At 43.3% G+C, this 144179-nt stretch overlaps 1 protein-coding gene and 1 long non-coding RNA gene across 4 annotated transcripts; one reads left to right on the forward strand and one right to left on the reverse strand.

Moving 5' to 3' along the window:
• The first annotated feature begins 1570 nt into the window (after positions 1 to 1570).
• LOC116941320 (uncharacterized) lies at positions 1571 to 46085 on the forward strand. The gene is made up of 3 exons (XR_004402669.2): positions 1571 to 1797; positions 36000 to 36092; positions 46000 to 46085. It is a non-coding gene; the product is annotated as an uncharacterized LOC116941320 (long non-coding RNA).
• Positions 36650 to 77198, reverse strand: CLINT1 (clathrin interactor 1). 3 transcript variants are annotated; one of them, XM_032952271.2, is made up of 12 exons: positions 76888 to 77197; positions 63003 to 63107; positions 57125 to 57221; positions 55566 to 55674; positions 53864 to 54022; positions 52650 to 52776; positions 51437 to 51692; positions 48183 to 48342; positions 47561 to 47635; positions 46163 to 46473; positions 45713 to 45899; positions 36650 to 38400 (listed from the first exon to the last, which is right to left on the reverse strand). In XM_032952271.2, exons 1-12 carry the CDS (start codon positions 76926 to 76928, stop codon positions 38330 to 38332), a joined length of 1698 nt encoding a protein of 565 aa, XP_032808162.2. In that variant the 5' UTR covers positions 76929 to 77197; the 3' UTR covers positions 36650 to 38329. The 3 variants fall into 3 exon arrangements, with proteins under 3 accessions (XP_032808162.2, XP_032808161.2, XP_032808160.2); XM_032952270.2 differs by lacking the exon at positions 36650 to 38400 and adding an exon at positions 41004 to 45046 and having other exon boundaries at positions 48255 to 48342; positions 76888 to 77198; XM_032952269.2 differs by lacking the exon at positions 36650 to 38400 and adding an exon at positions 41004 to 45046 and having other exon boundaries at positions 76888 to 77198.
• Positions 77199 to 144179: the final 66981 nt, after the last annotated feature.

Consider the following 144179-nt stretch of genomic DNA (forward strand, 5'->3'; position numbering starts at 1 on the left):
CATTCCCATCAAATTATTAACACAAGCCTGTTATACACATATATTTTAAGTTACTAGATACAAGCTTATCTATATGTCCAACCAACCTACGGTATTTGAATCCAGACACCCGGGCACTGGTTCTGACTGACAGACCTGTCAGGTGCAAAATAGCAAGACGTCTCTCGTTCGCCTCCAGGATTTACGACATTTCCACCCATACGCCTTATTTCAATTTGGCCGTAAATATACACTCCGCGTCTGGCGCTTGTGATGGAGTGGCTGCCGGTCAGCTCGTAAGATTTCTCCGTTGAGCAAAGCAAGTGGCAGGTGAAATGACACCGTCGCGAAGGCAAAGGCAGCGCACTCGGGCCGCCAGTTTGAAAGTGTACATCGCTGGTTTCACTATCGCTCCTGTGATCAGAAAACCGAAGAGCAAGTTTACACACCAATGCGCCATTAGGGGCAATTTATATGTATCTGCCTTCCGTTTCTTAGAGAGTGGGGGGGGGGGATGAATTAGCCTTATTACAGTTTTGCCAAACAAATACACATTTTGTAAATAAAAGTTTGCAAGAATAATTTCAAAAGCATCACATTGCATGCATGCTTTTGTTTACGTGGTTCTCATTATTTAAGGTATATTTAGGCTTTGAAGTCGACTTCCTTCTAGCGGAATTGTGCAGCGCTGAGAGTGCATGCAAAATAAACAAAAAATTATTCCATTTAGCATAGTTTATCAGATTAAAAACTGGGTGTGTGAACAGTTTGCAAAGCTGAGAGAAAGCTGTTTAGAAACTGTCCTTTTAACAACAAAAAAACTAAATAAGCCCAGGACCAAAACAATATATATAATTAAGCGGGCTCCGTTAACGTATACATTTTTTTGACACGGTTCTATATCCTATCACTGCAAATGAAGTCCCCATCTCGAGCAGCGGATCGATGCTCATCAAATATTGAAACCCTTGCAAGTTCAATTACCGCGAATATTCCACGACCGTCAGGTGCGGCAGAGCAGGCGCCGCAAACGCGTTCCAAACTCGCCTGCCCCCCTCATCATCGTCACCATCATCGTCACCATCATCATCGTCGTCACCATCATCATCATCGTCACCATCATCATCATCATCGTCACCATCATCATCGTCACCATCATCATCGTCACCATCATCATCGTCACCATCATCATCACCATCACCATCATCGTCACCATCATCATCATCATCGTCACCATCATCATCATCATCATCGTCACCATCATCATCATCGTCACCATCATCATCATCGTCACCGTCACCATCATCGTCACCATCACCATCATCGTCACCATCATCATCGTCACCATCATCATCGTCACCATCATCATCGTCACCATCATCATCACCATCACCATCATCGTCACCATCATCATCATCATCGTCACCATCATCATCATCATCGTCACCATCATCATCATCGTCACCATCATCATCATCATCGTCACCGTCACCATCATCGTCACCATCACCATCATCGTCACCATCATCATCGTCACCATCATCATCATCGTCACCATCATCATCATCATCGTCACCGTCATCATCATCGTCACCGTCACCATCATCGTCACCATCACCATCATCGTCACCATCATCGTCACCATCATCATCCCATGATGCTCTGCGGTTGTCCCTCCATACGTCCCCTCCCCCCCGCTAGCGAACGTTGCCTACCCGCAATTGAAGGCGCTGGAGGCACTTCCGCGACGCGCCACTCACACGTGCGCGCGGGGCGCCGCTGTGAGAACAAGCCCGCGTCAATAAGACATCGAGTGAGGTCAGTCTCTCAATCTCCTTTCGAGTGCCGATGCGCGTTAAAAATTCAACCGCCCGCGTTCTCCGATGGCACGGGCGTGCGCATTAAAGGTAATCTGTTTGCCTTGGAGGGGGAAGGCAGTTTGGCCAGTCGCCACTCGCGCGGTTCGCTTCGGCATCGCTCCGTGTTCTCCCAAGCCGCTGCTTGCCCTGCTAGACCGTCGATGATTATTGAGCACAGCTTGCCTGTTCTCGTTGCCAGTTAACGCATTAGGGAACACCCACTGGGCATTGAGCGGGAAAGGTTGCGCTTACAATCTTTCCTACCCCCCACCCCACCTATTTTCTTTCAAATTTAATAAGTAATAAAGGCTGGAATCAAATCAAGGGTGATCACAAAATGAATTTAAATGCCGTTATCGGCAGCGCTCGCGCATCGCCGCCGCACGCGCGAGGCACGGGGGATGAAATCCCGCGCCGTCGGTGACTTGGGCACGCCCGGCCCAAACGACGCGCTCGCTGATGACTGCTCAGCCAGGATCCCCCACCCCCCTTCGCCCCGGTGGGCTTTCCTCTCCCGGGAAGCCGCATTTCCCCGTGGCGCACAAATGTCAAACATTACACAGCCACTCTCCTCGGCCATTCCTCCCATGGATAAAAGGTTTCCCTTAAATCTGGGGAGGAGCAATAAGCACCACTGGATTACCTCGGCTGTCACGGGGCCATTACTGCCGGATGAAAGCACTACACAGCAGTAATAACCCGCCTGCCCTTTAGCTATTTGCTTCAATTCAATCAACATTGTTTTAGTAGAAAAAAAATCTGACTGATATTTTATATACATGTATAGTATAACAGCTAGAGGTGAGATTAAGAGAGGGTGCGTTCCTCTAGCAGTTGTTTATCGTGGGGTTGGCCCAATTTGAATGTTTCCTTCTTCGGATCCCCACGTATTCCCCAGAATGCGGACTCTGTGTGAAGGATGTGCGATTCGTCATCACGATCAATCCACTGCCGGATCTTCATCGTTGCTGCTGCTGACGATTTATTAGTCGCTGGGACCTGACTTGCATCAACACGATAGATTAACTTTTGAGAGCAGTCACGCTGTTAAAATGTCACGGTTGGACTTGACGATGTCAAAGGTTACTCCACGGCACAAGCGAGCAATGCTGTGTAAGCCATATGAAATGCGAGCTGCGGCAGGGTCATTGGCCCTGTCTAGCCATTGTGGCCCAGTACGGAGAGGTGTCAGCCTTGTGCTGCCTGCCATGCGGTTCTATTTAGATGCTACAGACATCCAAACTACTCTTCGGTTTTTGTAAATCTTGACCAATTTGCGAGAAACTACCCAAAAATTATTCACTTGAAATCTACATAGCCATCCTTGTTTGCATGCACATATGTTGAACTTCTTTTGCATCGTATGTAGTCAACCGTGTTAATGCGAAAACGTAGCAGGACCCTCCTGACAAAGAGGCATGAGACCCAGTTTGGCTTTCCTGCGTAAACTCAGCGCAATAATAGCGACGATCATATACATAGTTAGACGTAAAAAGGCAGAAAAAGTGTGCGATCATAATGATGATGACAACAAACACCTGCCTGGAAATAAAGGCACACGACCATGATTATAGTGTGAGTCAGCAATCCGTTACACGGGTGGTGGTGGGTCCCCATCGAGAAATCTCAATCATCACTGCACGCTATTGAATATTTTTTTTTGCTCACTCTCTGGGTAAGGTCGTGCCCTCTCAAAAAAAATCTAGGTTGCATTTCGGAACCAAAAATTTATTTGAATATTCTTCATTGTGCCTTACCCCCATCCTCGTACTACTTTTCTTTATCAAGTTATAACCAGCGTAACAAAAATTGTATTCATGAACAGTGAATTGATACATGCAAGTATTTCTCGGACTACCACCGCACGCGATAGACTAGCAATGCTCCGAATATTTCTCAAATGTACAACGATGGGCAGAAGCAGGGGCGCAGCAATGAGAGCACTGCGCTCCCAACCTAGCCGCATAAGTTCTCAATTGCCAGCCACTGCTGACATCAGTTGCAAGCGATAGTCGGAACTGGACATCTGTGAAAAAGAGCTTTATAGCTCATAGAATTCCTCCAGTATAAATCGATATTCTGCTTCTGCTGGGGTTGGCCCTGCACCACTGGACGTCCCCTTACCCCCCCACCCCACCCCAAGTTCACGCTCCCTAGCGGTGAACATCACTGCTGTGATGGCCCCCCACGCAACATCTCTACGGCCCCCTCCCCTCCCATGTCCCCCACCACCCTAGCCCTCCCCCGGCCCCCACCCCCAGTCCCCGCCATCCAGAACTCCGATCATCCTCGCGGCCGCGGCTTTTGGCGGGCCATCGCACAAAGACGGTGGTCAACGCATCACGGACTCCCAGATGCGTTTACGCGGCCGTCTAGAACGCTGCCCCTTCCCGATATTAGGAAGCCACTGGAGCTACGCACTATTAAACTTCCAGATTTAAAACTCGTTTGCTCAGAACTGCCTTGTTTGTTTCGTTTATTGTCCTTCCCCCACACCTCCGATTAGCACGGTTGGCTACGTACCGGTGCAACAAGAAGTTCTACGTAGTGTGTTCCAACAACCCCCGAATGACTGACACAGCCTTCATGCAGCAGTAGCTTGACAAAGGGCAGCGCTGTTTACGCCGTGTTTATACAAACACATCAAACGGCATTATATTAAAAACAAAAATCTTGAATAAATCACGAAGCCTACGGTGCTTTCATTCGGCAGACTTTGTGGCAGAGGATATTTTGCCGACGAGCAAATGTGTGCTTGGGGCTCAGGTGTGCCGGAAATGGGCCACTCTTCCGAGACGCTAGCCTTGTGATAATGCGCGTGAAGTTTCCTTGAAGCCGGCACGTTCATTCGTCCAGGCGGCAGCTGGAGCCTCAGCTTGAGAGCAGATGTGAGGCGGGGGGGGGGGGGGGGGTTCTGCACGCGAAGACCATGGGATAACGATAGCCACGTGCGTTTTGGGTGGCCGCAGGAGAGAGAGAGAGACAGACAGACAGAATGAACCAGCGAGTGAGAATTACTGCAGGGTGAAGAGAGAGAGAAAGCAATGCTTCGCAATAGCATCGATGTCGCTGCTGGCTTTGTGAATTGAAAGAACCAAAGGCATTGATAGTGATACCTTCATACATTCAACGTTGCCTCTTTGGAGGCGAGTTGTTGTTAGTTCAAATGTCCACTGTTGTGTTGCAGCCAGCACAGGGAAATGCAACGGTACGAGAGTGAATGCACGGAGTTTGCAGCGCGCTGCTGTTTGCATGCCAACACACGTGCCTGGGATTCCGTAGAACACCGCAGTATCATTTGAAGGCGTGTGCATCGGTGGTATTTAGTGGCTCATCTCAGAGGCTAAGCAGGGATGAGCTTGTGTAGTGTTTGGACCGGTGATCAAGAGCCATAAAAAGGGTTGACATAGGCTACTGCGGGGCTACGTTATTGGCATCAGAGGACGGCGTGGCAAAACATGCATTGTTGTGCTGTACTTCTGCGCTTGCGAAGTCTGTGCTCCCCACCTTCGCTAAACCAGCACTGATTGGCATGGTGAAGTACGCTCAAGCAACACACACAACCCGCACAATCGCGGGGGGGAGGCCGTCATCCAGCAGTGGATTGACTGAATGGCTGTACGTGTACTCAAGCCTCAGGGCCTATCGCACGAAGACAGAGTTGGTCAAATATGAATGCTTGCTGTGGTTTGCGAACGTCGAGTAAAGGGGAGAGGGGGTAAAGCAGTGGGGGGGGGGGGGGGTGGGGGGGGTTGCCCCCACCACCCCTCTCCTTCCCATGCTGTGATGGCCTTTTAAAAGGTGCTTGCTTACAGCACTTTTCCCAAGCAGCCTAATGAGGGGGATCTTTTTTTTTTTGCTCCACGGACTCTGCAAGCCTATACCTCGTGATATTTCCAAATTAAATCCTGAACACCTTGGGACTGTAAGGAGTGGGTGGGGGGGGGGGGGAGATTCATGGAGCAGAGAGGGTGTCGCTTCTCGCCTTCTCTTTGGGGGGGGGGGAGCGGGGGATCATGGTTAGGGATGACCCCAATACCGCTCGGGTGTGCGTCTCGACGGTGGGGGAGGCATCTGGAAAGTGAGGAGGACAATCTTCTTCTTCTTCATCTTCTTCGGTGCCACCGTCCAAGGGTCTTCTTCTTCCACTCCCTTCCGCTTCTTCAGTCGTTCGGCGCCTTGCAGAGAGATACGCGGCCGAATTTTTGTTCTGAGGCGGACGGGAACGAGTGCTAAAAATTTGGTTGGCCGTGGAGCTGATTGATCTGCCTCGGTGCCACCGTCCAGTGTTCTTGACGAGGTGGGGGCGGTCGGCGGTCGACCATTTCGCTCTCCGTCGTTTTCTTGTTCCGCTCCGCGGTGGCAGGTGGGGCGTCTTTTATGGGCGGACGACGGGATGGGTGCGAGGGCCGGCGGTATAATCGGATATTTTTAGGGGGCATACACACGTCAGGATGTGTCATCGATTTGCCACGTCCAATTCACGTCCAATCATCAATGAGCTGCTGTTTTTTTTTTTTTAAAGAACTAACATTATTTTGGGTCCCCACGTTTCTTTTTTTCCCTCCCCCTTCTCCAAGCAGCCTTGTGCTTTCAGAGGGCTTTAATTGTCATTTGCAGACACATCAAAGTGTCGGCTAATCAGGGTGGCTAATTTACAGAGATTAAAGGCAAGACAAGGCTCACTCCCTTCCTTGTGATCAGACAGCTGCCTCTCTCTGCAGGGGTGCAACTTTTTCATCCCCTCCTTTTATTTTCTAATAGCTTAATTAGAAATTCCCTCACATGGTAAAACATTTTTTTTATTAAAAACAACTTTAATAAACAGCAGGCTATGGAAAAAAAATATTACACTAAATGTCTAAAATTTGAAAGCGTGGTCTTTTTCGTTGTTGTGTATTAGCCCCTTTAGGAATTGGATTTATATTCCTGGGATGGAATAGGTGGAAAGTGTGTGTTTCTTGGTCTATACGGCAGAGCTTACCATGTTTGCGGACCACTTGCTGCGTGGCGGCCCATTACTGAATGATGTTTCCTTTGGTAACGCAGCAGGAGGAGAATTAGGCAGGTGGACCAAAGGGAAGTGGAATCAGAAGATGCTAAGTACCTTATTGTTTTTATAAAATCCCTTACCATACATATTCTTTATCGCAAATGTGTTTGTGCAGCAATTGTGCAATGTTGCTAAGTTAACTCCTGCAATGCCAGTTTGTTGAAACTGCTCACGGGGCCACTTTAGAATACTTCGTGGAATTCGTAAACGTGTGCCTCATTGGACATTCGAAGAAAGTCTGGTTTGATAAAGGGGTATATACACACACACAATTAAGCGTTCATGACAATTGCCGTTCATTCACATTACGCGGGGTCATCCAAATTTATTTTCAGTATCTCTTTAACATTTGAGATGGTCTGAATATGCCACGGTAAATTGTGAGCAAAACATAGTCGCGTGAATACGGCGCAGGGCTTAGCGCCTTTATTTTTTAATTAATATTCCTCTGCACTGTTGGCTGGCCAAAACCTTCTCGCATTCTCACACCCAAGATTGCAAAATAGCGCGAGCACGCGTGCACACACGCACGCGGCGTGCACGCACAAGCTAAATGTACACGCGCACGCACAAGCGAGCACTGTCACGGGGAAGAGGTCACTCCGAAATCCCTGCTGATTTATCACTCATTACTGGCAAAACAGAGCGCTCATTAAACTGCCAGTGCCTCTCCCCGTAGGCCGCCCTGCCAAGCCGCTAAATAAGGCAGCAGATGGACGGCTATTTAGGTAAACAAGGGGGCCTGGCCGCTGATGCACCTCGCAGCGCCTGCCTCTGCGCTATTTCAAACGAACTGCAACTCTAAATCTTACGAGAGAATTGCAGGCCGGGCACCGAGACCGTATCCGGTAACGCGTCCACGCCAGTAACGCAACGCTGTTTCTCGTTGGCTCCTGCGGTAGAGTGGCATTTTTTTTCATTTAAGCGAATACTTCCGTAATTGTCCTCATAAGATTGTCTTCTGTGGATATTGCACCCCCCCCCCCCCCACCCAAGAAACCCCCCACCAGTGTGAAGTGCGTGGATGTTAAAGGAACGTTCTATGAAAAACATAATCCCTCGAATGAATACCAGTGTTATTGTTGTAAAAAAGAAGGCCCTGTTTTGTTTATTTCTTTGTTATCGAATGTGAGCCTGCATCACCTGCTTCCACGGAGACCGCGCTGCCAGTAATGCACGACGCCGCATTTTGAAAGTGCCAAAGGCGCCAGTAAGCAAAATAAATGTTATACGGCACGCACTTTCCACTTGGGTACGACAACCACAATAACCGACAATGCCAGCGGTGTGAGGGATCTTTTTTAACAGCTAAAATTACGGTTGCCACCTCTGAGTTGCATAAAACCGGGACGTATCCCGGTAAGAAGACGAATGTCTCACAGCACGTGCAGAGGCGAGACCCACATGTTAATGTACTTCCCTTGAGTGGTTTCTCGTTACGCGACTAAACAAAAAAAGCAGGACGCTTAACATCCCGTAAAGACTTACAGATTTCCCAAGACACCTCCCTCATAAAGATGACTATCCTGGGAAACCATAACAGGTGGCAACCGTAGGTAAGAGCAAGCCACCATACACGTGTGTGCTGTACAGTTCAGGCACACCGCAGCATTTTCGGGGCTCTCACCCGCGTGTTGTACGCCACGTTGTCTGACGTTTCGCTCCGCGTGCTGGGAGCTTCTTCAGGGGACTGACACTTCATTCTGACCGCCAGCCCCTACAACTCGCCAGTCGTCATCACCGCCGCCCCCAGCCAGCCGCTCGCCGACCTCTGCTCGAGTCAAAACGTGGACAGCGCGGCCACGACCGGCCGGCGGCGTGCGGCGGCGGCGGTCCGCAGCGTGGGACGTTTGAGCACTTCCCCTAGAGCTGTTTGTTTTCTGGCGGCCGCCACTAATTGTCCACCGCACACACCTGAGCACTGCCCTGCGTGTGCTCCCGGCCACGATAAGGCGACAGCTGCCTTAATCCTCTTAACCCCTGTGATCCGCGCTGGGCCGGGGCTGGCAGCTGCCGGTGAGAGGGAGGAGAGGCAGTGGAGTTTTCTTTTTTCTTTTTGGAGGGGCCCGGGTGTGGGGTGGTTGGCGGGTGGGATGGGAAGGTTGGTTGTGGAGGGGGGGTGAGGCAAGAGAGGGAAAATTTGTTGGTAAATAATGAAGTCGAAAAAAAGCCAGGCTACACATCATGGCGATATGTAAAAGGTCATGTCAGCTTCCACTGCTGGATAATTGGGATTATTTGTCAAGTTTTACATTCGCAAACACCTCCAAGGGTCTGTCTGCGATGAAGAAGGATGCCCTTAAATGTCACGACATGCAAGGCGTCTTCCAACGTGAGCAGAGTCTGCACGGCGATGAAAATCCCTGGTCCAAAGTCAGACCTTGGTGTTCAGGACATACACATTAAGTGCCTCTAATATGGATAATTGAATCGTGGATTTTTTTGCCCCCGGATTAATTGGCCTCAGCCCGGTCACCAATGCATTCGATGAAATCCCATCACGTTCAATTTGGTTCTTCAGTTAATTTGGCAAAAAATTCCAGCTGACTGCCACACGATGAACATTGGTGTCTGTGGCAAAGAGCTGCCCCCTGCTCTGTTAAATAGAGGTCACTTGAAAGGAATAGAGGTAGCTCTGTAATATCCAATTCTATGGAACATTATCTAACACAAAGGGTAGCGCCTCTCTTCCAGTGATCCGAGTGGATTCCATTGTCCCATGGCATGATTCTGACAGCACAATCAGGATAACATTTGGTGAACCCCCCCAAATATGTTTTGCTATAAATAATGCCAATTGCTCCAATTTACCCGATGTGCCAAATTTGGACGATTTTGTTTGACTTTAAGAAGTGAAAATTATATCAATCTCTTAATACTTCTCAGACTGCTGCATCGAAAAAAATCCAGCTGTTGAAGCATTTCATTCCTTTCACTAATTGAAAAACCTTCCCATGTTGCTTTGATTCGTTTTTTTTTACTGTCACACTCTGCATCTCTTTGGCTCCTCCAATGAAACAACAAAAATCCCCCCCCCACAAAAAAGTTCAAAACTCAACTCTAGCAATAACATTTCTACGTACAGTGTAAATTTTATATTGTCAGGCCACTGCAGATTGTGCATTAAGCTATCGTTATTAACAAAGTACGCAACTGATGACATGCAATCAGTGGCCACGTGCTACCAGATGGGAACCTCTCGAGACAACTGTCTTCTTTGCGAGGGAGACCTGGGATACAACACAAGAAGGCGATGCTGTGGCGGTGCAACAATTCAGTTGGTTAGCAGAATTTTTTTTTCTACTGGAAGAATCCGATGAGCTATGAAGCTCTTTGATTTCGCAGATGTAGGGGCAGAAAGTTATAACAAACAATAAAAAAACACGATAGGAGTGCAAAGAATAGGACAGGTAAGCACATCAATTAAAATATATACAGATAAAACTAACCTACTTTTTGTATTTTATTTTACCAGGTAATGCCCCACTGAGCTATGAGCTTCTTTTTCAGATGCGACCTGGCTACAAATGACAGCTCAACAAAGTGGCCCATCATGTGGAAACTCATAACACCAAAATAATCCAAACATTCCCACAAAAATAAACGAAATGTGAACGCATGAGAAAAGCGATGAAACGTTGCGCAAAATGACTGCGTATAGTTTTGGCGGTCGCGTGGTACAGCTCGCCGATGCGCTTTTCGGTTTGCACTGTGTGCCGATCGGCACGACATCCCACGTCTCGCTGCACGCACTGGCAGCTCCCTCAGCAAAACTGATTATCCAGTTGAAAATTAAATCCCGTACGCTGTTGCTTTGATCAGCATATTAATATTCAACCCCTGCAGAAGCTCCCGGGACGCGTGGAGCGAAACGTCGGACGTCGTGCCGAACAACGCGTGGCACAAACCCAAAAAAAAACGCATCGGCGAGCTTGCACGCGGCGCAAGGTAAAACAGGCGACAAAACAAGGTTTCGGCATTTGCGTGCAGATGCCGGGCGCTCTTATATGACGATGTATGCCGAACTTCTTTCGCACCGTACGTAGCCAACCGTGCTAACAAGGGACGGCGTAAGAGAGGTGAAATGGGGCTCCCCGTCGTGCCACAGCCGCTGCAACGGCGCCCCGGTTGAACGAGAGCGTCCCTGGTGGCTCCTGTAAGCACGCGGGAGTGGCCGTTCCGCACTGGGTGGTGGTGGTGGTGGGGAGGGGGGTCCGGCAAAAAATGACCGCAGACCCTTAATGACCCCGCGGCACAGACGCAAAGCCACAGCCGAGCTGATGATTAACCTTCTCACCTTTCCTGGAAGTATACATGATTCGATACTTTTTGTTCATTATTCTTAGGATTTTTTTGTTATCATTATTTTTATTGAAGGAGTATTCCTCGTATTTTCACCACATCTATCCCTATCCACTGAAAGTTAGCAATGGCCAGGGAATCGAACTTAGGTGAGCTGGGTGCATAGTCAAGTGGGCTAAGCAATGCACCACCGCTCCATCCTAAAATTATCATATTGAATAGTATTCTCGACACATCTATTAGGGTGCCTTTTTGGAAAGCTTCTGGAACACGGAGGGTTATGATTTCGCTGCACATTAGTCTCACGCTGCAGGATGTACAGATCTTTCGCGCGAGTGAAACACAAGCACCGAGCAATTGTGCTCCGACTTACGTCCTGACTTCCCAGAAAGCTCAGGGTGAATCTGTAGGTAATCCGAACATTTCGATTTAAAGCTTTCGTGACTGCAGTGATTCATCTTCTTGGTTCTTTCGGTAAAGTCACGTAGAAGGGAAATAATAAAATAAAACAAATTAAACATAATAAAATGAAACATGTGTGTTTATTTTTATTATTTTATTATTTCCCTTCTACGTGACTTTACCGAAAGAACCAAGAAGATGAATCCGAACATTTTTTTATTGCAATTGATGTTGCCCCGTTGCTCAGTGCCCCCGATCTCAAATGCATCGTCCGCTTGTGCAGATTTTTTGTCCTGCTCGACAACGAACGCCAGCGCCACTTTCCACGCGCGCACGGCCCAGCGCCGCTCGCCAACCGCCGATTGGGATAATCCCGGGCGTGACGCCGCGCGCGGTAACCCGATAACCCCCACCCTCCTGCCCCCCCCCCCGCGCACGCTTTAGAAGGAACAGGAAACTCAACGTGAACCAAGCGTCGGTGCATTTCACTTAGGGCGGCCACGGAACATTACTGGCGTGCTGTTCGCAAAAATGCGGGGAAAATACGCCGTGGCGTGTTAATGTTATCGTGGAGAATTTCACGGGTCGAGGGTCCAAAACGATGCGATTTCACACGAAGCGCTTCTTGCTCACAACACGGTTCTCTCTGCGCCGCCAATCACTCAACGCGTTTTATTTCTGCCACCAAACTGGAGCAGTGAAGGGGGCTGCTAAAAAAAAAATCGTAGCAGAGCCGTCACGTTGCCACTGCAAACGACCGCCCAGCGCTGCTGCTTACTCCTACTACCGGTCACGCTCCTTCGGATCGTATGCAACGCGGTTGCGTTGGTGAAATTCCCTCGCCCCTGAAAGCGCATTGTTTTACGCGACAAGCTCGTGGTGAGTAGAACGTAAACTTAACTATTTTTTTCTAGCGTCGTAAAATAGACCGGAGTAATACAGCTTGGCGATTTCGTATCTGCGATGGAGAAAAATGGGCAACGTATCTGGAAAGAGCGGTGAAAAATTGGCCCTTTCCACTGGATACCAAAATTGCATTGCCAGACTGACACCAACAAGAGACATTTAAATATGCCATTACTGTAAAAGCTGGGGGGGGGGATATGGTATGGGCACATAGCCCTGGGCCATAAAACCGTGCAAAGGCAGTCCACTCCATCAGTTCCTCGCAAAGTGGCTCGTTCTCACCCTGACCAGCGCTGCCCTCATTCGTAGGCCTTTAAGCTCCAATTTATTTTCAGTCCAAAGGGTCAAACAGCCATGTTTGCAGAGGTCCGAGGGCCCCTTTTTTGCGTGCCCACGTGCACAGTCGTCAGCCCTACCCTTCGCGTCTCCTTCCTGGTCAAGCTCACGTCGGCAGCCGGAGAAAGGATGCACGCAAGGCCTTCCGTGGACGTATACTTTCAAACGCCGTGCACAAACGTATTATGCATAGCGGTGGAGCACTATGAGTGAAAGCATATATAAGCAGACCACCATCAAGAGACGCCCACATATATACATTCATAAATAAAATAATTATGCCGTCAGTCTATTGCTTGTTGAGATCAATATTATCCAGGAGAGTTTGTTCAACGACTCAAACTCTGGATTGGTCAGATTAGTTAAATACATGCTATTGGGTGACCAAATGTCATTGGCAAGATCACTAAATATAAACGATGGGATCCTGCTCAACGCAAAAATAAATATTGTACACAAAGTCATTAGTTTCAAATAGTTCTTTTCCTGAGACTGGGCAGCCAGAGGATTCACACACTTCATCCTGAAAGTGCCGTCTACAGGAAGGAAATTTAAATGGGTAAAAATTGGCCTATTATGCAGATACTCACAAGTTTAATATTCCGCTATAGAATAAAACCCTTGAGCACAGACCACCAGAAGGCCAAAATCTTTCCACGTCAATTAACCCTCGGTGCATGTGCACAATCGCGCGCACCGACCCACCGAAGACTTGTAAACAGCCGCGTTGTGGCAAGGGCCCAATGCGGTTTCATGACCATCAACAGTAACGGCACGCCTTTTCAATAGCATACCAACTCTTTTGACACAATTGCCTTTTTAATCTGTGAAATCAAATCATTCATCTGACTGCCCCCCCCCCCCACACCTATTCAGAACTGTTGTAAAATGGAAGGGCTACAAATACGTCGATGTTTGGGTTAATTTTTTGCTCCTCGTTATTTTTTATTTAATTTAAAAAAACAATGTAATTAAACATGCAGATGCAAGTCTAATCATGGGCAGCAGCCACCAAATAATTCTCACATCACTTGCCTAAGCCTGTTTGTGGCAATAGCAGCGCCAATGATGCCACGTCCGTTAATTGTGAGTTTATTTCCGTAGATGACTAATTTACAAAATCACTGATTGGTGTTGTTTGTGTTAGCATCGCTGGTACATTTCACTTGTTCATTATGTAGCAGGTATTAATTGGAAAATGCATTCTTGCTAATTGCGCAGATGGGCAGAATGTGTTTCAGCACTGCTTAATGAAATAATTATCGCATTTATGTTTTTTTCCCTTTTGATAAATTAGCAAGTGTCTCTTCCATAAGGTAATATTCAGTATTTTTTCGCCTATTTTAAACGTAAATATCATAAGTTCTCAGACATAAACTGCAGTTGCGTGTTATTTTTTTAAGTGGATGTGCAAAAGTTGTGGTACTAATATTGAACATATTGCTTAGACACGACATATACAGTATATAAACCACCTTGACAGAATACATGTTTTATTAAGCAAATATTTTACAAAGATCTCATTTTTAAAAAGATTGCTTTGCACTTAAGATTTTGCGACTCCATAAAAATGGGCGATAAAAGATACACCACCGCAGCGATACAAGTACCCTACTGTCTTTAAAAATGCCACAACTCTTATTCCAAGATAAATCAAAACTCTACAAAGGCTTCTTGTGTGCTGTGTATATCGATATATGTATATTTAAAATTATGATCTTACTGAACAGGGGAAAGGAGAGGTGGGGAAAGGGCAGTGATTGAAATATAATTATAGATGGATGTAGTGAATCAAAGTTCCAAGACATCCCCGTCGAAATGAGATGGACAAATAATTATATTAATGAGATGTCATTATTTACGATGACAATTTCCGACACCTAATCAGTGGAGCCTACACACTGCAGTATGTAACAGTGCGCCACTTAATAAGCCACATCACAACTATGACCCTTGTCCAGCATGGGTTTATATGCAATGATGCCCTAATAGTCAAAGCCAATTACTTCCTGGGTCACTCGCGGGTCACAGACAACAAATCTCGACCCTTATTACTCCATATTTCAAAAATGTCAACGCAGGAATGGCCGAACGATGGCCACCCACCAGCCCTGCACCACCCACAGGATCTCTTCCACCACCAACCCCCCCACACCACCACCGCTAGCCACAACCCAACCAAAAGTGGCCACAACACTGTCGTCTCCACGTTACCCCCCTCGGCATGTCATAACGGCCAGTGGTCGTCTCTGCTAAGTGACTGTAATAAATTGGCCTCGTCTGGCGCTTGTCATTTTATTCATGGACTCGTTCTGCCGCTGATTGGGTGGTATATTACATCCGCCCGCCGACATTATTGCGCTAACCTGAGCCTCATAAATATAGAGCGCCCCTGCGTAGCTGCGGGCAAGAGCCAGACGGGCCACGTATAAAAACGCCGTGATGAATTGAGGCCCTCGGCATCGTCATTACGGCGAGGCGCTTGAAATCCGCCTCCGACGCCACCGCATTTTCAAGTCGACACACTTTTATATATTTTTATTCCCCCCCCCCCCAAAAAAAATTAAAATGAGCACTGTGTATGTGTGTGTGTGCATTGGTGTCGACTCAAATGAGTACCTGGTGCGGTTTGTAAAAAAACATAGCAACTGGGGAGATAAAGGCGGTCAGGCGTGGTGTTGGCCTAACACCCCCTTGTTTACCATGCAGGCCTTCATAGGTGCTCGCTAACAGCACTTGACCCAACCGTGTTAAGGCTATACGGGGGATCTTTTTCTTTGTGCACTGGTGTGGGGGGGGGGGCGTGCGTATGTGCGCGCGCGTCCGTAAACATTTTTTGTCACAACTTAAAATGGTAAGACATTTAACACAAAAACGTGTCACAACTTAAAATAAAATAAGACATTTAACACAAAAAAGTGCCACAAATTAAAATAATAATAATAAGACATTTAACACACTGAAATAAGTGTCACAACTTTAAATTATAATAAGACATTTTAACACACAAACACAAAAAGTGTGGACAAGCTCAGCGGCCGGAGGCCACACAGCAAAGAAAACTTCGCATGAAAGTCGGGGATTATTTTCGTTGTTTGGCTCCATTACCAACAGCAACACGAACAGCAGAGTTGCCTCGCGGACAGACTCTTTATAATAAGGGTGACACCTCCATTAAAAACCATCACGCTTGATGCTGCCCTCTTATTAGAGGCTTCAATTATCGAATTTACTTGCGAAGTTGCACGCAAAAACGTAGGCGCCGAAGACGGCCCCCAGAGGAATCGGGAGGACGATACGCCGCTTCAAAATGGGACGTATTCATATTCTCGGTTCTTTCGGTAAAAATCACGTAGAAGGGAAACAATAAAATAATAAAAATATAAAATCAAAATGGGACGTATTATCACGGGTGGCATAATAATGAAGACCGGTTCCGCTAACGATCTTTCGCTGCGGTGTGCCTCATTGTCCACACGGCACCCCAGCTGCTTGTTGGAAATTCTCGAGCCTCTGTCTGGGATAAGCCCTGCGGTTTGGCTACTTAGCTCATTTGATACCACGCACGCCTTCTTTAAATCTTTCGAGCTCAGAGCAAAAGGGGGGGGGGGGGGGGCGTGGTAGTGCGTAATCACGTCTGCACAAATCCAGCTCGGCAACCAGAACAGCCGGCATTAAGATGATTGAATACATATGGATTTGGACAAATTGTATGCGGCATGTGCAGGAGTACAACTCTATCTATTATTCAATAATCCAATAAAATCCATTGGCTCTGATTTATTTGTCCGCCCGACTGTTATAATATTTTGGTACTTAGCCCAGGAACAATTGTCCGTGGCATGGGGAAATTTCCATCGTAAGACGCATTTTTTTTTGTTTAATACGAAACGTGTGCTTTATGTCATGCACTCGTCCTGTAACTGTAAGAAAAAAAAGATTCTGTACTTGGGTTTTAAACGACTACTTTCAGTGGCGTCGGGGTATTGAGCACGCAGGTGGTGCAACTTCGACGGGTCCCGTCAGTCCCGTGGCCCAGAAGGGCCCAGATGCCAGGCTACAAAGAGCGGGGAAATCGTACAGGGGGCTCCATTCCATTCCTTGCACCGAGACCCATGCCAACCACACGATGCCACTGACTGCTGGCAAAGCCACTCTGCAAATATTGACTTTCTATGTAAAAAAAAAAATCAACGTTAATAGACATAAACGGATTTTTTTCCTCTCATAAATATTGTAAATATCCATCGTGCAATGCCATGTAACTATTTAAATCAATAAAATGACTGTTGTAAATTAGATACCGTTAAATAAATTAACTCGCAAAAGGCCACGTGGCCAATGGGAAGTGTAAAAAAATCTGGAGGTACAGATGTAGGCGAATCGTCTGCGTATTTATTGTGTTAATTATAGATTGGGACATCTTAATGTCCAGATTCAAAATAATGAAAATGTTAATATATTTCGTCTGTAATATTTGTGGATACATTCAATTCATTTACGTAGCAAGCAAAACAAGGCTCGAAGAATAACGTATTCCGCAGGTCAACGCAATCATAAATATTATCGTGCAAAGTATCACCGTCATCATCATACATGATCTATTCACTGCTGGATGAAGGCCTCCCCCAAGCCGTCACCATCACACGTTGTTCCTGTGATGCAACAATCCATCAAGCCCCCCGCACTCACGAGCTGATCTCATCACTCCCTCTCTACAGTCATCATCCTTACAAACCGATATAAAGTATATAAACAAACCAACGACATATATATAAAAAATAAGAGTTCAGATTCATCATTAAAACGACAAATATATATTTAAAAAAAATCCACTGCCGTGACGTGACCAGACTCCAACTTTGGCAAGTCGCGTTCGGCCCTCTCGGCCACAGCAGCGGCAGCGGCGGCGGCGAGCGCGCTGGGCAGCTGTCCGGCGAGCATTTCGAGGAAGTCAGCGCGCCACTGGGGCATGGCGAATCGAGACGGAGCGGTGGCGCGCTATTGATTTCACGTCACCCCCCCCCCCCTTCACGGCAGCCGGCGCGCGGCGATGGCGCGGTGCTTAGCGCGTGGCGCTATCATTGTGGTGACCCGGGTTCGAGTCCAGTCACACCCCCGCCCACAGCTCAAAATTTCAAACTGACTTCTAATTAGTTTCCAATTGGCCCACAGCAGCCGGGTCAATTCAGATGGATTTTCCTCGGGGTGGTGAGGGGGGAGGGGTGGGTAAAGGTGGCCGTGTGTGGTGTCCGCCTGTCTCCTCTCCGTGCGCGCAACCCGCTCCCGTGGAAGTCTTTTCCTTACCAACGGCACTCAATTTTCGAAGAGGCCTCTGTCGTCACGCGTTATTCGCCGCGCTGACGCCTATGAAACTGATAGTGACGACGCCGTCGCATGCGATTCAAGAGATCTTCTAAAGAACAAATGTGTTTTCTTTATGAATGAGACAATTTATTAGCAAGTGTGAAAGGCGCACGTGTGTGTGTGTGTTTAGAGTGGAGGCTGGTGTCTTGTGTAAATATTTTTTTTACGGTTGTGGCTTTTGTTTCTCCTGACCCTAATGACCAATCTTTGACGGCCAGTCATACTTTGTCATCACAAACTGCCACTTAATTGAACACATTCGAACGTGCAGTGGATGCTGCTTGTTATTTGTGCACTCCACGGCATTCCAGTTGCGTATTGTTCCAGACAAGGCCTCGCGCGTCACGACATCAGAATGCAATCACTGTAATTCTCGTTTTTATTGCGTTAAAATATTAATGAGTGAATTATGGCGCCATCTTTAGAGTTTTACAAAGCATACCAACATTAAATGTAAAAATATATATGCATGGAAAATTACTATACGACATATATAGAGATAGGTTGAAAGAGGAAACAAAAATACAACTGAGAAATTATTCAAAGCAATGCAGAGTGCATTCAGATTGACAAGGTAGTCAGCACGATTGGCTACGTACAGTGCGAAAGAAGTTCAAAATACATACAGCAGACAGTAGCTCGTGACATTTAAGTGAAAACAGAGTGATGCGGCCCGTTTTATTCCAATAGGTAACATGATCATGATGCCGTTCATCATCCTCGTCGTCTGTTCCTTCCGTCAGCTTATTCACAAATGTCCGGCACGGTCCTCATTATTTTAGCCACTATCGCTACTTCGTTCACTCTCAATCCTCTCAATCCTTACTCTTCTCCATCTTTTTCCCACTGCATCCATCCGCCTCGTGCTCATCTTCCCCTTCTCCTCCTCCTCCTCCTGTCTTCTTCTTCTTCTTCATCCCCTTCTGTGCGCATCATCGCCAAGCCGAGGATCCTGTCCAGGCTTGTTCTCAAAGCGTGCCCGAGCCACTTCCTTGACGTCACCTAATAAGGTTGTTTTCACCCTGCACTATCAGCCTTTAAATAACTGCCAAATAACAAATCAATGTCCAATTAATTACACAACAACATGGCTTCACAACTTTGAATGAGCCGGAAAGGTGGCTTTTGGCACTTGCAGACTTGGGAAAGGTCACTAACTTTATTGAGCTGTGTACGTTTTCACAGTACATAAATCAAGACTCATAAAACAGTAACAAAAACTATAATGTTAAAAAAAGTTTTCAGCAGGGGTATAACGGTTCAACCCTCGGCAATTACATTCATTGTCATGATTGAAGGTCGCGAGTCGATTCAGGAATTGATTTTTTTTCTTATGCTGCGGTGAACGGTTATATTCATTGTTGTGCTCGTTTACCCACCAATGTCTCACTTGAATCTCAAGACTTCCTTCCAGGACGGCCCTACAACAATTATCGCACCAAAGGGCCGATGTTGCTACGGGTAAATTCCAAATGGGAACTTTGCAAGTACAAAAATTTGAGCATTGTAATGTTTGGCCAATATCAATAACAGTATACGAGGATTATTTTTTTTAGCTATGGGAGGAAATGGAAGAAACCACGCACACGCAGGGTGAGAATAAACGTCTACGCATGATGCCAAACTGTTTTTTTGTGTTTCATTTGTTGTCCTTTCCTCGCACCTCCGATTAGTGTGGTTGGCTACATACGGTGCGAAAGAAGTTCAACATACGGTACATACATACAAGTTGCAAATGAAATCCAGGACGGTTTTTTTGCGATAAGGTACGTATCCAGTACAAGTGTTACTACTGCGCTTACCCTGCCGGGAAATGGTAGTGCCCCTAGTGGCTGCAGGGGTCACAAAGAAATTGCATGCAACATACAAAGTACTGCATGCACCCAAAATATCGATTCTTACATAGGTGATGTGACACGTGTCGTGAGCTTAAAATATATTTAATAATCTACGAAACTGCGCATCGTTACACCCACAATTTCCAGGCTGATGTGTTTTCACCGTGTGTTATTCTTCCATTTTTTTTCTTCCTTCAAAAATTTCCAGTGTTTGACTCAATCACTCAGCAGCACGTGCAAGACCGGAGCTGTTTTCACACGTGGACAAATCATCACCCACCCAAATCGGCAAAGCACGACTCCAGCGCACAGGCCCCCGGAAAGACAGACATAACTCACGACGCACGCTCATTGCCTTTGCAGCTTCCTGCACCATTGCCACCCACCCTCCCCCCCCCCCTTGAGTCCTTAACCAGAAAACACCTCCAACACACCTCTCGGCGTTTAGCATTCGATTCACTCTCAGGAGGTGCACGCGAGCGAATACGAACACCAAATTGTTGGCGACTGTTTTTGGGTTTCTTTTTTTTTAGCACCGTCTTCTGAGAGCGCTTTCAAGGTCATCAAAGTGGCCACACATGAGAAGGACCTATGACACACCAAGCAAGCAATGTTAATTTTTCGTTTGTCTCCCCGGGGGGGGGGGGGGTGCTTGGACCGGAGATCACAGAGGTGGCCGCTCAGTACACTGACACAAGCATTAGCCCCTGAGCTCGCCAGCCACCTCTCACAGGGGGCTGTGTTTTAGTAGTCGGCAGGCAGCAAGCTATCCCGCACGTCCCAAGTGCAAGCAGCCGGTGGGTAATTTGTGGATTTTTGAATTGCGGCGACGATGCCAACTCACAACGCTGCATTTGTCTGCACATTGCATGTCGTGGGGACAGTAAGATCCATACGGCATGTACATATGTTTTTGGTGTAATAACATGTGGTTGGTTAGGGCAGCGTGGTTGCACAGTGGTTGCTGCATTGCGCTGTGGCTCCGGTGCCCTGACTGGCTGTGGAAGTCATCAAGTGGGGTGAGAGGCATCTCAACCGGTCCTGGGACCACATTCGCCAACCAGCACTGACTAGTATTATTGACAAATAGGTGTAAATTACTAAATATATATATTTTTTTCACAAACAAGTATACTTGCAAATGAAATCAGCTTCTTGTATATGCCTTCTTTAACATTTACCACCAGTTACATTAACGATATACCATGTCATGACGATGCAGTGGATTAGGAATGCAGCACTTATGCTTCACATTTAAGTTACATTGTTCTTGCAAAGTGGTGTTCATTACACACCACCGCATGCTGACTGACAAACCGCGCGTGAAATAATCGCTTGCAAGCACATAGTACTTCCACCGTTGCAATGCAAATGTCTAAGTGGATTCTGATTGTCGTGCCCAAATGTCTCACATCTTTTACCCCTCCTGGCCCAGTTAGGAGCCGTGTGACACCTTACCGCTACTTAAATCTAACGGCACAAGCTACACACTGTTTAACGCAGTCACGTGAACATAAGTACATGCATCGCATTGCCGATGATTTTCATCGGCCGTGTTCTACCCACTGCTGGATGAAGGCCTTCCCCTTGCTCTTGGCATGCTACATGAGCCCGTGCCGTCGCAGTAATCTTGCGCCACTGCTCCATTCTCCGCGGCGGTCGTCCTCTTGGGCGAATTCCCGGATTTTTTGGCTGTCGGCTGCAGGCCCTTCGTTAGTCTGGAAGCGTTTGCCCACGTGTTTATGTGTGCAGCGAAGGAATTATGAAGATTTTCTCCGAGAGTTTAAAGATATAATTGACCGTATAAACAATAGACTGTAAACAAAATTGGATGTAGGAATGTTTGAATAAGCCACACATGCTGCGCTGTTGAAATAATTACCAAACGACACCGTCCGCACAGCCATTGACAATAGCAGCATTTGAAGTACATTTTGTTTTACTTAGCCCCTCACTGCGGCAGTCCCTCGATACGCTATTTAAAAAAACCCGATGTAAGTGGAAATATGTTTAATCGCGTTGAATGAGTTCTACGGAGGTACCAAATGTTCACAAGAAGAAATCAAGCTGACCATCGCAAGCAATAGACGATTTACCCACACCCTGTCAGGATCAAGGGGCGTGGTTCAATTCACAAATCGATTATTTGTTAACATTGCGATGAACGGAGCAGCATTTAACAACACCGAAACTCATTGTTAAACAAAACATGCATTAATGAAAAAAAAAGATGATTAGAAGATAATTCTAAATTCGATTCACGTGAGCCGAAGAATCGGCAAGAAGAGACAAGATTGATGTGGCACGAGTCACACCCTTGACAGACGAACACGACTTCAATGGCGATGCCCACACACACACAGACGGCCCTTACGGTTCTAGTCTGGTGCACCACCACTAAGGGGAGCTATGCCACCATGCCATTGCAAGTTTTGAGGTTTCAAAAAAAAAGTGTTCGAGTGTTATTTCATTATTTCCATGCAAACAGCTGCCACCGCCCCACGCGGCAAAGTCCCACAAGTTTTCTTGGGGACATTATCGCTTTTTACAACCCTCGCCGGCCTGTGATGGTGGGGCAGATAATGTCCTTGCAGCACTCCATGCCCAGTTGCTAGCAAAGACCATTCCTCCGACAAGGACACCGTCAAAGAGATTCGGATCGCTGCACAAATATACTTCGTGGAAGCCGGCAGTTGCAGTGGTTATTGTGCTGCCCTATGAATCCGGAACACTTGAGTTTGATTTCCGGACGCGGCTAACGTCGATTTTGAGTGGCATCTGAACCGCACTCGGGCCCACTCTTCACCAGCCCGCACTGATCGACGTAAAGTGGAGTCAAATGATCCCTGTGGCCAATAGATACTCGGGGAGGCCATCATCCAGCAGTGGATTGGAAAAGGGCTGTAACTAAGAAATGTTGATATTACTGTGTCCTATTAGATTTATGGTTTTTTTTCCCCCATATTGGTGTGATTCATTAGCCGACCCAATTTTCATTTGCTTGACCGTTCATTAAATAATGATCGTATTGCGCTTCGTATTTTCGAGGTGTGATTCGCGGGCTGGTGGAGAGGCAGCTTCCACAAATATGTGGTGGAATATATTTTGTAAATCACCACTTTTACGTTGGTTTGTTTTTTTTAGATTGGGAAAATATGGAGAAAATATTGTTGCCCATTATGTGGAAAAGAAACAATAACTGAATTTTCCTCATATTATAACATTCATTTATACTGCAATTTAAAGTGTGCAGAAACACTGTGAAATATGCCCAATCTTGAATATATGTTGCACATGTGGAAAATTACTTTTAAAAAAGATCGCCGAATTGGTCAAACGGTGGCTTTACTTGTGCTAATTAAGAAATATCTCAGGAAACCGGAGCTCGAAAGTGCATTTTTTTGTCATCATTATTAATGTCCACTAAACAAACTGAAACAAAGACGCAGTTTTTAACCGGCTTGAAGGTGATCTCTGGGTGAGCTAAAAGCAGTGGCGTGCCTTGTGCGCGCGAGCGCGCGCGTGTGTGTGTGCGGGCACGTGTGTGGGCCTCATGTTTAAGGTGTGTGGGGGATGTTGATAGCAAAGCAGCTGGGCTTAGCGAAAGTGCGGTGGGCATGGGGTGGAGGTAGTCGGGCGGGGTGGAGGGAGCTGGGGATATGGAAGGTAGGGGGGTGGTGTGGTAGTGGCAGGGGGGCGGTAGGTAGGTAGGACACAGTGAAGTAGAATTTTGCGGGTCAGCCGTTGCGTTGCGATGGTAATTTTTCAAGCTCCGGCTCGAGCTGACAAGCGGCAGGCCCATGGGACGTTAAGTAAATAGCAGCGCTAACCCGCCTGCCTCTAATAACACAGGCAAGCCATATCCAGCCAGCCCCACTCGCTCTTGTTTAAACACACTGCTCTGTGTTCGGACATGAACTGACAGCGTAGTACAATATAAAAACACATTCCCCCCCCCCTTCCCATTGATTTGTGCCATTTTATGAAGCCTTATAGCGACTGCTGTCATTACATTTTCAATATGCCCCGCAAAAAATAAAAAAAAGTTGAACAGCGTTCACTGCTGAGGGAGTAACAGCCAGAATTGAGGATTGTGTGTCCAATTACCAGGCGTGTTCTTTCTGGAATAAACAAACAACGCAACTTACGTACGAAATAATAAGACAACAACATCCGTATGTGTTTGCTAACGGAAGTAGGTTAAACTGTACGGAAACAGATTAAGCTTTTTTTTTTTTACGAGATGTCGCGCAGTTACTTTCATAATTTGCATGCAAAAGCCCCGTCCTGCATTATGACAGTTCTCATTCCAAACCCATGACAGCTCATTAATTTGGTCGACTTTGAAGTGAGCAACATAAGTACAAAAAATATATATATCTAATCATCAAAGAAACATTAAATTGCCCTCACAGTCTCAGTAGTCCTTCTTAACATTGTGTACATGTTTTTTGGGACGCAGCAAAAATGCAGCACGCACACACGCGCACGCACACACACACACACGCAGCTGTGAATGCCTAGAGAGCGAGATTAAAATTCGGTTTTTTTTGGTTGTTGTCGATGTTGACGTTAAAGCTCGTTCGCCAGCTACCTACTTCAAGTGTCCGGGCAGCTGCATACTTGACAAAGAAAACCTGGAGTCCTGCTATCTGTATTTGCTATCCAAATAAACTGCATAATGCCGCGTGGGGGCCCCGGGGTTTAGATTGCTTCCTGTTTTCCGTTGCTTGGCCCCGTGTCAATCGTGAGCAGGAAGGGCTGAAATGGCCTCGCTCGCAAAGGAAGCCTTTAAACCCTCTCCGGTATCCCTTCGTGCGGCAGAGCACGAAGCACCTACGGATACCTGCTGCACTTCCCGCCGGAAAAGCTGCAAGGGTTAGAGAGAAGGGGGCTGTGGAGGGGCCCTCAACGGCTGCGGATTTTCTAAAAATGGCCGCCCACAGATTTTTTTGTTGTTGTCGAGAATTTGCACGGCCACAACCCCACCGAGCAACCACCGTCAACCCAACCTCCTCCTCCTGCTCCTTAAAGCTTCCTCCACTTGTCCCATTCATGGCGCGCAAGCTGAAACAACAAACCGGGGTTTCCTGGCCGTGGTGCCCGGTCCCGCCAAAAGCGATGGTCGGTCCGTGTATGAGTATGATGAATGCTCCATAGGCCATGACGCAAATAGATCCCCGCACAGGCAGAAGGGGACCCCACGATCACTCCTCTTGATTGTGAACTTTTGCTTTGTGGGCTTTTTGTTGTTGGTGTGTGTGTTGTTGGCCTGCCAAAGCTATCGCCCTAATGGCTACAAATGGCATGGCATTAATTGCAAAAGGGGGCAGGGGGACCTTTGTGACGTGGTAAGGCGATCGTTGATCACGTACTACAGAAGAGAATAGAAAAAAGGGGCGCACTGCTGTGCCACTTGTTAATATCCAATTAAATAACAAATGAACTTTGCAAACGTAACAAAAAGAAACGCACGCACAAAGGTGTTGATTATTTATATGTGTGCGTGTGTGCTGACTTAATGCTTTCGTGACTGCAGGAATTAATATTATTGGGTCTTTCGGTAAAGTCACGTAGATAGGTTCAAAGAAAATGACAAAAAAATAACAATTGAACCTATCTACGTGACTTTACCAAAAGACCCAAGAATGTGCGTGTGTGCTATTTGCAAAATGTTCGAAATGCATTTTGGCAATTTTTGTGACATAGTTATCAAAGGAAGTAGCAAATATTTGCTTGTAATTTATGGAAAAGGTGGATGACAAAAGAATTCCAAAAGTGAAATAGAAATACGTGTTATTATATACATATTTTTACCAAAATTGCCACGCGATTTCAGACGTTGCATACTATTTTAAAAGTCCGCTATGTTCCGCTGCCAATGTGTCGACACGAGTGATAAAAGCACTGATGCAGGAGTCGCCCAATCCTCCACACCTTCCACAACCTCCCCCTTTACCTTCCGTGAAACCTGCCCGGCACGCTCCCCCACTCCATGCCTCCTCCTCATCCTTCCCCATGAACGCCCCCCGCCCCCCACCTGCCTCACCAAACCCCCACCCACCCTTTGCTGCCCGATTCCGAAACCCCCGCAACTTCACTCTGCTCGTCGCCTGCCGTTGGCTTGGCGTCAAGCGGATTACGTGATTAATTGGCTCGGTGGAAAGCGATCCTCCCTGCGCCATATGCCGCCGATTTTTAATTTCGCACAGAATTAAGAGGCCGCTGGGCCGATGGCCAGTAATGCCCGGGACCGCCGACGGTGCCTGGCTGCCGCCCTGCACGTGAGCCGGCTGGAAGCTCTAACTACCGGAGCGTTCATTAGGCGCCGAAAATGCTGGGGCTGTTGGGATCGCTCGCCCCGCCAGCCAGCCAGCCAACTCGGCATCGCAAAATGTATTACTTTCTGTGCGTAAGGCACTGTGCCTGTTTTTTTTCAATGAGTTCAGAACGCTTGTTGTGATTAAATAATTAATAAAATACAGTTTTTACTGTAATGTGGGGATTGAACAAAAGCGATCGCGATATATTTATGCTGTGAAGACTTGGAGGAATAAAATTGAATAATAATAATTATTATCCATCCATTATCATTACTTCATCCATGGTCAATCCATTGCTGGATGAAGCGGTTGGTATAGTTGACTTGGTATCTTTGGCTGTTGGGGCATCACAGTTCCCTTTCCTGAGCTCTTTCTGCGGGAGATGTAATTCGTTCCGATTCGGTCATTTGTGAGATTTAAACAGTTTGGACTGTCGAATCGCACAAAGACGCACACTGCGTGCACGCGAATGGCAGGATGGCGCAACCGCGCTTCATCGTTTGACAGTCGATGGCACGCAATAGTACGAATTAAATGCCCCACAAGCGACCGGGCGCTGCAAAACCAAATCCCAAACAAAGCCACCGAGAACGGGAGGTCCGCTTCGACTGTACGGGGCAGACGAGCTCTGTTTATATCGATCCCACGTAGTGTCATATTAAGTGTCTCAATTCACGCCAGCTTTGTACGCAGGAGGGACAGAGGGAGTAAGAGGAGTAGTAAGGGGGGGGGGGTGCGAGAGTGGAGCGGGGATGGCGGCCAGTGGGGGTGTTGGTAGTGGGAGGGGAAGGCGGGCACCGGTGGCGGGAGACAACGGCGGGGGACGTAGGGGTGAGAGGAACTGGGATGGGGAGAGCAGGAGGAGGTGGTGGTGGGAGTGAGCGGGCGAGTGCAAGGAGGAGCGGGTGGCGGTCGGGAGGGGGGTAAGATGGGAGGGGGTGGCCGCGACACCGCGGAGCCGGTCGGAAAACGCGCCATATGGACTTTTCACACCCCGCGCCCATGGTGTGTTCGACCACTGCTGTGCCCAAACCCTGTAAATAACACCGTCGTTCCTCGGAGTGGGCATTCGTCGCCCTTCACGACTTTGGCCGCCAAATAGGAAGGTTTAATCTCACGGACGAACGGTGCCTGAAGTGGAACATTAATCCCCCACCACCCTTCCGGTGGCGAGCCCGCGCCGGAGAAATTAGAGTGGCGTTGTACACTTTTTTTTCTAATCAAATTTATATCTCAATTAAACTTTATCGACCCGCGCACGTGTGTCCTCTAAAAACACTGCATTCTTAACTCAAGGCCGGATAGCAACTTATTCTCGCCTCGCTCGCATCAAAGACTTTCCACTGCTCTCTGGTCTCCTTCCCGAATGGTGTGAGAAACACTCAATTTAAATTACGTTGCCTTTCATAAACAATTGAAGCTTCTTTCTGGCCGAGCGCACGTCTGTTTTTATCATTGTAGCGATACGCATCAAATAAACATCTGCAAACAAGTTTTTTTTTTATCCAATGCATTTTACATACATAAAACTTTTGATAAGTTCTGAATATAAGGGTTAGGATGGAATATGTACAAGAAGCAACGGGGCCAACCATTTCTCAATTTGCAAAGTATGAAATGAAGTGAGTTTTCACAGCTGCACTCTGGAGGTTTCATATAAAAATTCACAGGCGATAAAATAAATAAATAAACACATCCATAGTTCACGTAAAGACACAGAGTTTCACAAAGAATATTCAAGCAACAGATAACTGCCAAAACAGTCATACTGTGCCGTCTACAATCTCTTGAGTCAAACGAAGGTAACCAACAAATTAACTCATTGAGAGGCACCGCAGGACAACACGGGATCCAGAGAACACGTGTGATTGAAGCCAAGATATTTTTTGGGGGGATTAAGGCAGCGTGGGCAGGTAGACCCACGGAACTTCCATGTGTCTATCACTCATTGAGTTATGGAGCCAGTAGAGGTGGGGAGGACGACAGAAAATCTGCAGTCTTCTGTTACCCCATATGTACAAGCTCAGCACTTTTGTAAATCCACTGCTGGATGAGGACCTCCCCACGCTGCGCGGGTTTGCCATACTTCACAACGCTCGTCAGTGCGGGCTGAAGGACAAAGGGCCATCAAGTCTGTTTCAGACGTCACTCGCCACTGACGTTAGCCGTGGCCGGGAATCGAACTCAGGTGTTTGGGATAGCACAGTGGACTGCTCACTATGCCACCATTCCACTTTCCGTATTACTTGCGGGACTGCATTATGTTGTGGATTTTTTCTTGGTTTAAGAAGTATCAGAAGATGACATGAATAAATATACGAAATACAAACAAGCATAATTTGATGGTCCCCATGTTTAAAGCAAAGTCCCTTATGGGTCATTCAAGGTAAGTGCGAATGAAAATGTAAAATCACAACATTATTTAGATAAATATGCAATTATTATGTTATCCCTCAATGTCAATAAGTTGAAATCGCTATTTAAATGTCGCAAAATTGGAAACTTCGGCAATAAAGTTGAAAATTCAGATATGCCATGTCGATTCTAGGGTTCAACTTTTAGGCTTGGTGTCAAAACATTGATCTCTGCCTCAACGCAGCATGGGATTCACTTGCAAAAAACGTAACTACTGTATCTCTCGCGATATCATTTACTGGCAGACAACTACGGAAGTAAGCACTGGCTGTTGAACATTCACCCCTGGACATGAAAATTCATGTTCAGGGGTGAATGGAGCTGATCAATATCATCGTTACTACCGGCACTGGGAATTCTAATTGGAATCTCCATTGTTGCTCTGCGATGTCCTCTCATAATTCCCGATGGAGCCAGGGGTTGGAAGAGGTGGGGAGGAGGCAGGGAGTAGTGGTGGTGGGGGGGCTTGGGTTATGTGGTGACGTTGGACCCGTGGATATACAAAGCATGCTTCATCAAGCCATCCAAGGCTCCACATTCCTCATGTGTGGGTGCATTCCCGACGTTGACATGGCAAGAATTTCAAATCCCTTTGCAAACAATCCAAGGAGTTCCCCCCCTCCCCCCACCAAGATTAGGGAGGATATATCCACTCTGGAACTGAGGCCCACGATTGACAAGTCCGATGGTATCGGGAGTTGTAAACTCACGGCGAAGTCACTGGAAATGATTTAATATCTTTCTACTGCGATCTCAGAAGCATTTGCCAACACCAAGACCTCACATTAAGTTTGCCAACAGAAATGGCTGCATGCGTCCTGCTCTTATTTCATTTGAGAACACATTTTGGCAATTTGCAAACTATTGTGAAGAGGGGATTCATTGCATAATAATCATAATAATTGACAGGTCTTTACATGAACCCACTGCCCGATGAAAAAATCCTCACCCCATGTTGGTCACTGAGGGTTGTAACCATATTTCACCACGCTGGTCAGTGTTGTGTTGGTGCAGTTGGGGAGCATAGATGTGACAACCTAGAAGTACCATGCAACAATTGATTTTACTGTACTGCTAACTGATGCACAGAGTGTAGCTGGCACCCTAGAATACTGCTATATATGGTGGTCACCCATCAGAACACTACTCAGGTTAAACCCTGCTTAGTTATTTAGATCTGACGAGTTTGGTCGTATTCCAGGTGATTTGGTCACGGATCCATTCAGTGAAAACTAACTGTGCTTATACTTCATACAATACACCTCAATATTGTACAGTACATTCCCACGAATAACTGTATGGTGATGCAAACCAATGCATTCAATGTGGTTATGATCATCGGATAATTTATACAATGTAAGATACAATTACATCAACTGCCAGATATTACATAAAAAAGCGACATGAAACAAGTGGTGCAAAATCATCTTGCGAGCAATTGGCTGCAAAGTTTTTTATTCTATCGTTTATAAGAGGTTCAACTTGTTGCAGAATCGGAGATCTCACAGCGCCTTGCAGTTGCGACATGTGCGTATGCGCATGAACTAGGGCAGTTGCATTACGAAACTCTTGAGAAATTAATTCTAGATTTTAAGCTTTCGTAACTGCAAGGATTCATACTCTTTGGTTCTATTCGGTAAAGTCACGTGGGTAAAATAAAATGAATGAAAACAACTAAATTAAATCACGACGTTTCGGAGGCAACACAAGCTTCCGTCTTCAGGTGGAAACCGTCACGGCAAAATTGCTTGATACAGTCACCTACGTGACTTTACCGAAAAAAAAAACAAAGAAATTGCTATGGTTTGGCGTGACCTTCAATCAGTAGCGGTGAGACTATGACTGCTGCCGATGATTAAATACAGGCTGCGTATGAGAGTGTACGTTTAAACTGGCAATCTATCTTAATATAAAAAATATAGCAGCTTCAGTATTAGAGGTTTAAACAATGTCTCCTGCTGCATGTCAAAATGCCTGCAAGCTCTAGAAACGATCACCTTGCGCATGAGAACATAGAGGGCGCTCGTGGGTTCAATCCCGACCCTGAAGCCGAAATATTTGGAGTTTGCATTCTCTCCCCGTGGTCGCGTGGATTTTTCTCCGGGTCCACTCGGTTTTTCCCACCCCATTTCGAAACAAACTCGCGTTTTGGGTATTCGACTGCTATACATTTCCACGTGGCAAGCCACTTCGTTGAGCCATCATTTGTGTCCAGGTCGCTTCTGAATTAACAAAAAAAAGAGCTGTATAGCTCAGTGGGCCTTACCTGGCAAAATGAAATAAAAGACAGTTTAATGGTTTAAATTAGTACAAGAAAGCAAGGGAGCAGGCAAGGCGGCATTGAACTCGCCGCCTTACGCGGCTCAATAGGCAGCACCGAAACGAGCCTGGACTCCTCTATTAAGGCTCGGGGCTTTTAACGGATCGGAATAAACGGCACATCACGCCATAGCACACCGCGTATCGGCAGGGGAGTTGAGCGGACGTGTTGATGATGCAGGTGAGCTCGCGAATGTCATACCGCCACCGTCTCCCCCCCCCACCCCCCCTCGTTTGTTAAAAAGCATTTCTGAATGTATTTCTTTTTTTTGTTTTGTTTGACAAGGTTAAGTGAGTTTTAAAAGTGCTGATGTAAAAAAAAAGAATGTGCGTTTGAATTGATTTAAGCTGATTTAATATTTTTTTTGTTTGCCGTAGCAGTGGTAACTTGAGTCTGTTATAAGAGGAATTAGTGGTGGGTAGTATGACAGCAAGCTGGTGGTCATCAAGGCATAACTTGAAAACAAATTATATGCAACACAGGACACAACAGTACTATGGATAAAATAATGAAGTATTTTTTTTATAAAAATACAAGATAAATGGATCAATAATTATCCAGCAGGAAATTCAGTCATGCTGAGTAAATAATAATAGTCATAATAAATTATTATACACACGTACATTTAAAGTAGTATATAATTGTTAGAGGACTGTAAATGTATGCTCTCATGTTTATGTAGTGGTTGATTTCACTGGGACAACTTGTCTTTCTTCCAACCCCACTTTATTTACAGTTCTCCACATGTCCTCAATGCTCCACAGTTCCCTTGTTGCCATAGCTCACTTGCCGTGCTTCACTCGACTCGCTCGCCGTCTTTGTCTCTCCAATCTCTACTTCTCCATCAGTTCCGATGTCTCTGTGCTTCCCCCACTACTGGCTGCTTCGTCTCTGCTCCCCGCTCTCCGCTATCACCGTGTTCTCTCTACTGTTAACTGCTTCGTCTCTGCTCTTTGCTCTCCGCTATCACTGTGCTCTCTCCACTGCTAACTGCTTCGTCTCTGCTCTCCGCTATCACTGTGCTCTCTCCACTGCTGGTTACTTCTCTCTTCAGCTGCTCCACATCCTGCCTCGTCCAGCCCCCGACTCCAACTCCCGTTTCTCCTCGCGTCTCCCCAATTTATCCCCGCTCTCATTACACTCCAATTAATTAACCCGCGTCCTAACAACGCTCCTCGTGCCCGTGCGCCTGTTACCTCGCCAGACTTCAAGACGCCACTTCAGCCCTGACAAAAACACCAGCCAATCACAGCCTTCTTTGGCTCCCCCAGCTTAATTGGCCCAATCGTTACCTCTTCGTCCCAATATGACCCCTTACTATCCTGCTCCCGGGCAAACTCACCAATTACCCCCATGCGCCTATTTATTCCACTACATCTATATTGAATTCAAATGAACCATCAACATTGATAACGTATACACACAAATATAAAAAGGCTTCAAGGTTAACCTGCACAGCTCTGGATTTCTTTTTTTATAGGTGAATTAAACTTACTGTATTCTTCAAGAAATTGCCCTGCACACTTTATCCCCATCATTGTTGTAATTAATTAACGGTGGAGGAATATAATTGCTTAGGACATGCATACGTCTGCTTCAACGTCCTCATCACTTTTTTCACTGGCTCGTGTACATTTTAAAAGTCTCGTGCGCCACTCAACGTACACTTCTGGGTGAGGCACAGATAACCTGGACATTGCATCTGCTTTAACATGTTCCCCCACCAGAAACTTCATCACAACTGTTCACTTCCATCTTCCAAATACCCAGAATGCTTTGCACAGCTGTGTCGTCAACTCGCAGAGTAGTTGCCAGATGTTTATATTTCCACTTTGCACATTTTTTTAATCAATGTAATTCTTTAATGATGAAAACATACGTATAATAAATTTACAGCACTTTGTAAATCCACTGCTGGATGAAGGCCCCTCACCCCCTTCCCATTGTGTTGATCATGTTTTTTCTTACCAAACTTCGCCACACTGGTCAGTATTGATGGCTGAATGGGTGGAAGCGGTTTAAATATTACTTGCTGATGATGTTAGCTGTGACCGGAACTCCAGCTCAGGTCACCAGGTTCCTAGTCCAGTGCGTTAACGACTGTGCCACTGTTCCACCTGCTTTACTATTGTCGAGAGCAGCGGTGCTGAACATTTGCTGCAGCCTTGTACCCCTTTGGTTCTCGATAGTTAAACAAATGATGTTAATAAATACATAGAAGGTTTGATGAAACATGTAGTTGTACATATGTGCCCGTGCTTAATTTGTATTTCGATTATTTACCGTCTAAAAAAAATCATCCGGCCATGTCTCGCACACCCAGAAAGGGCATCTCGCACCCCCAGGGGGTGCGTGCACCCCAGATGAAGAAACAGTGGTCTAGATAAAAAAAGTGCAGGTTATCCATGAAGCAACCTTGTGAATTTTTTTTTAAACATGTATGGTGACCCGACCGACGGGGTTTCAAAGGTCCACACGAGATGCAGCACGCGTGGGTCACTTATGAATAATGCCTTAATAAATGTCCAGGTGAGACATTCAGTCGACGTTGTGAGCCGCCTGATTTTTTTTGCAAGTGGTGTTTTGAAAGACGGCGCCACGTTTAAACGCATCCCATTCGTGGATAAGAACGTCGATGAAACACCGATCAAATAATAACTGAGAGCGCGGCACTATGAACCCAGCTGACCAGCGTTTGATTCTGTGCCACGGCTGACATCAGCGGCAAATTGTTTCTCACTCGGTTCTTCAACCTGCACGGACCAACGTGGTGAAGTATGGTCACAACAACCCCATAACAGGCACATCATAGGGAGACCTTCACCATACGGCAATAGATTAATACACAATGGCATCAGTGAACGTTATTATATAACTGAACGACGTTACAATGACGACAGAAAACCCCATAAACGCAACTCAACGAAAACAGCACGAACAAACGATGCCACAGTGGCTTGTAACAAACACAAGAAAAACACGTGCTGCTATGTACAGGCCTAAAGAAGCACCCACGATTATCCCGAAAGAGCGAACTTTCGTCCAACTGTTTAGCATAACACAGTAGGCCACTATTTGCCAGGGTGAGGTTATGAGCTGTTGGCTGCCACCACCACCCCCACTGCTCTCTATGCCCCCCCCCACCCCCTAAATAAACAATTAAATAACCCAAGAAAGGAAATATAAACAAACCGAAGTGAAAGTGGTCGGTCGCACCGGCCGACGCTGCCCGTTCAGACTCCATGGGAGGCGTGCTCTGGCCAGGGGTGTGCCAGGGCCGCGGAGCGCCCGAACGGCAAGAGGCCCTCTTCCTCATTAAATCGCAATTTGGTCGACTTGTAAAAGGGGGCGGCTGGCGAGGAGCACAACTCGGAAGGGGGCCTGGTGGGCGCTCCATTTGCCAGCCACTAGCGCCATTTACCGCCATATGTTTGGCCCTGCCCAAACGCAGTGCTGCAGAGAAAAGGGGTCGTGTCACCATATGCGAGGCACGAAAACTTGGGAAAGACTAATGACTTGGCACCAAGGCCTGCTTTTTTGGCTGTTCAATTATCAGAGAAAGCTGGCCTCCTTGTTTTGTGCTATGTGTAATTAATCACATCCTTCCCTTAGTGCGGTGCGTTGCAATGATTATTAATTTTATTCTGCATGTAATGGTTTTGACCCAAGAGTCTGAGCTAAGAAGCTGAAATGCATGATGTCTTGCAGGCTTTCTTTCAACGCATCAGCCTTTCCGGGCATGGGAAGAGGGCTTATTTTATTTTTTTTCCCGCTCGTTTCCTTCGAAATTGAATGAGAGAAATAAGTTAGCTCGCTGTTACAAAACAAAAGCAAAAAAAATAACGACAACTTCCCCAACCATTCCTTTCCGGTTATGTCACCAGCAAAACAGCGCTTCAGTATTTTTCACGTATCAGACGGATGTACGCAATATCGCTTACACAATGAAAAAGTGTGTCAAAGTGAAATTAGATAAATTGCATTTTGCCTTGTGACCTCAGTTTAAATAAAACAAAAGTCAGTGCTCACATCTAAACCTCAGGTTGAGTTTCAGGAAAAGACAACGCCAAAAGCAGAGGAAATTGATAAGCAATTGAGCGTTGGGTAACATTACAACAAGGTCAGGCGTTTGAACTCGGAGGATTTCGCGACCAATATCATCCATTATTATGGAAGGTCAGGAATGCAAATGCACAACTTCCTACACTCGCGCAGCACTGGCAGAGGATGCCCCATTAACGCAGTCGTCCACTGAGTGATTCGAATGTTCTCTCTGATTATTTATATACATATTTTGTTTAACATTCAACCCCCCCCCCCCCTCAATTGTTTACCCCGATTGTCCCATCGGTGGTATGTCACGAGACGGACCATACATTCGGATCTCTCGCAGAGCAGTGCAACCCTTCGTGTTTGAGAACGGCCCGTGGAAGTGGATATCACAGAGCTGCATCCGAGATCATTCCTTTCAGTGACCCCTGCTCGACACAGTGGAGGGCAGCACTTGCCCACCTGCTTTGCCACTGTGAATATTTTTGTTTGTCGCATGACAGTAATATTGCTATTTTAATTTGTACAGCCACGTTTAACATGGTGTTTTGTGCAGTCACTTGCGACCGGGCTGACACCATCGATGCACTATCCTGAGAGCCTGGTTTAATCACTGGCAGGATTGAAACCCAGGTTCTCAGTGGTGCTGGCTCAGCGCCCTACCTGGTTTCAATTCCGAGGCTTTCAGCAGGGCAAACCACCCATCCGCAGCTTGTTATTTATTTTAAAGTAACCTCATTCACGTGCAAAGGTAGGAAGAAGAGCAGCGGTGTATTTTAAGCCAGTTAAGTCTTTAACGAGACATCATTTCTCTTTCTCCGAAGAAAGTTGGTGCGTTTCTTTTTACAGGCTGTGGCTATCTGCAGGTGCTTCCTCTGCCTCCTGTTCCCAAGGCTGTCCTGGCTCCTGCTGTGCGGCCGCAATCAGCACAAGGACAGCGAGGTACAGGCAGCGGGCAAGGCACACAGCGAAAATATTGCGTGTGAAGGCCACTGCGATTCATGCCAAGCAACTTGCGCTGCCACTCTTGCTTCTGACGTTCTCATTTTGCGTCTTCCCCTGTCCGCGGCCAACATATCTCATCCCACCCACACTGCCACCATTCCATCACCCTTTGAAAGTTAAGAAAAAAAGGTGACCTAACCAACCCATTAAGCAGAGCCTTATATATTACCTTGAGGTATCATGCAAATGTAACCGGGTGGGAAATTCAGGGCTGTAGCAAAGTGAAGGGCCAGCCACACACACACGCACGCACACGAACACATACTCTTGGAGGATACGTAGGGAAATGAAGAGTGAGCTCAGAGCAGTATTTTACATAAACTGCTCTGTTCATGTATTGTTAATGGAGTAGGCTGCTAGGCAAATATGGCCATTATACGATATAAATCGGATGTTTTTCATTGCGCGAAATCAATAAGTAATTAAAAGCAGGTCAAGCTTTTTCGGAGACGTCCAGCAATGGATGTTCATAAAGCAGTCCTGTTTGCAACACATTCATCATTTTTGAATTTTATTCTTTACAGTAATCACCACGTCAACAACACAATGATTTTACTTCGACATTTTGTATTTTAGCTACGAGCTAAACAAGTTAAAGAAGAAAAAAACCTGCTAGTGTTACATTTGGAAGGAATTTCTCAAATCCCTGTCCTGCAAAGAAAAGTAATTTGACCATACGGTAACCAGTTGTTTAATATATTTATTTTTGCATTGTCTTATTATGTCAGCTAAACTTTCTGATGCTACATTAACAATTTATAACCATAATTATTAAGATGGTATAATATTGCCTGCATATTACTTGGCAGCAAAAGAGGATGTTGTTTTCCATTCCAAAACTAACACACAAACATGTGTTTTTTATTATCCATACTAGTTTGTGGTTTTTCGAGGATCCCGTTACTGTTAAAATTAATAATGCTCTCAAGTTGATTTCAACTGGCAAAGTAAACTTTGGAACATTGTGCTGCAATATTCACCAAACCATCACAAGACACAACAAATATATATTTTTAAACGAAACTAGCTTTAAGAAAAGACTTGCAAAGCACAATCCCATAATAGCACGGCATGCCAATAGCCCTTACTATTCCCTTGGTCTCGGATAGAAAGTAAACAACTTTTGGATGCTATGAACATAATAAATTCCTAGTTCTTATATTTCCGAGGCTCATTGACAGGAATGTGATTATAAATGTTGCATTCTCAATTGCTCCATCTCTCGATCATGTACGCGGCGGTCTCGGCAGAGTGTATTACTGAAGAACAGCACAGGTCCAATTAGCATTTGTTCAATTTGTTATGTACAATTTAAATAAAATGCCGGCTTCACCACTGTCACTCCACCACAACGAAATAATTAAAATAACACATTCGCCATTAAAAAAAAACACATTTTAGACAACTATATCATACTACATGGGTCAAATATTACTCGAAATGGTGTGCAGCAAAGGACAATGCAGCAAAAGCCACTGTTGTACGGTACTTCTATGTTCCCACTATATGTACCCCGCCTTCACCAACCCACACTGACCGGTGTGGTCAAGTATGGTCAAATAGCCCTCGCGAGTCACACGGTTGTGGGGAGGACCTCATCCCGCAGCGGATTAAAAACAAAAAGGGCGAGAGCTATGATGTAAAGTGCCGATAAAAAACATCATCAGTAAGGCAAACTCAAATATCCCGAGACCAAACAAGTGCATTGCATAAACGTGGCTGGCGCGGTGACTGTGGGACGTTTGCGTGAACGTACGAGTTGGAGGCGGGTGAGAGGTGGGTTGACGCTAATTTTGCTGGGTGGTGGTAGTTTTAATTTTGTCACATCTGCCAATAACTCATCCGAGCCTCACCGAGAGACCGACAATGGGCAGCCAATGGGCAGTCTTGGCAGTCACGAGAGCGGATCGATTTGGCTGTGTATGGTGCAGGCTGCAGGGCGGAGTTTTTTTTGTTGGTCCTGTTTAATGCGGATACTGTAAATTGCCATGCAGGCGCTTTCACCAAAGTGAAGCCCTCCCTTCCACACAGCGGCGGCCGCAGTGGTGTGGTTGGTGGTGGCAGGGGTAGTGTGGCAGGGTCCCACCCCTTGTTCGTGATTGATGGCTGGACTCAGGCAAGGTCAGCTGACAGGAAGCCAAGGGGCAGGGTTAGAGTTCGCTTCCCCCATACCTTTATTCCCCGGCTGCAGCTGAAGGTGATTTATGGCTCGTACAGCGGATTCCGTGGGGGCCCGTTCGTGCCTCTGTTAAAGAAAGAGGATAGAGGAACGGAGGTGGGGGGGGGGGAACGAGGGGGTGGGGGGGACAGAAAAAGGGAGGAAAAAAGAAAGGGCCTTCACTTCATTTTCAAACGCTGCAACAAAAAAAGTGATTGAGGAGAGTCCAATCAAATAACGAAATGTCACTCATCGGCGGCGTGCACAAATGGGTTATTATAAATCACCGTGTCAAAGGCAATGGGATGATTTCATATAGAGCCCTGCTGAAATATTGGTGTATTAAGTTACAGCATGCCGGTTCTAATATTACAAAAAAGGCCCAAATGCAGGAAAACGCATGTTTTCTAGGGAGAAACTCGCAGGAAATGTGTGAAAGATGACTGAAAAAATAGAAAATAAGGAACCTCACAAGTTAAAACGTGTATTTTCCCCATTCTTCACTGTGATTAATCCACATTATTCTAAATGTAGCTTAATGTTCACGGCAATTGACCCCATTACAGTGATTTTCAAAACGTAATAAGTCATTTGATTACGTTTAATAAATATATTTTTATGGTATGAAAAAACAAGGTAATACAACTCAATTTTTCCACTTCTGTTTGCATCACAATAGCATCACGAGCCACTATTGAAAAAAAATCAAAATTTCTTTCAAACTGTTTTAAAAACAAAAATCCCATAAAGCACCGGGTGAAAATAAACACTTCCGTTTTCACAAGCTCCCAGGTGCCGATGGCCATGTGCTTTTTTTTACAGTTACACGAATTCTCCACAAAAGCCCCTTCACGAAAAAAAGAGCAGAGGACCGGGCCCCCCCCCCGCCTCCGTTCACTCGCCGTGGCTCAGCCTCGTACATCACTGTCGCGTTATTCGTGACAAAGCCGTTTATCAGTGCGCCTTTTTGGCATCATTTGAGCGGCTGGAGGAAGCAGATATGATATCCCATAGTGGGGAAACCTGGGAGGCACAAGGTCTGGGTTTGAGACCCCCCCCCCACCACTGAACGACAATTTGGGCCGTTAGCGACTGGATGCGATAGTTGTCCAAAAGGAAAATGTCGATAGGGGCGTAGAACGAGGCACCTTTGCACCTTTAAACTTTTATGTAATGCCGTCATTCCGTACTGACAAAAGGTGTGGGGGGGGGGATAAGAGAAAGTCTAAGCTATCTTTCTCTGAAAGTTAACAAAAAAAAAGTGGCTTTAAGCAGTAACAGCTGAGCAAAAGTGATGAGATATGATTTCAAAAGTGTTACACAGAATTGTCTTGGCTCTTTGCTTGAACTTTGATGAGACGCACCTGCACTGAAATCCACATTACAAACGATTACCAGCATATGAAGGCATTTTAAAGGGAGGAAAAAAAGCTATAATTCAATCTGCGTGTTTCTAGAACATGCCAGAAATGGCACTTTCATGCAACGCAGTGCGTGGCGTTGCCGAACGGTCGCACGAAATGAAAAACCAAAAAAACTCGAGCAAGCGATTGAAAGGTACACGCTCTGCTTCGGTGTTTAACACACACACAAAATGTGCAGAACAGCATTGCATTGACAGGCAAGCAATGAATAACTATGCACAAACAACTTGCTTGTGATAGTATCATCCCATTATGGAAAAAGCTGAGAAGAAAAAAAGTGTCCGGCCATCTGTATATAATTAAGCTCGTTGGATGTGGGCCGACAGGGCCACACGAGCTCTCTCCATCCTCGCTGCGTCACATTTCATGGTAAATTTCATTTGACGTCGACTTGCTTCATTGCACTTGTCTTTCTTCCGCGTCCTGTTCGCCTTATGTCCCGTCTGTTTTGAACTATTTCACCAATTTATTTCAATTCCCCTGCCAATGCCCCGCCGTTGCTTTCATTGACCCAAAATATATCTTTCACCTCCATTTGTTAACTTTTGGATATTTTAGTTTTCATACATCTTTGATACTCTTGCTCCTTCATCTTTTTTTTTAAATGCTGCTAACAAGCAAATGTTCCCGTATATTTCCACAAAAAAGGCGATGTGCATTAACATGAGCAATGTACACAGCCTCGAGTATTGGCATCAACCACACTGGCTAAAAACGCCAAGGACACCGATTTCAGTTTAGTTTACATGTAATCAATGAGAGCGACCACACTTCTCAAAAGGCCGTGTAAAACATTCTTACGTTCACATGTTTATGAATACCAACCCTCCTCACTCCGCACTACGTTCTATCAAATTACTGGGGCTTTTTGGCAAAGCCTTGCGGGCAAGTCAGTGGGGAAGGGCTCTGCTTACTTTAGCCGATCGCGTTAATTGCAGAGGTCAAGCCTACGCGTTCAGAGTACTGCGGTCAAACCCTTATCCCCTTGCTTGCCGTGGTATAATGCCAAGTCTTTCCAGCGACCCACATCATGGCAGGAAGTTGCCCATTTAGTTTTTTTGGAATACCAAAGTAGAGTATTTCTCCTGGGTCAATCAATGTCAATTTTAAGGAGGCAACATTTTTTTTCGAGGCAAATGTTGCGGCAAATTAAATTAAAAACCAAAAAGGAAAAAATGATTTCGTTTATTGAAATTGTTGTACATGACTAGAGTATTTAAATGACGTTTAGGATTTATCACCAAAATGAGAAATGTTTTGCACACATTTTATTAAAATCTTTTTTATTAAAACTCTCAAAATGTGTAATCAGCGATTAATTCAGGAAAATCCAAACAAAACACATACCAGGAGATATTCACCCTCACTTTAACAGTTTAAGGCATCAAGTTACAGAATGAATTATCCATTGCTGAACCCTGAAACCCTGACTGCAAATATATACACGTACCAACTTAAATCTCTGATTAAAGTTACATTATTTCAAAATTGTTAATGGATTATATTTGCCATTTCCAGCCTCAAAGTATTAAACGTTACTCTATAACTAAAATAACATATAAGTCTAGAGGAGAACAGAATAAGCTTCCCATACAATGTTGCAAATTACAATACTAGACTGCAGTACTCCAGTAAAACCAATTGACAATGAAAGACCAAAAATCTTTAAAAGAGCTGTTCATAACTGCATATCACGAATATACAATGCATACACAGCGCATGTCAGAGAAAGCTGTGTACACATTTCATCCTCATACATGGGGGCAATACACATCAGCTTATGCATGACAACTCTTAAGGTTACTGGCATTTTTTTTATTAAAATGAATGTCTATGTAGTTAACTATAATTGATACTACTGCTTGTTTTTTTGCCTACTTAATAAATAATTGAACACATTGGCATTCACAATGAGGCTGGAAATGATTACTTCAGTGCATCGTCAATGCAAAGGACAGTATTTGAACATTAGACTCGAAGACAAAAGGGCCTGATCGGTATCTGGGCAGAATGACTTTCACTCCCAAGGAAAAGGTAGTATGCTCCCTTTCCCTTCTAGGATGACAGCATCGTGCCTAGAAGCCTCAAGCTCAGAATGTCAAAGCGTAAGGGATTTCCACCATAAGTCAGTTACATTATCCATGAATTTTCAATTGGAAAATATTTTGAAAAGTTCATTATTCTATCATGATCAGAATGTAAAGTAGCTTCAATTGAAAAAAAAAACTATTTATTACAGCCAATGTTACCATTTTGCATCCCTTAGTGTATTTTAGTTTGAGCGATTAAACTAAGATGAGAAATTCCAATGTTATGTTTAAAGCTTATCAATTTGTTTTTCCAGATGAAGGGACATAGCATGGCAAAAAGTTAGATTGTTCACGAAATACTTTACATTTTTTTAATGGTTACAGTATACAGGTACGCTAATCAAATGCTTCAAAATAATTACTTAACAAATAAATCAAATGTATGGCGTACTATGCGTAACGTTTCTCATGAAAAGCATTTGCACAGAAGCTGCTCAGCATCTGTAATTGTCGAATAGTACTACACTGCGCTCCTGTATTGACAAACACTACACCAGCAAATTACACTTGCCCTATTCCGTGACTGCATGCTAAAGCAGGGCACCAAGAACAGTAATTGTTAATATTCGCTAGTTTATAGACCATTTCAACATGTAACGTTTGATACCATTACCAAAGCCTAAGGGTCAACTGGCGGTGTACATATACACATCGCGGTATATATGCCAATAGGTGTATCCAACTTTCATCAAAAATTAACATGATTTGGGATGTTTTAGGTGTTGGTGACCTATACCTCAAATTATTTACTTTGTATTGGAAAGTGACTGACTTCTGAAAAAAAAATAGCAACTCATTAACATTCATAAGATTCATTACTTTTGGCCCAAAACCGTCATGTATATCGTATGCATCCGTAAATTCATGCGGGTGAAAAATAAAACAGGCTGTGTCGGCAAGCCATGAGACGAGTGACAAAATCAAACATACAGTAACGGTTGACCGGTGGGCAATTGTTCAAGTTCAATCCCTGGACAATGCTACGTAGGTGCTAACAAAGGCCATTTTGCTCCCCTGTACTCGGAATTAAATAACCATACGTTTCACGTAGCGACTTGAATTATACTTTAAGATTAAAGAGATGAGGCCACGAAGAACAGAATATTTTGCACATGAGGCTTTTGAACGTTATTATTGTATTTGGAAAGGGTGCTGAAAAATTATCTGCTGTCGACTCCAAACGCCAGCAAAGTTTAAAACTGACATTTTTAATCCGCAGTAATTAACTGCTAGAGTAAAATTACAGTTGCACATGAACACAAACTTTACACTGAAACGTTGACTTGTCCATTTATAGCCCTGCGGAAACGGTTTTGGATATATTTAATTTTAAAGTAATTAAGCAGTGCATACACAATTGGGAGACAAGCATATATGTACTGAAGATAATATTGCTGCTCTAGCAACGATGACTCATCAGAATTAAGGAAACAAATCTGAACCGAGCAAGAATGTTAAAACTTTAGCTTACAGACCTTTATGAAGATGAGGATTTCATTAGGTCTGCCTGTCAAATATTGACTCTCTGCCTGCACAGTTCGTATGAAACATATTTAAAGCATGTATATATACCGCCCACGTGTGTGTATATATGTTTGTGTGTATGTGTCAGCATACATGTGTATACATTCAATTACACACACGCAAGCCTGTGTACATATATGCACGCAAATACATTGCAGACATGTACTATACATGTATTAGTAAATGGGAGGGGAAAATCTATAAACGGTAATCCCATCCCACGTTATTTTATTTTGTTTAGAGTATTATGAGGTTTCTTATATACAGGGTGTTTAAAAAGGATGGACCCAATTTCAGAGATATACTGATTTCAAATCGGGTCCATCTTTTTAAAACACCCTGTATAATTTATAGCCATCCATCAACCAAGCCAAACATGTACCTAAAACCATTACTAAAACGGTCTGACCTACATTCAAAGCACTGATTTGGATATTATTGAAATCACTAAACAAACAACAAAAACATAAGTAAATTATTTATTTCCCATTTATCCACACCAAATGTATCAACCTCTATCCCATGAATAAGGCTGATAAAAATCTGCAAAAAAGCACTTAATGGAGCCGCAACTGATGTTTTAAATAATTTTTTGGAGTATACTGTTATTCTAAAAATGCAGAAAAATAAGCTCTGTAGTATTACCCAGTCTGATATTTTGCTGCGACTGTACATGAGGGCAAACCTATAATGACACCGATGTTAAAGCATGCCAGTGCTTCCTCCTCAGTTGTCCATTGAGACTTCCATTATAATTTGTTTTTCCCCCCATCACAAAAAAACACACTTTTATAACCGCAAAGAGCCTTCAAACGCTGCAGCCAATGACAAACATTTAAATAAGAAAATCATTTTAAGCAAATAAGCCAATCAAGTAAAATGCTATGCATCAAAATAAGTTGTGCAAGATTGCAAATAACAAAATAAAGATTGAAATCTACGGCAAATGATGATCACTTGAACGTAAAATCTGTACAATGGATGATGCTTGGAAGGGTAATGATTTACAAAATATCCCTAAAATTTATCTAAATATGGAAAAGCATGCAATTTCAATGTCAATCTTAACGTGTGTTCATATGAGTGGGCAATGGGACTTGCAAAGAGCAGTAGCCTGAGTAAGCACTTTGTATATGCGCATCTCATATTCATTATTTTACTTGATGAGCGTAGGTATAAATGGTTAGTGAGGAAGCATGAAACAATTGCATAAAACCCATGTACTGCCAACGTATTTCATTTATTAATAAAAAGTTTATACACAAAACAACCATATTTGCACCTCTTTACCCAAATAATTTTTGTTACCCCCATCCCACCAACAACTAATCTTGTATAGTCTTTATTTGCTGAAATTGGCAAAACCAGAGAAGGCGTCCGTCTTTGGCATGGAGCCCGGAGCCCCGCCCGGCATCCCGGCGCGCATCATGGGGGCGGCGCTCATGTTCATTCCCACCATGCCTTGCGGTGGAGGCTGCTGCTGCTGCATTACTGGAGCAGGCACGCCGAAGTGCTGCTGTTGCTGCAAGTGCGGTGGAGACATCATGCCAGCAGCCGGCTGCATCCACGGAGAGGGACCCGGCGCCCCGGGAAACTGCATGCCCTGTGGCTTAGGGACGGCGGGCGCTGGGGTCCCACCCAGCGACATGTTCCCAAAGCCCTGGTTCAGTGAATTCATCGGCGGCTGCTGCATGGCTGTGTACATGTACATGCATAAAACATAAAAATAAAATAAAAATAATTGGTGGATTTTTCTTCTTCGTCCACTACGAGTTTCAAATTAGACTTCACAAACGTTATGAGGACGTTATCCCAAGATATGATATGCTGGTTACAGTCAAGAACGCATACATGTCAACATATATAGACGCTTAACAATGTACGTATGGGAAATGGATACATCAAAAAGTACAACTGTATAATATTTATAACTCTACTACAAAAAAGATTGTGTGCAGAATTGGCCTTGATACAACCTAAGCAGATTTGCTAAAATACATCTAATTTATAAAAGTTAATAATTCATATCTCAAATATGTTTCATGGAAAATGTATTTTAAATAATAACCAATTAAAGACTTTTTTTTTACATTACTCAGTTTAAAACCATACAAAGAGGGCTCTCCTGTTAATGCACTCCCAAACTTAGGCGTCCAATGGGTCCCTAAACCACTCATATCATGTGGAAAATTATTTAATGCTGGATATATAACAGCAGTGACAGGGAAAAAAAACGAGTTTGGGAGATACATTTTGGCAGTCACAGCTGAAACGGTGAATTAATTATTTACAGCCGACATTGCTGCTTAAGTGGTGCAGTCCAATTGGTCTTGTAACTCAAACCATAGCAGAAGAACCTACCTTGTTGCTGCATAAGGGCATTGATGGAGAGCTGAGGCGCCTTGGATGGCTGTGCGTAGGGGCTGAGTCCCTCCAGGCTAATGTTAACTCCACCACTGTCGGACCATGTCGAATTCTTGGCACGGTTGTCCAGGCCTCCTGCGTTCATGTTTGCCATCGGTTTCATTCCGGACATGGGCTGCATAAACTGTGACAAAAACACACAACAAATGGACGGACACACAAGTGTACATGGTAGTTTTGTGAGAATGTGGGGAGAGACTTTCCAAAGTGTCTATTATTCACAGGATCTTGACAGATGGCAGCAGCTTGGGGAGACTTTCATCCAGCAGTGGATAGACCAGAGCTGATGACAATTACGGTGAGCATTGCAAACACAAAATTCGGATGACAAACTGTAATAGATGTGCAAAATTTTGTAAAATCTGTCAGATGATCTTTGTCTCTCACCTGCATGCTTTGTTGAGGGTTTATGCCAAAAGTTCCAACTACTCCTGGAAAGGCCAAATTTTGCTGTGGCTGCTGGAGGCCAGAAAAAAGGTTAGGATTTGTGCTGGACAATGGGATACTCGGTCCAGGCTGCATTTCTCCAAAAAGGTCCAGGCCGGCACCACCATGATTCGTCGTAACATGCTGCATGGAGGCGTTGCCTAATAGGTCATCACTTCCACCACTCAAGGCAGCAGCAGCAGCAGCATTGGGACCTTGGCTGAACGCATTCCATCCTCCCTCAAAGCCACTGTTGGCACTGCCAATGGCCACTGGAAAAAAAAGATCAAAATGTAATAGCTTCAAAACATACAGTTCAAACAAATACAGGTTATTTAGAGTGAAGTGAAATGAAAACACAATAGACCCTGCATTTAAAAGTAAATGTGGTGACAGGTACAGCTGGTGAGTTCATTTCTTAGCTTGACATAAATCGGTTAGGGAAGTCTGGCAAGAAGCTAACTCTACATTCCGCCCCAATAATTCTTTCTTAAGCACTTGCAACAATGGCCCACTCATTTTAGGCTGGACCATCCTCAGGGAGGCCCTTTGGTCAGACAGAAGCTTAACTCAAACTTTGATCAATATGGTTGAGTAGGAATACGATACACAAAGCCACAGGGCCCACCTCCCCTTTTATGGAGATTTACAACACACACAGATAAAGCATAGTTACACAGAATCTGCACACAGAGTGTAAATCGCATGAGTTTTTCTAAACAGCTAATCCTATCCTAACTTCCGTACGATAAGAACATCTTTTGTCCAACAATGCGTGCAAAATCCCTTAAGCATAACATTGGCTTAAAATGCAAATATTTGTCTACCATCAATTCAAGCAATGGCTCAGCAGTTTCAGAACAGTGTACGGAAATACTTCGGCCCTTAACCAAACGCAACACTAAGGAGGGCATATGACCCATAGTGCCCCCCCCCCATCCTTGCCACCAAGAGCAGAGACACAATGTGAGAGGGGTTTTTAACCCCCCCCCCCCAACCTTCTCCCCCTACAGGAAATGGTGTGAAACGGTGTGAAGCAATGTGTGCAGGGATCACAGGCTAAAGGTTACGTCAAAAATCTGTCACTAGCCCTGAGCAAAAATGAGAAATGTGCCAAAATTAAGGTCTCTTATAGTCAGGTTAAATGCTTTTAAGCACTGCATAAAGAAGCTCTTACATTTTTAAACTTTAAAATTTGTCAGCAAAAGTTAAAAACACAGAAGCAAATTAAGATTGTCAAGTGACTCTTGTGTTTTTTATTTCAATATTCAAATGTTAACCTCTCCGATGGTTAACCTTGAATAATGAGGCAATTTTGATGCCAATGTGCAGTAACAGGGTGAAATGTGTAAGGCCAACCTTGTGATTGGGGAAAGCTGGGAGCCATGGTTGGGGGTCCAGCTTCTTGGAATGCAGTAAAGTCTGCAAAGAGGTCTGCCAAGGGCAGAAACAGCATGTGAGCATTGTAATGCAAAGTACATAGTGGAACATGTTCAACTACAAAGATCGAAATAATTTAGATATTGGTTGGCAACACATTTAGGGTTCATGGCCACACGCACTCAATGGTAAAAACAAAGGGTAGATGCCTAGCAGGGCTGGGAGGACTCTGCTCACCCAAAATTGTTATGTCACTGCTCTTTCAAATTGGGTCACACGATAGCTGACGGTAACCACCATCGAAACACATTCCCTCTTTACGACTTAACGGCTCACTGTTTGTCATGATCTTGATTTATCTAATATTTAACATAGTTACATTTTTACTTGGAAAAGTAGAGAAATACGAGTAGCTCTGTTTCGCAGCATGCGCACGTCAGGTGTGTCCAACGCGTTGATGGATAGTTTTCCATGCAATGCACGTCATGTTTATTGGCCACACATGAAGTATGGAAGTGGGGTGGGGGGGGGGAAGGTGGCAGAAACACTCAGCCCATCCCTGCCCACACTGCAGAGCTTAGCGCAAGGCTGGCGAAGTGACCTGTGCCAGACGCAGAGTGGGTCGGAGCGGTGCCCGTGAAGCCTGGGTCAAAGAGCAGGTCGGCAATGTCACCCGTGGACTTGGAGGTAGTGGCGATGGTGGTGGTGGTGATGGCGGGAGCAGACGCAGCAGCCACGGCGGCCAGTGGAGTGGGGGTAGCCTGCAAAACATCCACCATCATAAATTATTCAGCAACCAACATAACATTCCAAAAAGAAAATCTTGAGCACCACTCATAATTTCAGCCAAGGTCAAAAAGAGTCAACGTGGCATTTCTCAATGAAACAAGAAGTGGTGGGTTGATGCTCATCCTGCTTCGAGCTAAGCCGGTTGTGGAATATACAGTTTTCAGGTGGGGGGTAAGTCCATTTTGATCAGATCTGGGAGAAATTAGGGATTGAATTGAACCCCAACTGGTATTTGAGCTCGCAGAATTCTAATAGCACACAGCATAGTTCTAACTGCTTCGTACATGTACAGCTGCTTTGTCAGTCAACTGCTGGATGAGCGTCTCCCCACACCCTGAAGGTCATGAGGCTTAAGACCATGCACCACACTTGAAATTGCAGAACCACTGCACTAGCTGGCCTTATTAATAAAAATATGAATAAATAAAAAGGCTAAAAAGTAACAAAAAGAATAAAAAAAGATAATCTGCTTTCATTAAATTCTGAATATAAACTAGTAGAGTAACTATATTGTGTGTTTTTTTTCTTCTTTACAGACTGTATAAATACAACTTAAGGAAATAAATCCTTTGACCTAAACAGACATATCTGCCATCAATCCCAGAGGTCTCTGCTGCAAAGGCTCGGTAACGAGAAATGCGGAGACAAAGAGGCAGCATTTATTTGGGAGTGATGAAATGAAAAGGGGTGTGAAAAAAAAGTCTTAATGTCACCCATTAAACCAAAGCAGCATCAATTTGTATGATCCTGCCCTTGGGTACAGCTATTTATACGGAGAGGTCAGGCAATGACTTTGCTGCTGTATCATTTAACAATAGTGTAAAATAAGGCTTATTTAACTCTGGGTTTCAGCGCAAAGATAAACGCACGCAAAAGCTCCATCAAAAATGGGGAGAAAAAAACGAATCTTCATTAATCACCTGCGTAAGTAACTATTGCACAAGATAAATCATTATCTTTCCAGGGCTATGGGTTACCCACTTTAAAGAAAATCTGCATAGAAATGCAAAGCATTCACAGGGTGACAAAAACATAACTTAATTTAAGTTTTATCGCATAAACAGATGGTAAGGCGGGCAGATGCCTGGCACTGCATCCAGTCTGAAAAGGTTAAATGGCTTCACAGTACGTGTAAGCACTACACAGCTGTGTTTTACCGAGCATCGCTGTGCCACATCCGTTTCATATGCTCACAACATCTGATGACCTCGAAAAATGGATCTTGCCAGCTGTGCTTAAAATCATGTCTACCTCTAATCACATCCAGTCCAGATGCATGGATGGGTTGAACAAGTAAAATATAACTGGGGGATTTTTTTTTATATGCTATATATTCAAAAGTAGCAAAAGTAATAAAAAATGCATGCTTTCAAACAAGTTAAACATGTCAAAATTAAGAAACTATTGTGTAATCATTTGGAAAAAAGTTAAAACGTACCCTTACCCATGCATATATTTATATACATAGTGCATGGAGGTGTTATTGTATAATATTTGCGTGTACACTTAGGTAAGTAAACATTCATACAAGTACGCGTGCATGTGCAAGTATATGCACACATAACCATGAGGCACACAGTTCAAACTCGTATACGGACATAAAGTAATCGAAGGAAATGCAAAAAGATGGAAGGGTGCAAACACAGACATCCACAGGACCCAAAAAGGCACATGCCAGCTGCACTCATCGGAGACGGTACAGTGCATTGCACTGCTGTGGCGGGAACAGCTGGGGCCTCAGCTTGACAGCAGATGGAGGGAGCGTAGCCATAGGGTACAGGGCGAGCGAGAGGGAGACAACGGAGAGAGACGAGGGCAAAGCGGTGGAACGGGCCCATTACCCAATTTCAAACAACAACTGTTCGGCGCCGAAAACTGCCGCTGCCAACAAATAGCTTTCAGATGCCAGTTGTTTCAGCCTATCAGCCTAATGACGGGAAAATAAACGGATTCTAATGGGGTTTATCTTTGACGCACAGCTGTGCTGCAATGTGTTTAACGTTTACTGGGGAAGGAGGATGTCTCCCCTGTTGCTCGTAGGCAAGCACATTTCATCCCCGTACTTTAACGCATCAGATGCCTCAGCTAGCCTAAATGAGGCAGGGACAAAAGGACTGCTTTGTTTTTTAGTCGTAGAATTTTTTTTTAAGTGGATCCTCAATTAAATGTCTTTAAAAAGTACAAAACTAAATTACTGGAATTTTTACGTAATGCATAAATGCAGCAGCACATATTGTGAGAGCAGATTTACAATACGTGCATACAATGGATATGTGCACATGATATTAAAAAGTCGTGTGTGCGTGTGTATGGCTATGTTCCACATCATATGATATCAGTCATTTGGTCACTCTTGCTTACAAATAAAAGTCCATCATGCAATGAACGGTTCGTAAGACAATATGCAAAACTGGAACCAAATAAAACTTATACGAGTCGTACATGATGGGCAGGTCAGTGGTTGAACAGGTAAGTTGTGCATGACATTTAAAGACGAAAACCATTAACTGATGAGTAAAGCAACAATTAGTGACAAAAATTTTATGTAGCTTGTAATTTACTTGTTTGGTGGTGTGGTATGGTGTTACATGTGGCACACGAGCAATTCATTATGTGAACAATTAGTTGCAATGAAATCTGGATTTCCAAGCCAACAATGGAAATATTGCATATACATATGTTCTCCACGCAATATTTTTTTTTTAATGAAGTTGCTTAATGTTATTTTATATGCTTTATAAAGGGTACATTCGTAAATTAAGTTAAAATACATTGTTTAAATTAAAAGTCTTATTTTTAAACACTAGGTTAATTCTGAACTATTAAGCACTAAATATGGCATTGAATGTAAAAGGACCTTGACATTAAACCACGAAAGTCAACTTCCTTCAATATTGTAATCATCTCAAAATAATGAAACAAAATCTTACCAAATGGTCACGCGGACCACTCGGTAAAAATAAGCACGGAGCAAACGTCAAGGTACGCACGCAGAAGCTCCTGCGTCAAGTAGCAGGATACGCGCACGTATGGGCACGCACCAAATAACCCCCATCGCGCACGCACCTGCGTTTTGACCGGAGCGGGGCCGCCGCCCTTCTTATCCCCGCCCTTGTACTGCGTCGCTGCTCCCAGGTCCACCATCTTGGAGGGTACGGCCGGGCGTTTTTTGCCGGCCGCGCTGCCCTCGGCCGCGCTGCTCTCGGCGGCCGCCTTGGCGGAGGCGGCGGAGCTCGAGGCACCGAGGTCGGCGTCGTCGTCCTCGTAGGCGTTCTTGCTGCTCGAGCTGTTCCGTCGCGGCTTGTGATCCTCCTCGCTGTCGCTGCACACCGCGCACACGGGGAGCCAGCAGACATCTTCAACACGTGTTGCCCATCGTCCCCCCGCTTGTGGCGGCGAAATGAGCCACCGACACTGCGCGTTGTCACTTAACGTCGTCGTCCTCATCATCATCCGTGATAAATCCACTGCTGTAGAGGACGCAGCAAAATATGTATATGCCTAGGATACTGAAGGCAGACAGATCAAAATGATGAAAGAGTCCGTTGGAGTCGCGAATGTATTTTGTATAAAATGCCACATTATCAAGGCATAATTTGCAACTGAATGTTTTATTAATTGACATAATACAGCAATGCTGATAACTGAAAGGAGCCACAATCAAGCCAGCTGTTAGGTTGAAAGTGTCACCGTCCTTGACCTGTTCATCTACAATCTCATATGCACAGGTATGAAATTTAATTATTAACAGGTAATCATGTAATAGGTTTTTTCCCCCCACAAGCAGTTAAATGTTTCCTAGAGCCATGTAAGAAGTAAGGTTATAGAATGCACCTTAGGCCCTGAGTAATATTACCATTCTACAATTGGTTTTACATAAAATTACTATGCAACATACTGCAATGGATTGAGAGAGGAGGCAGTATGTAGAGACACTCCTTAGAGGCAAATGTTATTTAGATTTCCTAAAACTGTGTACACATAGCCAGTGCTTTCCATCGACCAAGTACATTTTTTTTATAATAAATGCTCAATTAGCTTTACTGAACACACCGGGCGAAGACAGTGGAAAACTTAAGATTGGATTTCTTTTGGTTATGCTGGATTTCATTAAAAAACATTAAACAGAAGAAAAAATAATGATGCATATGGATTTTTTTTTTTAAGCAAAGCTTGGGAAAAATTTGTATATTGTGGGTAGAAACAGGGGTAGAGAGGGAGGAGACAGGTACATGGAGCACTCAAGGATCAGAGTTTTTATAGGAAATCGCACACACACCTATCACGGTACTCCTTTTGTTTTCGCCGAGGCTTGTCGGAGGATTCGTCTTCATCGTGTGTGGGAGGTTTTGGACGTTCCCAGTCATCGTCATATCGCATCTTGGGTTCCGAATCGTAACGATCGTCTACAAAAAAAATCATCCAGTCACGTTTACTCCATTTTCGTGAATTAACTTTTAAAAGCCAAGTTAAACAATTGTGACGGATATAACCACGCAAAAATTAGGGGCAGGGGGATTTATGCCATTTCTATAAATATATGGTCATGAAAATGTTTTATTAGTTCTCAAAAAACTGATTTTTACATATTATATAGAACACATGCTCGACCAAGCACTCCCAAAAAAACTGCATTGGACTGCGCCAAATTGTTGCACAGTAAACGGAAGAACATCCTTTCTGATAAGTTTATACAAATAAATGCAATAGCCATCATTAAATGCACAGAACATCCTTTCTTGAGACTAATTTTCTCCGGCCCTCACGAATCAAGCGGAATTGAAATTAAATGTGAGGAGGCCAATTTTCCCGCTGCAAATCCCCGGTCTGCCTCCTGACTTTTACTTGCGATTTGCTCTCCAAACACTGGCACTAATTTAGGCTGCAGCACTGGGATCAGGGGATTCACTCCGCTTGCCAGCCATCTTTCCGTAGATTAATACGCCCAGATTAAACATTAAAAAGAGGGGATTTAGGAGCGTTAACTTGGGAAAATTCTGCTTTGAACCTTAAATACACAGCGGGGATACTGAATATTTGATTAAGTTGTGCTTAAAATTAATTTTGAGGGCACGCGGAGATTCAATAAGGCCAAACACACTAGCCGGATGATAATTTTGCTCCAAGAGCTCTAGCTCTTTTTAAAAAGGTGAGAAATGTTACTCCGGAATGTGCACTTACAATTATGAAAATTGATTATACTGTCCACCAGATGAAATTTAAAGCCTTTATTTTGGTAATTATATTTTAAATTAGTATAAATAGCTTAAAAACTAAATTTAGATATCACGCTTAAGAAAAGTATTGTTCACAATTGTAATCAATTAGTAAGCACATTTGTAACAATGCAAACTTACAGGCGCGTGCATAATCTGCACTAGGTATTAATATTCCCCACCGAAAAACAAGACTTTGTACAATTTTACCATTTTCACAGTTTTCATCAATGTACTTGTCATTCCCCACTCCCCCCAGATGTCGGTCCGTACTCACTGTAGCCAAAGCGCGTGTCAGAGGACACCCCGATGTATTTATCTCGATGTTTCTTGGCCTTCTTGCGCTCCTCGCGTACACGCTCGTCGTCCTGGACAAAGTCGATCATCTCCTTTACCTTCTGCCTCACGTTGACGCCCTGATCTTTCCCATTCTCGTCTGTAACACAGTTGGGGGGGGGGGGGGAAGAACCCACAAAGTAAAAAAACATGCTCGCCACATCAGTTGACTGATATTATTATCTGTTTAACGAGGACGAAAGTTGATGAAGGCAGGTCTAATTCCTATATATATGAGCAATACATATCCTACATTAATAGGAACAAATGTTAAGATTTTAGATGAGTTATGGACATTGGTACACAGGGGTGGAATCCAGTGTTATGTAATTGGATTAAGAACATTACGAATAAATGCAGGTTCAACCAGGAAATAAACGGAAGATAAAAGTAAATATTTGTTTAAATCATAATTAGCCATGATCAATATGCTGCTGGATAAACAAGACATGGTATGCATAAAATAATACTAAGGAACCAACTTTGTAAAATTAAATTAATGCACATTGCCAGTAGATAAACATTTGTTATACGTGCATGATATGTTTATGGCAGCCTCGAGGGAAAGATTTTGCATCCACATTTTTGCCTCGTGAATTCACTAACTAAAAAAAATATTACATCTTATTTTAATAGTAGTCTTTGGTTTGTAATCACAATTTACAGTATTGGTAATTATACCATTACATTAGGAAGCGGCTAAGCTGGAGCATAGAAAAAAATATGCGTTTTTCCGAGAAGAAATATTTATATATAAAAAAACACCAACTGCATATGAGCAATAATGAGATAATAAGGCACGGAATTATCCCGCCGTATGCCACGCTGGAGTTCCTGAGACATTGCATGCGTAAAATAAAGCACGTTTGCACAAGATTTAAAGGCACCGTCATTTTTTTTGCTGTCATTGCATCAAGCCTGCTAACGGGGTCCCCAGACACCTCACACTCATCTCCCACACGATGACCGTAGGGAGTCTCGCACCCGTTTGAAAATCCGCAAACAATTACGTGACGTTGGCGCACCGCTATCAAACCTCGATGGCCCCCCTGCTGAGCTGTGGCCGCTTCGAGTAATTAATACTCCGGGGGGTGGCGTGGTTGGGTGCACACGCACGCTATTTGTTCGTGCATGTGTGAATCTGTTTACGCCTGCAAGCATCCATTTGCTTTGCACATTTGTACGTCCCACCCTTGTGGTGGTGAATGAGCGGAGGCGAACAAACGAAATCACGTCGCCCTGAAAAAATATGCGATCCGGTGTTATTGGTCGGCTGCTGTGTATAAGACTCGGCGAGAATGTGAACAGCACAGATATGAGCCGCTCGCAGTATAAACGGGCCTTGTCATGCGAGAGCAAAGAACAAACCATATAGTCAAATAATAAACAATAAAACAACTACACCCACATTGCAAGCTTACCAATTACAGCGATTCCCTGCTTGTGTGGAAAAAAACGTGAAAAATCTTGAAACAAAGAAAGCTTGCGTTTCCTTGAATTTCAACAGCCTCATTTTCACGAGACTTTGAAATCCCAGACCACACGATGGCGATGTTTGGCAGGGGGAAAACCACTCCTGCAAGTATGTGCATCTCATTGAGGAATAGTGTCCCCCCCCCTCCCCCCCCCCGTTTAAGTCGTACCAACAAAGTGGTAGTCCTCCAGGGAGCGCAGGTCATACAGGTGCTCGCGTGCACTTGTGACCACGCGCTCAGAGCCATTGCGCAGCAAGTACGTCAGCAGCAGCAAACCCTGCAAGATATAAATGTTTTAAGGATTCAGACAGATGGGGGGGGGGGAGTACTTTTACGCTCATATATTCATATATGGTTTAGTTATTTGCCTCGTGCAAATGTTTTATATATCTGTTTAAAGCACCATCCCGTGACATTTTACTGCCTTTTGTTTGGTTTGTTTTCAGCCAATAATTTAATTTATTGCTGAATTTGAAGTCCCGCAATATGACGAGGGCCATTTTAGCAGTTGCCCAAGTCGTAGCTTGTGGATGTTTTACATCACTTGGTGGCAGTTTAACACCCTCAACGATCATCTGTTTCGAGTTTGCATATTGAAAAGCAGCTGCTTTCTTTCCCGCATTAACTAATTTGTATGAAACCAGGCCAGTGGTTAACAAGCATGAAACATTAGCATTATAATAGGGCCGACGCATTTGTCATTTACACAATAGGGGGTGCAATTATTAATTGGGATTTTAGTGATGACATTTTTTGTTACCGCTTACAAGTTGTATTTTTTTGCAATTACGACTAAAATACTCTTCCCCATATACATTTCACTGGCGTCGCATGTTCTTTGAAGCGATCAAGTAGGGGGAACACACGAGGGGGCACTGATTCACTGGGAAATATGGCAACATGATTCGTGGCCTCAAACCAGGTTTGGGAGACTGAATTTTAGGGGCCTTGGTAAAGTGAGGGTCACAACCAAGACCAATGTTTATTGCCGTAACACCCGAGCACATAAATGTTTGCAATTAAACATGTTTAATGAAAATATTCAATGATAAAAAACAAGTTTGTGAACATTTTTCAAATCATATAATTTGGTATTTCTTAAAAGGAAAATGGTTACTCTTCTCCAAATGCAACCTGCTCACCACCCCCTTCCTTACAAAAGGGTCTCCCCCCCCTCAGTGGTCCTTCATCAGGCTCTAAATAAAGGAATGTCATTAATTTAATTTGGCACCCTTTAAAGTGTATCATATTTAGGCTTACCATTGAGTATAGGTGCCGAGCGTTACCCCCTTATTAAAAAAAGGTTCAAGAATTTACAAACACAATGACAGAATTTATATTGCGCTTTATTCTTAGCAAGCCATCCAATTTCGATTTAAAGCTTTCGTGACTGCAGGGATTCCTCTTCTTGGTTCTTTCGGTAAAGACACGTAGAAGGAAAATAATAAAATAATAAAACATAATAAAATAAAATTCTCAGCGTCTTTCCAACAGCTCTGTTTCTTCACCTGAGGACGGCTGTTTGTGTTGTGGCCGAAACGTCGTGATTATTTTATTATGTTTTATTTTATTATTTCCCTTCTACGTGACTTAACCGAAAGAACCAAGAAGATGAAGGCCAGTCCAAATTTTGCGATTCTAATTTTACGAAGCATAATTGAACTGTAATAAAAGTGTAAATTTTTTTTTAAAAAAATAAGTGAAACAAATATTGCAAGGGGGCACACCTTGTATGCCCTACGCCAGTTGTTTTTGTTTTCACGCAGCATCCGTGCCCACAGCATGTTCATCACCTCCGGAAACAGCTCGTACATAAACGTCGCTCTGTGGGGTGGAAGCAGCAGCAGCAGCAGGGGGATGAGTCAATCTGGAAGCCTCGGAGCGACTGCTCCGCCAGGCATAGCTCCCTCAACTCTCGAGTTCTTGTCTCCACCGTTCAACACGTACTTCGATGATAAACACCAAGCTGACAATTTTAATTATAACATTGACAGAGGTAGCAGCAGCGGCAACAGAGAGCACGGGCATCAATTACCTGTGAAATTAGGAACAGCGGTAATAATGATTATGATGTTCCAATACCAACAGTTACAAGGGTGAAGGATAATTTTTACAATTATAGTCAGCAGTTACAAATCAGCTGTTAAACTGACAACGAATATAATAACATCATCATCATCATAACAACATCTGTTACCTGCACCACCTATTCTCAAATATGGTATCACTCATCATTAAACAACAAATAACTCCACAATTGGTAAAAGGTCAAATAAAATAGGTAATACAATCATAACAAAGAATTGTGCTTTGTTTGCACAGAGCTCTGTGTAGCATGCACATTTTTTTTCCTGTTACCTTTTATAATAATCCCAAAGCAAAGCTTTGGGGTATAATCTTCTGCACAGCACTTGCTACAGCCTGCATCGTACAAAAACTGCCTTCCACATTGCTGCAGGAAACACTAAACAGAACCTTTCCAAATTGGCAGCTTTAGAGGTCAAGTAATTATAAGACTGCAATTACATGTTAAATACCATTTGACAAGATTTGTTAAACAATAACATCACACAGTTCAAAAATGATGTTAGAATTAAAAACAAAACAATCTGGAACAGCCAGTTCATTAAATGGGTCTTAACATTTTTAGTAAAAGTAAAATTCAAGTTGGACTGAGTGCAGTACATTTTGTGCCTACACAAGGCAGTACATGCTGTGAAGTGAATTAATTATTCATGAATCAGTAACACGCACTTAATTTGAACCATTGCATTCATTTTGTTGTAAAACTCAAAGCGCGAGCATTCAAGTCCACTCCGGAAGCCTGGTATCACAATTATATATATATATAACACAGCACTCGTATAAGCGTTTTAACAAAAACATTACTAAATTGGACAATGTATTTTCTTCATTGAATGTCATATTGGCTGTGTGAATGCAATTAATGAGCAGTAACCTTACATTTGTAAGTCTGTTTTGTTCGTATCATAATTTGCGGAAAATAACCTGCATTTTTAAATGACAATTTGGGGGACTGGCGTTTTAATTAGTAGAAACTATTGAATGGTACAGTGACCATTACCATTGAATTTTGGTGAAGTCCAGCTTAGATTTTTTCTTAAATGCTTGTGTTTTTTGTCAAGTTCTACTTGAGCGAACACGAGACATTGTGCAAAAAATCCCAGATCTCCCTGAAGGCGCAATAACTGGCTCCACATGGCCGAGGTATGCGCTTTTGCAAATTAAACGACATGAACTTCATTAACACTGCTTTTTTTCCCCCCAGCTTTCCTTCCAGAAACCGGTGCGATTTTGACGGATCAGGGCTTTGCGTCCGGCATAGGAAGTGAACGGCAATTTTAAACATTTTTTAAAATTATATTTTGCCACCCCCATCTCCCCCAACCCCAATGACCCGAACCACCACCAAACGCCCCCTCACTCCCACCACCCAAACTCCTTTAAATTTACAATGCCACCCCTACAATGCCAAGCCAGCACCCTCCCACCACCACCACCACCAATCCATTTCGCTGGCCCCCTTCAAACTCAGACCCCAACAAACCACCCCATACTCATTAACCGTGACCATGGATTGCAGGAAACGGCCTGTGAGGGCGCGAAAAATCTGTTTATCCAGCTGCAGACGTGTCAGCGCAAGGCCCAAACGACTGACCTCATGGGCCCCCGCCGCTTCCTCTGTTGCGCAGTTGTCATTTTTTACCAAACCCCCCCCTTCCCCCCGTGACATACAACCTATCAAAATACCGCTAAATAACACAAGGAAGCTCAGTCTTGATAAAATGTATGGTAGTGTATATGTATTTTTTAATTTCAGTTAGGAATTGAAGAAGATAATTTAGTGCGTGCCACCGTCACTGCAGCAATTCAGCAGGAAAAGTTGTGAATGCTCTATTAATAGCAATGATGATATTTCCTCCCAACAATTGTAACCCAGGTTCAGGATATTTTTTTAAACATGTTTACATTTTAAGAAGGAAAGGATGTTTCCATGTGATAATTTTTTTTTTTAGATGTGCAAGATTTAGGTTTCAGTGAGATACAATGCACACTCTTTGTACGTGACATTTTTCAACAAATCCAACAATTTAGTTGACTAACATTTCAAATGCATTTAATAAGCAAATCGCACAGAAGTGCAAAAGAAATTGTCATACCCGATTTACAACAAAGACATGCAATACATGTAATAGAACCACTGCAGAAAGTAAAACGCTGTACATAAAAAAACAAAGTGGTGCCCTTATTGTTGATTATTTTCCTGACCACTTTAACCAAGTATTTGATCAGCAGGCCCTAATACTCACTCTCTGGCACTCGAACAACACAATACACGGGTGAATATGGTTGGCTCAGAAAGAATGCATCCTGCTGTGCCCAACATTTACAAAATCTTTATTCGCGAGCCTTTGAGATAGGTGCAGCATCACAATGGGGCGACACTATTCTCAAGGGCTAGTCACCGGACGTATGCCATCAAACGCTCTGGTAATAATGTAGACCTATGCGATTGTCATGAAGGAAAATGTATCACCATAAATTTGGCAGATAAGTGCAAAAAAAATGTCAAGGGTGGCTTGACGACGCTTTCAATTTACTTGACTTTGAACGATGCGTATATATTTATGGAAACTAAGCACATATGGTAATGGTCTGCCTCATTTTTTTACGTGACTGGCCATAAGCCAGCTTAAAAAGTAAGGCCTTATGGCAATAAAACCAATTTTTATGCTTAAGGTCCATGCATGGCATACATGGTGTAATATTATGCTTTCACAAATGTCCAGATGCCAATGCAAATATATAAACAATATAAAAACCACTATAATTGCAAAAATAAAAAAAGCTTACTTAAGCAGGACAAAAGTTAAGCCCCATCTATTTATTGTCACCGACCGTTCGAAAACATTTTAATTCAGTAGTCTTATCAGGTTGCATGAATTACATAACTGAAATCTGAGAACATAATATTTCTGGCATACGTAACTGGCAAATAAAAACTCAAGCAGTAAGAGCCCCGAGTAGGCGTCCTTGGGAATAAAACATCTTCATCCCATTGGGGGTAGCGGAGCTAAAAAAAAAGTATGTTATACGCGACACAATGTTCTCAGAAACATGAATTAGAAATGTCAATATCCCCCTAAACCTATCCTAGTTGTGCTCAGCCTCACGTTCATCTGTTAATGTGTCAAAACAACAATTGAGTCACAAGAACGTGTGCACGCTCACAACAGGGAATTTAAAGTGCTATCTTTTACGCGTTCGATGTTTGTTGCAATTGATTAATCTGCTAACTTTATTACAACTTGTGATATTTCACCTGAATCCTAATATACACACACACATACACACTCATGATATCAATTCACAAGCTCGATGCACATTCCTGGGTGGTGGTGTCTTGCAAAAAGCATAGAGCAGCTCTACATCTCGGATCACATGAGACACAAATCAATGTACGTTTGATGCACTGCCTGCAGCTCCGCCACCACGCATTCAACATTTAACTGGCAACCTCTCAGACTTGACTGAGAGTGCCGACTGTGAGATGACCCTGCCGGCCACGCCCTGAAGGATACACTTGTTAGAACGGCGAATGAGCACATGTGCTGCAGTGACATTTCCAAGACGTGCAAATACTCAAGGCCAGCACAGCTTTAGAATCTTAACAATAATGGCATTGGCATTGTGATATACGTTAAATGCAAGGTCTTTTCAATACAAAAATCCACTACATGTCTGTTGAACTTATTTCGCACCGAACGTAGCCAGCCATGCTCATTGAGGCCTATCTTTACCCATGATAGGCCTTCAGTTTAATGAATAAATAGCTGAAAACAGGAAATGTCTATTTATTTGTATAGAAATATACACTTCATATCTCAGACTGGATGCGACCTTGGCACAAGACAGCAAATGTTAACACGATACAAACTGGATCTGATGAGGCTATGCAGCTTCATTACAATTTGAGTGAGGCTACCATTACACAATTAGCAATTTCAAACTGTGATTTATACGGCATCGAGATTCAAACATCAAGATGAAGTACAGCAGAGATAAATGGTTGTGGCCTAACAATGTATAAAACATGACACAGAGGTAGAAAACAACTGTAATAAATAATAAACAAGGTCTTACCCTTTCCATAGCAAAACAAAGTAAAATCGCTTTTCCTCCGAATCAATGTTCACCAATGTCATGGTCCCTGATTGATGGAAGTGTTTCTTCTAACCTCTCCTTCCTCCTACCTCTAAACTACAACCCCTAAAATTTCACTGATGTTGCGAGTGTAATATAATACATAATTTACTTGAAATGCTTGGCAAATTAATTGTTGTGAGATCATTTTTCCGACAAGCTGTTAATTTGTTTCAGGTAAGATAACACTTTATGTCATTGATTGTAAAATATTAAGTCCAAATCCTATGATCTCTTAACTAAATGATTTATCAATGTGAAATATAGTTGTATTTTAGTTGCACTTTTTACCTCGGCATAGTGTGTAAAAGCTTTCATTGTATTAAAACAAATTTATTACATCCATGTCAAGCAACTTTCACATTATGAGGTAATTTCAGGTAAAATTCAATCTTTTAAAATTGCACAACAATTTAAAACCTTTCCGGTTATTTTAGGTTTTATGCATGTACAATTAATTACAACAATGCAAAACAAAGTTTCAGAAAAGTATAATTATTGCAAGCTCAAAATATGCCCCAACCATTCTTAAGTCATTACCATTTATTATGCACCGGTTTCAATTCCTGTAGTTTATTAACAAAACATTTGCTAACCTACCATTTCACTGTAATAATTTAAACGAAACCTACCCTTGTCAACCCATTTTCCAACAATTTCCCCAACTACACAAGTCAAAACTGCCTAAAAATTTATACGCCACCACATAATGGAAAATCATGCCGGACATCTGCAAGCAGTTACCGATACAGTACAATTACACGCGGACACGTTTTTATAACGAACTTTTGGTACAATTATGAGGCGGTTAGCACAGCTGGTCTCCCAGTGGTCCAAGTACCACGGTCAAATCACCCACAATCCCCGAGGGGCAATGATGTAGGGATGTGGTACAAGCCAAGTGGCAGGAGCTTAAAAGCTACATACAGTCAATGTTAAATGAAGCCTTTTTAAATTTTTACACGTAAAAAAAAATCACAAACATATACTGTATTTATAGTAAAAAGGAAGCATATAAAACCCACACTATTTATTATTGCCAAAGAAAATTTTATAAAAACGTATGGCAATTGTTTTGGAACTATGAATTCCCTATATGCCCTTAAGACATTTCATACTTGCATTATATTTATATACAACTACGGATATGTAACGCTTACGACTTTTCTCCATTATACTTGCTGCGAAGATGCATAGAACACATAAAAGCAAACAGCTTATTGCACTTGAAAGTCTTCGTACAATAGATTAAGACACAACGTAGATTACAGAGTGTTACAAAACAAAACTGGCCGATTAAAATGAATATATAGACAGAAGTAAATATTAAAAAATTATTGGGGTCCAGAATGTTTGCACAGTCCTTCCAGTGTTACTCACTTGGCTATCTCTCCCATGAGTTTCCCAGAAGGTCCCCACGGTTCATCATTGGTGGCCTCCCGCACCTTCGCCTCCATCTCCGTGTAATTCATAACGATGTTCGTTCTGAAACAAATGAAATGCACACACACGCAGAGGCGCTCACACACACCCGACAATGTTAGCCATCATTATTCTCATGTATCCCTCTGTTTAAATCTACGAGAGCCTTCAACCAGAAGTCTATAACTGCATATCTCTTACATGACGACAACGTCGTCATTAGCTGCGTTGAATCAACTGCTGGATGAAGGCCTCCAAGTCTGCAGAAATATTATGTATTCATTATTTTGAAGTGAACAAATGTTCTACCGTGTAATATGAAGGTATATATATGGAGGCATTGTGTATATTGTTGGTCAATTAAATTACAGCTCAAAAACAAAATATAAATTGTATTGCAACATATATATAAAAAAGTATTAAATAATGTTAAATTACGTGTGCAATTACATAATTCCCAGCTGCAATGTTTGCTGCGATTTATCTCGAAAGTAAACACTGCGATTTGAAACATCCACAATTAGCTGGTGACAAAAACACAAACAAAAGCATCTACTGTTCCGTACATCTGCCCACCACAAGGTCCGCAATACAAAAAATTACTCCTCTCATTTGGCTCTGGATGCAGGTGTCAAGAAACAAGCAGGCCCTGGGTGCCCCAGGTCCGCACGCATGGAGCTGTAAACCCGCACGCCTCTCTTAACACAGCTCACATTGTTCCCGAGCCTCGGTGCGCTCGCGTTCTCACAGTGGGTTGTTGCAGAAAAAAAAATTACAGCGAAGCATGCTGCTGCTGCTGGGCAATTTGGCTCTTCTAACAGTGAAATGAGCCTAGTTAGCAAGCCTTAGCGGTGCAATTTTTTGCAGAGATGAAAAAAAGTGTTACCGCAGAAACACTGAATTGCTATTGACGAATGTTTTTTTTTTAACCATTCTGGCTGTATAGCAAACATAAGGAATGCGTTTCCCATCTTTTAACGTAGTCAAATTAAGCCCAATCGCATTTAAAGTATGTAAGGAATATTTGACCAATGTATTATAGCAAGGGAATTATTATACTTCAATTTTACTTTATCAGCAAATGTGTCGCATTTCAACACCAAAAGGATATACAATCAGATGACGGCCAATTTGTTACGCTACATAAATATCAGGTTGAAGGTGCACAATGTACAAGTGTCAAATGTTTCGTATGTAATTGGAGCAAAAAAGCCTAACAATACAAAATTCCGCAGCTATTCGAAAGAGCATATTAACAAACAAAAAAAGGAAGTTTGGGGCACATCACAGTACTGTACACAAGCATAACAAGTCAGCTCCAATATGTATAAGATAGAAGGATGAAGCACTTAGGGAGATACACATGCCAGGTCGCATAATCTTGTGTGGTGGCAAGGATGTGTTTTGCTCGTTGTCTTTTGTCTGGGGGATATCCAAAAATGAAAACTAGTGTGTAGTTTAAAAACACACACACACTTGGGAATTATTTAAGACCAAGGGGCAAGACAGCCTTTAAACTACACATTGTAGCCAATATTATCAGGTGGCTACATGACACTGACCTATACCCCTAAGCCTAGTACCTAACGGTTATGTATCCCATTACGCTGCACCGATTATACAATAAAAGCTCACGTGATGAAAAAAATCGAAAACTGGCCAACGAGAAGTGAAAAAACAATACGGAAAGAGTTACAAGACCAACATTCAATTTAAATTTCGAAAATTATAAACATTGTGATAATGCATTCTATTTTTGATTTAAAGCTTTCGTGACTGCAGGGGATTCATATTCTTGGTTCTTTCGGTAAAGTCACGTGACTTTACCGAAATAACTTTACCGAAAGAACCAAGAATATAATGCATTCTGTTAACCAATTTTAAGACAGGAAGCATAGAGTGTCACATACAGCCCTACTGTATAATACTAAAAATTGACTCATGTGACTTGATTCTGGCCTTGCGCTGCCATTCTAGACTAGTAGAGTATGAAGGCAATACGGATTTGGGATTCAGGCAAGTGATGAAGCATAACATAATTTCCCGTCTCCAACAATAGTGTTGGCTTTTCACCAACTAGAATTTTTTTTTTTAGTAAATGACACTTAGAAGTAGAACTCTGGCACGCACATCTTTAACTAATTAGCAACGCTTTAGACTGCATATTGCAAAACGGTGTGCATTACCTGCACCATTAAAGCAGGACAGTATTGTAGAAATATTCGTAAGGCAGTAATCAAGTCGCCAAGCAGATGCAATTGAGGCAAGCATAGAATCGTGTTGAAAAGTCTGAATGCAACCTGCCAAACTCATCAGAACGGAATGCGAAGAAAATGCAGACACGTTAGTCCTTCCCATTTTTGAGTCGATTTTGATGGGGGATTCCATGCCGTTGATTATAGATGCAATGCACCTCAACTAAGTTTTCTTAGGTCCAAACAAATCGAAGTTAACACACCAAGGCGAGAACACTATGCCAATCGCACGCCTACGTTTGAACACCTGTGCACCAAGAATGATTAGGTGCAATTTAATATCGGGATTCCACGGGCGAGAGGGGTCGGGTCGGACATTTCAGCGAGCCAAGAACATTTATGGTCGGCCACTGATGTACAATAAGAAACGGCAGAGCTATAGAGCCCGTAGTTACAAGAAGAGACCATGACCCTTGCATGTCTCATCAATATCACAGACCCAAGGGCCAAATGAAGCTTCCAGTTTCATAGAAACTTGAACCCTGAGTTTGATATACTCTTTACTAAAAGTCACACGAACTGTTTATTAAGGATATAATGAATAAAGCATTTTTTTCTCAAGTACTGAATTTGCGACTATAATTTATGCTTGATAAAGAAAAACAAATATATTTTAGCGTATAATTTTCAGTGGAAGGAACTAAATCAGACAGGATTATATATAGCATTTAAAATTCAAGCTAATGAATACAAGAAATTTCTACAAAGTTAGATGAACATAATTTGTATTTGTATCGTAGTTATACATGATATACTGAAGCAATGCATTCCAAAACGTTAATCCTATGATCATAAAATGAAAGCATAGCCAAGACATTTAATGAGCATATAATTCTGTCACTAAAATGTCTTGTTAAAAACCGACTAACAAGATATTAATTTAGCAAACAATATTTCAACTGTAATGTAATGATTAAATGTTGTTCCAATGTTCACAGGATTACATAAGAACCTTAAGCGTATATTGTAAATCTCACGTATTAAAGCTGTTAATAAATAACGGAATGTGCAGATAATAATCAACCATTACAATTTTAATCCAAAGGCTCACTTTACTGTACACGTTTGCACAAAACACTAAACGTTAAGAAAACGCATTACGTTTTTCACACATTTAAAATGCTATGCAAAGGGGGGTTACCTTTCGAACTATAATCTTACATTTATGTAACGCTTTAGTATAAAAGTACAGCGATATTTTTAACCAACGTAATACTTTTCATCGCATTTATATTGCAATACCATGTAAAATAGGTTTGAATGAGAAAAAAAAACAGCCTCGCACAGAAGAGGGTATTGAGGACTATGAAGGACACTGAACTGCAGCCCTGGAGAGACTTAAAGAGGACAAAAATGATCACATTGGTGTCTAGTCATCCCAGTACATATTATTTACTCAATGCAATATCAAACTTGTGCTTTCATTATACAAATATTTGCCGATAATCTCGGTGCAATTCAATTTCCCACCAAAGACCCAAAGTGTATTGACTTTACAATTTCATCGTTTAAAAAACTCGCGATCCTAGATTGTATTTTCACACTGTGGGCATTTATGGTACTCCTTGAAAAATGGTGTACAAAATGGGGCATTTTGAGTGTCATGTTTCAGCTTATCATAAAACAATCATACGTGAAGATTAGTATTTTTGTTTAACGCTTTGTGAAATTGAACACGCTTAATGGAGGTAGCTTCTTGTTCATCTCACCAAAATAAAGATAATTTTAAAATTAATACGAGGTAATGTTGACACGTTATAATTTAATGTAGCAGAAAACAGAAATTTAATTGTAATGACGATATAAGTATATAAAATATTACACACATAATTGCTATACAATGTCACTTCTCAGTGACACTACAGGTTATAATGTCATTAGCTGCCTTTATAATGTTATAACATTGTCTCTGTGGTATTGGGAAGTTCTTTGGTGGAGCCTTTCAAAGGTCTGTGCCACTTGTTTAAACATGAATGCTAAATATAACAAGCAAACTGGTTATTATTTTATTCCTCATATTAAACGCACAAAAATATAACACCTAAAAAAATGCTCCATCAGCACTTTACTTAAATGCACTGCTAACTCCGTACTCTCGTGAATATGCACATGACCAAAGGAATAATTTAGCAGTGTAAGTTTTCACCCTCCTTGTAAACAGTAACCCTGACTGCAGCAAACATTTAACTAGAAACAAACTCTGAAGGTACATAACAAAGACAAACATAGGAAAACATCAATGGTTAATGCCACACCGCAACATATTTACATATGACGGTGTTGATATTATGCACATGTACAGCAATGTTGGAAAAAACATGATATTTTAGCAATTAGGAAAATGACTTCAACCATCCATTATTCTTCGTGTCAATCTTCCAGTTTGGTAACTCTGCATATATTAATATGAGCTCTAACAAGCCAACCATGATAAATAAAACATTCTGTTAACAAATTCATACATGAACAAATTCATACATGTATGTGTACAGTCCTTCAAATTATGCCCAATATTTGAATATATTTTGTATTGGTACAAATCTCTTTACGTACAAAGACACTCTGCACTCCATAAGCAAACACAAAAGTTCTCCATGCTGGTTTAATATTTTATTAACTTGTCTTATGGGGATGCCACGGTGGCTAGATGTTAACTCCCTCGCCTGGTACGCAGGTCGTGGGTTCGATTGCAATCCTAATGCCTGTATATTTTTAGTTTTCACGTTCTCCTCGTGGTCGTGTGGATTTTTCTCCGGGTCCTCCGGTATTTCCTTCCAGATTTAGAAAAACACATTTTAGAGTATTTGGCTGCTATAAATTTACACGTGATAAGCTACTTAGTTGAGCTTTTATTTGAGGCCAAGTCGCTTATGAAAAATAGCTATGTAGCTAAGTGAGCCTTACCTGGTAAAATAAAAAAAGGTTACAACGACGAGAAAAAGGACTATATTACTGGTAATTAAACAAAGTTTGGTGTAACGATGGCGTCGTGGTGAGTGCACCGTCCCATGAACCCGATGACCTGGGTTAAATTCCCATCCAAAACAAACATCAGTGGCGAATGATAGAACCAGCCTTTGGGCTCCACCTTACCAATCCACAGACCAGCACAGATAAGGTCAAACAGCCCCAATAATGAATATGTGAGGGGCCAACATCCAGCAGTGAATTAATCATGTTGCTATAAATTATACTATATGTATTTATAAGTCAACAACAGCAACACCATATTTCGAATAGTTACATTTAAAAAAGTGTACTGTAAAAGAGTAAAAAAACTAATATAGAATATAATGCATTTTATTATGACTACAGTTATGAATATTTATCCATATAATTGCTGCATTCTAAATATCTGCATAAAACACTAGCATCACATACGACTGAATGTGACGCACCCAATAGATTATGATATCTGATATTAAAATGTTTGGCAATAAATGTCATGCTGTATGGCAACGAACGCCTCGCTTGTCCATTTAGTTGCTCGTCCCGCAAACCACAAATGCAAGACACTCACATGGGTTGAAGTTGGCCTAGTCACCTCTGCTTGTTTAAAAAAAAAACAGGGAGTGTCACTGTTCCATGACATTTTTCACAAAGGTAGGGAGTAATAATTTTCTAAGATGTACATTAAAGCTGACATTCCATTTTAGCAGCACTGCCGTGATTATAAAATATGCAGGAGCTCCCCTAATTAAAGGACGCCTAATTGCAGTATTAATTAGATGGGAATGCATTAGCCAGTGCCAGGGACCCTGAGGGATGGAGAATTGTGGCGTTGTGTGGAAGGCCAAAAACTTAAATTCTGCAATATTTAAAACCTTTGGCGGATTAGAATGCATTAATGACAGGCAAAAGGTTAAAATTAGCCTAGATGCTCAGAATTAATTAATTTTGGGTGGGGGGGGGAAACTCTAGAGCTCTCAAGGAGGGCTTTTTGTCCAACCTTTGAACTCCACATCAGAGTGCTCAGCTCTTTTTAAACAAACCCGAGGAACAATGAAATGTCGTGCGGCATAAGTAATAGAACACATTATGCAGGAAGTAAAATGTGGTAAATCAAGTGACAATGTTAATTCATGGAAAGACTCAATTATTAAAATAAATTAAGGCAATATATTTAAAAATAAATGTATTACCACATTTGAAGAATAAATCCTCCAACAATAAAAATATATATATAATTTTACAATTAAATGTTATGTTCCAACGAAGGATTAAATTTACTAAAATCATAGTCATGGTATGAACACTAATTTGAGACAGTGAAAAGTGTTAACTATTTTGAAGTTGATTGAAAATTATAAACTGGATCAGTGTATACAAAAATCCCGCCTCCATTAGTATTGGTGGGATGATGGTAGCTTTTATCATGTGTCATGTATACCAAGTTATGTAAAACATCTAAGTCACTCTACACGTCACCCACCAGGAATCTAACATTTAGCTTTAGTTAAATTGTGTAACTCCTGCAAATTACTGTTTAACTCTTCCGAATTTGAACATAACCCTGTGTAAAACACTGCAACTCTATAGCTTTTTATATAAATAAGTGCATATTATCTTCTTGGTTCTTTCAGTAAAGTCACGTAGAATGAGAATAAACAATAAAACAAAGACAATAAAATTCTCACGACGTTTCAGCCACAACACAAGTAGCCTTCTTCTTTGTTTTATTGTTTTACTCTTATTCTACGTGACTTTACCGAAAGAACTAAGAAGATGAATCCTTGCAGTCACGAAAGCTTTAAATCGAAACTGTATATTACCGATACATAAAAAAACTAATCCCGGTCCATGTCTCTAATCACAAATATAGTACAGGCTGAGAAGGCCTCATGATCAACTCCCTTGTCCTTTGGTGAGGATGTTCTGGGTTGGCAATTGTTGAATGTAGAAAGGTAAGGAACTTAGAAAAAAAATGCATAGAACATTTGAATAAAGTTAAAAAGGTTAATGGTCAAAAAAACCCACCAATTATATTATTTGCTTTGGCCCTACATGACCACATCCAGCCAAAGTCATTTTGTATGCAAATTCATTTTAAAAATCGTTGCATGTTTCAGTGACACAAGAAAATGCATTGTCCCACTGTTATAGCTCGCGATAATTATTATATTTCTGCCGTACAATGATTACATAGAAAGTCACCGTGCACCAAGGTTAAAATTCCTAAAACTGAAGACCTGAACACTTGTTTAAATAATACTCTGGTCACCTTGAGGACTGTATCATAGTAACACCTGCCATTGTTGATAACCCTTGTACCTGTAGTCAGCTAAAATTGATTCAGGTACTGAAAGACTTTGAACTTGCATATTACATCACAAGTGCTTCAGTGGCACATCCCATGAATAAATGTTACTTTCAACAGCATGCGGCACAATCCTCCACAAAAGCTTTCGCTATAAGTTCAAAACCATAAGATTAGCCAAACTAACATGGCATGATGATGGCAAGAGGAATACTAAAGTGCTTTTATTTAATGGCTATAAAACAAGTGTGATGCAGGCTGCAGTCCTCCATATATGTAATGATTATCATACCTAGCATTCTGCACGCCCCTCCCCCCTTCACTCCATCCAGCTAGCCAGCCAGCATAGCTTTGTCCTAATGTAGTATATCATTTACAGGGTGTTTCAAAAGATGGACCCCGATTTGAAAACGCTATATCTCTGCAACCACGAACCGCCCATGAATGAAACTCTTACCAAATGAAAGGGCGTGGCATAGAGTTTCAAATGATTACTGCTAGATGCCTCTCCCAGCGCACAAACAGTCCCTAGCCTCAGTCTTTCGCAAGACGGTGACCCCGCAACACAAGGCGTTTTGCGTTCTGCAGTTCAGCAAGACTGAATCCGTAATTGCGGTGCAGTGTGCGTTTCAATGGCGCTTCGGCATTGATCCGCCAATGTCAGAGCATTCGTCGTTGGGACCGACAATTTGAGGAAACGGGCTGTTTATATAAGGGGAAGAGCACAGGGCGACCACGCACCTCAGAGAGGCGTTTGGGACGAATTCAACTATCGTCTCGATGTTGTCCGTACAGCAGGTGGAGGGCACAGAGCATTTTTTTAAAATGGTAAGAAAAACTTGATAACTCAATAAACCGTTTATCACTTTTTGTGTAATTGTAACATGTTGCCATCGTGAAATATACTGCTTTGAAATTGGGTCCATCTTTTTGAAACACCCTGTAGTATGATAGCAGAGCCCACGCATTTGCACGGGATAAAAACGGCCGCGGTGGCGAGTGGGTGGAGGTGTGACATCACAAGCCGTAGGATGTGGTTGCCGGCATCACGCAGATGTGCGGGGGTGACGTTCCCCAAGCACACGCGCTCCCTTGGCGGCATACCAGCCAGCCATGAACCCAGGCAGCAATCCAGCCAGCAAACATTTTTCGAATATGGCAAGATGACGTATGACAAATAGTTTACAACTCTTTGTCAATATACTTAGATGAAGGCCACCAAGAGGGTGCCTTGCCATACGTCGCCATGGTAGTCTGAGCAAGTTGGTGAAGGGTAGGGGGAGAGGAGGTGCAGGATTGCTTCAGATATCACTCTACACTGACGTTAGCCATGGGCGGGAATCAAACTCAGGTCACGGGGTCACCACACAGTACGCCAATCACTATGCCACTCCTCCCCCTCCCCATGTAATTATTATAAATTTGAATTGGTTAGGAACACATGTTATATGGTTACAAATGGGAACGTTCCCTTAGAAAACCATTCCAGGTTTCAAAGATATATGATACTGCATTGTACATAAAATGAGCAGCGGATACTAAGTGTGACCAAACCTGCTGTTAAATACCGCGAGACAGGTTTTGCAGGTTTCAGAGCATGGTTCCTCCCTGAAACCAGATTTTAAAAAAATTCCCCTTGGTAACCTAAAAGGAATAACAATTCACAACAGCAAATTACACTGTTTTATGTAATTCTTACAAAACAGTACGACCCCTGTTTTGTACAACTAATCACCTTTATATGACAAATCATAGGAACTACAGCGGCATATTGTAGCCAATTCTTAAATGGGTATCTTGATTTTTTTCATTGGCAATTAAAGCAGTCATTTAATGCCATTACGTAGTGTTCTCCTTCCAAGCCATTATTGCATGGGGTCCACTGCCAAGACTGTTTGTGCATGCACTTTTATTCGGGGCCTCTTCTCTGGTCACATCTAATGTCCTAATCTTCATATTCCAGCACATCATGCCACCTCAACACTTGGTCTCGGACCACATATCATATAAATAATGTAAAATGAGAATAGGGCAGAAAAATAACAGTCATGGCCAGCATGCACTTGTTTGCTGACCATGGTCACATTTAACAAAATTCAAGTCACTCTAAGTTATTTTGAAAATATTACAAAATGAAAGCAAAAACTGAGAACAAATTTCATGACTATCTGAGTATATCAATTAATTACGAATGTACCCTTACTGCAGTCTGAATTACTGCATATGGATTTTTTTTTAAACGCTGCATTGACAAAATGCAGATCCACACTGAGGTTGCATTAGAGACTAAATGCTGTTTTAAGGGTGACAACTGTGCTTTAAGTGGTGCAAAATTAAAAGGAATTAAGCAATGTAGGGTAAGTCCTATGGGTCGGCTCAAGCATAGCAGAGGCTTACAGAGAATTCCTCAAGGATTGTGCCTTCCATATGTAAAAAGGAGCACTTTAGAAAACTTGTCTCTTTAGCATAAGTGTGCCAGCTGAAAAAAGAATGCATGGTCACTTGAGGGTAAAGAGAGGGTAAAGAGCAGAACTTAAGCCCAGACAATCCACCTGGCTGAAACAAACTAAGTTTAAACCATCAAATAGCTGAAGTAAAAACAATATTGCATATTTATCCAGTTATGTCACTCAGTATCACGAATAAAAAAGATGAATCAGGTGCATTCTACATAGTATGTTGGATTAAAAAGTGTTTTACATGTGAATGCAATCTGGAGAAAGGGCATGTATAGAGGGGATACCACTTAAAACCGGCCACTGATGGACTCCTACACCCACTTGCGTGATATCTTTTGGCCACCCCGTAGCTCAATGGGTATGGAATTCTCGAAATTGTCTGTGTGACGCCGACGATTGCCTCCAAAGTGCCAGCTTTACAGATCGTCAGTGTTTCTCAAATTCAGTCCTGAGGCTCTCCATTGGTATTTGTGAATACCAATGTTGTTGGTATTCATAGTGCACACTGCATGCACCTGATGGTTGTCACCATGGAAACCTGTAGTGGTGAGGTGGCAAGGACTGGGTTCAGAAAGATTAATTACTTTTAATTGACAACCCCGACATTCCACAGACACTGGCTGCCACTGAAATGTGCATGTGTGAATTTTTAGAAAGCTCTTTATATAGTCACATGTTTTTTTGTGTCCGTGCTTAAACATTGAAACTATAATCAACCATTATCATGTTGGCACGTGGTTTATTTGAACCAAAACACATTTTTCAAGGGGGAAACTACACATTTTTCACTCAAACATTGAGCACCTTGGAAGAAGGCTATCAGACACTGCCTGATTTATCAATGAATGTCCATGACGTCAAATTATGCCATCAACTCCTTTCTTACAAAGTGGACGTTGAACCCAAAATTGTCACATGCTCTAAACAATAATTGTGGGAACACCATTCAATTTATAGCCGTTGTGTCCGTTCACTTGTGTTAATACACATGACTGTGCCCATTATCAGGTTCCTATCAAAAGCTACTTTGTCCTGCAGGTAATATCCTAAGCAAATGCCTTTAAGGATGAGTGAACTGCCACACATTGTTAAGTAAAAGGGACTAAGTGGTAAGTAGAATTGCAGAAAACTCCATTACTGTATTCTACATCTCTGCACCCACATCTATGCTGCTTGCCTTCAACAACCCGCACTGACCAGCAAAGTGACATGGTCAAATAGCCTGCAAATAAATTATAAACAACAAATGAATGGAAAAGTGAGAAAATAAAACTAGAACTCTTAACCTTTGCAAACACGAGTACATTTTTTGCCAGTCTTGGCGATATGATGCACAGTTAAAGTATTATTTATAGTAAAAATCATATCTGAAGTTTTTTTAACTGCTCAGATTTTTTGGAATACCCTTTTCCCTCAAAAACCTTTAAGTAGCACCATACTGTGTGTAAAGTGGGTTGTATAATGTGACTTCACATTGTATCGGGCATCAACGGTTACAGTACTTCCTCTTAAGTTATGCAATCTAGCAACAGCAATGTTGTCAACTAAAACATGCGTGGAAGCACACAACCATTACTTAAAAATAAACATTCTTATACTAAAATGAGGATATGAGTCTATGTATACCAATTTAAACTCCACTAATTTTGCAATGGTAAGACCATCATGTTGTTCTTGTTGTCCAAGACACACAAACACTAACACCATGAGCATCGAAGTGTAAATAATGACCATAGTAAAAACGTACTTTATTAATATTATAATCACTATTCTTCGTTTGGTTTCATTATCCCATGTAACAGCGCAATAAATACACCTGTTGCGACAACCTCGGAAGCTATTTTTGAAGTGGTAAAACATTACGAATATTCCGATTATGGGCACTGACGTGTATGCAACGATGAGTAACGCAAAAAAAGGCCCGTAATGAAAAAGCAAACGCGTTTAAAATTCACCAAATTTTACTGCAGACGAGTTGACCAATTTGCCACACCCAATGCATTCCACGTCAAAACCTAAGAGTTCACTTACCAGTTGTCTGAGTACCATAAAGTGCTGTAACAGTATTTTATTTCAAAGTCTTCCGGTCCTATAGACTTCACTTAGGTCGAAATGGCCAATGTCAACGCACCCGATCACCGACATGCGTTTAGCATCTGAGGTTTAGACCTTATCGTTCATGCAAAACTGGTAAAGTATATGCATATGGGTTCATTGAGGAATTTGCATTTGTTAGTCAATGTGGAAAACACTGCACGTTTAGTGGAAAATACAAAACAAATGGGAATGACAAGGCATTTAATACACGTAATAGTCAGGCAATGAAGGAAGAGTGATCGTTCATTATAAAGGTAAATGTCCCAAATTGTAATTACTGTACAGTAAACTTTTGATTTAAAGCTTTCGTGACTGCAGGGATTCATATTCTTGGTTCTTTCGGTAAAATCACGTAGAAGGGAAACAATAAAATAAAAATATATATAAAACAATATAATTCTCACGACGTTTCGACTGCAACACAAGCAATCATCATCAGGTGTGGAAAACCACAGCAAGAAAAAATTGAAAATTCGATTTTTCCAAGAAAAAAGGTATATTGTCAAACTATGCTTCCTGGTTCTTTATCCAGAGCTTAAAGCACAAAACCTCGCACGAAAACACCCTAGATGTTTGTTTGGCTAGTTGCATAATACACCTCAAGTATTTCCACATACAGTACTCTCGTTTTTAATTAAAATATGGAAATAAAAATGAAGTACCAGCTGCTGCTTTACTGAACATGTACATGCTATAACAATAACTCGTACGATTATGTTATTAATATCACTGTACTGAAACACAACGGTGTTGACAGGCTAGCCTTATTCAGGAAATATTGAGGTTTAGTCTTAAGTCTTCATTAGCTTAAGTTGGGGTGGTGATGGCTTGTCATATGATGGGATCGATGGGGGGGGGGGGTGCAGCCAGTCATGTTTGATATCTTATGCATTCTACAAGAGGATAACGACACAGGCTTAAGATGCGCGTTCAGATGTAAGTCTTCTCTTGTATTTACTTCCCGAGGCTGGCCCGTAGTATACTACACGAATTGGATGTACCATTAATGATTCAAAAGAAACCGTGTATAAGGCGCGCCATTACTTCATGCTAGTGACATCCCTGCCAAAGAAATTCCAATAATATCACCGTCAATGACTACCTGGGCTGTCCCATGCCGTCCTACACATATTGAATGTTCCATTGATTATATAAAATCTACTTTCACGTATCAGGCGCGCCATTATGGTACCGCAGTGGACATGCTTACAACCATTCCCATTCATTTGAACGTCAAAGCAGCAATATGACGATAGCGTTCATGGTCGGAATTTGCGAGTCTTCTTCCCAAGTGACACAACTTCGCACTCGTAGTCTGTGCGAGCCTGTGATACGCAAACCTGGTACAGAGAGTGCCTACAAGACAGCAACGGATTTTTTTTTTTACTGGGCCTTGCCTTCGTAAACGGGCCAGCTAAGGCCTAAATCGCCATCTCTTTCCTAGAAGACCTACCGCCCACGAGGCACTAAATCCGGCCGAGGGAAGTACCACGAGTGTCTATGGCGGCGGTGAGCCGGGTGGAGGGGAGGGGGGGGTGTGCGAGAGTCGTGGTGTCCAGGGAGACACATTTCCACCCGTCTGGCACCACGGCAATTAAAACACGAATCGCCGCGCTCTTCTTAATGAACGGCGGCGAAGAAGACGGCGGCAGAGGCGAGTACGAGAGAGAGCGAGAGAGCGAGACGAGAGACGCGTTTGGCGGCAGGGGAGGTCAGCCATTTCCTGCATACGTGGAGGTGGTGGAGAGGGGGAGCGCAGCGGCGGCGACACTTACGCTTTGTCCAAGTACTCGCGCACTTTCCACATGCTAATCATCTTGCCGCCTTTATTCGGGAGGGGAGGGGGACGATGTCGAGAGTCTGGAGCAGAAGAACACGACGACGAAATAAACGAGGCGGTGTTCCGCAGGCTTTTTTTTGTTGTTTGTTTAGAAGGAGAGAAAAAAAATCCCCCCCCCCTAGAAACGCAAAGCAAAAATTAAAGAGAAGCGCGTCCAACGCGGAAGCCGCGGGGCCGGCAGCGTCACTCTCGCGCGGTAGGTTGAGGTGGCCGCGCACCGGAAGCGCTTCGCTATTCGCCTTCGGATGGGCGGGGCGGGAACCGCGCGGTGTCAGATGGGAGAGGGCGGTTTTTAACCACGCTTTTAGTCACGTAGGAGGGAAACGATAAAATAATAAGTATATAAAATAAAAACATTCTCACGGCGTAAAATAAAAAAAATAAAACAATGAGATTCTCACGACGTAAAGTAATAAAAATATAAAACAGTAAAATTCTCAGGACGATTCGACTGCAACAACAAAAAAACCCCGCCGCTTTTTGTTCAAATTTTCTTGCTGTGGTTTTCACACCTGATGATGATTGCTTGCGTTGCAGTCGAAACGTCGTGATAATTTTATTGTTTTATATTTTTATAGTTTTATTGTTTCCCTTCTACGTGACTTTACTGAAAGAACCAAGAATACGCTTTTAGTTATTAATTTATTAACTCACTCTGTCTGTTGTTGGCATTGTTGTATCCTCAAATCTTGTAACTCAATTTTAACCCACTTCCCAATGTGGTATCGACTGCAAGCTTGGTATACTTATGTCATACTGATGATAATACTATATTCTATCATAACAAATAAAAATATATTTTTAAAGATATTTTTTTATGTTATGTTTCGGCTTGGGTCTAGTTGTCCACACTTAACTAACGTTGGCTGTAATTGGCCACGGTCCCTTACGTTGTGGCAAGCTTCGGGGCCACTTCCTGGAGTCGTGGAGTTCTGCCATTACTAATACATTTCATAAAAGCGCGTTTAAAAGAAAAGTTTGTTTAAAATATTCCTTATTTGTGTGTTCGTTACCTTCATTCCACGTTACGGTGGTGGTCGAGCAAGTAATAGGGGGAGCTCGCCAGCGGTGCGGCTCTGTTAAAGGACTTGACTGACCGCCATGGGAGTCCAGTTTACTATGGAAGTCCAGTTCATCATGAAAGTCCAGTTGACTCGGGAGGGCCAGTTCACCATTGTAGTCTAGTTTACCATGAAAATACAGTTTACCATGGAAGTCCAGTTTACAATGGAAGTCCAGTTTACTATGGAAGTCCAGTTCACCATGAAAGTCCACTTGACTAGGGAGGGCCAGTTCACCATTGTAGTCTAGTTAACCATGAAAATCCAGTTTACTATGGAAATCCAGTTCACCATGGGAGTCCAGTTTGCTATGGAAGTCCAGTTCACCATGAAAGTCCAATTGACTAGGGAGGGCCAGTTCACCTTTGTAGTCTAGTTTACCATGAAAATACAGTTTACCACGGAAGTCCAGTTTACCATGGAAGTCTAGTTTACTATGGAAGTCCAGTTTACTATGGAAGTCCAGTTCGCCATGAAAGTCCAGTTGACTAGGGAGGGCCAGTTCACCATTGTAGTCTAGTTAACCATGAAAATCCAGTTTACTATGGAAATCCAGTTTACCATGGAAGTCCAGTTTATTATGGGCAGTGGTTTTCAACCTTCGGCTCCAGAGTCGCGTGCAGCTCTTTAAGGACTGCTTCGTGACACTGTTTATTAAGGACCACCGTCTCGTATTCACGTGCATTTTGCGGCTCTTGAAATACTGAGGTTTTTTTTTGTGTGAATTCGAAAAAAATGGCACTTGTTATTTTGGTTGGTGCCCCCTGGGGTAGGGCAATTTATAGTTTAATAATCAAAATCATTCAGCGCTCAAGTTTTACTCTTCTGAATCAGATGAGAACTCAAGAGACCAGGATATAGACTGATTTGTACCGAACTTGATTGAATCATGAACATGAAAAAGTTCTGTACTACAAACTAAGCAAAATATTAGAAATCAGAGCAAAAAAAAATAACCAAATACTGTCCAGCATATGTTAAAGAAAAAATTAACCAAATTGAAATTAGAGCAAAAAGAAAGGTACTACAGAATATATTGAAAACAGTTCCCAGACATATATTAACGTTAAAATGTATTTTCTGTTATTGAAGTTGGCTCGGTCAACTAATTTACAGACACAACATGGGTTTCGAGTAATTATTGCACCAATATGTAAACAGACAAAGCATATACTCATCAGCCAGCCATGGTCAATCCACTCCTGTAAGATTGGTGAGAGGGGTTTTTAATGTTTCTCTTAAAATTTGTCTTCGTGCTTTCCCCCCAATTATGAACCTAACTAGCCTTTTGCCCGTCCAAGGACGGGTGTATTGCAGTAAGTCAGAAATTTGCAAGCGAAAAGCACAAACCGCGACGTGATATTCATTGCATTCATTCGTGTGCAATTTGTAAGGCCGCGGTGACACAGACTTATTCAATTGAAAGGTTATAATCTTTAAATGAAATAAAATAAAAAAATATGTTTTTACGTCTTTGTCTCAATAGCGTTACGGAGATCGCGTGACGTGAGGGTTCTGCCTTTGTAGTGATGGTTGTAAGTTGACGCTGAGGAGGGGGGAGGAGGCGCCTCGCCCCCTCCCCATGTGGAGTGACGTCAGCCGCTAATTATTATTAATGAGGGGCGGGTCCACGTGGAGGACGTAACCTGTTCATGATTTTGATTTAAAGCTTTCGTGACTGCAGTAATTCATATTCTCAGTTCTTTCGGTAAAGTCACGTTGAAGGGAAACAATAAAATAATAATCAGGTGACGACCGTTTGTGTTATGGTCGAAACGTCGTGGGAATTTTTATTGTTTTACATATGTTTTATTATTTTATTGTTTCCCTTCAACGTGACTTTACCGAAAGAACTGTTCATGATTATTAATGAGGGGGGGCTGGTCAACGTGGAGTGACGTCACGCGCGTTACACACTGACATTCTTGGGTAAATATAGTAAGGGGCCGTCCATAAATGACGTCACGCGATTTTGGACGATTTTTTACCCCCCCCCCTCGTCACACGGCGTCACAAAAAATCAGACCTCTCCTCAAATATGACGTCACAAAGCTCTGCCCCCCCCCCCCCCACAATAAATAAAACATGCTTCAAATCGCTTTAAACTATTGTCATTGTAGTGTGTATTTAATGTGCCGCTACACTCTGATGTTTTAGGAGAAAACATTTATTTAAAAGTCTATTTAATTAAGTAGAACGTGTTGGCATTATTTATGTAAAGCAGCGCATATTGATGGGACGTCACATTTCACAACCCTCCTCACACATCGTCACAAATGTCTGACTCCCCTCCCTCCCCCCCTAGGTGCGTGACGTCATTTATGGACGGCCCCTAAATTGTGATTAGTAGCAGGGCTGTCATCTCTGAAGTACACCAACATTAGAAAAAATGAATATTTCACTATCACAAAGAGGGGAGAACTACCGTGCATGTAAACTGATAAGCACAGAGACGTCTAATGCCCTGTGCAGAATTACAGAATTCCCAGGATAGCTTTGTAAAAAGAGGACGATTCTGTGAATACCAGGACTGTTGTCAACCCTAATAAGTAGTTTCTCGTTACGAAGGCTGGGGCTTTTATGGTGATTTAGGTCATGTGTGGGGTGCTTGGAGGGTTCAAGTTTATATTTTTAATTTTCAGGAATAGGATTTATCCAAATTAATTGAAGAACCCAATTAAATGTCAATGGTTTTCTTTTTTTTTGCTCAGTCATTTGTGACCTGGGTGGGTCCATCAGCACACGACATTTATGAAGCTGCTTTAAGCACAAGCAGCAGATTCCAACTCAGCGACGCAAGCTCAGCAACGATGGCTTCTGAGCCACCCAGCCACCTCTCATTGATTACACACGTGCCTCTAGTTGAATCTACATATTCTACTCTGATAGAGTTCACAACACCACACGAGGTAATGCACCTTCCCACAGGCTCTTCTATGGAGGGTTTCATCACAACATTACAGTAATTTTCATAGCTAAAGATTAATTATGTGAAATAAAGTGAAGAGCTACATTAACTGTTTTTCTATTTTAGTGCTGTCATTGGTACCATCAATTGGCTGCAGTCGAGACCTAATTTAATGACAGGTGACTGAAAAAAAACGAAAAATCTTAGCTCTGCAAGGTTCCGTACTCTAAAACATAATTTTGGTATGTACTGCATTGATTAATTTGTTTTAAAAAAATGTACAGTATACGTATGCTCACGACACATCCATCGACATGTAAGAATCGATTAATTATCATTACTGCAAATTATACGCAAATGGTTGGCGAATGTTACATTTAGCATAATGGTGTTTACAAAACTTGGAAAACGCGACAGAAAAAATACACGATAAATAGCACATCCGAGATGGCAAAATTAAGAAAATAAAGCAATTGATTACTTACCATGAATCATGATCCAGAATCATACAGGTGATATGTTGCAAATCTGGTGTTATCCCACTGGAATCACTCGGTCATTTCATATGTGGACATTTTACTGTACAGAGGTATGATACGATTTTTCCAGCTGAAAGCAATGTATGGAGTGATGCCTTGTATACTAGACTGGTTGATTAGTGAGTATTATCATAATTCATATTCACATGCAGATATTTTTTTTGTATTTTGAAATCTGGTGACACTACTTCATTCAACTGGCGTCCTAACACGCCAGGTGTGGCCTTCAAAGGTGCTTTAGGTGGCCCAATGAGAGCACCACAGTGCTGGGATGTTGACTCCCTCGCCTGGTATGCAGAAGGTCGTGGGTTCGATCCCGAACATGACGCCTGCTGTATATTTGGAGTTTACGTGTTCTACCCGTGATCGTGTGGATTTTTCTCTGGGTCCTCCGGTTCTCACCGTCCACACTTAGAAGCACTAGAATGTCAGCGGCCTAGCTCCAGCGGAGGGCTTCTCGGCCCTTCGCGCCTCTCCCGTCGCCCCCACTGATGTCCTCTTCTTCTTCCCCCCCCCTACCCAATGTGTGCAGATACTACTATTGTATGTAAGGGGTGGGGGGCGAGGGAGGGCGTCGACAATTTTTGGAAACCTGTTGGATCAACTTTTTACTCCCACATACGTAATATTTCCATAACTTTTTGTTTCAGACCTTCTGAAAGGCTCTCATAATTTAGTTGATGGACAAACGGGCAAGCGGAATGCTGGGCTTTTATAATATATGCGTTTCGAGTATTTGGCTGCTATACATTTCCACTTGATAAGCCACTTCGTTTGTGGCCAGGTCGCCTCTTTAAAATAACCAAATAGCACAGTGGGCTTTACCTGGTAAAGTAAAAAAAATGTCCAGCCGAACAGATAAGACTTGCCGAGATATAAAGATACACATATTTGATAAACGAAAGACAACAGATACTATAGAGAGATTAGTCAGGTAAGAGCCAGAGCAGGGACAGAGATGAGACATTCACAAGATATACAGATTATTGACATGAAAACAACATAAACAAAATGGTGAGGGATCTGGAAGCGAGATCTGGAGACAATAAGTACAGAATATCGGTAACCACGTACAGAAGTTATAATTCTACAGTGCCATGTGACGTAATGTTCTGAAGTCACATTGCCTGCAATCACGTGCCATTTTATTACGTGGCCCGCCAAAGATACAGCTGAAGAACCCTCCTTTATTAATTTGATTAGAGGTTTTCAGCTCCAACATGTTGCAACACGAATCTCTTGCTGCCAGCTTTATGGCATGCAGGATCGTGGAATTTCACAGTAAACTGTAGTGTACATACGCAATATTTGGGTAATGCGAAATAATTCCTTTCAACGTTTGAGACCATGTCTCTTTTATGAGTGAGTCTTGGAAAACACATGCATGGTTGTAAACGAATAATACGCATTTTTTTTTTTAAACAAATAGGCATTGATTCATTGATAGAAATGGTTCTGTACACTCACGATACATGTATTGAATAGTGTGTGAAATAATTTATTCTTAAGATACTGGCGGATGGTGGGAGGTGTTAGGCAAATGGACAAATGATGTATTGCAGAGCTGAGATAAGTGGGAAGAGAATGGAGCTCAGGATCAATTACAACTTAAAGGTTTTCGCACGGTTGGCTACACACCTCTGATTAGCATGGTTTGCTTCGTACGGTGCGAAAGAAGTTCAACATACATGCAAGGTTTCACGCCAGTGTCAATGAGGTGTATGCTCAAACTGTGTAGCCTTTACCAGAGTGGTATTTGTTTTTTTTTGCTGATGCACGCTGCTGCAGCTCTGGCAAAAAAAGACTGAAACCCCTTCAGAATACATGCAAATAAACTCAGAAATAAAGTAATCCACAATTATATACACATGGACGTTTTTGCACTAAATCAGATAACACGTCGATTTGAAATTAGATTATTCTGTCACGAAGAATTAATGTAACATCGTCTGACAAAAAGAAAGTCACAGCTGGTTTTGTCAGCTGTTCATTCCTCGTTGTGTGCTGGGAATGGTGATGACAAGATTGATGGATTTGACCACCAACTTCTAAATATGAAGTCCTAATCAGGAAGGGACAATCACACTTTAAAAAAATGAGTGAACTTGAAGCAATTCTGATTTAATTGGAAGGGCATGTTAGTAAAGTACAATACAGCACAGGAAGTTAATCAGAAATGTATTTACATAAACTTTAACTATGGCAGAATGCCACATGTTAGCATTGGCGTGACAAATTGCAGTATATCATTTTTTGAGCGTGCAACCATTGACTGGGAAATACTTAAAATTTTCAGGATCAGAGGAAACTAATGTGCAATTAATCGTGTGATATGGTCGTAAATTGCCACCGTTGTTGTTTTGTCCATCCAGCACCTTTCCATGGCCCTCTGGGGCCTCATTTCCGGATGGGAGTTGCTATCGGGCAGATGAGCCCCTCATTCTAAGCAGAAGAGCATGCTGTGAGCAGTAGGTGGGTCACCCTCTGACTAATTAGCTTCCTGCTTTCATAATTGGCGGCCCTGCCACAAACCACCAGTCAATGTTATATTTAGCTTCGCACCTGTAATCAGTATAACCTTGTAGCAAAGACCATCGCCATCATTTTTGCCATAATTGCCGGCAGCGACACTTGTTAACTATACACTGTATATATATAAAAAATATTTTAATTTATTAAAGTTCTGTGACATACAGTACTGCATGTGTGTGATTTTTGGTGTGGTTGTGCAGCATTTCACTTGTAAGAATGTCTTAAATATATATATAAATAATTATGAATGTAATCTCTTTGTCAATCCACTGCTGGATGAAGGCAGCCCCATGCGACATCGATCATGGGGTTGCGTCACCATATTTCACCACGGTGGTCAAATGCGGGTTGGTGAAGGGGTCGGTGGACCCAGGACCAGTTCATATCTGAATCTAGGCCTGTCCAGGAATCAAATTAAAGCTACGAGATGCATAGCACAGTGCACGTATTATTGATGCCATTTTTATTCGGTGATCTGTCAATCAACATCACTTTAACAGCTATTTTGTTTTCATGTCGCACTTCATTAATGAATACGCGAATTGCCAGTTTATTAACTTTGTTAATGCTCTATATAACTTAGACTACACATTCTTTGGGTCTTTCGGTAAAGTCACGTAGATAGGTTGAAAGAAAATAACACAAAGATACGACGTTTCGATCACAACACAAGCAATCGTCATCGGGAGGAGATGACGATCGTTTGTGTTGTGATCGAAACGTCGTAGTTTTTTTTGTTATTTTATTTCAACCTATCTACGTAACTTTACCGAAAGACTCAAATAATTTGACTTCCTGCAGTCACAAAAGCTTTAAGTCAAGATCTAGACTGCACATTTCAAATACCTTAGGAAAGAAAGAGATTGCAAGATTTTAGTAGCGCGCAACTCTTAAATCAAGGCATCCTTATACATTATTCTAAAATAGACAATCCCATTAGCCCAGATAACAACGGATGCTCATTTTTCTCGAAGAATCGGCTTATAATCCATTACCATTATGGCCATCCACTTAATGCCCGGAAGTTTAAGGGATTCTCATTTTTTTCTTTGTCCCTTCAAAAATTGAGAAAATTCCACAACTCTACATCACTTCCAATTACGGTGCCCCAAAAAAGCTCGTGAATGTTTTTTTTCCCCAAGTGCACAAAATAGTAGGGCTCTCTTTCGTGAGTTTTTCATATCAACAAAGTGTTTATAACCAAATATGAAATAAAAATACCAAATGAATTGAAATAATGCCATTTTGGTGACAAATACTTTTCGCTATGAAAACATCTCTTACAACCAATTAATCAAGTTAACAGCATTGTCCATAGTTGATTTGACTCATTATAGAATATGATGCCTTAGATAACACTATACAGCTGTACGTGCATTTTTCGATGTACATACGTATGTTGAACTTATGTTAATTGGAGGTGGCGCTGCATATTTAACATGAGTTCAAGTATGTTACAGGTCGCATGGGTATTATGTGGAACATTATAAAAATCCGTAACAAAATTAGTTTTGCAAAGGTAATCTAAGCAAAATTTTCACGATGTTCTGACCTTTATTGTGTGTTTAACTAATCGCTGCCCATGGATGGCATGATAATCGTCGCCATGCCTGAAATACGTGCGTGACATGCCATGGTTAGGAATTCGAAACTCACGCGAATATATTTTTCTTGATTATTATTTTTTTCATTGTTTGTGTCCACGCCTCTCTGCGCTTTACAGCACCACAAACACACGAAGACGTGAGTGAGTGTGCGATGGTGTGTGGCCGCTCCTCCTTGGAGCTGGCTTGGCTTGGGCTGGCGAGCGAGCGAACAAGCGAGCGGAGCACGTCGACGCACGCACGCACACGTCTTGCAAAAAAGGCGCCCACTCAACATTAATTGCCCGATAATTGCTCTGATTAATCCCAGTCCGCGAGAGTCACGGGCCGCGCGCGCACCCCTGCCTCTCAATCAGCGGCTCCGCGCATCCTCGCCCATTGTCGGGCGAGCGGGCCGGGTGGGTCGAGATAAGAGCACTCCACGGCCGCTAATGAAGCTTTGCATTAACGTGCGCAGCTGATATAATTCTTTTGCATTTAGAATACATTTTGGCCATCGTGTTTGTTTCAAGGAGAGTCACCAATTATTTTTTGTATTTCCTCCCCGCCCCTCCTAAATTGCTGGCTCGGAGTGATAAGAGAACTTTCACTCGCCCACTTAATGGACTGCCTTTGATGGCGTCGACATAATAAAGAGTAATCTTCTCGGGCGCAGCCACAAGTGAGCTAGTTAATATGCAAAATCCTCCTTTTTAATAACTAATTTGTTTTTCTGTCAATAATATTTCGGCGACTTGCCGAACTTATAATACAGCGAATGAAATTGCGGGCGCGTGATTAAAAGAGGACTAATTAAAATGCGGTGTTTTTAATGAAGCGCATTTCATCAAGAGGCGGCAAGTCATTACACTGGGTTGCGGAGATTGAATGGAATTTACATAGATTGCGTTTCTAAAGCGCAGCTGTTCTAATCTGACCTTTTGCAGATACGTTTAAACAGCGCGGAGTGTGTATACAGAGAGAATGACATTCAGGAGCTGAAATGTCAACTTATTAACACTGATTTGTAATGAGAACATTGAAACTTGGGTCGTGTGCGTGTTGGTAACACACTGTCCTTGTTGTTGAGACATGCTTCACTTGCTTCGAAAACACGAAACCCACTTTAACGAAGGCCTCTTCATCTTCAATTGTTGTCAGCGTAACGTGTCATTATGCGTGTGTTTGTTTCAGCCACAGCCCCTGGGTCTCATGAAGAATATTAAAACAAAGTGTCAGCTAGTGGACAAAAACAAACTCCACACGTTCTTGAATAAGTGTCACAAAAGGTGGCGCTTTAAAGTGTGACATGCCACTTCTACCTTGCACTCGAGACTCTGCTGGATTTCATATCAACGAGCAGGTCGCAAGTCATATGCTGGTCCCAACGTCGCAGATGCACGTGCATTGTGTGCGGTGTGTCGAGTCCTCGCCACAAAGGACAATTGGCTAGACATTTAACATTTGTTTCATCATGAGACCATGTATTTTATTTTTGCCAAGGAACACCTTATACTATTTTTCTGCATTACGCATCGCGTTATGTAATTAGTCATAGATGAACATGTCATTGATGTGATTATATGTGTATTATATACACTAGATATAATTTTCAGGCAATTTGTCAACCATTTGCTGGGCCAGTCATGGGGGTTGATTGACCATACATCACCATGCTGATCAATGCGGATTGATAAAAGGGGGCCCAGGACAGGTTCAGATATCATGAACTGCTCGTGTTAGCTGTGGTCAGGAATCAAACTCAGGTTAGGTTAGGATTTATAGTGCAGTGTGCTCACTACGGCATTATGAACCCGATAAGCATCAATCAATCCCTTCTGTGTATTAAAATATCATATTGATAATAATTGACATTGATAATGAATCGTCGTGTATAATTTACAAAACTATTGAAACAAATAATAAGTTAGCAAAAAGCTATTTTATTCGTTTAAAGGCATCACAAATTCATAGTGTCATTAGTCATGATGCTTACAATAATATGCACTTTAGAAATGACTTTTATTATGCACAAATAGACTGTAAAACAAAGCAAAGTGATATATTTGAAAAAATATATAAATATTCGTGTCAAATAAGGAAAAACTCTGAATCGAATGCAGCAACAAATTTATACATGTTCTTGCTCATAAAGTAACCAATACAAATTAAACGTTTTAGTTAAATATTTTGTCATGTTCACAGTTGTATTGTTTTTGTTAATTATTAACATTTGTTGAAGCGGTCCACTACTTGCATAACCATTCTTTTTTTTACAAAACATGAACATTACTTCACTGGTATAACTTTTATAATATCCATCCAAATACCGAATTGCTTGCTTCATGGTGTGCAGCAGAATGGCCTCAATAACAAGGTGGCTACATTGCCCTAAGTCAACCTCGCTTTGTTCCCTTCCGAGCCACCCACTAGAACACCACCCCCGGCTGAGTTCATGGCACTGCGTCCGTGTGCAAGTGCAAGGGATTGTCTGTAGCCTGTCTCTCTTCTCATTCCAGAGAGACAGCCAGATTTCCTCCCGGTTGCTTTGAACGTTCACAAACACACAAGTGTTTGTTTGGAAAGCCCGTAATGTGAGCCCCTTTTTTTCATTCCGCATGTCCAAAGAGCACATTAACGCAGTGCATTAAGAAGGATTGTTTATCTTTTTTTGTAAACAGCTATTTGATGTCTGCCAGTTTTAACCCCTCTTACTGCTCTTGACATTCCTATTAGGGAGAGTGGCAGACACCATATGGTTATTCAAGAGTTTCCATTGTGTAATCTTTTTGCTTTATGTGAATTATACATTTTTCACACACTACCCTCGCACTTGTGTGGGTATGAGTGAGCTGCACGTAACGATTTGAATTCGAGCGAGGTTCGAAGCATGGCACCACTTCCTTCAAGCTTGCAAAGACGCCACCAACTATATGAGCACATTCATCAAATGTGCGTACGTTCTGCACACAAAAAAAGAATAAAGATAGTTAATGTGTTGGCCATTGGGTCTTTTCAGGATTCATTAAGCTTCAAGATTTGACTGATATTTTTCTCTGGCACGATGTTATATAGGCCTCGGGAGTAAAAGGGGAGAGGCCTATATAACCTCGTGCTCTCTTCAGCAGTTTTTTCTTGCTGTGGTTGTCCCATCTGATGACGATTGCTTGTGTTGCGATCGAAACCTCGTGATCTATTATTCTTCTACCTACGTGACTTTACTGAAAGAACAAAAAAGTTTGGATTCCTGCAGTCACGAAAGCTTCAAATCACGCTAGGTGCACTTTAAGACCACGCGAAATATCAAAGGGCCCGTTGGCAGGTCACCGAACAGCTCCAGGTGCCATGACTTGACTGACTGAGAGGACTGGCAGATGCACCAACTGCGCTCCCCACTGTGCCAACTCTCTGTGCTTTAGCCACGCGGCGTTCTCCTCGTTGTTGTGAGCGTCGCTCCTCTGCCCTCCTTCGTTGCTGGAGGGCGACTACCTCCAACTTCCCAGCAGTGTCCTTCACGAACCTCCTCTACATAGGCAGATCTTGCCAATGTTGGTACTACACACGCGCACAGGTTAGAGACATCACATTGACTGTTAAGAAAGAAAGTAAGTTAGATTGAACAGGAGCAGTCACTGAAGAGTGCTCGATACAATTTTTTTATTATATTTTTTATTTTACCAAGTAAGGCCGACTGAGCTCTATCGCTTTATTTCAGGAGCGACCTGGCCACAAATGAAAGCTCAACGAAGTGGTGTATCGTGTGGAAATTTATAGCAGCCAAATATTCTGGAGGGAAAACCCGTTTGGATACGGGGAAAAATACACACGACCACGTGGAGAACATGCAAATTGTATCTTTACAGGCGTCACGGTCGAGATCGAACCCACGACCTTCTCCATACCAGACAAGGTAGTTTACAAATAAACCTTCTGTGAAATTAAATGGAATGGTAGTAACGATGGAGTGGCATCAAAAGGAAGGGTCACGCTCTAGAGGAGGTCCAATGCCGATGTGGAGCGATGGAACCAGCTCACGTGCAGGTGCGAGATGAATTGCAGCATCGCATGAGCGTGTGAAATGGTGACGGCTTGAGGTCTTCATCCAGCAGTGGATTGAACATGGCTGATGACATGACACTCATTAGCTTAAATTTTACACAACTGCTTAGTGGAGAAAACAATTCAAACGTTTAAAGTAAAAAAAAATCCTGCTAAATGTATTCCGTGTAAGATATAATTTATTTATAACACGTATACATAGATAAACCTACCATAATTTTATTGCATTGTATTCTGCTCCTCAATGATATTCATTGATAGGTCTGATGCATTTTTCTCCCTCCTACGCATCGCATCCACGGTGGCAATCAAAACGTACCAGAGTAGGGTACGTGGCGACGAGAGCTGATAACATAATCGGACTTTACACACACGTGCACACGCGCGCGCGCGCGCCTGGTGTGTGATGCGCTCGGGCAGATGTGCATGTGTTTGGTGTGCGGGGCGAAGTTGCGCCGCAGGGAACTTGTTATGGGAGACGCGCACACAGCAATGCTCTCGTAAGATTCCACTCTCTCACTGCCCGCTCTGTCATGTGCTCTCACCCACTCGCACAAAGACAAAGACCCCCCCCTCTCCACCCCCACCCCGTTTCGGGTCTAATAAGATTTTTGGGGCAAGTGCTGTTAGCGAGCACCTATGAACGGCCGGCTACGGCACACGAGGGGATGGGTGAGTGGCCACGCTCGGCCGTCTTTGTCTTCCCATTGATGATGTTTACACACTGAAACAAGGTACTCATTTGAGGCTGGGTCGACCTAGGAGGGACACAGGACCGGTTCAGATAATCGTCACCCGTGTTGGCCGCGAGCTGGAATCAAACTCGGAAAGCCGGGATCGTATTGTAGCGCGCTAACCGCTCCACCACCGCTCCCCGAACCGCTCGCACACTCATACACACACGTCTATGCACGACAGGGCAGTGACCACCGTACAAATGTGCAGTGATATGCGCACATCAATAATACATAACGGCAGAGTTTACATGCGCACGCCAAGGGGATCGCTGGTGTCGCGCTGCATAAACCAGCGCGCTGCTTCAAACTAACTTGACATCATTCTAGCCACTTATCCCCCCCCCCTGCCTTCCAGCGGCCAGCCATCCAATCACCAATTACTTACCGGCAATAGCACGGTGCAAGGCTATGTGATTGCTTCGCCGGTGACTGGTGAGCAAGGGGAACTGAGATTGGGGGGGGGAGGGGTGGTCGGTTTGGAAAAGGAGGGGATGAGCAAAATCGTGGATTATGATTAAGAGTGGCGATGGTATCGAGTTAGGCTGCATCGCAGTAAAAAACATATTTTACACAAAGGTGTGGATTAATAATTATCATTGATTATAGACAGCACGCGATAGTGTGTTACGCGTCGTTGGCACCACCAATGATTCGATGCAGACATACAGAGAATTGAATTTTCTCTCTCTAAATAGACAGAAAAAAACTGCTTTATATGTTTATTACCAGAATAAATAAGCGAACAACATGTCTCCTTCATATATCCAGCTGTCCGCATAAAAAAACAAACTAAGCACTTCTTTTTATACACACGGCCTTCTGAGAGTGCATCATTTCAGCCGCATTGGTTCAATAAAGACAAGCTCTGGACCAGTTTCGGCACACAATGTCTCATCAGCAGAGTCAGGCTTGCTTGAATCAATGGCAGTGAACTGCCGATGTTACAGGCAAGGACCGTTACGACATGGGTTATGATATTACCTGGAGTGACGGCACCCGCCTTGCTTGGAACGTGAATATATGACGAACTGAACAATGATTAGCCGCTCCTCGATTCACAACATATGCTGCAGCTTTCACTTGTACGCTAGCAAGTAGCTAAGAAGCTTGTGCGGAGAGCACCGTGTGATTGCAGAGCCTCTGTCAAGCCAACGATGCACCTTAGGTGAGTGTGTTTGAGCCACTGTAACAATGTTGGTCATTAGCAGCCACCAACGCATAAAAATAGAATACTGGGGGGCTTTTTTTTGTACAGAGACCGAGTAATCGTTTGGTAAAAAGCCACTTTCAGCGAAGAGAAAGTAGAGCTTCACAGAGTCACTACAAACATGCTTATTTATCCCAGATGTTCCATACGTTTCAGCAATGTAGATGAGCCAGATGTGGTTCCGTACCTGATGCACTTTGCTCAAATATTTCAATTTAATCATGACTAATAACTTTTGTTGGAGTGATAAATGGGATGCGCGGGGTGTAAGTTAACGTAATGTCATTCTTGTTGGGGTTTAAAGGGCACTCCCATGGAGAAAGAGCTGGCAGATTGATGTAAAGCATACATATGTCTTTATAAACAGAGCCAGAAGACAGGAGCCGTGCTGACAGCGCACACGCAATGATACAGCCGCACGTAATTATCCATTTATTATCACACTTCTTCAAGCGCAGTGTAACCGTGTACGCGTTTTTGAGAAATTGTGTAATGGAGACATCAAATTACCACCTTAGTACTTCATTGAACACATTGTTTTCCATGAGAGATGATGGTATTTTAAGCGTGGCAATAAAACACGTTTCAGTCTTTTGCGGTTTATAAGTTATGTTAATAAAATATAAATCTTAGAATGTGTACAATGGATCACAGCAATGTCGGTAATGAACGTGTGACACTTTAATGTGCTGCTGATGAGTAATGCAGTTCGGTATATTTATCTGAAACAAAATGCGTAAATATTACCCCCAGTGTAACAGATGAGGGGGGGGGGGGGGCGCTATAGCTACGTATAGTTTTGTAATATTTTTAAATTATGACGTTGAAAAAACAACTAACCCTGTTATTTTCAAACAAAAAAAACTCCTCCCACTCCCACCTTGGCAGCCAGAAAGAATTGTTTAAATTTAAAAGACCTGACTGGTGTCATGTAAGACAAATTGATGTCTGTCTCTAACTTCCTTAAAGCGGCAAAATGGCGTGCAAGGCACTTCATCACTTTGCAGGCCTTACTGGAAGTAGCAGTTCCTTTCCAGGGAGCATATTCCCATCTCCCCACAGCTCATACTCTACTAATATGCAGCTGAATATGGGATTGCGGATGGAAAAAATATATAAATTGTAAATTTCTCAGTTGTATTGAAGATTGGGATGGCACAGGGTGTGGGGAGGTGTGGGGAGGTGGGTGGGGGGCGGTTGGCTGACTTAAATTTTGTTGCGAGGCCCTGAAATGGACCGGCGGAGTGGCTGGGAATGCTGCAGCATTTTGACGGGCATACAACGGGCTCGCCAGCGGGGGTCCCAGGCGCTGTCAACCCCCGTAATCAAACCTCGGCTTGACGGACCTGCCCCTTGAGTGATGCCGGCAATATTTTTTTCTCACACTCCCGACTAATTGAAAGGCCCTCGAGCGAAAGGGAGTGGGTTGGGGGGGGGGGGCAAGCGGGGGAGAGGGTGCAAGGATTGAGGGTGGGGGGCTTTTTGCGTGGGGAGGAAGGGTAGGAGGAGTGTGTGTTGTGTTTGTGGAGGGGGGAGATACAGCCAAATAGACACGCAGGAGAGGAGCGCAGGAGGAGTAAAAGCGCAGAGTTATAGAGAGAGAGAGAGAGGGAAAGGATCGGTACTGCTGTGAATTTATAACGGTTCCGCTCGGTGCCCGTGCACAGTATGTGTGCGAAATAAACTGGGTCATTTAGGATCCAAGCCACCCTGAAGGCTTGTGTTTGATAGGTGTCATTTTTGTGTGCGTGCGTGTGCGGCTCAACATTCTTAAGTGTACCCGAGCACACGTTAAAACCAACCACCGCAGAAGCGCGTACGTGCGTCAACGTGTACACGCCGGGCTCCTCGTTGTCTCTCAAACCACCGCTGGGACGTGAGCCTCTCCCGTGGCCGTGCGGATCAGGAGAATTTATTTTCGCAGATTGGTCACGCAGGTCGGTGCGGTCGGGAGACGGACGAGGGCATCGATGGCCCAGGCACAAGAAGTACAGCACAACAACAACAACAGCAATGTGTGTTTGTCACACTTTCCTCTGCTGCCCACCACGTCGCTCCCGCATCCCGTATTGGCAACCTGTTTGCAATTGGTCTTCATCCATCCAAGCGTTATCCAGATTCAAGCCTGCCGAGCTTTCGGGATCTGTAACGTTCGGACACATCCTGGGGTCATTTGATGTCATAAAAAAAAAATATGCGCGCTTATAGTGACACAAGAACCGGAGCATAACACGCAGGTATGCGAATAAATATCGTAAGTCCCATGCACTTTTAATTGTTTGTGCTCATTGTGCTACCGGCTTTGACGAGTACATTCCGGGCACGAGCTGGACGGAAAGGGGTTTACGAAGGTGTGGGGTGAATGAGGGTTAACTTGTTGTGGGCAGAACGCACGAGGTGAATTTTAAAAAAGCAACAGAGTACACATTAATCAGAGCAAGGAGAGGCCAGAATGCTAAGCCAAACGCAAAATGCTGCACAGCAGCGATGCCACCATGGCGTAATGTTGGTGAGCACACTGGACGTGCAATCCATAGATCGCCAGTTCGATTCCTTCTCGTGACAAGACAGGCGAGCATCATACCCTGTCCCCACGTCCACCTCTATCCGCCCAGCAGTAACATAGACACACCTCATTTAGTTGATGGGCAGGCCACGCCTGTTCGTGTGTCCATGACGGTCTGCCAGTGTGGAAAAGAAGGCCAACTACTCACTAGGGGGTGGGGGGGGGGAGGTGGTTCTCTAGGCCCCTTCGCCAGTCGTGGTGCGAATAAGCAATTGCAGGGCTGCACCTTGACTTAAATGGTGTACTTGATTTGAATACTACTATACTGTATATATATTGAATATTTACCAGCAATAACAATTAGCGCTATTCAAATGTTGTATATGCTAGAAACTCGAATGAGTATCGAGACCTGCATCGACAGAAGAAGAAAAGCCACATTTAATCAGATGTATTCATTTGCAAGAATGGCATTATTTTGTGGATGTGCACATCAGTGGAAATGTTTATTGTGTCACTTGTGTTAAATTAAACATAATCTCCTTATCAAGCCATTTTATTTAGGCGAGGGCAACCACGAGTTCCGTGTCTGTTAAAACTGGCCGTTGTTGGCGAATGCAAAACAAACCGAGGCAGATGTTGCATGGAGGCCGCTTGGCAAGGTTGGTTTGGGCAGTTTTTCCAAAAAGGAGATCTGTAAGACATACCAAATGTTGAGAGCAAAATCTGGGAGGAGAAAAGAGAGAAACAAGAAGGACGGCCTAGAGAGCTTGAGCGAGAGAGAAAGAGGCCTTCATAAAATATCTGCAGATCTTTATGTAAGTATTATTTAATCAATGTCTCTCTCTCTCTCGATGGGCCCTTTCACGGCTGTATATATAAAAAAAAATCAGAGGTGTCAATAATGGGGCATCACCTGTTGATGAATATGGTGTGCTTTAAACTCCCGTTTCGAGGCATATTAAAGAAGGGAGACATTGTCATGGGTTCTAATTAATGAACACGGTCTGTTTTCGCAGCGCTTGAATTCAACCCCAGGCAATCCCGAACCGTCATGTAGTGCTCCCAAGTAAAGCATGCGAATGAAAGCAATCTCTCACATGCGGAGAGCATTGGCAGTGTGAATAACGTGGCACTGGCGGAGAATGATTAGTGCTGCATTGCACCGATATTATGGTTCCGCCGCACAAACCAAATTCGAGGAATATTTGGACGTATTTGTCGCCTCTGCGTAAATTTATCTTTTGCGATTTTTAAATGTAACCTACTATATATGACTTTATTTAAACGCGTGCGGAAGTGTGCAGCTCTTCGTTTCGCTATTACGATGTTCTCATAAAGGTGGAGTAATCTACATTTTTTTTTATTCACTTACAAATGCACCGTGAGGCTGTTTTGAGGAACTGTACGGAAAATTACATTCCACCATTGTGGATAATTTTCTCCAATTTCCGAACTAAACAATGCGCGATAAATAATTATAATTTGAAACTACATTGGGAGACATATTTAATAAAAAACAACACGTGAATTAGAGTACATATGCAGGTTGAAGTACATGTTTCAAACTGTCGAGAAAAGTGAGTGGGCTATGGCAGCACGTGACACGTGCAGGGATGATGACCGGTGGTCAAGAATAACGATGGAGTGAAAGCAAAGGGATGGAACGCGTCCGAGAGGATGTCCACCGAGGAGAAAGAGCCAGGAAATAAGCTCGTGTGCAGGTACGAGGTGGACTATCATGATGGTGGCTTGGGCAGGCTTCCATCCATCAGTGGATTTATCATGGCTGCTGATGACGATGAATTATAACTTGTTTGCTCTCCCTGTATAGTGCAGGAGAATGTAGAATGTACACGGGCAAGATATTCCAACATTGGCTCCATAATTTCTGCCAAATGGATGACTCAAATAATAATAATAATAATCATAATAAAGAAGTGAGGTTTGTGCTAGTGTCTGGGTGACTTTTTACTCTGCAAGAGTGCTGCCTGAGTTTGAATCTGGGTAGCAATCTGTGATGTATAAAATACATTCCCCTAATGTGTGTAAAGGGCCCTGTTGAAGTGAACGTAGAAGTAGTTACGTGACATCAGCCTCCAGGACTGCTATCTGACCCAGGGTGGTGCACTGCTCATATTGAGAGTTCTTCGTGGAAATATATTTTCCTCTTGACATGATGGCAAGAGTGCAATTCTAATTTCATTGACAAAAATCTAATAAATGAGTATTATTTAAAAGGTGAGATTTGACATTTTCTTGCACGTCTATATTCTCTTTACCAAAATATTACTTGATCAATGACTGATAAATGTATTATGGCACGTAAATCCAAGATACATTTTTACAAGTCAGAACTGCATTTTCAACTGATGGCGATTTATTAAAACGGCCTGCAAATATGTACTGTTTTATCTAAGCCTTTCATCTGCCGTGATCGTGGATAATTCTCAAAAATCGGTTTACCCTCAGTTAAAACACCAGATTGAGGAGCTTTTTTGTTGAATGGGCATCAGTGCAGAAGCAAGGAAACATTTCGCTGAAAAGTTAAAGGTGAAAGTACAGCCCTGCAATTGCTTGCTCATGCCACTGCTGGCCGAAAGGCCTCCACTTGAGAGGGCTCAAGACAACCCCTCCAGAGGGTAAACATTTCAATACATCTACAAAATTACGTAAGGCTGAAAAAGACAAAACACATAATAATGCACGGTAAAAGTAAGTCATAGTTTCCAGTATTCCAACCTGGTGCTGACGAAGCCCATCATGTTGCCATGGCTGATACAAATTAAGTCACCAGTGTTTGGTCTATGAATGGAATTGCACATGCCATAGGAATGTGGAATTTTCACAACAAATGATGAGAGCCACCCTTCACTTGTTTTAGTGGAAACCACTTGAACCGTTTACTTCCAGCAAGTGTGATATGTGAATATAGTAGGACTGCAGTGCTGAATTATGACCTTTGAAATGCTTACTTACAATAAACTAAACCCTCTACTCCTCGATGTTCAAGGTCTAATGCTCCTGAATGGATAAAATAAAAGTAGAATTTCTGCCACAAAGTCACAGCTTGATCTCCAAAGAGAGGGCGACTGGCCAGCCAAGCCAATCAAACATCATCCCAGATGTTTCGCTGACGCCAGGGCCTTTCTTGACTTCCCCCCCCCCCCCATTTTTTGCATTTTATTATTATTATACCCTCGGTTGGAATTTTTCAATAAGTTTCCATTTCATGCCTGGCCGTTCAGCAATTTGTCAGGGACTCGACTCCACTTTGGGAAGCCCCGTTGGGGATCTTTTGCCTGCCGAAAAGCTTACGTGGCACGCGCGCGCACACGTGAAACACACGGATGCCTCCAAAGCCCCGTTCGGCAACCCTCGCTAACCCATAAGGTGCGGAAAATGTGGGTTGTTAATATCTAAACAGCTCGCTTTCCGGTCATTAAGCCGAACGATGTGTGAACATCTTCACACTGCCTGTATTTATGTTATAATAAAGGGTAAAGCCTTTCTTTCACCATTCAATACCTTGATATTGGCCAAAGCGTCCCATAGATACGAATGGGGTTTTGTTGCAGTCCAGCCATCCAAAACGTATTTCTTTTGTTGTTATTTGTGCATCATTAAAATTATAATTCGTCCGTCGGTTGTAATGACAGACGAACGGGTACACCGAGTGAGTGTACATGGGCTGTGTGCGAAATACACGCGCCTGTATACCAATTTAATAATAAAGGAAATAAATGAGTAAGGATTGCAAGAAGAAAAATAATTAATGCCTGGGAGTCGTTGTGTATTTTTAATTAACCATTCTTACACACGATATTATGAATGCCCCTCATAAATATATAGTATATTGGGATGCGTTCACGTTTAGATGTTTATAAATCCAAATTGTATTGCTTTAAAACGTGTTATATATCTGAAGCAAGTGGAACATCTTATAAGTGCGTTTCTTGTTTACATACATTAACATTATAGGTTACATATCCAAGTTCAAAAAGAGCAAATCCGCCTAATGAGTTATGTTGTACTCCACAAAAAAAAACACTAATTAAATCAATCATAACAATGAAAGCATTGCTTACGTATTATTTCGTTTAGCAGCTCATGAAAATTATAGGTAAGCATGGCATTCCTTAATCAATCCATGCAAAGCATTGTAACTTTGCCAGAATTTTCTTCAGATCTCAGTGTGGCAGAATATAGCACGCATACTGTAAACACACCTGAAATTTAAACAACAAAGCTGGTGTTTAAGGCTGGTTGTGCGAGAATGACTGTTTAAAATGCCATTTGTTTGCAAGGAAATAGCAAAATTTTGTTAGAGTCTCTGGAGGATAGACATTGGTTCAACACTTTCTTTTCATGCCTACCCCTTATTGAAAAGTTTAACACAACGAAGATACATTTAGCTGCATGCGACTAATTTGCAACAATAAACTGCCGCGTTTTCTTTTTTAGCAATGTGCAAACCTTATAAGTCGTCATTTTCGCTTTCAATTGTCTTTTTCGATGGTGCAATCGTTGGAAACATTACGGTATTCAGTAAGGGTGAATGATGCATCAATTCATGAATTAATAGTGATTATTGAGCAAACGTTACCTAACGTTGTAATTCCCATACTCTTCTCAAAGTGATGTACTCTGAGCACGAAAAGTAATCTGCGTTTTTATGTAATAAAATGCCAAGATAATGTGGTGAGTTTGTTTGTTGTTAATATACCTCTCTAAGATTGAAAGAATATTCTGGCGAAAGAATTGCATTAACTGGAGCAGAAATTGACAAGTTAGTGCAATGTGAAATGAACTGTGTAAGTCCTCTGTATTCGTTACTCCCACCTCTATGGTGTTGCTATCGATTATACAGCTTCCGAACTTCTTCTTCTGCCCTATCGATGCAATTCGATGTTTATTTGTTCCATGGAAAATCCCATTTTGCCAGTTATCCAGCTAGTTTTGGTGGCCATGGCTGCAGCCACTGACAAGAGAGTTTTGTTGTTGTTGTTGTTGGAGTGGTGAGGAGCCAAGCCAGCAGTCAGCCCGGAACTCGAGGCATAGATGAATCGTAGCATGTCATCCCTGCAGCCACGAAAGGTGCTGCCATTCAGTACAATGTAAAAAAAAAGCCACATTTTTTTCATTATTGAGATTTTTTTGGGGTTAGATCGCATAAATATAAATGTGTCGTCAAACCTGTCGCCACCCGACACAGCCGATTAGTAAGGTTTGTCACGTGAACAAAACGTGCCAATTAGTTACCAGTACAGCACACCGGTGTGTTGGAGAGTAAACCCCCAACATTTATAATCTGAGAACGACGTTTCGCCAGTAATTACAACTAGCATTATCAGGCGGACAGCCCAGAGTTGTGGATAAATCCTCCTGCTTCGGTCTTAAATAGACGGGGGATACAAGTGACGTCGTCACTTGTGAGCCAATCAGGTGCGAAGGCCAAAGGGGGTGTGGGCGGTTAATGTATGCCTATGAATTACAATGAGTGACCATTACCGGTTGGGTTATTCATATATGTTTTCCCCTAGAGCCCACCGACTTCTCTCCAGTCAATATGATGCCTACAAATGTCAGCGGACAGTAATTTCGAGCATGCATATCTCCAAGCTTCTTTGGATATATGTTTTAGTTTTCTTGTGAGCATCCAAATGTGTTTGTTTTTTTATCCGGACGTCATCGCAGGCTGTGTGCGCTGATTGAAAACTTTTATTTGGCGCATTTGGAACATTGCCTTTTGTCATCGCTTTCAGTTTTTGCAAAAGCATTCCATCCTCTGTTCTCGATCACCTCTTTATTTCATTGCTCCCATCTCATCCACTTTTAATAATTGTCCTGAGTATACAGACGGTTGCATGTGTACCTATCGCTGTCCCACCAGTGATTATTGTGTTGTGTTTGGCGAACAAATAGGTTATCAATCGGGTTTTATATCCAGTTCATAAGCGCATAGGCATATTACAACGAGTGCCGAATCAAAGTTTATAGTGTTAAGTCAATGGGCGGGAGGTGGTTTTTAAGTGCATTTAAAGTGTGCGGGGAGTTCCTAAAAGGGGGAGAATTGCACAACTTGCTTTACCGTGAGCAGAGTACGGCTTGCAACAACAGGAGGCATGTGACCTCTGTCCAGGTCTTTGCCATGTGTTTATTAGCGCACGTGTTCGCTTATTTCCAATTGCACTTTGGAGAATCTCCTGTTATATTCGTGAGATTTTCCAAGGTAAAGCAATTTTACAAATGTGGCATTTTCTTTTTCGTGTATATTATCTTTAAACCCCCACCTCACCTCATAAACATATTGTTATGGTTATGTTGTTATGGTCAAATAATCCCCATGACTGACACGGACATGTCTTAATCCAGCAGTAGAGTCACAAAGGACTGAACATATACTATATGGTCATCACCATTTGCCATTAAACGGTGTTAGCTTTACCACGGTGCCTGTGTCCAGGCTTAGAGGTGCACTTTGAAACCACGTGCATTGATGCAAGCCCATAGACAGGTCACGTGGGTTATGGGTTAACTGACTGAGATGACTTGCAGACACTCCACTTCCACACACTGTCACCACAACATGCTTGTATATTCGTATACGTATCCAAAGGACTTAACTTATTTCTGAATATTTTCAGGGTCATTTGGTAAACCCTGAGCATGTACGTGCCTAATAGCCACAGCGAAAGCACGGGCTAAACTGGTTGATGTGTGCTGAGTGCAGATATATTTTCTGGGTCACTGACCTAGGCAGACCCGGCTAATATTTATCGCTGCATATACATTGTAAGCATCAATATTTTTTTATTTACAGGGCGCTTAAATGTTTCACCGAATCAAAGTGTCCTACATCATATCTAATCTAAAACAGTCCAATGCCCTGCTGTAGTTTGGCCAAGGGTATCCCTTGTGGCAGCTGGCCCTGTGTGGCACAATGTGAACACAGCAGGTGCCTGCAAGTGGGCACTATAGTCTGCTAGTAGTGGGACAATGTTGCAATGTGTCTTTTCTCAAGAATGTCATTTGCGAGTAAATGATAAAATATGAAACATTTGGAGCATGACGCTGGCACACAAGGCCTACTCTCTTTCAATGACCATGACGTGATATTTAACGTCCACTGTGGAGCAATGTTTAAGACTCACCGCGTAATTACAGTTAATACATAAATCGTGTCCTAATGACCCTGCTACCCATTCGCTGCCAGTGTGTTTCAGAATGCCCTCCAAATGACCACCACCGACTTGTCAAAAATGTTACCGTGGCTGCCTTACTGCGCTGAGGGCCGCATGCCCTGCAGCACTCGAGGTCCTGCGAAGACAAACATGCGACTGATTACCGTGCACACCATGCCTTTATGTACACCCTGGTGCTGTAACGACTTCTGAGACACGTTATACGTAACCAGCCGTTCAAGTACATGTTACCACCGTAATTGTGTCACTTAATGGAGAATTGATAGACCAGGTATGTATTCATTACTCATGCTGGTTCATGGCTATAGCTGATTTGATTATATATATTTTTAATATTTTTATGCTGAGCATTATCTTTGGTTCTATACCGATTTGACTGAAACAATAACTCTTTTAATTTAAAGACATTCGTGTGCATGCTACGTACTGTATAATAAAATATAAAAAAATAAACCTAATACTGAAGTAGTATTTCACAGCTATTTGTCAATCAGTTTCTGGATGAAGGCCTCCCCATGCTGCATCAGTCATGGGATTTGTCTGACCATACTTCACCAGGCTGGTGCGTTCGGGTTGGTGGAGAGGGACACCCAAGGCCTGTTCAGATATTACTCGCCACAGATGTTAGCCATGGTCGAGAATTGACCTCAAGTCGCTGGGTTCATGGCACAGTGCTTTAACCGCTGTGCCATTACCACCCACCTTATAATATACTGTACAAGGTGCCCCAAAAGTCAGGACACATAAGGTTATTACATTTATTCGAACAAATTACATCGGGTAATTTAATTTCTTTTAACAAATGCTCAAACTGACTTCCATTAACATGAATGCGTGCCCGAATTTTCTTTTGGAATGAATTTAGGAAATGGTTACCGGTGAATATTCTTTGAACATTTGTCAATAATATTTCGTCTCAATTCATTCAGGGTTTTTGGTCGATTTTTGTGAACGACGGATTTGAGGTGACCCCAAAGGAATAGCACAATGAGATATTAATGATCAAATATTAACGTAAAGAATACACAGTTTTAATGCAAGTGTTAAAATAGGCAATAATAACCTGATGCGTCCTGACTTTTGGGCCATGCTGCGTGCAATATTGAGCTTCACAAACACATTTTTTTTCTGCCGAAAAAAACTGGTCTCGAAAATTTACTCGTGGCATTTATATTTTCATTTGTAAGATAATGCAGATTATTGTTGCCATCGCCACACGCGACGCCGCAGAAGCAAGAGTTAAGCCTGTGTGTCGCGTGTAAGGTGCACCTTGGAATGAAGTCACGTCGCAAACGCTGATGCCACTTAATTCGGTGCATTATGCAGCCCACGCTGAGACTGACACCGTTGGAGCCGCGTTGTAATAAAATGTAGCGTGAGCATTTCTTACCCACGCAAAAGGAACGAGAGGAGAGAAATTATTTCCGGGTCCCCACAGGCCAAATTCCATTTACCTATTTGCCAAACTCAAATCTGTGCAAATCACCAGGGCAGCTGCTATAAGTCGTACTGATTGGGAGAGGTGGCACATGTAATAAGACCTTTCTGAATAGGTAAGCACCTAGTCTTGAACACTAACGGCACCTTCTGCAATCCCAGAAAAGCAAATAAGAAGCCTAAATCTACTATTTATTGAATTCTTTTTTTCTGCACAGTGAATATTGCTTTGATTCTCAGAAGAACTCTTATTTTTGCATCATAGGAGTGCACACACAAGCAACAATCTGAATGCTGCTGAAACAGCACATACCAGTGTTATTCCATGAACACACGCTCGAATATATTTATATATCATTACCAATTGTAGCAGCGTTTTCCTTCAATTAAATATTGACCATGATGCTTAGCACTTTTTACAGATGATTGTTATATTTGATTTACATCTTTCGACTAAAAATCATAGTAATGCATTTTATTGTCTGTTATTTCATGAAGTTATTTCAATCTAAACTAATAATAAATAACAATAATTAATGTGTCTGTGCCGAACCTTTTGTCAATACAATGCTGGATGAAATCCCACACACGCTGTGTCAGTCATAGGGGTTATTTGACCATACTTCACCACGCTGGTCATTGGGGGTTTGTGGAGAGAGAGGAGCAACCCAAGACCGGTTCAAATATCACCCTCCAAGAATCTTAGCCATGGCTGGGAATCGAACTCGAATCACGGGAGGTTTATAGCGCAAGTGTGACAACCACTGCGCCACCGATCCACCCTCTTCGTACGTATCGCATAATAAATCCGTGTAATCAATATTATTTATGTCTGAAGTCATAAAAACAATGAAATGGGGCCAGGCATCACCTATTCCAGTGGAGCACGGTTACTCACATTGTCACGATCGTTACTCACGCGGTGAGATCAAAATAACAAGGCCGGCAGTGTTAAAATATATTTACCTCTGAGCGAGAGTGAAAAAACCCCACACAGACACACAAAGTCTATTAAAATGCTCTATCTAAAGTCAATGTACGGAGGCTTATTAGAATCCCACATTGACCTTATGGCACTTCACTTGCTGAAGGCGGCCCCACTTAATGAAATCTTTCATATTCAATCCGTAACTGGGTCTAATTAAAAGGGTAGCTTCTCGAGCAGCTAGCCCTTCACCCCCCCTCCCACCCTCACACAGATGCTGCAGTTAACCCCGGGTTAATACTCTGCGTGTGACGCCCGCGTGTCCCGGCCGATTGGGCGTGGCGGGGCGCGCTAATAGCCGCGGCACATGCGGGGTCACGGAGATCCTTCTCGGCGGAGCATTTAAACGCACGCACCACGTAAGGCCACCGGTGGCCTCTTAATTTAAGGGAAAACATCTCTTACACCCACCGCTGTGCATGCAATTATTACGTTCCGCCGACGCCGCCGATACCCTTGACAACACTATACGTGCACGCCGCCGCCACCACCGCCGCCACCACCGCCGACAACAAAACCCCCACCCACAGTGAGAAAGCGATCGGCCAGGAGAGAAAGTGAAAACAAGGAGAGCCCCCGCTCCCCTATAGGAGTCCTCTCTAATTAAACTTTTAATTCCGTCCTCTTGTAAACACAATGACCCTCTACTTGAGAAGATTTGATGGTAATAAAGTATATTGCATATATATCTCCCCCCCCCAACCCACCCTCACTCATTTTGCACGCTCACTGGCCCATCCGTTTGTTCTCCCCCTTCCCCAACTCATCTCCGTTCCACGAGTGGCCGAACAAACGAGCTTGTGACGGGGGGGTGCCCTCTCTTTTGGAAGGCGGCCACGCGGTGATAATATTGGGTCGATGTAATTAGTGCGGGCCCTCGGATTAATTAACTCCGACCCGCCGTGTGCGCTGGAATAATGGCGGGGGCGGATGAGGTGGGAGGAGGTGGGATGGTGTGTGTGTGTGGGGGGGGCGGACTGGCGCCGAAATTGCACAGGGGTCCCCGTTGCTATTAATGCCGATTTTTATTTCGTGCATATTTAAGAAAAAAAATGAAATTCATGGGCTGATTTGTCCGGGGAATATCGGCATATGAAGTGCGCACTTTGAGCACACCATTGACGGCTTGTCATGAAAATCTTGGCATTTTGCTAAAACGGCAACAGGGGGTTTAGGCAAAATGAATTATTTAACAGATTTTAACCAAATATTTGAATAGCTTACTGCGTGGGGAGGGGAGGGGGAAGGATGGACTTGTGGGATGCCTGTTTGGAGTTTGCTTTCTGCTGATGCGCCCGGGTGTGTGTTTTTTTTAAAACCTGCTTTCTTCACATCCTGCCTCACCGAAGCAATTAAACACCACTCGGAACAAAGAGTCAATACCAGCAGGCTAATGCATTTAAATTAACCGCTAGAAGAAAGCAAACTTCATTATGTAAATGTAATGAAGCGAGTTTCCTTCTTTACGGCTACGAGTGAACTTTTATCAAATGGGAGAAATAAAATATACGTGTCAAGATTCAATAATTTTATTTCCTTTGAAAATAAGGCTAGAAGTATGGGGCGATGATGATACATCGTCAGTGTTCAAAATGCCATGAATACAATGTTTATTTGCTCAGAAATTACACATTTTACTCAAAGCGAGACAATGGCGGCGTTTATTTCAGACTAATACGAAGACGAACAATAATAATAATGCATTTAATGAGATCATAGATGAGTAGCGATAGAGAAATTCACCACGTTGTAATTCCCAATCTACCAACAATAATTTATTTCAGTTAAGGCATAATGAATACTTAGATGAATGAATACACGAACGAAGTAATAATTCTTGGATATTAAAGAGAGCTATACTTTTGTAACCCTTTTGTTGCTGTATATTGGAAGATACAAAATGTTGTCCCAGTACCTAACATTACGGCAAATTTTTGGGCTGCACACTAAATTATATTTTACGTGAATTATTTTTTTGTACAAATGTTTGAAACAACGCAGGGCTAAATGTTTCTCTCTCCATTTTATTTACACGATGAAGAAATGAACATTCTTTCTAGACGCGTAACTATGAATTGATTAATGTATTAATATTGATTGTTAACCTCACGACGCATTCATCCAATCGTCCGTGTAAGAATCAATGGCTTTTTTTATTCGTACAAGTTGTATGTAATGGGTTTGTGTGACCGCCCTCCAGCCACTAGAGGCCACCAAATTCACCACAGTGAAAGAAGGATATCGATTCTTGAATCAAATCGCAACCCTGAATTTCGACAATGAATTTCATCCCTGGGGACGGGGGAGGGGCAGGGGTTGAAAAGGGGGGGGGGGAGTGAATATTTCCACTTCTGTTACACAGCGAACAATGCTTTAGATGTAATGCATTGCATGCGCATTTGGTCACATCTTACAGACAATTAAGCAATGCATAATGTCATAGTGGCGGTGATCTGCTCAAATAAACATTGTGCCGGTGCTCGTCACCCGTTTACGGCCCTGAGCCAGTGGTGGAAATTCCACATTCACATGGCAGGGCCAAGTATATCCCAAGGAGAACCCTTGTTAATGTGTGACGAGACAATCAATATTATCTGTAGTGTCACAAGCTAATCATCATCTTGTTAATGTTCACCCATTCCACATTACACCTGCTCCCTGCCGACATTCCTCTTGAATCAATGTTGGCATGCACGACAGCACTTTCAGGTGCGTACCTGCTACGGCTGTTGGATAATCGGGCCCTGGTGAGCGGAGGAGCTCACGCCGGTCTCTTTCTGGCTTTGGGCTCAAGCAGTAGCGGGGGAGGTCCATAGCCAAGCTGCCGTCCGTGGGTTCCCCCGGAGAGGCAATCCCAAGGCAGTAAATCTCACCTGGTGCTATGGATAGTGCGGTACATCAGCCAGCCCAAGCCTCTTGAGAACTCTTGGTTTAGTGGCTAAAGCTCACAGTGTAGATCACTCGAAAATGGGAGCGCGATATCACAGAGACTCGCACATGGCTATGCTGTGGGACTGGCTTGACAACGACCACACGCATCACTGAAAGGTTAAAGGTGCAGTTCGGCAATTCCTTGCTCGTGCCACTGATGGCGGAATGCCTACACCAGAGGGAGCTCGAGATAACCCATCTGGGAGTTTTTTTTTGCCAACCCTTCCATGCTGGCCGGACGTCTTGGAAGAGATAAGACTATCTACCTTGTTCAATCGAGCAAATGTTACAATTTATGCTACTGGATTGACAGAGGTCAGGGAATATCAACAACAAAAAACAGGCAAGTTGTTTCAACAACAGCCGCGCCCGGAGATCGATTTGAACCTGCAACTCCTGCATTCAGCGTTAAGGCAAGTGTGTTCACCATTATACCAAGGCATTATTCCTACAAGTATATATATTTTTTTGTATTAAACGGAGTGACGCCATCTACATACAACGCGTTCGTCCACTAATATGCATGACGGTGGCCAATAACGATGCAATTTTTCAGCCACATTGTGGAGTTACCCTTTCTCGTTCTCTCAAAACTCCCCACCCCGCCCCCACTACCACCTCCCCCTCCCGATAATCTTGTAACACGGGCACGCGGGAGTGAGCGCGCCACGTTTTTTTGATGTTGGAGAGGGAATCTCACAAATCACACTGATTTCATTTGCGGAGAGTTGCTCGCATTTGTGTTATTACGCAAGGGCGGCGTGTGTGTGTGTGTGTATGTGTCTGTGTGTCTGTGTGTCTCTTCCCCTGTGCGGTTCACGCCATGGCTATTTCACCGCTGATCCGATCTCGGTTTGCTACATTCGTTCGAGAAAATAATGGAAATTATTTTTTTGGGTCTCTCTCTCTCTCTAAATGATGTTCATTGCATTACCTTTTGAGGGATCGTGTTTATCTTTAAGAAACACAAAAACACAACAGAGAATGAGGCGTATTTGTTGATACTCTTTAACTAAAAGTTTGTTACGATAGGAAATGAGACGGCGCATACAAAGCACCGGTGAATTATAACGAAACATATTACGGTTAATAGTATTAAAAGTCATTACGGAAATTATCGAGGTTAATGATGACGTGTTACATGAGGCTATATTGCGTGAGTGCGACTTATTAAAGGCATGCATTTCTTTCCAAAATATCGACTGCTCTACATTGCTCAATGACAGTATAATGCACATCCTCAGTACCGTAGCACGATCGTGTGAATCGGCGTCTGATACAAGAACATTCCGCAGCCAATTGGTTTTGAGACCTTGTTAATGGGTTAAGGGAGATGGGGTTTTTTACGTGCGAGGTTTTTTTTTTGCTTTTGGGTTTGCCGGTTTAATCTCGCATGAATCTAAACGCTCACGAAGGGAATTTTGGCCAAACATCCCAATGTAGTGGGACCCTCCTGCAAAAATAATCATCTTTAAAATTGGATGAAGGCTTCACCAAGTTAAAATGCATTATCCAAAGAGAAGGTTTTTGGGTTAGATCGTGTAAGTGTAAATGTGTCGTTAAACCCGCCACCACTTGACACAGCCAATTTTGTAAGGTTTGTCACGTAAACAAACCATGCCAATTCGTTACTATTCTTGGTTCACCGCATTCGTGAACACAAAGCAGACCTAAAACACGGTAGGACCAACACCTCGGCCGTGGCAGATCACTATTATAATTCAGTAGGCTCACATGACATTGACTTCTCCAAGACAGAGGTTCTTTGCAAGCCATCTGGCTACCATGAGAGATTCGTTCATGAGGCTATCCACATATACAAACACAGAGACAATTTCAACCAAGAAGATGGATTCTGGCTTAGCAATCATTGGAAGAATTTGATAAACCATTTTGGGTCTTAATTGATTGTTCACGCTTACGGTGGCTTTCAGACCGCATCCATTATTTTCGTCTCCCCCCTCTTCTTTTCCGAACATAGATGGACTCGTCCATCTGAACAAACTGTCAAATCGCTCTCCGTGGTGCTAACGTTAACAAACCGCCACTTTTTTCAAATTTCTTGTTGTGGTTTTCACACCTGATGATGATTGCTTGTGTTGCAGTCGAAACGTCGTGATCATTTTATTGTTTTATATTTTTATCATTTTATTGTTTCCCATCTATGTGACTTTACCGAAAGAACCAAGAATATAAATCCCTGCAGTCACGAAAGCTTTAAATCAAAATTCGTTACTAGTTCAGCACACCCGTGTGTTGGAGAGTAAACTCACAACAGTTACCATTTGAGTACGATGCATCGCCAATAATTACAACTCGCATCATAAGGCGACGGGCAGAGTTGTGTATATTTACGCAATATAACCCAAACACCCTTCATGGATAATGTTGGTCGCGAAAGCCTACGCATTAAACTTAAAATGCATTATCATTACTATTATTTCAAAGTGCACTAAACACATTGAGGCAACATCACCTGGCACGTGTTCAATTATTGTTCTGAAAAAAAACATAGCCAAGTGTGTAGATTATACTTTTAATGAATCCCCAGCCGTCTGAACCTCCCCAAGTCCCCTATAGCATTGGCGACACTCGTCGCACTGACATTTGATAGTCCCCAGATGTTAATCAGCATTGCTGGGTGTGATGGTTTAAAAGAAATTCCGTTCCATGCCACCGTATATCTTTCATACTTCTTGGTTTAACAAACAAAAAAACGTGAGTATAAAATTGAATGTAAAAATACGTAAGGAGCACATTTCAAACACATCAGTCATGCACTTGAAACTGCTGCCAATGTATTATTTGTTTAATAATGGATGATACTTTTTTATGGACACTGTAAATCCAAGCTTTTTTCTTTAACGAGACTGGTCAGTGAGACACTCCACATTAGCAGACCTGCCAGTACTCTGCCTTACCCTTCCGGCAAATGTGTGAGATGGTTGTCACAGGTTTCAGTTTTTTTAATTGACGTCGAGAGAGCTCTGGTTGCCATACAGGCCCCACGTGCAATTAAACATCGCGTAACAATTCAATACGGAATAAATGCACGAAGCGTCTAAATGCGATGTGCGTCTCTGCGTGCGCTACAAAGGGCAATTGGTCTGCACGTTATGGAGACGTTTGTTCAACCGAACAAGAAATCGGGGAAAGATGGAAACGGTCAGCTATAGCGTCGGGAAGGGGGAAGTCTAAAGCCTGGAAGGAGTCGGCTTCAAGGGGGGACAGCGTTGTGGGAAGCTAGTCTCACTCGTTCAATTCAGGCCGTTGTTTAACATTTATTAAAATAAACGGAGTCTCGTAGTTTTTAAGTTTGTATACGTTTACTGAGCTGTTGCTGCCTTTGGCAAAATCATCCAGAATGCGTCCGAGCCTGAATATGTATGTATGTTTAAATGTATTTCGCACCGTACTTAGCCAGCCGTGCAGATAGAACGGTGCTTGGATGGGCACCCATCATGCATGACAAATGTGCTGCGGGCTGGTGGTGCTGCGGGTTGCTGAGGGGCTACTTCGTCAGCAGCAACAGGCAATGCATCACATGGCACCGTTGTACTGCACTATGCTCCCACTTCTATATATAAAAAATAAAAACACGTCCGCAGGTCGCTATTTTGAAACGAGCTTCTGAGCTCAGTGGGCATTACCCGACATAAACTGACCTGGCACGGACCAGCGTGGTGAAGTACGGTCAAAGAACCCCCATAATCCGCATGGCGCAGGGGGTGGTGGTGGTGGTGGTGGAGAGGTCGCTGGAGTAATCCAGCATGCGCGCCGAGTGTTAATAAAACCGTGGGACCGTACGCCACTCTTTATTGCGCTGTAATTATTTAAGCGGCCGTTGTTGTTGTTGTGTTCCTCTCGTTGGCACGAGTTGGGCGGTCGTGCATTTACGTCCCGCGGTAATGGATTTTTGTTGCGTTCGCTGATTTGTTATATTTTCTTTGCCCGCCCTAGGAACCTCTCGTGTAAACTAGATGTTCAGTCGCCTTAAGAGTACAACTCCTTGATAAATATGTTCAATAAACAATGCGGGCAGCCGCCGAGACTCCTGCTCGGTCGGTGGCAAGCCGTGAACTCCCCCTAATTGTTTCGTCGCTGGAAACCACCCCCCTACCCCCCCCCCCCCCAAGTGTTTACGCGCCTCCAACACACGGTGGCCACGTCGACTGGAGCTCGCTTGCAGAGGTCACGTCGTGTCAAAGGGTGCCGGACTCGCTTCATCTTATTCTTTGGGTCTTTCGGTAAAGTCACGTAGATAGGTTAAAAAATAAAATAAACTACGACGTTTCGATCGCAACACAAGCGATCGTCATCAGCTGATGACCTATCTACGTGACTTCACCGAAAGACCCAACGAATATTAATTCCTGCAGTCACGATAGCTTTAAGTCAAGATTCGCTTCATCTTATTCGAAGCAAATTGCGCCGTGTTACAAAGCCAGCTGCTAGTGGAGAATTGACATGTCAGCCCCAGTTGGCCACACATAACGGGTTGCAACCCCACAGCTGTAAATATGCAAAATAACATTGCTTTGAGCCAGAAGCATCAAGAGCACAGATCCCTTCCCCAGCCGACGATAGGAGGACATCACTCCGATGGGTTCTGTGTTCACGGCGAGACGTGCAGGGTTACAGATACGGTGAAACGTTGCACCAATCTCGATTTTAAAGCTTTCGTGACTGCAGGGATTCATCTTCTTGGTTCTTTCGGTAAAGTCACGTAGAATGGAAATAAAATAATAAACATAAAACATAATAAAATAAAATTTTCACGACGTTTCGGCCACAACACAAGTAGCCTTCTTCAGGTGAAGGAACAGAACTGTCGGGACGACAGCGCTTCAATGAACGCTGCTAAGCTTCGGAGCGTCTTTTAAGCTAGGTGGGAGGTGCAGAGCGCCTTGACAAAGGAGTTTACATATCAACAGGAGAATTTAGCATTGAGATAGCTGTGTTAAAGTGTTGGATTAGCAGGGTGTTAAAGTCAGAAATTAGCATGTAACTGGGAGATTAGCATGATGTTAATGTGAGAGATTATCATGTAACTGGTCACGGAAATAGCTATGTTAAAGTCAGAGTTTACATATCAACAGATGCATTTAGAATATTGACGCTAAAGGACTGTAACTACCCAACTATCATACAATAAACCGATATGAAAAAGCTACGTATAAACTACATCAATATAATAAATGTACTCAATATATTTTTCAATAAGTTGAGCTATTAACATAACGTAACTGGGTATACACTACACTATATAATGAATACCATATAGTAAACTGAAACAAACTAAAATATAAACTACATCAATGTTATCAATAAACTCAATATACTCTCCAATCAGCTGAGCTACTAACAATAAGTCGTTATACATTACAATTCTGTTGAAAAAAGGGTGGCGGTTTTTTTCTTTTCAACGTTAGCACCACGGAAAGTGACGAGCTTTGTTCAGACGGACGAGTCCATCCATCCTCGGAACGGAGGAGGGGGGAGAAACAGCCACAATGCGCTGCTCTGTCCTGTGTTGCATTACAACTATGTTATAAACTAGACTACTATACATTGCAATGTTATACCTTCCAATCTAAACTAGATTGTATAATATTGTATACACAGCCCAATGTAAGCTCTAACATTATGCATTATATTGAAATGTCTCCAACTAAACTTGTTTCTACATTACACAACTATACACCGTAATATACACTGCCATAGACAAACCCACCCTTGAATTATACAATGCATTACTATGCACTACCCTATACTTTAGACTGTAAAATATTAGACTTGTAATATTACACTATGACAATGTCATCTCTCTTTTTTAATTTCACTCAAGGGCCTGGATCACATCGCTGCAGACGTAGCAAGATCTGAAATGGCTGCAACCCTCAAAAACGCTAAGATGCCACATAGCAGCATCAGCAAAGATGAGCGCTTTGAATTATTTCTATTAAAAAAGAGAGATGACATTGTCATCCTCTCAGCCGACAAGGGCAATGTCACTGTCATCATGGACAAAATAGAATATAACAACAAAATTCAGGAACTACTCAACGATGGCAGCTATACAAAAATAAGAAGAGACCCCACCAACAGCCTCGTTACTAAAACCAACAAAATCATTTCTGATTCATCAGCATTAATTGATCAAACCAAACAATTCTCGTTGAAACCTTCTGCGGCCAGGCCACCAAGATTATATGGCCTTCCAAAGATACATAAAGAAGATGCACTCCTTCATCCCATCGTCTCTACTATCAACTCCCCCACCTACAAACTGGCTCGTTTTCTGTCTGAAATCCTGCGGCCTTTTACTGGAAAAAACACCTCTGCGGTACTAAACTCTACTCACCTGGTATCGACAATCAAGGATATTTCCCTGTCCCCAGACAACCTGCTTGTCAGTTTTGATGTGGTTTCCTTATTCACCAAAGTTCCTGTGCCTGACACCATCGCAATCATTGAAGACTTGGTTCATCAAGGAATGCATACTGATGTACCCCCCCTGGTGAGACACTGCTTAACCAACACATACTTCACCTGGAATGGAACTTTCTACAAACACACTGAGGGCACACCAATGGGCTCCTCCCTATCTCCGGTTGTAGCCAACGTTTTCATGGAGAAATTTGAAACTGACGCCATCCAGACTGCCACTCTACGCCCGACTTTATGGAAGAGGTACGTGGATGACACTTTTGTCATCTGGCCACATGGCCGGCCTGCTCTAGACCAATTCCTCAACCACATCAATTCCATATGCCCAGCCATCAGATTTACCATGGAAGTCGAATAAAAATGGCAAGCTACCTTTTTTGGATGTCCTAATTAAAAGGAGACCTGATGGTTCAATGAGCCACTCTGCCTACAGGAAAGCTACCCATACGGATGCTTACTTAAAACCGCATTCCCACCACCATCCATCCCAGAAGAATTCCCTCATCAAGACTCTATACCATAGAGCCCAATGCATTTCCGACCAGGAACACATTGCCAGTGAACTCAAGCACGTACACCAAGCTCTCAAGGCTAATGGTTACTCCGACTACACAATCCGCAAAGCCATCACTCCAGCCTTGAAGAAGGATCCTCTTGAGGAGCCATTCAAAACCATCACCTTACCCTACATTGCGGGGGTCACAAAAAAGATCTCCAAAATCCTGAATAAACACAAGATCCAGGTCCGATTCAACACAGTACATAAAATCCGTGATCTGCTTCCATCTGTAAAAGATGTGGTTCCAGACATACAGTACACGGGCGTCTACAAACTAAGTTGCCTCTGTGGTAGCAGCTGCATTGGAGAAACCAAACGACATATCTCGGACCGCATCCGTGAACATAAAGCAGACTTGAAACACGGTAGGACGAACACCTCAGCTGTGGCAGATCACTGTTATAATTCAGTGGGCTCACATGACATTGACTTCTCCAAGACAGAGGTTCTCTGCAAGCCATCTGGCTACCATGAGAGATTCGTTCATGAGGCCATCCACATATACAAACACAGAGACAAATTCAACCGAGAAGATGGATTCTGGCGTAGTAACCATTGGAAAGACGTTATAATCCATATCGGTTCTTGATTGATTGTATTTTACGGTGACTTTCAGACCACAGTCCATTCGCTGGCACTGTCTTTTAATACCTTTCACACGATGGTCAATGGTATGGTTTATAGCATGTATAATAATAAATAGTATAACAGTGTAATGTTTAACATAATTCATAAGGCAATATATAATATTGCAATTGTATAGTGAATATACAGCAGTGTGGTATACAGTAGGGTTTGTAGAATAATACATAATGTAATATTACAAGTCTAATATTTTACAGTCTGAAGTATAGGGTAGTGTATAGTAACGCATTGTTTAATTCAAGGGTGGGTTTGTCTATGTCAGTGTATATTACGGTGTATAGTCGTGTAATGTAGAAAAAAGTTTAGTTGGAGACATATAAATATAATGCATAATGTTAGATCTTACATTGGGCTGTGTATACGATATTATACAATGTAGTTTAGATTGGAAGGTATAATATTGCAATGTATAGTAGTCTAGTTTATAACATAGTTGTAACGAAACACAGGACAGAGCAGCGCATCGTGGCTGTTTCTCTCTCTCCCCCCTCCTCTGTTCCGAGCATAGATGGACTCGTCCGTCTGAACAAAGCTCGTCGCTTTCCGTGGTGCTAACGTTGAAAAGAAAAAAAACGCCACCCTTTTTTCGACATAGAATTGTAATGTATAACGACTTATTGTTAATAGCTCAGGTGATTGGAGAGTATATTGAGTTTATTGATAACATTGATGTAGTTTATATTTTAGTTTTTTATCAGTTTACTATATGGTATTCATTATATAGTGTAGTGTATACCCAGTTACTTTATGTTAATAGCTCAACTTATTGAAGAATATATTGAGTACATTTATTATATTGATGTAGTTTATTCTTAGCTTTTTCACATCGGTTTATTGTATGATAGTTGGGTAGTTGCAGTCCTTTAGCGTCAATATTCTAAATGCATCTGTTGATATGTAAACTCTGACTTTAACATAGCTATTTCCGTGACCAGTTACATGCTAATCCCTCACATTAACATCATGCTAATCTCCCACTCACATGATAATTTCTGACTTTAACACTCTGCTAATCCAACACTTTAACACAGCTATTTCAATGCTAAATTCTCCTGTTGATATGTAAACTCCTTTGTCAAGGCGCTCTGCTTCTCCCACCTAGCTTAAAAGACGCTGCGAAGCCTAGCAGCGTTCAGTGAAGCACTGTCGTCCCGACAGTTCTGTTCCTTCACCTGAAGAAGGCTACTTGTGTTGTGGCCGAAACGTCCTGAGAATTTTATTTTATTGTTTTATTTTTATCATTTTATTTCTATTCTACGTGACTTTACCGAAAGAACCAAAAAGTTGCCCCAATCGTTTCGCTTAGTTTAGTTTTATATTGATCCGTATTTAATGGATATTTGGCGACATAACGCACACATCCAAGAAAGCAAGCTCCGTGCAAACATAACTTGAGAGCAAAAGAGGCGCCAGAAGAAAAGAAAAACCAGTAGGGTGCACGTGAAAGGAAGTTGCGTGGTTTTGTCCAATAGGTAGGTAAAGAAGGGGGAGTGAAGGGTGGGAACCGAGTCGTAGAGGGTATTTGCACACTTTGCGGACCGCATAGCATGTTCACGAGAACATGGTACTAACATGCCTTACCTATTACATGTATCACACACCTGGAATGCAAGGACACAGGAAGAACGTATGGGGCCAAGTTATTCAGATAACATGCTTACGGAAAATACTCGGAGTAACTCGGTTACATCGAATGAGAAATGAAGGCTTTGGAGATAACTTGAAGATGGAACGGACAATAGTATGAATCGGAGGATTTGAAGACCGCCGTGGACTGGTCATGCTGGTCATGTCGGAGTAATGGCACAAAATAAGAATCCAGTAAAAGCGATGACAGTGTTAGTGGAAGGAAAACAGAGATAGAGGGTGATCAGGACAAAGATGAATTGATGGAGTGGAGGAGGAGGCACTGACACAGGGAGAAATGACATGTAAACATCAGCAACAGATGGGATTTGATGATGATGATGATCGCCAACGGTAGAGGATTGTTGCTGATGCCGGAAGTTCGTGAACCCAGTGGCATCTGTGAAGGGGCTGGACGGAGAGAGAGAAGCATCCCAGGCAGATGCGCACTGTAACGTAGAGACAAAATCAAATCTGTGTCATCGGAGGGAAAAAAAAAAACACTGGAATATCTATTCACTTCATAAGCAAGCTCAATTTCGGGGGCATTTACTTTACACGTTGTTATGGATGATTATGATGTGTGCAACACTGCCGCATAGGCTGGGGAAAGGATAGGCAAGAGCGAGATTGTGTGATGGTTTCAAGACACTCTGTGGTCCATCAGACATTTAATTTTTGCAGAATTTAATGGTGTGCCCATGGTATCATTTGATGAAACACCATTAATCATGTTTGCTTGTTGTTGTTGTTATTTGTAAATGTACAGTATGTGCTCATTTTTCTCTTCATATTTTACATTATTTGCTTATGAAAATGCTCCAGTGTAGTATACACATGTAATAGAGAGACCCGACGTTCATGAAGGCCAGCACAATAATACACTGGGATGAGGAGAAGCCAATACAACGTGGCGATTTGATATCATTGCTTTATCATTATATTCGAGTTCAAATGTCCATAAAATTCAGACTCTCCTTGTTAGTCGTAAGACAAATAATAACAGCAATGACAACATGTATATGATATTTTAATTAAATAAACCCTCATCATGCGTTGTTACCAAGAGTTTTGCAGAAACAAAATTTCACTAATCTCCATTCACATAACCACAATGTTCCGCAAAATCGCAATTATACATTATCCTGTACAACAGCACACATCGAGTATTAAAAAAACGATATATTTATTTCCGTACTGAATAAGGCCACATCTCGCATATGGAATGCTCTTGCTAAAAACATGTGGCAATGTGGCAGTATTTTCTTAACCACCATGACCTATGCTGATGAGAACCAGAAGGTCGAAATCGGTTCCAAACCTTGCATTTTGAACCAAATGCTGTTGGATAATATTGGCTTGGAAAGCTCATTCACTGTATTTTAATATTGCAGTATTATCCTGCTCCCGGTGGAATCATTAATTGCTTAACAAAAATTATTGTATGCATGTTAAACTTCTTTCAAGACATACGTAGCCAGCCATGCTAATCAGTTGGCTCCGTACGATGAAAAATGTATTCATTTTAGTATAACATTGCTGCAATAAATATCCTGTAATGCAATGTGCAAGTATGTATAGTGAATAATAATGATAGATAATACTTTCCAGCCCCTTGTCAATCCACTGTTGGATGAATGCCTTCACATTCCGAGTCATAGTTTTTTTTACCATACTTCACCACGCAGGTCAATGCAGACCGGTGACTTTGTGAAAGGAAGGGGAACAAGACCAGTTCAGATATTGCTCGCCATCTGATGTTATCCTGGGTGGGAATCAAACTCGGACAAACCGGGATTCATCGTGCAAAGCACGAGCCACTACGCCACCACTCCACCACGATGTTAAACCACGAATAACAATCGATTAATTAGTTTTATTGAATTAAACATTTTTTCCTTATCAGCCTTTATCGACTTAAAATGCAATGAGAGGCCGTGTACGCAAATTTTCTCCAATTCAACTTGTCAGACAGCTGTGGCACAGCAACTCCTCGTGACGATAAATCCGGACGGACTGGGTTGTAGATCAGCACATTCGCTATCTGCAGTGACATCAACTAATTGCTGATGCTTAAGCCGTCTGTGGGACAGCCTTAACATTCAACTGAGGCTGTTGTGAATTGATAGAAAGTGGTGTTTATTGGCACCGATATGAGGGCCATGCGCCCGTAATTATTCAAGTGAGTGTTTTCGCGTGTTGCTTATTGGGCCGGTGATTTTATATATCCTGAAGCGGAAGTTAACTACTGGATACAGTCACATTTGAAAATGTAATTTGTAAATTTGAGCATTGCCTGTGTATCGATAGTTAAATGTTAATGTGCCATTTTATTGAGGGACTGTGCTATCTTGGTGTGGCCTGGGACTATTTTTGCTGCATTGCCCAAGCTTGATAGATCAGACTTATATATATATTTATTTAGTGACTTGCTTACCATTTTCTCTGTTTTGAACACTTATCGTTTTTTTGTTGTATTGTTTGCTGTTATAACTTGGCTGACCCGACCATACTGGATATCTGTGAAAGAGCTTCACACCTCATCGGATTCCTTCTCCTGTAGTCTAAATAAAGAATCTGGTTTTAATTATAAAAGGGGGGGGGGGGGTGCAGTCGCAAGAGTTGGCTGTGTTCTGGCAAATGTTGTGTGGGTGTCTCGGCTCTAATGTTGCTTGTCTAATATTTCAAGTTGCGCTTGATGCATCTATTAAAAACAAAAAACAAAACGCGTGTTTAGGTAAGAATTGATAATGTTGTCAACAACAATTATGTATTTAACACTTTAGGCTCGTGTTACTGGAGAGTAGGTTTTAAGTAATCTTGTATAGTGAGGTCATCTTACACTATTCATATTGTGTCGGACACACAGAGAGGTCTAATGTTAGTGGTGGACGTAAACAAATAGGAGCCGTCACGGCTTTCGACGAGCCGATCTTTCATCCGTTAACTCTCGACGCTTTCTGACCAGCCCGTTGTATTTTCCGATGGAAACTTGCGGATGCATTATTCGGTTGCAAAAACTATAATAATAATAAAAAAACAATATCACCGACGCATCCACTTGGGGAAAAAAAAAATGTAAACAAACCCCTCATATAGTTGTCTGCTTGGAAGCAATTATCTTTACCTTTTATAAGTAAAAAAATGTTTGTAACGTTTGTAAAATTTAACATTTTAAATACGTGCACACCGCACATTCACCATTGCCTTTATATGCGCGGAATTACAATGAGTCAACTTTTTATTTATTTATAAGCGGCTTAGCTGTTTTATAACGATAATGCACTCCTGTAGGCCTCTGACGGAGTGCCTTGTAGACACGCAGTGTGGTACGCTGTACCCTTGCTGCGTGATGTGTTGTGCCATTACACGGCCGACGTTCACCGAAATGGTATTGGCTGGTATTCATATGAACCCAAACTTTGATTATGGCTGATTTAATGACGTGCCAACAAAAAAATTGCCCCGCGTTCCATTGCGCGGAGTACGTCACGGTGACAGCAACGGCAAACAAAACAAACATGATTGAGCCGTGAACGGAAGCAGCGGTGGCAAAAGCAGCTCCGATGGCGTGAATTGTAACAACACCGAATCCTCCCACCATCAAACTGCTTAAAAGCAAGACATTGGGTGGCTCATTTACACGTTGGTAACCATTTGACTGAACAGCCCTGCTTTTATAAATGCAAGTCTTTTGTGTGGCTTTTTTTTTCATCTTACAATCATTAGGGCTCTAAAATACACTTGCAATGTGATACTGGAGGATATCGATTATGATTTTTTTGAACCGGGCGATGCTTAATGTTTTAGAAATTGCTTGGTACTTTCCAGCCCGTGCGCTTGTCAGCGTGCGAATTTCCCCCCTCTTAAGCACCCTTAACAAAGACGTTTTATCCTCTGAATGATTTATGTGCATTTAGCGTATAGGACAAACAGAATCCTTTGAAGAAACGTCTCTGTATCTGAGTGCTCTGTGCGGGTTTTTTTTGTATTTCTTTCGGTTTTTTTTTCTTCCACGTTGCCTTCAATGTCTAATCGCGGTGCCTGGCAGGGAAACGCAGCAGAGCAGGACCCTCGGGGCTCCCAGCTGGCAGTATCAGCCGACGGGTGTGGGTGCATGACGGGGCGGGGGGGGGGGGCAGGCAGGACAAGAAAACGGGAAGGGGGGGCGTCAAGTGAGGGGGCGGTCTTTCTGGAAAGTGAGTGTTGTTGAACAGCTTCGCCTCCCGACGCTGTAGAGAGAGAGAGAGACATTGCCGTTCTAATTGTTCATGTTCCGTCTTGTTCCGTTTTGTTTGTTTTGAAAGCGATGGGGTTTTGTATGTATGTAATGTAGAGCTTATTTCGCAACGTACGTAGCCAACCATGCAAATCGAACATATTTGTTTATTGAAATATTGTATGTACAGTGGCTGGATTCTTCTGAATGTTAACATTTACGATTCTTTTTTTTAATATATATAATTCATGGATATACAGTCCCTTGTCAATCCACTGGTAGATTAAGATCCCCATGCCATGTCAGTCATAGGAGCTTTGACCATACTTCACCACACCGGTCAATGGGAGTTGGTTAAGGAGCACGAGCCCAAGACGAGAATGCGTGCCAGTGGTGTGTTAACCGCTGCAACCCTGCTGCACCCCTCCGTGTTAAATGCTGTGCAATCTATTCTAAATATGTCAATGTTAACCATACCTCCACTACACAGCACATCAGTCGGACGTGTATAGCTTTTATAAAAGGCATTGGGTGTAAGCATTGCAGGGATAGAAGTGCCATCGTTACTAAATCGTGGAACCGTTCTATTTGTGCCTTTCGTCGCTTGTTTTGATACTGTCACCGATTGCTCGTTGTACTCTTTTCCCACAAAGGTAAATTGTTGAATGAATTTATGCCCTGCAACGATGGTCGTGGTGTGGCTTTTGATGTGCAGACCGCCTACGGCACCGATCGTTGCGTTGCTGTAGTTCTAGTCGGAAAAGGGTGCCCCGGTGGTGAGATGTTAACTGCCTCGCCTGGTATGCACGAGGTCGTGGGTTTGAGCACGACCCTGACGCCTGCTCTATATTTGGAGATTGAAAGTTCTGCCCATGGTCGTGTGGATTTTCCCTGGGTCCTCCGGTTTTCCCCTGCACATTTAGAATGAACGTGCATTTAGAGTATCCAGCTGCTATACATTTCCACGTGATAAGCCACTTCGCTGAGCTGTCATTTGTGGCCAGGTCGCTTCTTAAAAAAGAGCAATGCAGCTCAGTGGGCCGTACCTGGTAAAATAGCACAAGTAAAAATAGTAACATATTGTAGCTCTAAGCGCTTGCTTAGAGACACCCATCACAAATCAAAACAAAAATCACGGCTAATGCAATAAAGAATATGCAGCTGTTGCAAGTGGCCGATGCCAAGCTGTGTAATAGAGCTCGGTATTTACCATGCACACAACTAATGTTGATTGGAGGGATGTGTTGTTTCTGCAATACAAAGACCCGCTCGGTGGTTTGAAATCTAAGAATCGACTGCAGAAGATGTGCGTCTGCCAAATATGCTTGTACGCATGTGCAATTTCGCTTTATGAATTGCTGCACCGGTGGGGGACAAAGCACGTTTTTTTTGTTTTACAATGCAATATTACGTCTATCTGTTGTTTTAACGGCCAAAACAATCGAATTGTTTTGCCAAAAACGGAGACCTCCTGGAATTCTTGTACGGGAAATATATTTATAAAAAATAATAATAGTAATTGTATGAATCCCCCAGCGATTGACAATCTTGAAAATGAGGTTTTATGCTTTATGTTAATTGCCAGAGTAATGATTTGATTGCCAACTGGGTTTGACACGCGAGTAGCAAAACACCGCGACCGAGTGCATCGACATACGATGATGGCCCCTCTCGAGAGACGCAGCAATGCTGCACGGCGGTTCGTGGCTTTGTCGTAAACATTTTCCACTTTCCCTCCCTGCTGCACCCCCATGCGCAGGCAAAGCGATGACAATTTCCTCGCGCAAGACCCGTTTGGTCCAACGGGCAAAAACCTCGTGGCCCAACGAGAACAGTGATGGCAGTGGCCACGATCGGCTCCTTTACCACTCGAGCGCAGATGACCTTATTGGTGACCTGTATCCTTTACCGTACGAACAGATGGATTATGGGTTGCAATTAAACAAAGGCCCCCTTTCTATTGTTCTTCAGGTAGAGAACACGATGTTTGTTTCGTCTGTAGCTCTATTTACAAGCAGGCGAGAGCCCACTGAAACTACAAAGCCACCTAGTTTCCAAATACATATATACAGTGAATGCACCATGCCCGGACTGCCTTCAAATCCTTAGATCTGATGTTTACAATCTGCACCAGGTACTTATTTTATAATCGACTGGATTAATTGCTTGAACCATCAGAATGTACATGCTTTTGAAGTGTGCATATTGTTTCCGTAATAGATTTCTATAAACAAATATATTCCACTTAAAAAAAAATTCTTAACTGATGCTGGGTATAATTGAAGGGTTTAACTTTTGAGTGATTGTTCGCAATTAATGTACCCAAATAGTCTTGCTATTCAGTAGGCTATATGGGAGGTCTCTGTGTACAATACTTTTTTAATTTTGGAAACATATTTTGTAATACAAACTGGTAGGTATTGTGTGGGGCAAGAGACTGGTTGATTGTGCATAAATGTATACTGGTTTACTGAAAAATGAGTGGCCCAAATGTGAGTGAATTAAATTATAAATAATTAGTTTAAATTTTAAAACAGCTTCATGTCATTTTATCTTTTCATTGTTTTTTCTGGCATGGATTTAAACAGTTGGATCCATTTATAAGTTGTAAATGCCAAATTACTATCATTCCTTTAAAAAAAGGTCAAAACCCCCATAAATTGAATGCGGCGATGTAATCGCGACACAGTGGTTCGTGGACTGTACTACAAACCCAGCAACTTGAGTTCGATTCCTGGCCACAGCTAACAGTGACGGCGAGTGATATCTGAACTGGTCTTGGCTGCTTCCTGTGCTGTGTTTCAACTCGCACTGACCAGCCTGGTGAAGTATGGTCAAATAACCCCCATGACTGAAATGGATTGGAAAGGGCTTCACCCAACATTGATTTGCCAAAAGATTGCAAACCACTAAATTACTACTGCATATTTTTTCGCAGTTGTGCTGTATCGCTCTCCTTGAAATTGAGTTGCAGTTGTGTGTTTACTAATGTCCATGTATTTGAGGAAATAATAACGCATACCACTGTGTTAAATAATAGAAATGCAAGGTAGTTTAATAAGTAGGCTTTCGTGACCAGTATTATCTATAATATAAAAATGTTTTGGGTTATATCGCATGAATAAAAATGCGTCATTAACTCCGCTACCACCTGACCCAGCCAATTAGCCAGAACTATCGTCTGATGAAACTGGTTGTAATTACCAACAAAACGTCGTACTCAAATTGTAAATCACGTGGTGTTTACTCACCAACACACCGGTGTGCTGAACCAGTAACTAATTGGCATGTTTTGTTCACGTGACAAACCTTACCAATTGGCTGTGTCGGGTGGTAGCGAGTTTAACGACACATTTAGAAATGCAAGTGCTCTCACTAATCTCATCGACACTTGCAAAAAGTGCAACATAATATTTCCAGTAAAGGTCATTCATTGCATGCGTTAATCCTGTCCCATATTAGACGTGTCACCCCGAATGTACCACCAAAATGATGGTGCATTGGCTGTGTGCTGTTCGCCTTTTGGCATTCTCTGGTATAAAACTTTTTGAGACGAGGCCATGAAGAAGGCTGTCTCTGGTGTGGCCCAATCAGTTTCAAAGACAACGCATAAATTGCCGAAGCGTGTTTTTGTTAGCATGTTCACCACGAGTACTGTGTGGTTAATGCAGACAGGATTCCTTGCAAAACGTTTCTATTTGGTGTTTTAACATTTTTATTGCCAGAAAGGATAAAACCTATTCTTATACCACCAACATGATTTCCTTCGTTTAACATCTATTGCGCGGGCAGTGTAAAAATGAGTAATATTTTCCGAGAACACACACACACAAATAAAGAATGACATTTTTTCTCCACTGCAAATGAAGGGGGGGGGGGGTGGGTAAGCCACTGTGAGAAGCCAACTTGGCCTGAAGGGCCAATTGAGCTGTGTGACGAGTGCGACTCACGGAGCGGGGATGTTCCACAGCTGACAGATGGGGGCAGAGTTGGCCTGGCCGATAGGAACACAGAGAGAGAGCGAGAGAGAGAGCGAGAGAGCACCCGAAACTGCCCAGCAGTGCGATATTCTACAATGCGCGTGCGCATTTTATTTGTAGCGAATTAAAATAATGCTTTGCCATGGGGGGGGGGGGGGGGGGAGAATGGCTGCAACGATATCATTCTGTTTTGTGTTTGATTATTACGCGTGATCTTTTATTGAAGTCGACAATCCGACCATTTAAACGTAATGTTGCGTAAACACTTCCGAACGTGCACATCATAAGGCATTAAGGGAATCTGCCACCGCCATGGCATTGAATGCATACGTTAAACACTTTACAATTGCTGTGTTTTATTTAAGGTAACGCGCAATGCGGTGAAAACTACGTTGCCATCGTTACTTCTTGTCCGCCTTTAATTTCTCAAATATTAAAACTAAGACGGGCAAATTGAAAGAAAGAAAATTAAAACCCAACGCACATTTGCTCAGCTGATGCCGACAGCAGCATCCGCGTGCACGTGGCCCTATCCGTTCATCGCGCCAATCGTTCACAAATCCACGACGGAGGGGCACTCTGTTTCTCTTTTTTTAACTGCTCGACGACATCCTCCAAAACAGACCGAGGCACTTTTAAACGAAACCACCGTGGCCTCGGCATCGCCGAGAACGGTTTTCCCAAATGCGCCGAGCAAAGAATAATAGGCGATTTAATTGATAATAAATGCTCAAATTCCATTCGCTTTCCGGCAATGCCCGCCGGCCCGGTGAGTCGGCGGTGGCAGCGGCGGTGGCGAATTCGCCGTTGGCGGCGCATCGCCCGGCGGCGGTGGCGAGCGGTGAGAGAAAGGGGGCGGCTTTTCGCGCGGGGTGGCCGGCGTTTGACGTGGCTGTTGATTTCACCGCATTGCGGTCTGGGGGTAGCGCGTGCAACATGGGGAGGGGCCAAGAGAGGAGGGACCCGTTTGCTCGCAAGCGTCTGCCAATTCGCCCAACTTATTTACTCCGCCGTCGTTCGCGTGCAGCTGGACCCGGTGGGAAGAAATTGTAGCGAAAGAAAATGTTTAATACGTGAACGAAAGTGTGTGCGCGCGCGCGTGTGTGCGTGTTTGGTGATTGAATTGGTGCTTCGACAATCTTAAGTGATAGTTAACAGATTTAGGTGTCAAACACAAATACGCGTCAAGCAAAAAAAAAGGATATGGAGTAAAGAGCCCAATGTGTTGTCAAACGTTGTTATTTTGTTGTTGTTGTGGGACTTGTTTTAAACCGCGTCTCACTCAGTTTGGCAATTTCCATTGTCCGATACGTGCGATGATCAAAACCGTGGGTAAGGTGTCTTTGCAGATTGCCGAGCAGAATGTCTTTGAAGCTAAGCATATATTTCATTTTGCATAATGAGTAATCGGTGTACATTGCAATTTCCTGTTGGATTTTGTTATGCATGAGATTATTACATTTGAAAATAACTTTCATTATTATTATGGTATTAGTATTGGAAATGCATTCATGGAGCCTAATTAAATGTGAAATGTTGGGTTTTCCCTTAAATTGGTTGAATTAACGCATTGAAGTATGACATGTTTAAGGTTTATTTATTTTTTTGCGATGGCACACGTAGTCTGTTAATGTCTCTCGTTTTGTTGTGTGTGTGGCGACAATCACTTTGTTTGCCGGTCCCGCGAACAATTGCATTCTCACGCAGAGTTCATGCGTGTACGTGCATGCACACACGGACTAATTCATCACGTGTCAAGTAGGGCACCCTTTGATGCTCTCTAATCCCCTTCTGTTTCCTTCCCTTCCCATCCCCGCAGATCCCCCCCCGCCTCCACCCCCTCGCCCCCCACTAACCTCCCACCCCCCCCCCCCTGGCTTGACAAGACAAATACGAGCTACGTATGACGTTCGCACACGATGCTGTGGAATATTTTTTTATTTTTTTTTAGAATGTCCACAAACGGATGATCCAATTTTAATCGTCATCACAACCACAGTCACGTCAAATGTTTCCCCGATTGTTAATTTCATTGCGCAAAGTCCCATACGTCTCTGCCTGGCGTGGCAGCTAACCCCACTCACTGGAGTGTGTTTGTGTAAAAGGCCATGCGTTCTTTTGAACTTGTGCATTTTGGAACAGTCTTATTTCGAATGGGAACGTGCCTCCAAATTCAACGCATTGTGATAGCATTTTACATCTGGACGTGCGTAAGTGCCCTGAAACACGCCGGTGCCTAAAGCGTTAATGTGGGACTTCTGTTTTAACATTGTGTAGTGCAATGCGATGTATAAAGGATGCCTTTACCATTCTATTCATTATCCGTGTTCCTCAATCTTGTCTGTACGTGTATAAAACGAACAAGCGCATGCAACACCGAAACCGATGAATACTTTTGAGGAAACCTTCGTTCCTCAGTTCTAGACGTGAAATGAACTGGCGAAATTGTACACACGAATGCCGCGCGTATAGAAAGGGCAGTAATTGATGAGAACACATTACAGAGTGTGTTTTATTTGTGATTTGTAAGCACGTGCAATTGGGGTGTGCTGGTACGTGTAAAGCGGTCGCGTGTACACAGGCACACGCAAACAAAGAGCCAGGTGTGGTGCGGATGAAATTGGTCTGTAGGGAGCCCACGGAATTGTGGGAAATTTGGCCCGGTCACCATAGCGACGGCATTAATTCGGGGGGCCTGGCCGTTCCCAGGTGCTCTATTTATTCTTTATTTTTTTTTGTTCAGCTACTACCAGAGCCAAGAAACGTCAAGGGTTTTTTTTGACGTGATGAAAAAAAAACAGCCGGCAAAGTCCATACAGCATGTGGTGGGATGCAATTAGTTTGCTTGTTCCGGGCTGGAAATCATTGATTGTTAAAATGTGAGCAGCAAATTATTGGAACTGTTACTGGTAATGGTCAGTGCCGTAAAATTACTTTTGGAAACTTAACTCGATACGCTCTTTTTTATTTTTGTTACGTATTATTTTCCATGTAGATGTGGTTTTGTTTGCGAGGCAGGAGGCAACGTTGCTTGCAGGAATTTCCAAAAGTCGAACGTGGCTTTCCTGGCTCGTTAAGCCACCTCACAAATCAAGACGATGTCCGGCAAAAAAAAAGAATCACGGTCGCGGCGCTTCGAACGGCGAGGACAAAGTAGACGAGAGCACGGGGGACAGAAAATGTCCTCAGACCGATGGGAATACGTCGTCGGATTTATTCCGAGAGCGCGAGGGGTTTCTTCGAAGACTGCGAATTTCTTGCTGCTGATGTTGTTTAGCGGGGAGCTTGGCCACGTTTCCTCGGTGCTTCTCACCTCCTTTTGTTGAACGCGGGGAGCGAGAAAAAGACTCTGGCTCCGTTGCTTGTCCTGTCTTGGGACGCAATGGCGCACCAGATTGAGAATTTTTTGGTCGCAGTTATTGCCAAACAATTGCATTTTTAAGCCTTGAAATCCTGGCATGAAACAAGCGTTTTGATCACGTTGATTATGTTGGTATAATAATGAGAATTACTATAATTGTATTTGTATATTCTTTATTATTGCTGCCAACGAAGCCGCGACGCACCATTTCCTATTGAGAATTTGAATATCATTATTATTTTAGCCGTTGAATACTTGATTTAAACGAAAAAAAAAAACGCCGAATGTGTGTCCTTCTCAACGTTTAAACGGAGTACGCCTATTATCGGAAAACCGGCGACCCAAGCCCTGCACTGTCTGGTGGCTCTCAACGCGAATGTGAGTGACCGGGTCCGGGTGTGTGCACGTGCCGCGCTTGGCACGTGACGGCTTCGCGTGTGAGCGAGCGTGCGAGCGTGCGTGCGTACGCGTGCGTTCGCGAACGGGCACGTCCCCTGCTCAGATAATTACCCGTGTGCTCATCTCGCCCTAACCCCAGGATAATAATGTCAGCAATTAAAGGTGACACTAAGAGGGAATTAATAAAGGGGGGGGGGGGGGGGGAGAGGATGGTGGAGAGGGGGGGACGCGCCGAGCACTGGCAGCAGCAGCACTGCCGCTAATCCCTAGAAACGGATCGCTCACCCGCTGACTAATTATGTTTGCCTTGGTCTTGCTTTTCTGCTGATTACTCACTATCACGGTGCTGGGGATAAACAAGCCCGGAGTGGGCCCCCGTGTTTGCCGGTGTCCCACTTTAAACCACCGCTCGCTCGCTCGCTCTTCAGCTCGCAAAGCGACCAAACCGTGGCCGGCTTCCCCCGAATGACGACGATCGCGTTCAATCTTGATTTGAAGCTTTCGTGGCCGCAGGAATCCATACTCTTGGGTTCTTTCGGTAAAGTCACGTAGGTATAACATAAAATAAATCACGACGTTTCGGGCGCAACACAAGCGTCCGTGTGTTGCGCCCGAATCGTCGTGATTTCTTTTATTTTATACCGACGTGACTTTACCGAAAGAACCAAAGAGTATGAGCGATCGCGTTATTGACTCGCGCGCGGTCCAGCGAGCGGTGCGCGCGAATATGACGCCGTAGGTGAAGATGGTGGAGCCACGTTTGTTGTCATTGTTTGTCGGGGGTGGGGGGGATTGACGGAGAGGGGCCCCGGGCACCCGTCGGTGCAAACCCCCCCCGTAACCCCCCCACCCCCTCCGGCACGGTCCTCCGTCACCATAAGGGGAGGGGTGGTAGCTCAGAACAGATCCATGCAGCGGCTGTGATAATAAACCAAAAAAAAAACGGTCGCGGTTACAAACGGCAATACTTAATTTGCCACGGGGTGCGTTATCTAATCTACTCGGATGTGTAATGCACAGGTGTATCAATTGTGGCCGCTGTAAACATGTAAAACTCTTTCTTTTTTTGCCGTTGCAACTCGGCGAGAATTTGCCGCGGTAAACTGTGTCGGTTGTTTGAGATTTGGGCCCGAGTTGGCACAGCGAATTTGGCGGGGGGGGGTGTTTCTACTTCGGAGCAATGGAAAATGCTGGCGAGTAGCAGGCATTGCTTTAGGTTTCCGTGTACAATAATAGTATCACCACCACGAATATTGGTTTGTTGCCCAATGCAAAGTTCCGCGGAAGCGATCCCACATTTTTAACGCCACAATTGATGCATTTATTTCCATGCTGTGTTTTCGCAGAACGTTAAATACCGTTAATTTGGAGTGCAATGGCAAAAATAATGCAAGGCACCTGATTTTATTTTTCAGGGCAAAAAAAAAACACCCCAGACCTTTTCTCCTCGCGCATCTCGAGACCAAATTCGTTGCAAAGTTTGGTACCGTGCCTTGTTCCAGAGCGTTTGTGCACCGGTGCTGGGTTGCCACCACGGTGCTTGCATGTAGTGTGGGGTGCGCGCATGTACTTGTGAAATTCGACTGATACCTGGGAGGATGGGAGCAACCGGCGGGATGGCGGAGAGCTGATTGACAGTTTAATTTAGTCTGCGGGAGAGGCACAGCTGGCGGTTTGATGGCGTCAGTCTCCCCTCCTTCCTAATAACCCGCACATCACGCAGCGTATATTACAGCGGGGACTTACTTAACGCGACAACACGCAGCACTGTACGCAGCACACCACGCTCGTGTGACTCCTGTACTGCTGACTGTCAATTACTGCCACCCCCCTCCCCGCCTCTCTCCCTCCTCTCCATCTCAAGAGCGATATTTCACCGGACACGCGATGAGACGAGGCTAGGGTCATATAACAAAAAAAAACCCCACAATCGTGTGCCGTAAGAAAGGGATTATACGTTTAACACACGGTGGGGAAGGGTGGGGGGGTCAAGGGTTAAAATGTGCAGGCCTGAATGCTGCCCCCTCTGTTACGTTTTGTTTGCGAACGGGCTCCTCGTTGGCTTCCATGAACTGGGCGCCTCTCTGTGTGTGTGTGTTTTTGGAAGCCACATTTCCATTCGAAAATGTTGTCATTGTATAAGGTTAACAGAACGCTTTTTTTAACACACACACATATATATAAGTTAACCACTGTTATTTGAGCACGTGTGCCGGTCGGTGTTAAATAGTGGGAAGGCTATTGCTGGGAAGTTCTTTATTTTGTTCGTAAAAAATGTTGTGACCGGAGCCATCGAATACCTGGCGAGAGCCCAGCGATTTGCAGACTGCATCGCATTTTGTGCACTTAGCTTAATTAAAATAGCTGCACCTTCTGTTTTTTTTTTTCACAGCAGAGTGTTGGATGTCAGGTTGCATGGTTATTACCACTGATTAGTTGCTCAGATAAAAGCGGTAATTGCAATGGACAAATTTCATTATGAAAGCGCTATTCAGTAATACTAATCAGCAAGATAGCGGTGCAAGTGCTACTTTGAGGCATGCATTGCACTGGGGGGCGTGTGATAATGTGGTTATCATCGCTATTCATTCCTACAAAAGCGTAAATTATCTTGTTAATGTACGTTCACTCCTTCGACCTACGTAACAACGACGTCAGCTGCCATTCTCCACTAAGTGACTTCTGATTATCGCCACACCGCCCGTGCCAGCCTAGGTGCACCTTAAGGCCGTGTAACGTGTCACAAGTGTGGCAGGAGGTTACGGCACAAGTGCAACGATTTAACTGACCGAGATGACTGGCGGATGCCACCTCACTGTGTTTTAACCCACCCGGAGCTCTGCTCGTTGTTGTGAGCATTACTCCTCTGACCTCCCTTGTTGCTGGGGGCAACTGTTTCCATGTGCCCAGTTATGTCCTTCGTGTATCGCCTCTACAGAGGCCAATCTTGACAATGGCAAGTCCAATGATGTTCAAGTTGTCTCGTACAAAATCAGTCCATCTCCTCTCTAGCCCATGCCTTGCTTCTTTAGACTCCCCACCCTCCCCCCTAACCAGCCAAACATCTAACCTATATAGTTCTACCTACACAGCCACGGGGAATACTATAAAAACTTACTTTTTTTGTTCCGCTTAGCGGGCCTCACCATGGTGTTCATGGACATCTGTTGCCTATAACATAAATCAGCGACATTTTTATTTTTATTAAATTGCCACAATCTGCTGATGATACCCAAATAAGCTAAAAACCAATCCGATAGGTTTCTGCTTAATCCGAAGCTGCTGGAAAACATCGGCATAGAAGATTCCCCATAGACGGATTAAATAGATCCGCGTGTTCAGAGTGGCAGTACCATCCAATGTGTTATTTTAATATTCGTTGCCGCCAGGCACGATCAATACACCACCGGATGAAGGTCTCTACCACGGCTGATGTAATCTTTCGCAGTCCTACGATGTAAAAATCCCATCCAGCAACTGGCACCTCTGCAGTCGGCTAACTCTTGGGCATGTGTCCTCCTTTGGCATCCCATTGACCTTTGATTTGATGCATAGCGGGAACAAATGGACTGCAGCAAACAGAATGAATTCCCAACTCTCTTCCATTTGTGGGCATGTCCTTATTGGAGGTGGAGTGGTTGGTGTACTGCGCTATGAACCCATAAGTCATCAGTTATACCTCAACCAGTCCTGGGTCTTTCCCTCCTCCTTCGCCAACCCACGATGAACGACGCGGTGAAGTATGGTCAAACAACTACCGTGGCCGATGCATGCGTGGTAAAGCCTTCGCCCAGCTGCGGATTGACGAAGGACCTCGAATCGTCGATGATCTTGACGTCTTTACGAGTGTCGACGTGGAACGAATAACATTGCTTGCGAGGCCGGTGCAGAATACTCGGTCGACCGTTGCTGGGGTATCGCGAACACGTGAGGTGTTGGCCACCAGAAGCCCCGTCCGCTTCTCTCGTTGCAGCCAAACAGTGGGGCACGTTGAACGCCGTCCCACCCTGCGGTGTTCAGGTGCACGTTAATGTTGGCCTGCCTGGAATGTCGTGTTAGGCTTTCAGTCGAAGGGAGAGACATTAACTCATGCGTATATATATATATTTGCCCTACGAACCCAGCGACCCGAGTTCGACTCCCGCTCACGACCAATAACAGTGGTGGATATTATCATGGTGGGTCTCTCTTGAGGTCGCCTCAGCCTTAAATGGTCACCTGGTGCAGTGTGTAAACATCAGCACTCGGGCGTACTGTTGGCCAACCAACGCCTTGTGTGCCGTGCCGGCCTTCATAGGTGCTCGCCAAACGGCACTTGTATTCGTGTGTTGTATGTTGAAGTTCTTCCACGCCACACGGAGCCAACCGCGCTAATCGGAGGATGTGCGCGAACATAGTCTGGTCAGGTGCTATATGGGGGACCTTTGTCTTTGTGCCTATGTGGGAATATTAAAGGGGGCAAATGGAACATCGGAAGTCCATTAAACTGTGGCGGAGCGTCTCCGCTAGGCGCGCTCTTGGGAGAGCACCAGAGTGTTGTCAGTGAAGCTCCTCCAGGAATTTTGTGATGCTTGTCCCACAAAGTACAATTTCTACTTTCTCCTTCATGCTTTTTTAAAGCCACTCTTTTTTATTCACCCCTTTGAAAAATACTTTTATTGGGTGTTGTGTTTACATGTATATGTTCATGTGGGGAGCGATAGTGTAGCGGTTCGCGCGCTGCGCTACGAGCCCGGAGTTTGATTCCCGCTCACAGCGAACACCTGTGACGATTATCTGAACCGGTTCCGGGCCTCCCCTAGGTCGACTCAGCCTTACATTAGTACCTGGTGCAGTGTATTAACATCGCCACTAGGGAGAAAAAGGCGGCCGGGTGTGGTGCTGGCCACCCACCCCCTCGTGTGCCGTTCTGGCCTTCATAGGTGCTTGCTAACAGCACTTGCCCCAACAGTCTGTTAAGGCTATAGGGGGATCTTTGCTCTTTTTTGTGTATATGTCCACGTGTTTAATGCATGATTTTTCCACCCCCCTCTTCTCACGGTAGGACCTAACATTTCTTCTCTCACGTTAATATCTAAGGTGGTGGTTTTTTATCATCATCTATAACATGACTTAAATCCTAGTCATATTTTCAGAGGCAGATTACGTCCTTAAGATACGAGAGCACTGTTGTCGACCTGCTTGTTGACCGACGGTCGTACGACTCGCCGGGTTGACCAAGCGAGGCGTCATAAGTTAAGGAGGCTGAGTCGCTCCCGGCTTCTCAACTTTCGTTTATTTGATTTGTGCTGAGCGTGGGGCACACTGCATGCAGAGTTGTTCACACGCAAGTGGGCAGCTTGTTGTGAGAACTTATCCCTGGGGATCCCGTGGACGTCTACCTTTCCCCCAGGTATCACTGGCTTTCTACTTGACATTCAAGTATGTAACCAGCTGCTCGTTGTTATGCATTGCCACGCCACGGTGAATTTTAATGCCAGTTTATTGAACCGAATCGCCGTGATCACGTTGGCAAAAAAAAAAACGCGAGGGATAATTCCAAATTGCACTGAACGGTCTGGGTGAGTGTCGTTTAGTGTAGTCTATGGAGAACCACTCACTGTGCCAGTGATGTTGCCGATGACAAGCCACACACTTTGAGGGTAATTTTTTTCTTTTTCATGAAACCATTAACGATTAGGCAGACCTTATAAATGCCACAAACTGTGTGCAACAAAATCTCCATAAATATATGCCCAATCTCATTGGACTCCAAAAAGCTGAGCAGGATGGAACTCGATTGAAGTATTTGCATGGGCGACTACCAGGGATTGTCGGGTGTTGGGAGACATGGGGTGGTGAGGAGATGTCAGTGTTGAATCTCACCCTCTCCGAAGTATGGTGGGTTATCGCTGGGCGCTCCGGTTTCCTCCCACGTGAAACCAGACACTCGTCGAACATTTTTTGTCAAAAATTTATTCACTTTTCATTTTATTTGACCACAAAAGGCCCCTGAGCCATTACTGTCTATTTCAGAAGCGACCTGGCCACAAATTGTAGCACAATTATGTGGCTTATCACGTGGAAATGTATTTGCGCAAAAAGGCTCTAAAATGCATGTTTCTAAATGTGGAAAGAAAAACTGAAGCGCCCGGAGAAATATCCACGCGACCACGGGGAGAACATGCAAACTCCAAATATACAGCAGGCGTCAGGGTTGGGATCGAACCCACGACCTCCTGCGATACCAGGCGAGGTAGTTAACATCTCGCCCCACCGTGGCGCCCTACATTCAGGACCCAACTGTGAAAGAGTCTTGCGACTCGGTGAGCTTTTCCTGGGTGAGCAAAAGGGAATGTTTATTCCGAAGGTACTGTAAGTGACAGATCTTTTGGTGGCACTACCAGAGCCTCTGATGATGGTACTAAAAACCTGCACTTTGGGATGTCGATGCACTTTTAATGTCTCTGCATTGCAGCTTGTCATAGCAGAACATGTAGCTTCTGTACCAGAATAATTCCCCTCTTTCCGATTCCCCCAACTCTTGTGCCTATGTGCCCGAACATTGCACCTTCTCATCCCCTCAGTCTGTCGAGGCCTCTCCAGAACGTCTGCTCGAGTATTGCTTCAGAATGCAGTGTGCATATGAAAATTACGCACACCTATTAAGCTAAAAAATTTATCATTTCATCTATAAGCAGTCTCCTCTGGGTAACCAGGCTTTTTGGTTTGGTCCCAGTCGACTGCTCTGTGTGTTTACTGTAAGAAGGCAGAATGTGCTTCGGCGTGCAAACTCTTTTTCTTAAACAACAGCCTAGTCATTCCGCTGGGCGACCAAGTTAAAGTAAAACAGTGGTGTTTTTCATTCGGCCAAAGGCAGATATATATATATTTTCAACCAATTGTTGGGCCCATTTGGCAAAAACTTTTTGGGAGCATTTGGTTTAAGTTTTTATTTTGGCACACTCGGGCATCGTGTTGGTCCATTTTGAAATGGTAAAATGACGTTTTCACGATTTGATTTTTTGTATGTTTTTTTGTATATATATTTAGAAAAGTGCTCTTTTTATTGAGTTGGTGCTTTGCAGTTACGATTGTCTGTAATATGTTTCGCCCCTGCGGAACTTCTCTCTCCATCAATAATTGGGGGTCGCCCTCTGCCCTTGCCTGATTTTGAAGTCTCTCCAAATCTGCCGTCTAAAACCAAAATACAGTGAGAAAATAAAATACAGTGAGAAAATAAAATGCAGCTCAGGATGAGGGCCATGGCGCTTTTTCTGCACGTGCTACGCCAGCGAAAGACGGATGGTTCTCTGCTTAAAGGAAAACATTGCCCTTCCTGGTCGTAATGCGTTTCGAATGTACCACAGTGCTACATCACACGGTGACACTAACCATGGGGTACAACCACGCAGGTTCAGAACAGGACAAATAAACTAGAATATGAAAGTATGAACCCAGACTAACCGTTCTTGTATTACAAAGAGCGATCCAACATCCTTACGAAGCTTTGTTTATTAATTTAGTTATTTTTAAGTAGATGTTTGTGTTCGTGCGTGCGTATATATAGCATTATTATACGGTAAGCGGTAGGTGAAGCGGTTTGCACACTGCTCACGGCCAACACCAGTGATGATTATCTGAATCAGTCCTGGGTCTCCGCTTGGTCAACTCAGTCTCAAATGAGTACCTGTTTGGGTGCGTAAATATCACCGAGGCAGACAAAGGCGGCTGGGCGTGGTGCTGGTCACCCACCCAGTGCCGGATGATCCTAGTAGCAAAAGTAGCTACACGTGCTACGGGCCCTGCACTTTTCAAGGGCCCCGCGCTCAATGCTTTCAAGCGATCAGTGATTCTGCACTTGCTCTTACTCTTACTATAGTACTATACCGCCTTTAACTTTTATGAACGGCTGGGTGTTTAAGGTTAGCAATTTGTCGTATTATCTGGCTGTATAGCAATTAAAAATACAATCACTTTACTATGCAAGTAAACAAAAATTGTGTTTTAATATTAGTGTTTTTTTTCACTTAGGGGGGCCCCCTTATAACATATGCTACAGGCCCCGCAATAGCTTGATCCAGCACTCAACCCACCCCCTCGCGTGCCATGCCGGGCTTCATATGTATTCGCTTACAGCAAAAGTCTATTAAATCTATATGGGATTCTTGTCTCTATTATAAGCTAAAATGTTGAGATTTCAGCAACTGCAAAAAGGCCGAGATTTTTTTTCTTTTTCATTTTGGTGGAAAAGAAATTCAACGTTTTGGCTGTCTGGCCTTGTTCAGGCAGCAAACAAATTAAGGCCACCTTGTAAAAGCAATGTGTTCTTTTTGCCTCTTACAAAGAGAGTGAGGGGGGGAAAGACACTTCATATTTAAAAAAAAAAATCCTGAAACAAACTAAGTACATTATGTAATTATTTTAAAGGAGAAACTTTTCATTGCAAAAAATACAAAACCATTTTCACTCGGGTAGGGAAAACAAATACAAGTGAACTTTTTTTCCGCAGCGTAATCCCCAAACAAAATAGTTACACAAATGAACCAGTTCACGAGGATTATTACACATCGAGGTACCACCGGTCGGACTCTCACCAATCATTGCCCTGTATCCTGACTAGAAACGTGCACGAGTGCCTCTCACGGCTCTTCGTGTCCCCAGACGTAGTTTATAGACTGGGCTCTTACTCATGAAGGTAGACGCATGAATATATGTCGTTTTCCACACCATTACATTTATCTTTTTGCACTTGTGAGTGTACCGAGATCTGGCAACTGTCATCCATGCGGCGTTTTTATTTTATTTTATTGTTCCTGTTCCCGCTAAGTAGAAATTAACAGCACATGTTTTAGCGGACGGTTAATTCCGAAAGGCAAATAAACAGACGGCTGCACACGTTATCCTTGTGCAGCACAACAGGGGTGCCCATAAAGTGTGCTCACGTATATCGGTAAAGCTCACACTTAATATTTTTGTTCGGAGAGAAAATAATATAGATGGGGGTTAGCATTGCAGGAGGAGGGGGGGGAGGTGGGGAGGGGTGCGGTCGCGGATGTGGGATTGAGACAAAGCATATCAACTGATCACAGGTTTGCAGTGGGGGGCATCATCCTCGGTGCTTTAGCATGGCGGCTTGCGGCTTTTTTTATCTGCTGCTAGCAGGGCGCCCTGTGCCGCGTGTGTCGCTGTCCGCCGATCGAAGCGAGAGGACCTAGGGCGGCCGTGAGATAATCCGCGCGGCGTGGAGTGGATTAGGGCTTGTCGGCCCGTCGCAGATTTCACGCGCGACACTCGGGGAAACCGCGGCGGCGAGCGGCTGGGCACCCCCCCCACCCCCCCCGTCAGAGGAGGCTGTGAAGGTGTGGAGTGAAAATATCTGTGCGCGTGCCGATGTGCGTGTGAATGAACGCGCGTGAACGTGAAGTGTAAATGTGTCGCGGTGGCGAGACGTTAACTCCCTCGCCTGACATGCAAAGGAGGCTCGTGGGTTCGATCCCGGTCCTGACGCCTGTATATTTTGAGTTGGCATTGTTCTCCCCCGTGATCGGGTGGATTTTTTTCTCCGAGTCCTCCGATTTTTCCCTCCGCATTTAGAACCAACATGCAATTAGAGCATTTGGCTACTGACATATAATTGTCACGTGATGATAAGTCACTTCATTGAGCTGCCATTTGTGGCCAGGTCGCTTCTGAAAAAAAGCCATATAGTTCAGTGGGCCTTAGCTGGTATGAAATAAAAAAGGTTCATAGCTTAATTATATATGTCTTTAACAAGGTAAATACAGTGGTTAAGCAAACGAACGAGACTTCCGAACTCTGATGACTGTTTCTTAATATTTTTTTGTACAGCATCTTTAATTATTTGATAGTGTATCATAATACTTTAAGCGCCTCTACAGGGTCTCACCTTCCCTATACCATGTAGGCTGGGACAGGACTGCCGCATAGATCGTTAAGCAAAGAAAATTAGCAGATACTGTGTTGGCATTAATGAATCGGACTCGAACTCTCGAGGGATTTGAAACCGCGTAGTGAAGGTGATCGCACGCGTTTGATTTGTGCCTCTGTGTGTGTGTGTGTGTTTTTTTTTGCGAACGCACACATTGTTAAAGTGTGTAATGGGCGTCCATTGAACACGAGCACTCGCTAAAAAAAAAATAACGGTGGAGAAAAAAAAATCCTCTCCTTTTGTTGACTCCGTAAAACTTTTTGTGGCTTTGCACGAAGCTGCTTAAAGTGGAAATGAAATGACTGTTTTACTGGGGGGCAGGATTACCTTATAATTTTATTCTGTCCGGAATAAGGTGGACATTATAAGTGAAATGGAAGACCTTACCCAGAGCCCCAGGCAGGGCGCCAGGGATGGCCACAACACGCCTAATGCATCAGAAGTGATCAGAGGGCCATATGAAAACCGCAACTTGTAGTGTTTAATTGGCAATTACGCACAAACAAACCAAGCTGCCTTTATGAGCAAAAACTGTAAGGAGTGGCGGCCCTTATTAAAGAATGGAAGTGCTTAAGTCCAGGTTCTGCCTAAGCTGCTTTAATTCACAGTTTCTCCGGGCCGTGTGGCCGCTAACAAATGGCCTGCATGTTTTGAATTTCAGCCTTAAATCTCCTTAAGTGGCTTTGCAAATTTACGGTCTATTACTGCAGGCCTTCATCTACTCTCTAATTGGTGTAAATTGTCAAAAATTTCCAATAATTCTCACCCCTGCCCATGAATATAAAACACCTTTAGTGCGCAAGCCTAATTTCGTATTATGGATGTAACTAATCGTGCATTCGTCATGCTCACTTTATTTTTTTCTCTTTTACCTTTGTGGCATTGGAATTATTATTTCTCTGTGTAAATTTTAATCTTATTAATTGTGCTGTTTTTTTGTTTTGTTTAAAATAAAGACTACGGGCTGCTGCGTTATGATTTTAAAGTCAATTTAACATAAATTGCCAGCGGCGAATGCTGGGAACAACTGGATTACTCTGCGTTGGACACAGTCGTAAGTGTTTTTTTTTGTTAATCAGTAGTTTTACACATGCAGAGGCAATGACTATTGCAACCATGTGAGGTGCAGTAATGCACATCGGTGCCCACAGCTGTTTGTCTATCCACTGCTGGATGAAGGCCTTCCCATGCCGTGTGGGTCGTGTATATATATTATTTTTTACCAAACCTGAGCAGCATGGTCAGTGGTGGGTTGGTGAAGGCGGTGAGCATGGATCACAGGACAAGAGTGGATTTTGCTGCTCTGCCCTCTGCTACCTACCTACGCAGCAAAGCCGCCGGGCAGCCACCTATGGCACCCTGGCATGCATTGGCAGATATCCATCCGAGCACTATCCAGAATACAACGCTCGCACAGCTTCGGAGATGCGGCGAGATTGGGAGCATTTCGGGTGATGTTGTCACATCGGCACTGACGACAATGTAGAAGTCGTTAAATAACCTGGGTAAATGTACAAAACCCTCGCTTTTTACATGTTTGTTTTACCTTCACCGTCAACCATTAAACACAGACATCAATTTTAACCCCCGCGTGAAATTTTTTTGTTCTGTTCATGGAATTTACGATGCATAAACTTAGCGGGCTTACGCTTAAACATCGATTTGAATCCCAGCCGGCGATTTCGCTGCGCCGACTGGGGGTGATTTTGTGCCGACATCAAAACAGAGACGCGTGAGAGACGAACTGTGATCTTTCTCACAACTTTGCATGAATGCCGATTTGATGTCGCTCTTATTTTTCTTTTCCTTTCATGCTTTACACATTTGCGGGAGTCGCGTCTTGTTTTGCTTTCCCTGGCTATGTTATCGGTTTTTTTTAATTGAACAATAAATAGCAACAACAGCAAGAAAAACACGGGAGACATTGCGGAGGGAGAGGCCCTGTTGCCTCGTCCAGCTGCCTGAATTTACTTCTCGTAAAATACTGGCGTAGCAATTAGAGTTTTTTTTTGTTACCGGCGATGTTTCCAATTAAATGACTCTAAATGTACTCTGCACTTAAATAACACCGCGCTACTAAACTTTTTCCATCTGGAACAAAAAAATTGGCAGTGCGCACCCTCGGCAAAGCTTTCATGCTTTCTGGAAACAATGAGTGTGGGTTAGAAAACGTAAAAAAACAGTATCCATTTTACTGCATGTTTCAAAGTCATAAAACCCATTTCCGCTTTAAATATTTCTCCCGTATTAATGCACGGGGAAGCGAGGAGCAGGCGGAGCTGTTGTTATAACCCATTGTGCTATAAACCCGGCAAAAAAAACACAAGTTTGATTCCTTGCCACGGCTGGCGTGGCTGGCAAAGTGAAAACCGATTCGGTCCCCATCGCCCTCGCTTCGTCAACCAGCAGCGGACCGATCAGCGTGACGAAGTATGGTCAATCAACCCCTATGGCCGACAAGGCGCAGGGAGGCCTTCATCAATCAGTGGATTGACAAATGGACTGTAGAATGATATCGTCATTATTACCGCCCGAGCGTAGCCAGCAATCGTTGAAAATTAATTATGCTACCGCAACAAGGGTCCGTCTGTGCCAAGTCACATCGGGCGCTACGGTCACGAGATGTTAACTACCTCGCCTGGTATACAGGAGGTCGTGGGATCAATCCCAACACTGTCGTTTGTATATTTGGAGCTTGTATGTTCTCCCCATGGACGCATGGATTTTTCTCCGGGTCCTCTGGTCCCCCCCCCCCTCCATATTTAGAAACATGCGTTGAGAGTATTTGGCTGCTATAAATATCCATATGATATGCCACGTCGTTGAGTTATCATTTGTGGCCGGATCGCCTCTGGAAAATAGCTGCATAGCTCAGTGGGCCTGACCTGGTAAAATAAAAAAAAATCGTTTAGTTTTAGCTTGTGCCGGTGTGGCGTTGCACTGTTAATTTCGTCAACTGCCAATGTATCGCGATAGGCTCTTCTCCACCCTGTGCTCCGTGATCAGGTGGGTATGACTGGACGTGCAGGGCACGGCTGACGAGAATACCGCTTGGCGTAGGGCTGGAAAGTCCAGGAGAGAGATATGGTATGGGAAGTGGCAGGAGGCAGGAAAAGCTTCTGACAGTGGCAGTCCGTGTTAACGAGCCTGCAGCTGATCTCTGCTACCGCTCAAGGAGCTTGCTTGGATCTCCCCGCTGCCTCATACCCTGGCCTCGAGACTGGCCCCCGTGAAATCGCTTTGAAGTACAATAAGTGGAAACTGACCACAGTTCATTGAGCCTCCCTGCCACCGTTTGTTTAGTCTGTTATGGGAGGGAAGGGTAGGGGGGGGCATCCGCGTTTGAAACAGACAATAACAATCGAGGGGCTCGACTCAACACTGGGCGACCCAGGCCTTCAGGGAGCCTGCTATTAAGTCTCTTTCCTTGATGGAGCGGTTTTTTACTGACTTGGCAATGCAACGTCGGCTTCTTTGGGGCTAGAATACAAAGAATATAATGTTAACGTAGAGTTCAATAAATAAGCGTGCATTACGTGAAACAATTGCGCGTGTGTTTGTGCGACTAGTGAGTCTAAACAGAGCCGCACTTGTGTACAAGGGATGCCGTCATGGTGGTAATTGTCACCATGCACTGGACTTGAAATCCAGAGGTCGCCGGTTCAGTCTCTCGCCTCGGCAATTGAAACAATGGCCCAATGCCTCTATCATCCCAACGCCTCTATCCTCCCAGAAGTACAACTGGGTACACCGCAGTTACAATGCACCTACGATTAGCACAGTGTGGCTACGTATGGTGCAAAAGAAGTACATGTGTTAGTCGATCGGCGGGTCGCGTGTGTTGGGGTAAAGTGTGGGTTACTCCCACATCTTCCAAGAAATATGACCAGTGTGGAAGAGTAGGCCAAATACGTTGTAGAGACCCTTACGGCCAGCAGTGGGCATGAGCAAGTAATAGCGCAGCTACACCTTTACCTCTTTTGTACGCGTATAAAAAACAGTGCGTATTAAACAAAACATATTTGAATTAAAAAAAAAATCTATACTTGTAAATATACTTTATTTTTTTAAATTCCAAAATATCGTTTGTTTTCACGGCAAATCATCATACATTGCCAGCATTTCGCGTGCACATGGCTAGCTTCTGACTGTGCTCGTCCCGAATTGTGCTGTGTGTTGTGCCGAAAATGCCCCTGTATGCTCACTGGAAATTTCTCTGCTTAGCTGCCGATGCTTAGCAAAGGAATCCCATGTGGAATAGCTTAAAAAAGGTGAAATAAAAAAATAAGTACAAAATAACATAAAATAAAAAAGGCGTTGTTCCGCTTCATATCTCACTGGACATTTTGTGCCAATTCGAGTCTCTCCTGCAATATTTGCCGCTTGCCGTCGCAATCCGAATTTCAGGCGACAGAAATCGATGCCCAGCGGAATCAAAATCAATAGCGCAAAATGACCCGCCGTTATTGAGAATTAGTTTTTTTTTCAACTCCATTTTTTTTACGCTTTAGCTCATAACGCTGGAGAAGACTGTGCTCTCCCCAAACATAAAATATAAAGAAACGAAATGAACCCCTTGTTCGCGCAATACACAGTATATCGCTGTGCCGTAACAGCTCTCGATGCGCGGTTTTTTTTGTGCGCTTTTAACCGATTTTAGTTCGGCGCGAAGTCAATTCAGTTCGTGAAGAAACTCCCGGCACGTGGAGCGTCAGCACGAAACGTCGGACATTGGCACCAAAATCGTTACAACCCCCAAAAAGACCCATAGGAGGACAATAATGAAAATGTATCGGTTTGTTTTAGTTTCCTTCTGATTGTAATCGCTGTTCCCCGCAGTATGCCGTGTTGTCCGTGTGGCTCCGCTTGGTCCTGGGTCCTGTCTTACCGACGGTGGCGGGTGCGGCGTTGGTGTTCAATATGCGCCACTCCCTCCGCGCGTTTCCTGCACGTCGCTGAAATCCAAGGACAGAGGATGTGCGGGGGGTTTAAAATAAAACCGTGCGCTTGTTTGTAAAATCCCTTGGCAAGTGACACGGAAGCAGCAGTGTGTGAAGTTTATTGGAAACAATGGATGGCATTTTTTTCAGCTCAACGTCGGCATGGAAATAGTAAATGATCTCAGCAATGTTACGGGGGGGGGGGGGGGATTTTTTTGCACGCATGCATGCGCGGTCACATGTCGATTGTTCTCTGTTTTAATGATAGGCCGAGTTATGACTCGTCGATTGTGTCGCTTATACAAAAAAAACATGAAAAAATGCTTCTTGCAAGGCTGAAGATGTCAGCACCTAGCAAAGACTTCTGTTATTTCTGCGAAGCCGATACCGCTTTTCCCGTTGTTCAAATGAAAGTTCACGTTCATGTGTTGAGGCTTAGAAAATGTTAGGAATGCAAGAATATCGTGAAACTCTTCGCATTGCGAATATTTGTTTTCGTAAAAGAAACAAGAAAACCTGTACGTGGCCTATATTTAGCATTCCTGCGATTGTTTTATAATTTCTGTTTCGCCAGCACCGTAGCCGCGGTCCCATCATTGTCAAGGCTCCAGAGCCTTCCTTTTGGCGATGAGCGTGTGATGCGAATTAAAGTAAAAACAAATAATGTAATAAATTGACAACCTAATTAGGAGCCTTTTAAAGTAGTGACATTTTGATTCTAAATAACTCAATTGTACACCTTGCTGCTCTGTAAGTTTTCTTAATGCGCGTTCACGCTTTGATGTGAAATCTGACAACCGCGGAATTTGTCGTCTCTGTTGCCACACGTCCTTGTTAGTGCTGCTGCTACTGCTGCGGTGTGGATGCTCGTTCACTGCGCTGTGGGAGAGAGAGAGAGAGAGAATAAAAACAACATTGCGAATTCTAATGCCGCGTCGGAAATGAATTCCGTTTTAATATCCACGGCGCAGGTGTTCGTCACGATGAACAAAACAAACAAAAAAAATCCCTACCGGTCATTAGTCATCGTGCTGTACATCATGAATATAATCTCTCTCATGAACATAACCTGTTCACTAACTAAATTTTATTATGAACTAATGAGGTAATCATAAATGCTTTATTAGTTCATGACTCGTATAATTGGTTGTAAAGCTGACTGATTGAACACAAGGAAAGTTCGCTGTAAATTAGAAAACAAAAGCTTTGGGGAATTCCGGCTTTTCCCGATCCTCTCAGCCATTGCCCTCCATTGTTTTTTTTTTGTCTAACTCGGCATCAATCCAGGAGCAGCGCCGCTGCTTGCCTTAACCACCGGCCAATACGTGATTCAATACGGGATACAGGCATGCCTGTCAAAAGTCCATTCGGGCAGCTGACGAGTCGTTCCGTGCGCAGCGCGCGGCCGCCGCGTTTCTTTGGGGACC

The sequence above is a fragment of the Petromyzon marinus genome, chromosome 11 (assembly GCF_048934315.1).
Source record: "Petromyzon marinus isolate PM22_M1 ecotype Great Lakes invasive population chromosome 11, UKy_Petmar_22M1.pri1.0, whole genome shotgun sequence".
Taxonomy (NCBI): Eukaryota; Metazoa; Chordata; class Hyperoartia; order Petromyzontiformes; family Petromyzontidae; genus Petromyzon; species Petromyzon marinus.

Coding starts and splice junctions, on each gene's coding strand:
- CLINT1 (XM_032952269.2), bottom strand. CDS start 76,928: ATGATTAGCATGTGGAAAGTGCGCGAGTACTTGGACAAAGC. Junction 57,222..63,002: donor CTCATGGGAGAGATAGCCAA/GTGAGTAACACT, acceptor TCCACCCCACAG/AGCGACGTTTATGTACGAGC. Junction 45,900..46,162: donor ACCCTCAACAAAGCATGCAG/GTGAGAGACAAA, acceptor TTTTTGTCACAG/TTTATGCAGCCCATGTCCGG.